General features: G+C 38.0%; 2 protein-coding genes across 2 annotated transcripts; one reads left to right on the top strand and one right to left on the bottom strand.

Moving 5' to 3' along the window:
* The first annotated feature begins 70,079 nt into the window (after window positions 1-70,079).
* On the top strand, window positions 70,080-92,287 carry CLDN16 (claudin 16). Its single transcript, XM_062177444.1, has 5 exons — window positions 70,080-70,250; window positions 84,229-84,331; window positions 86,579-86,743; window positions 90,564-90,755; window positions 92,154-92,287. The coding sequence occupies exons 1-5, from the start codon at window positions 70,080-70,082 to the stop codon at window positions 92,285-92,287; spliced, it is 765 nt and encodes a 254-aa protein (XP_062033428.1).
* Window positions 92,288-110,748: 18,461 nt separating this feature from the next.
* TMEM207 (transmembrane protein 207) lies at window positions 110,749-143,825 on the bottom strand. The gene is made up of 5 exons (XM_062181295.1): window positions 143,751-143,825; window positions 141,558-141,595; window positions 122,961-123,005; window positions 121,577-121,719; window positions 110,749-110,885 (listed from the first exon to the last, which is right to left on the bottom strand). Exons 1-5 carry the CDS (start codon window positions 143,823-143,825, stop codon window positions 110,749-110,751), a joined length of 438 nt encoding a protein of 145 aa, XP_062037279.1.
* Window positions 143,826-144,179: the final 354 nt, after the last annotated feature.

The raw sequence follows: 144,179 nt of genomic DNA, 5'->3' as shown, positions 1-144,179 counted from the left end.
AGGTTATATACAGGAGCATATGAATGAAGGTGTGAATAAACATTAAAAGCACCATAAGAAGCTGAATGGATAAGTGAAGGAAGATACAGAGTATATTAGTCAGGAAAATAAGGTTCTCTTCCTAGCAGAATAACTTATTTATCTGTACAACTTCCCTGGATTTAAGTTCTGAATGTAGATGCAACAGTTACAATGATACTTTAAAAAGTTGTTTTACAATGCTACTTTAAAAAGTTGTTAGTGATCTGGGATACACCAGTGCATTCCCTCAAATATAAAGGGCAAATGTTGTATGTCTTGTGCATTTTACCATTTAAAAAGAAGCAAATACAATAGTTGGGAATATTACACTCAAAAATTTAGAGAGTGATGTGAAAAGCTGCTAGTTTTAATTTGGCCTCTGAGCAAGAAGGGGCATATCTAGGCTATATAGTACATACAGTCCTACCACATGGATCATTTGATCCAACAGATCCTATAGTGGTGCAAGAATTATCTTTAGGAGACAAAGATGTCTTGTGGAGTCTACGGCAAGCCCCAACAGAAGATTCAAAGCAGACTGCTGATGTCCTGGAGCAAAGCCATGACATCTGCAGCAGAGAACACATTCAAAATGCAGCTGCTGGAATGCTCCTAGGCATGGAGAGTAAATACTTGACCAGGGGACATCAAGTAGCCATGGGATAAAAGCTGCTCATCATGAGCTGAGCATTGGCAGACTCACCACATCACAACCTCAGGCAGATCCAGAAGCAATTATTTATAGAGAGGAAGTGTTTCATTTTGGATCATCCTTAAATCAGTCCAAAGGCATCAGTAAGCTGGAAGAAGAGTCTCCCAGACTCCAAAGTCACCAACATAGTCTCACCAGACACCACTCACTCAGCACATACTATGGCCGTGCAGAAAATCTTTATGGCTTGCTAATAGGGAAAGAAAACGACTCAGTCTTGGTCTGTGGATGGTTGAGCTCAGGATGTTGTCATAAGCCAAAAAAGAATGACTGTTATTATACAGCCCCCTTCTGGAACAGCTCTGAAAGACAGCAGTGATGGGCAAATGTAATATAGTAGTTGAGTTTTTGTCAATGTTTCTTACCATCTAATATTATTGAGAGACAAGTGGTTCAAAACAATACAGTACTCCTCTCATCTTCAGGGCATACATTCTAAGACCCCCAGTGGATTCCTAAAACCAAGGATAGCATATTATATATGCATATTATGATTTTTCCTGCATACAAATTTAATGTCCTATTTATCTTACTTAAGCACACACTGTGGCTGTAACTTTTGCAATGTTAGGTGCTATGGTAAATCTAGTACAAATTATTTTTTCCTCTTCGAAGTTTCATAGACACAAGATTTATCTTATGATAGATCTTATCAACCTCAGTATAGCCTCTTTTCTTATTGTATTTAGTCAAAACCTTTACTTTTTTTAAAAAAATAGCTTTATTTTCTTATTTGAGAGGCAAAATTACAGACCAAGAAGCAGAGGCAGAGAGAAAGGTCTTCCATCTGCTGATGCACTCTCTAAATGGGCCACAATGGCTGAAGTTCGGCTGATCAGAAGCCAGGAGCAAAGGGCTTCTCTGGGTCTCCTGTGTGGGTGCAGGAGCCCAAGAACTTGGGGCATCTTCCACTGCTTTCACAGGTCTTAGCAGAGAGCTGGATCAGAAGAGGAGCAGCAGGACTAGAACTAATACCCATGTGGGATTCCAGCACTTCAGGTAGAGACTTAGTCTACTATGCCACTGCACTGGCCCCTGACCTTTTCATTTAAAGAAAGCACTTTATGGCTTCTCTTTGATATATCTGAATTGCCAGCATCACTACTTTTATGCTTTTGAGTCATTATTGAGGAAAATAAGGTTACTTGAATACAGGTACTGGGATATCTTGACAGTAGGTCTGTAACCAAGAAGTCTAGTAAGTGATTAATAGGTAGGCAGTGTATGTATCCGCATACACTGGATAAAAGGATGATTCATATCCTGGGGAAGACAGAGTGGGATTTCATATAATACTCATAATTGTGTACATTTTTAAACTTTAAATTGCTTCTTCATGAAAATTTTGATTATTTTCAGACCATGGTTGACTACGGAGAACTGAAATCACAAAAGGCAAAACCAAAGTAAAGGACTACTGTATCCACAAATGCGTGGATGATGGTGTATGGCTGGTCTCACTGCTGCTTTGATCTGAAAGAATGTTGGTCCAGGAAAGAAGAATGTTAACTATCATCACAGTGCATCCATTGTCAAAGGGACACAAAACCACCAAGTGTGGAGAATAACTAGTCTAGTGGATTATTAACAAACCTCTATGACAGCTGAATAAGATCATGAATGCAATAACCAAAGTGGCAGACCTGGAGACAATCTGTGGACCCAAAATCATGGACTCTCTACCCAACAAAGCTGATGGAGCTAATGCCATGGCCAAATGTCCAACCCATCCATAAATTAATTCCTACACTGAACCACTGATATGAAATAATCTTTTGAGGCAAATAGCCAGATACTTGCTAGTGAGTTGATTAAAAACTGGATTTCTCTAATCCTGACAAAAGTAAGTTCATTCTGAGTTGCCTTTCTACTAACAGAATCTCAGAGAATTTCACATAAAAGTGCTCATGATGGGATCTCATTTGATATCATCCCAGACTGAGAGAACTTTTTATGGCAGAGGGAGCGTGGTAGTAGGAATATGGTGAAGAGCTCCTCTGGTCTAATGGCATATTAAATCATTTGGAGACTTCTGACCTAATAGAACATAGAAATCCCCTTGGAAGTTGCTACTGCAGTACCAACTTAAAAAGATACCATGAAATCAGAACACCAACCATCAGAAAGCATTACATTTGTCACAAAACTGGAGTCATTATATAGTGCTGAGTCCTCAAGAGAAAGAATATGTGAGTTCAGCTAGAGTAAGTATGGACCTATTTCTCAATACTCCAGGGTCTGAGTAGGGGATTTCTGTGATTCTATAATCCACTTGGTCCCATGGGTCTAGAGGTTCTCTTGCTTGGAGGAGAGATATTTTCACTCAGGATCACAGCAAGAGCTTTACAAAATCTAACGTTACAGCTGATATCTGAGCACTTCAAGGAATGGACCAGGAAACAAAGAAAATTACCTGAATGACCATATTGTGTGAACAGAGGTTTTTCAGTATGAATCTAGTTATTTTAGTTTGACTATAAAAAGAGATAGGTTTGCTGCTACTTAACAGTGACAAGGAGGAATATTTTTGGTTCTTGAATGAACTACAGGTTATCTCTTGGCATTGCAAAATTTTAGTTATACATTAACAGATACAGCAATCATTATCTACTAATGTCATGGTAACCAGGGAATCTAGCTTCTGAAGAAAGAGATTTGAGTTACCTCATCAGACAATCCACATAGATCAACTCAAAGTTCTAGCAGAGGGTAAGAAGAAGCTAAAATAGTAGCTGAAGGAGATAACAAATATTATTTAGAGTTTTGAGACAAATTGCACTGGAGAAGACTGAAATTCATCCTATGAATGACCTAGAAATTGAGACCAACCCAAGTTCTGAAGAAGCTAAGACCAAATCAAAAGGATTTATTGTGAGAAACAAATGGATCTGAGGAGTGCAGGTGATTAACCTAACAATATTTTGGACTCTTCTGGTCCCTTTATTTTGGCTGGTGTTCCCATCTCCCAGTGCTGCATATTGGCTGATAACTATATGCAGTTGGCAACCATTATCAAGCTGGCAACAATCTCTGTAAGATTACCCTAGGCTAATTGAAGCTACAAAAATCACCCAGAAATGCTTGAGACATTGAAATGCTCATTGCCCATGATGGCAGTCTGTAGCCAACTGACTGACGCAAGGAAATGGCAGTGCAGTACTGTTTTGTCTGGACCTCAACATTGTGGATTATAAGCTAAGTTTTAGAGTTTCCTATGAGATTATATTGAGAAAGGGAGAGAGGGAAGGAGAAAGGGAATAGCATTATATTTTCAGAACTGTATCTATGAACTGTATTGAATCTGTTAAAAACTAAAAAAAAAAAAAAATTAAAATTAAGAAAAAACATTGAACCAAAACCTCCCCTGAAATCACATTCTTGCATAATCGCATACTTTGCTCTTCTCTGCTTGCCTTTCTTTCTTGCAGATCTCTGTTAAGAAGATTCCCTCAATAAATTATTTACACAAGGCTTCCTGTCTAACACTCAGCTTCTGAGTCCAATGACTCAACACAGTTGGGTCTGGAGATAACTGTTTCTCTACAAGGACTACAATCTCATCAGATGATTATTTCCTGTATTCACATGTCTCTTGCCAGGCTCTGATAAAGGCTCTCTGTACTTTTCCTGATCAGATATTGCAGTAGTGATTCTTTTCTGTTGATAATCCTGAGGGCTTTGCCATCTTTTAATCTTGCTCACATAGTCGAAAACAGTAGCTTCATTTAACTCTTCTCAATTCCCCCATTTGCATGTAACACTGGTTTCCTGCCACAACCCTGACTTGCAAAACAGGGGAAAGCAGGGAGTGTTATGATTAGATTTACATTTAGAAAGATCAACCTGACAACAGCCTGGAGAGATTATAGAAAAGGTAAGTCTAGCTGCAAAAAAGATCATTTAATAGGTGATGGTAATAATTCTGAAAATAACTTGAAAAAATTTGCAACTTCAAAATGGAGATAGCATGTTGTGGTTATTTAAATGATAGTTAACCAGTAAAAATAGATTTGAGGATTGAAGTGTCTAAAATTCCTTCAAAAACTGGAAAAACATAAATTGCCTTATGAATACATTTTTAAGAATGCTTGTTAAGATGAAATTCAGATTGCTAACAGACTCATGAAAAAATGCTCAGGATCACTAGCCATCAGGGAAACACAAATCAAAAGCACAATGAGGTTTCACCTCACCCCAGTTAGAATGGCTATAATATGGATATCAAAAATAATAAATACTGGTGAGAAGTGGGGCAAAATGTACCCTAATCCACTGTTGGTGGGAATGTAAACTGGTACAGCCACTGTGAACCATAGTATGGAGATGCCTCAGAAAGCTAAAAATAAATATGCCATATGAGCCAGCAATTCCACTCCTGGGAATTTACCCAAGGGAAATGAAATCAGTATATGAACGAGTTATTTATACACCTATGATTATTGCAGCTCAATCCACAATAGCTAAGATTGGAATCAACCCTGATGCCCTTCAACAAATGACTGAATAAAGAAAATTTTATATAAATACACTATGGAATATTACTCAGTTGTAAAAATGAATGAATTTCTAAGTCTTTTGCCACAAAATAGATTTTACTTGAAACCATTATAGTTAGTGAAATAAGCCAGTCCAGAAAGAGAAATATCATATATTTTCCCTGATCTGTGGTAACTAATAGAGTACAAAAAGTGTAATGTATAATTATTTGAATTGCAATTTGCATAAAATTATTCCTGTGCATATACTGTTTTGAGGAAATGGTTTAAAGTCTAAATGAACTTAATTATTATTTTGTAACCACACAAAAATATTTAGATGTTATTGGTTCTTTTTCATTCAAAGAAATTATGAATGACTAATTGCCAAAAAAAAGAAATCTTTATTTACTTTGGCTAACTTAAAGCTATATACATTTGAATATTATTCAGCTTTAGAAAAGGAGAAGATCCTATTATTTGTCGCATTATGTATGAACCTGGAGGATATTAAACTATGTGAAATAAGACAGACACAGAAATAATACAACTGCATGATCTCCCTTATGTATTCAACACACAAAAAGAAAGAAAAGGGCAAATATATAGAATTAGAATTAGAGAGTAACACAAGGGTTACCAGGGTCTAAGAGGAGTGCAGAGAGGAAATGGGGAGATGAGATGTAGGTCAAAGAATATAAAGTAGCAAATATGTAGGGAAGATCCAGTTTACAAATAAAGACTATAGTTATAGGAAGGTATTACATTCAGCATGTAGGCTATTTGAGGAGATTATGGAGATGATGGATATGGTAATTTGTTTAGCTATAGGAAGCATTTTACTATATATAGGCATCAGAAAGCATCATGTTGCATACCTTAAATGTATATAATACAATTTATTTTAAAAACCATAAAACTAAAAATAATTAAAATATTGCAAAAATATTTCATAAGGAATAGTCATTAATCTAATATTATAAAGTACAGAATTATCTAATGTCTATAGCAAAGCACTGTTTTCAAAGAAACTGTGTACTCTAAACATCTCTATATAATTTCTTAAAATTCCCTGAAAAGCCATATTTGGATATTTTTAGTCATGAATCTCCCAGTGAATATATTTTATTATTCTACTCATATTTATTATTGTTGTTAAAAGTAATACAAAAAATTGCTACTAAATATTATGGTAAAATTTGTTAACATTTGATGGATTTAAAGTGCCTATAAATTGCTAATTTTTAATTTTTATAAATATAGTTGAGCAATGCAAATATATATATATATTATATGTAAGCTTCATAAATATAAATAATACATACTGTATTACTCATTAGGTATTCTCTCTATATATGTACACATGTGAAAGTATATTAAAATCGTATCTGAGTGCATAATATTTTTCCAAATTTTTATTTTGGCCAAAGATTAAGAACTAAATCACCAAGTTGTCTCTTGTTATTCCAGAATGAGTAACTTAAGCAGAGATGTGAAAATGTAAAGAAATGACTGAAGACGTTGAAACCAGAGTGGTTAGGGTATAGGCTACATGAATATAAATATCTTGGGAGGGGTTTATAAAAGCTGAGGCTGTGCTATGAAGGGGGCCTTCTTGTCCATGCCAGGGATAGGGTTGGGATTCAGACATCGATGGAGTATTGATGGAGGGGACTCAGAGAGATGTGAATTTTCAGATTTGTTGATTGAATTGAAATAACTCTATTTACCCAGTGGTGTAACTGGAAGGAATAAGTTTGGACATTTGTGGGGCGGAGCCAAGATGGCGGATAGTGAGGACGTGTGCCTTAGTTTGGGAAAATAAACTTTCATAAAAGTGGAATTACTGTAGCCTCAGGAAAAGACTCAAGAAAAAAACTGCAGAGGAAATGCTTCCGGATCTCGTGGATGAGACACAGAGGACTTACAGGGAACCCACCGCGTGGAAAACCAACAGAGACGAGCCGAGTGGCAGCGGCGGGAGAGGAGCCAGAGCCTCAGAATCTCGCCAGCGCAGGAACGGAGGAGGAGGGTAAGACAAAGACCTGAGAAGTCCGAGACATTGGGGGGAGGGGGAACAGAGGCCTCTCCCTTCACTCACCAAGCAAAACAAAGAGCACCGCGATTTTACATATGTAAAGCTCAGCCAAACTCAGTATCTTTAGCGAAACTGGAGAACACATTGAGGGCTGCATAATCTCTGTGTATGGTCCCAGGGGTAGATCAAACGAATACTCACAAAGGCCAGATTTCAACTACACTCAACTCCACTCCCAACTGAGTCAAAAAAAAAAAAAAGAGAGAGAGAGAGAGCCAGCCAGCAAGGAGCAAGTGAGTGAGAAATCTGGGAGAGTTGCTCTTTACACAGCCTTAAACCTGAAGAAACAAGCATAGCTCTCTGGCCACACCCATCACAGCCCCTAAGGCTCCAACAAAGCAGACAGCTCACTTAGAGGCATAGTATAACGAGAGAAAAAAACAAAAACAAAAACACCACAAATTATCTCTAACATGCCAAGCAAGAAACATAGAAGCGGAGGTACCAAGAACAGGGAAGGCACTATGACGCCCCCAAGTGAACAAGACACGCCAATGCAAGATTATGAAGATTATGAGATAGAAGAAATGAAAGATACAGATTTCAAAAAATTTATGATAAGAACATTAAGAAGTTCTCAAAAACAAATTCTTGAACTACAGAAATCCTTAATGGACAAGATAGAAAATCTCTCCCGTGAAAATGAAATATTAAGGAGGAATCAAAATGAAATGAAAAAACTAGTGGAACAGGAAACTGCGATAGTGACAAAAAACCTCAATGAAATGAAGAACTCAATAGATCAAATGGCAAACACATTAGAAAGCCTTAAAAACAGAATGGGTGAAGCAGAAGAGAGAATATCGGAATTAGAAGACAGAGAACAGGAAAGGAAACAGTCAAATCAAAGAAAAGAAGAAGAAATCAGAAATCTAAAAAATACTGTCAGGAACCTACAGGATACTATTAAAAAACCTAACATTCGGGTTCTAGGAGTTCCTGAAGGCATGGAAAGGGAGAAAGGATTAGAAGGCCTTTTTAGTGAGATACTAGCAGAAAATTTCCCAAGTTTGGAGAAGGACAGAGACATCCTAGTACAGGAAGCTCAGAGAACCCTTAATAAACACGATCAAAAGAGATCCTCACCACGACACGTCGTAATCAAACTCACCACAGTGAAACACAAAGAAAAGATCCTAAAATGTGCAAGAGAGAAACGCCAGATTACTCTCAGAGGATCTCCAATTAGACTTACAGCTGATTTCTCATCAGAAACCCTACAAGCCAGGAGAGAATGGCGAGATATAGCCCAGGTACTAAGAGAGAAAAACTGCCAGCCCAGAATATTATATCCTGCAAAGCTCTCATTTGTGAATGAAGGTGAAATTAAGACCTTTCACAGCAAACAGAAATTGAAAGAATTTGTCGCCACTCGTCCAGCCCTGCAAAAGATGCTTAAAGATGTGTTACATACAGAAACACAGAAACACGGTCACCAATATGAAAGAAGTTAAAGGAAGGAAACCTCACAGCAAAAGATCACAGGAATCTCAAACCAGATATTAGAAAACATCTTTGGCAAATGGCAGGGCAAAGTTACTCCTTCTCAATAGTCACATTGAATGTTAATGGCTTGAACTGTCCAGTTAAAAGACACCGATTGGCTGACTGGGTTAAGGAACAAAACCCATCCTTTTGCTGCTTACAAGAAACCCATCTATCCAACAATGATCCATACAAGCTGAGAGTGAAAGGCTGGAAAAAGATATACCACGCCAACAGAAATGAAAAGAGAGCGGGCGTAGCCATCTTAATATCGGACAACATAAACTTTACCACAAAAACTGTTAGGAGAGACAAAGAGGGGCACTATATAATGATTAAGGGATCCATTCAACAGGAAGATATAACGATTATCAACATATATGCACCTAATCATAGGGCACCAGCTTATTTAAAAGACTTGTTAAGGGACTTAAAGGGAGACTTAGACTCCAATACAATAGTACTGGGGGACTTCAATACTCCACTCTCAGAGATAGATAGATCAACAGGACAGAAGATCAACAAGGAGACAGTAGATTTAAATGACACTATAGCCCAAATGGATCTAACAGATATCTACAGAACATTTCATCCTACATCTAAGGACTTTACATTCTTCTCAGCAGTACATGGAACCTTCTCTAGGATTGACCACATACTAGGCCATAAAGCAAGTCTAAGCAAATTCAAAAGAATTAGAATCATACCATGCAGCTTCTCAGACCACAAAGGAATGAAATTGGAAATTGGCAACTCAGGAATCCCTAGAGCACGTGCAAACACATGGAGATTGAACAACATGCTCCTGAATGAACAATGGGTCATAGAAGAAATTAAAAGAGAAATCAAAAATTTTCTGGAAGTAAATGAGGATAACAGCACAACATACCAAAACCTATGGGATACAACAAAAGCAGTGTTAAGAGGAAAGTTTATACCAATAGGTGCCTACATCAAGAAATTGGAAAGGCACCAAATAGATGAGCTTTCAAGTCATCTCAAGGATCTAGAAAATCTGCAGCAAGCCAAACCCAAACCCAGTAGGAGAAGAGAAATAATTAAAATCAGAGAAGAAATCAACAGGATTGAATCCAAAAAAACATTACAAAAAATCAGCCAAACGAGGAGCTGGTTTTTTGAAAAAATAAACAAAATTGACACCCCATTGGCCCAACTAACTAAAAAAAGAAGAGAAAAGACCCAAATCAATAGGATCAGAGATGAAATGGGAAACGTAACAACAGACGCCACAGAAATAAAAAGAATCATCAGAAATTACTACAAGGACTTGTATGCCAGCAAACAGGGAAATCTATCAGAAATGGACAGATTCTTGGACACATACAACCTCCCTAAATTGAGCCAGGAAGACATAGAAAACCTAAACAGACCAATAACTGACACAGAAATTGAAACAGTAATAAAGGCCCTCCCAACAAAGAAAAGCCCAGGGCCAGATGGATTCACTGCTGAGTTCTACCAGATATTTAGAGAAGAACTAACTCCAATTCTTCTCAAACTATTCAGAGCAATCGAAAAAGAGGGAATCCTCCCAAATTCTTTCTATGAAGCCACCATCACCTTAATTCCTAAGCCAGAAAGAGACGCAACATTGAAAGAGAATTACAGACCAATATCCCTGATGAACATAGATGCAAAAATACTCAATAAAATTCTGGCCAATAGAATGCAACAACACATCAGAAAGATCATCCACCCAGACCAAGTGGGATTCATCCCCGGTATGCAGGGATGGTTCAACATTCGCAAAACAATCAACGTAATACACTACATTAACAGACTGCAGAAGAAAAACCATATGATTCTCTCAATAGATGCAGAGAAAGCATTTGATAAAATACAACACCCTTTCATGATGAAAACTCTAAGCAAACTGGGTATGGAAGGAACATTCCTTAATACAATCAAAGCAATATATGAAAAACCCACGGCCAACATCCTATTGAATGGGGAAAAGTTGGAAGCATTTCCACTGAAATCTGGTACCAGACAGGGATGCCCTCTCTCACCACTGCTATTCAATATAGTTCTGGAAGTTTTGGCCAGAGCTATTAGGCAAGAAAAAGAAATTAAAGGGATACAAATCGGGAAGGACGAACTCAAACTATCCCTCTTTGCAGATGATATGATTCTTTATTTAGGGGACCCAAAGAACTCTACTAAGAGACTGCTGGAACTCATCGAAGAGTTTGGCAAAGTAGCAGGATATAAAATCAATGCACAAAAATCAACAGCCTTTGTATAAACAGGCAATGCTTCGGCTGAGGAAGAACTTCTAAAATCAATCCCATTCACAATAGCTACAAAAACAATCAAATACCTTGGAATAAACTTAACCAAAGACGTTAAAGATCTCTACGATGAAAACTACAAAACCTTAAAGAAAGAAATAGAAGAGGATACCAAAAAATGGAGAAATCTTCCATGCTCATGGATTGGAAGAATCAATATCATCAAAATGTCTATTCTCCCAAAAGCAATTTATACATTCAATGCAATACCCATTAAGATCCCGAAGACCTTCTTCTCAGATCTAGAAAAAACGATGCTGAAATTCATATGGAGACACAGAAGACCTCGAATAGCCAAAGCAATCCTGTACAACAAAAACAAAGCCGGAGGCATCACAATACCTGATTTTAGGACATACTACAGGGCAGTTGTTATCAAAACAGCATGGTACTGGTACAGAAACAGATGGATAGACCAATGGAACAGAATAGAAACACCAGAAATCAATCCAAACATCTACAGCCAACTTATATTTGACCAAAGATCCAAATCTAATCCCTGGAATAAGGACAGTCTATTCAATAAATGGTGCTGGGAAAATTGGATTTCCACGTGCAGAAGCTTGAAGCAAGACCCATACCTATCACCTTACACAAAAATCCACTCAACATGGATTAAAGACTTAAATCTACGACCCGAAACCATCAAATTATTAGAGAGCATTGGAGAAACCCTGCAAGATATAGGCACAGGCAAAGACTTCCTGGAAAATACTCCAACAGCACAGGCAGTCAAAACCAAAATTAACATTTGGGATTGCATCAAATTGAGAAGTTTCTGTACTTCAAAAGAAACAGTCAGGAAAGTGAAGAGGCAACCAACAGAATGGGAAAAAATATTCGCAAACTATACTACAGATAAAGGATTGATAACCAGAATCTACAAAGAAATCAAGAAAATCCACAACAACAAAACAAACAACCCACTAAAGAGATGGGCCAAGGACCTCAATAGACATTTTTCGAAAGAGGAAATCCAAATGGCCAACAGACACATGAAAAAATGTTCAAGATCACTAGCAATCAGAGAAATGCAAATCAAAACCACAATGAGGTTCCATCTCACCCCGGTGAGAATGGCTCACATTCAGAAATCTACCAACAACAGATGCTGGAGAGGATGTGGGGAAAAAGGGACAGTAACCCACTGTTGGTGGGAATGCAAACTGGTTCAGCCACTATGGAAGTCTGTCTGGAGATTCCTCAGAAACCTGAACATAACCCTACCATACAACCCAGCCATCCCACTCCTTGGAATTTACCCAAAGGAACTTAATTTGGCTAATAAAAAAGCCATCTGCACATTAATGTTTATTGCAGCTCAATTCACAATAGCTAAGACCTGGAACCAACCCAAATGCCCATCAACAGTAGACTGGATAAAGAAATTATGGGACATGTACTCCATAGAATACTATACAGCAGTAAGAAACAACGAAACCCAGTCATTTGCAAAAAGATGGAGCAATCTGGAAAACATCATGCTGAGTGAATTAAGCCAGACCCAAAGAGAAAAATATCATTTGTTTTCCCTGATCGGTGACAACTGAGTGCCAAAGGGGAAACCTGTTAAGTGAAATGGACACTATAAGCAACAATGAACTGATCAGCTCCTGTCCTGACTTTAGATGTACAATGTAATACTTTATCCATTTTAGTATTTGTTGTTATTGTTGTTGTTCTAGTACTATTGGTTGAACTCAGTAATTAACACACAATTATTCTTAGGTGTTTAAATTTTAACTGAAAAGTGATCCCTGTTAAATCTAAGAGTGGAAAAAGAGAGGGAGGAGATGAACAATTTGGAACATGCTCAATCGGACTGGCCGCAAATGGTGGAGTTAGAAACGTGCCAGGGGATTCCAACACAATTCCATCAAGATGGCATGTACCAATGCCATCGCACTAGTCCAAGTGACCAATTTCAGCTCACAATTGATAGCTCTGATAGGTCTAAGACTCAAAGAGATCACACAAACAAGACAAGTATCTGCTAATACTAACTGATAGAATCAAAAAGGGAGAGAAAGATCCAACATGGGAAGTGGGATACACAGCAGACTCATAGGATGGCAGATGTCCTAAACAACACTCTGGCCTCAGAATCAGCCCTCAAGGCATTCAGATCTGGCTGAAGAGCCCATGAGAGTATAGCAGGCATGGAAAGCCAAGATATCATGGAAAAAAAAAAAAGACCTAAATGAATGATCTCTGTGAGTGAGATCCCAGTGGAAAGAACGGGGCCATCAAAGAAGGAGGTACCCTTCTCCGAAGGGAGGAGAGAACCTCCACTTTGACTATGACCCTATCGGAATAAGATCAAAGTCAGCGAACTCTAAAGGCTTCCATAGCCCTGGCAACTCATGACTAGAGCCTAGGGAGATTACTGACGCCATGAACAGGAGTGTCAAATTGTTAAATCAGCAACAGGAGTCACTGTGTACTTACACCCCATGTGGGATCTGTCCCTAATGTGTCGTCTAAAGCCAAGTGATGCTATGACTGGTACTGAAACGGTATTTTTATACTTTGTGTTTCTGTGTGGGCGCAGACTGATGAGGTCTTTGCTAATTATATACTGAAGTGATCTTCTGTATATAAAGAGAATTGGAAATGAAAAAAAAAAAAACAACCTGGTGTTAAAATGGAAATGGCATAGAAAATTAATTAATTTGAAAAAAAAAATTCTGTAGGATCTCTGTCTTTAATGTGCTGTACATTGCTATTTAATGCTATAATTAGTAATCCAATGGTAGTTTTTTCACTTGATGTTGCTATATGGGCAAAAAGTTGAAATCTTTACCTAATATATACTAAACTGATCTTCTGTATACAAAGAGAATTGAAAATGAATCTTTACATGAATGGAAGGGGAAAGGGAGCGGGAAAGGGGAGGGTAGCGGGCGGGAGGGAAGTTATGGGAGGGGGGAAGCCATTGTAACCCATAAGCTATACTTTGGAAATTTATATTCATTAAATAAAAGTTTAATTAAAAAAAAAAAGGCAAAAAAAAAAAAGTTTGGACATTTGTTTAGAAAAGAGTAAGGGGAAAAGAGGCAGAATTCGGGGACAGGGGAAGTGTTAATTAATTCTAGTGTTAACATTGGAAATTGTTGGTATAAGGGGTAAAGGAATTTGACTACAGCCACCCTTCTCCATACTATCCAAAACAGTGCTGATACTCTTGACTTATTGAAGCTGCATTTTCAGATGCTGGGTCTTGTCTTACCGACATTTGGGCACCAGAGGCAGAGATTTGAAAGAATGTAGAAGGGCAGACATCAGGGTTTTGGCCTGGCAGGGCATTGCCAGATGACAGGCCTTTCATTAAGTTTCTGTTCCTTCTGTGATACATCTCAATTTAGGGGATTTCTCTTTTCCTCCCAAGATCTCACACTCATTGCACTTCAGGAATTTGATTTCTCCTCCCCTAGTTATATATTCTCTCACTGCTCTTAAGGAATTTGAGTTACTTCCTATCAGTTTTGAATCACCGTAGTTGGCAATCCTAGGATGATTCAAAGCTGCTGTCATCCCAGCTTTATTATTTTTGTCCTCTGTAAACAAATCTGGCATTTTTCCCAAGTCTGTACCTTCCGTTGTGTTAGCTCTTATTCATTCATCTGTTTATTTCAAACAGATCTAGCATCATCTCTTTTTAGCACAGCAGCATAATGCCATGGAAAGCTTTGGTCAGGAAAGGAATTCTGACTAGAGATTTGTTGTTGGCAGCTGTTCAGCTTTGAGGATCATAGGTTTTCCAGTTACACATTCATGAAATACAGGAAGAAGATAAAATAGATGCACAATGGGGCGGGCACTGTGGCATAGTGGGTAAAGCTGCTGCCTACAGTGCTGGCATCCCATATAGGTGCCAGTTCAAGACCCAACTGCTTTTCTTCTGATCCTACTCTCTGCTATGGCCTGGGAAAAAAGTGGAAGATGGCCCAAGTCCTCTTTGGGCCCCCTGCACCCACATGAGAGGCCTGGAGGAAACTCCTGACTCCTGGCTTCAGATCAGCCCACCTCCGGTCATTGCAGCCATTTAGGGAGTGAACCAGCAGATGGAAAATATCTCTGTCTCTCTCTCTCTTTCTTTCTCTGACTATGCCTTTTGAATAAATAAATAAATCTTAAAAAAATGAAAAAGGAATAGACATACTTTAACAGTTTTCCTTCCTGAAATTTCTGATTTTTAGTTTATTCCAGGTGATTTTTAGCCCATCTCCTTGTCCTCCCATAAAGTCATGATTGTAGGTTTCCTACACATGTGTTCCATTGTGTTTAACTAACTTTATTCATTTATTTATGTGATATGTTTATGTTCAACTAGTGCGCATATCTTCTAGATACTAGGCTAAACACAAATAACAGACAATTGTGGTCAATCCTTTTGAGATGTACAGTGTTGCTGGAAATACAAATGAACATTCCCAAGTGTGATGAAATTAGCAGAAGACAGAAGTAGAAGAGTCTATGGGATGCAAGACAGAGAGATCTTCCCTAATCAGGAAAGGCCTCCCTCAAAAGAGGACTTGACATAGAGATATAAAGAGAGTTATAATCAAAAGTAAAGGGAAGAATGTCCCAGACAGAAAACAGCATGTTATGAATATAAAGCAAACTGGAAGTAGATCACTGTAAAAATTAAGAGACATTAAGAAAGGAAGAATGAGGAAGGGTGGAAGTGTGGGAGGCAGGGAGGGTAGGATGGGAAGTATCACTATGTTCCTGAATCTGTATATATGAAATATATGAATTTTTCTTACCTGAAATACAAAATTTTATAAATTAAAACAAAGACTATTGGAGATAGCAAGACAATGGAAAAAGTTATTTTTCTGAAAAAAAAAAAAAAAGGAGAATGAATGAGAAATAAGTATATAGAAATGGATATGTGGCCAGAACTGCTTACAAGGCATTTTGAGCTCTCTTAAGCATTTGGACTCTATTTCAATGACAATAAAAAGCCTCTGGAAGTCTTAAAGGATGCCATGCCCTGGTCAAATTTGCATGTTAAGAGTTTCCATCTGGATTGAAAGTGATAACTAAACTTCATTTCATACTTTCTATAGGCACAACTGTAAATTTTTTCACATAAGTTGTCCTACTTAATCCTCACAGCAAGTATATTGATTTCTTAGGGCTATTGCAACAGATTGTCACAAACTGAGTGGCTTAAAATAAATTTGTTTCATCACAATTCTAAGCTTCGGATGCTGCAATCAAAGGGGCGGCAGAAGCATCCTCTCTCTGAAGACTCTAAGGGATTGTGCTTCCTGTCTTCCTAGCTTCTGGTGGTCACTAGCAATCCTTGACCCTCCTGGGTATGTATATTCATCATTCCAATCTCTACCTCTGTCTTGGGGAGAAATCTCTCTTGTCTCTCATCTTGCCTCTGCTCATCTCTCTGTGTCCAAATTTCCCTCTTCTCACAGGATACCAATCATTGTATTAGGATGCACTCTAATCTAAGATAACCTCACCTTAACTTATTACATCTGAGTTAACTTATTAAATTCTGTTATGAATTTTGGAGGACACTATTTAATCTAGTACAATAATCTTAGCGAGGTTAACCCAACTTTGCTGTGGAGGAAATTGGGATACTTTGAAGTTATGGAGTATGTCTAAGTATGCCTAAGATCACAAATCTAGTACATGGCAGAACTGGCTTGGCAGTAAGGCCAACTAGGACATTATTTAAAATATTTATTTATTTATTTTCAGCTACTTGAACTGCAGAGAAAGAGGAACAGACAGATGAAGAGAGGAGGGGGGGGAGGGAGAGAGAGAGAGTTCTTCCATTATTGTGTCATCTGTCCCCATCCCTCCACCCCTCAATATCCACATAGCTAGGACTGAGTCAGGAGACCAGATCTCAATCTGTGCCTCTCACATGGGTGTGAGGGTACTATGCACTTGAGCCATCATCTGCTGCCTGCAAGAATACATTAGCAGAAAGCTGAATCAGAAGAAGAGTTGATGGGTTTCAACTGGCACTGTGATACTGGATGCAAGAATCCCAAGCTTAACCTACTGTGCCACAACACCTGCCCCTATTAGGAAACTATTACAAAGCAATGATGTTGGTGATAGTAGGAGTATAAAAATGTGGATGGTTATGATAAGTATTTTTAAAATCTATAAAATATGTTCATAATTTTGATGTGAAAGGCCAATGATTGGAAGGAGTGAAGAAAAGCTAGCGGCCGGTGCCGTGGCTCAATAGGCTAATCCTCCGCCTGCGGCGCTGGCACACCAGGTTCTATTCCCAGTCGGGGTGCCAGATTCTGTCCCTGTTGCCCCTCTTCCAGGCCAGCTCTCTGCTGTGGCCCAGGAGTACAGTGGAGGATGTCCCAAGTGCTTGGGCCCTGCACCCGCATGGGAGACCAGGAGAGGCACCTGGCTCCTGGCTTTGGATCAGCACGGTACGCTGGCCACAGCGCGCCGGCCACAGTGGCCATTGGAGGATGAACCAACAGCAAAGGAAGACCTTTTTCTCTGTCTCTCTCTCTCTCTCTCTCTCTCTCACTGTCCACTATGCCTGTCAAAAAAAGAAAAGAAAAGAAAAGAAAAGCTACCACCAGCTTCCCGACCTGAGCAGCTTGGTGAAAGTCCTACTATTTGCAGTTACAGGGAACACTGAACAAAGAAAAAGTTTGCGAGGAAAAGGACAAAGCAAGGGTTGCCATTATTGAGCTTGAGATACCTATAAAATGTAATAATAACACACTAATTAGAAATGGGTACAATGGTCTAGCACTCCAGAGAAAGGTCTGTGCTGGGTCATCAGAAAATTGAATCATGCATTCATCCTTCTCTAAATCTTTGTGTGCCTGCCATGTGTCAGTTACGGTTCAAGGTGTCAAGGGAATGGATGTGGACAAGATAGGCAACATTTCTACTCCCAAGGAAATGCTTTCCTGACAAGGGAAACAGATGATAGACAACAAAAAATACACAAGACAATCCAAGTAGAAAGTAGTGCTGTGCAGACCATAAAAAGGGTTGGTGTTGAAGTGAAAGACTGATAGAGATTGCCTTCTTCTGTGTGGATGATACCAGAAGGTTTTTCTGAGAAGGTGACTATTGAACTTAATCTTGCATGGTATGAGGGGCTGACCTCATGGATCTAAGTGTATATCAGCCCAGAGGCAGAGATGTCCTTGTAGCTTGTGAGGAACAAAGGAAGACCAGTATAGCTGGAGTACATGAGCAATGTAGGGAAGAGCGGTAGTAGTAGAGAATGAGATTGCTGCCAAGGAAGCTGTGTGTGTGCATGTTTCGAAGATTACATTTCTTACAGAGATGTACATGTGCACACACACGTATACACAATGAGTTTTATATAATTTAATACCATGGGAATGGAAGGTATTGCTTAGGGGTTAGAGAAGGAGAACCAGAAGCCTATGACACAGCACTGCAGTCTTTAGAGCTCATGGAGAAGAGCTTGTCAGATTAGAAGGAAGAGAATAATCTGCTTGCAGGCAGATTATTCCCCTTTATCAAGAAAAGTGTCTCCTACACAACTGTATAAACAAATATTTAACACATCTACTTCAAATAAATGAAAGGCAACTGTAAGATAAGGACCCGTTTGTGGTATTTTTCACAAATGACACCAACTCTTTATTTTCCCTGACTCCATATCATTTTGCTATGTGAGTTTTCTGTTTTTTTTTTCCCCTCAGAATGAATATAGGGAAGTTTTCCAACCTTTGATTTGTATATTTTCAGGTTTTTATGTGTGACATCTTTTGGTAGGTAGTATGAGGTGGAAGTGACCGTATGTGAGTTCTGAATGTGGGCCTTGCATGTTTCCTCTTACACACTTGCACTTGTGTCATCTCCTTGAGAAGGACATGCCTGGGCTAGACCCCGGGGAGGAAGGATGACATATCTGAGGAATGCAGCTGTGCCAGCTCCGCCACAACTGGCCTAGAGCTGGACCCCAGCTGAACTGCACGTGTACGAGTGGGTCCATTCTAGATCAGTCTAGATTGATCAGTTAACTCACAAGCATGGAAACTGAAGGATTGTTGTTAAAGCAATTAGAATTTGGGGGGAGATAATGCACTGCAATAACTAACTGACTCACCAATCCTTTCACATGATATTCTAGTTGAACAAGTTGTAGGGTACTGAGGAGTTGATACATGGGCCAGAGCAGAATATGGGGGAACCCATTATTTTATGAAGGGTCTGATATTACATCAGAATCCAGTAGAAATATTTGCAGATTTGGTTTAGAAAAGATTAGGTTTTTGAGATATGATTTTTTATTATCTTTATAAAACTCTTCAACTTGATCCAAAGTATGGGATAAAATGATAAAACTTTCCTACCTGAGAACAGTATTTACAGTTTCAGAATCATAATTAATGATAAGATCTGGGAAAAAAATGGCAGACTAGGGAGCAGCACGCTTCACAGTACTCAGAAGAAACAGTGTGGAAAATAGGGTAGGAGATACACCCTTGGCAGAGAAGAGGAGAGAAAACCACCAGGGAAGCTCCAGTGGAGGAGGGGAAAGAGCTTGAACTTGTATGGTGAGTGCTAACCAGCATCCAGAGAGCTACAGGAAGATAGCTATCATTATGAAAGAATGAGAAGACAGAAAAACTACCAGTAGAAATACAAAAGAACTCCAAAGTAGACAATAGGAATATTTATGGAAAAATGACAGGGCCAAGTTGTTACATAGCAATAGTAACCTTGAATGTAAATGACCTCAATTCTCTGTTTCAGAGCCCTCTGCTATGGCCTGGGAAAGCAGTAAAAGATAGCCTAAGCACTTGGGCCCTTGCACCTGCATGGGAGACCCAGAAGATGTTCCAAGCTTCTGGATCCAGATACACACAGCTCAGGCTATTGTGGCTATCTGGGAAGTGAACCAGCAGATGGAAGATCTATCTCTCTCTCTTTCTCTCTACCTCTCTGTAACTCTGCCCTTCAAATAAATAAATAAATCTTAAAAAAAGATACTGAAAAGTATTTACTCATGTTAAAAAAGTGAAAGCTCCTCTGCTATACTAAAATTTAAGACTAGCTAATTTTCATTTTGAAATATTGAAAACATATTTGCTACCAAAATCAAAGGTATGTGTGTTACCAGTGAATTGCAGGGTTCTTGTCTTCGTGCAAGAAAGAATTCAGGCATGAGACAGAGTAGTGGATGGTAAAATAGCAAGGCTTATTAGGGAAGGGATATCCATAAGAACGGATGGGCACCTCTCCAGACAGAACCTGAGAGAGAGTGCCCAGTCACTCGGACTTGGGGAAGATCGAGGTTACATGGTTGAGTGGAGAGATTACACCTGGGCAGGCCAGGCAGGTGGCTCAGTGGAGAGGCAGAGGGCTGAGAGCACAGTCTGGTTGGGGGGGTGTTTAAGGAGATGGGTCCTGCCTCCCCAACTCTGCTCCCCTTGGAACAAAGGACTTTTTGGATGTAAATACAAAAAATTCCTATCTGAGTTTCCCCCCTGAAGTTATCAGACAGGAGGAAGCCTGGCTGGTGATGCCCTGGTGAGAGGAAGGGTGGGCAGGACCCCATGGAGGAGCAGGATATAGAAATGCAGACATATTGAAATAGAGATACTGGGCTGTACCTGGAAGGCTATCAGACAGAAGGGCGGGAGACCCCCACCTGGCAGGTTATGGGATAGGAGGGGGCAGAACAGGATGTAGATAGTGTTATTGAGATGATTTGAGCTGCATATGCTGGACCTAGATGTCAACTCTTTAGGCCTTTATGTCACACACACACAAGCTGACTTCCTACCTAACAGTTTCATTATTATTTTTTAAGGTTGCTATTTTTTTTAAGTCAAAAACGTAACTCATTAGCAGATCTTGTTGATAGGAAGAAATTTGGATAGATAAAATAAAAAAAATTAATAAACTATGCAAATAACTAATGTAAATATAGGAGTAAAACATCACAAAGATTTAAGGTTGTTTTATCTATTAGTCATCTAAAATGAAAGGTAACATTGATATAGGATTAAGTAACTTGACCTTAGTGTTATAGGGACATTGGGAATAAAGTATTCTTCTGATTGTGGAAAAAAAAATTGAAAACATTCAGATTCAACTGAATCATCTTCTCCCAAACATTAATTAGAATGTCAGGGAGATGTCTTGCAAGTACAGCAAAATGTTTTTCCCAGCTCAGTAATTGCATATATTCTACATTTTGCTTGGGTTGAGAACACACAGATAATTAATGGTCTTAATTTTATGGTGATTATGATTTTGTGACCAAGCTTTACTCAAAATTATTTGTCTGAAACTGAAACTGTAGGGCAACTTAAGGAGTGGTTTGCTAAAAAAAAAAAAAGGGAGCATTAAGTAAAACTTAATAAAAAAAGGAAATTTATTATTATTGTTTCTCTCAAACTTCTGCTATAATTATAAAGGGAATTTGGTTTTTATTTTTCTTTTTTTATAAGATTTGTTAATTTACTTGAAAGTCAGAGTTACACAGAGAGAGAAGGAGAGGAAGAGAGAGAGAGAGAGGTCTTCCATCTGCTGGTTCACTCCCCAATTTGCCACAGGGCTGGAGCTCTGCCATCCAAAGCCTGAAGCCAGGAGCTTCTTCTAGGTCTTCCACATGGTTGCAGGGGCCCAAGGACTTGGGCCATCTTCTACTGCTTTCCTAAGCCATAGCAGAGAGCTTGATCTGAAGTGGAGCTGTGGGGATCCCATATGGGATGCCAGCATTGCAGGAGGCAGCTTTACCAGCTACACCACAGTGCCAGCCCCAGTTTTTCTTTTTGTAGACACTGAGCCTGGCACATATATATTCAATAAATATTTATTGTATTTAATTATATTGGAATAGCTCAGAATTATGATATGTGATCAGAGTAATCTTTATTTATATTTGCTTGAAAGTAGAAGGATGAATAAGATGAACATTCAAGGCCATTTCAACTTTAGGAATATTTATGACACTATTTGGAATGTTTAATTTCACAGTAAATTCTCCTGTCTGTAAGCAAAGTGCTTTTCCATTTCATATTCCAGACAGAGCTAATCAGGTAAGCTTCTAATCGTGTAATTAGAAACCAAATTAGCTATGGTTGAGAAAAGTTGCTCAGAAAACTGCTGTATTTGAATGTGATGTTTTTCCCCCTTGGTGACTCATTAGTATAAGCCTAAGCTACAATTCCAGGACATCAAAAAGACCTTGAAATATTGTATTACTTGCAGAACAGTTGAGGTCATCTAATAAGAATCTCTTAAGAGGTTTTAGGGCTCTCTTGTTTTCTCAAAAATAAAAATAAAAAACAAAAGAATGAAACCATAAAACACACTTTTCTATTTATTTATTTATTTATTTATTTATTTTTGACAGGCAGAGTGGACAGTAGAGGAAGACAGAGAGAAAGGTCTTCCTTTTGCCGTTGGTTCACCCTCCAATGGCCACCGCGGTAGGTGCGCTGCGGCCGGCGCACTGCGCTGATCCGATGGCAGGAGCCAGGTGCTTCTCCTGGTCTCCCATGGGGTGCAGAGCCCAAGCACTTGAGCCATCCTCCACTGCACTCCCTAGCCACAGCAGAGAGCTGGCCTGGAAGAGGGGCAACCGGGACAGAATCCGGGATCCCGACCGGGACTAGAACCTGGTGTGCCGGCGCCGCAAGGCGGAGGATTAGCCTAGTGAGCCGAGGCGCGCCAGTGGAAACACACTTTTCTTTATCAACTGCCTCCAGGCAATGAGTAGATCACTGATTTTAAGAAATTAAGATAGTGTTCAATTTATTTCATGTTTTGCTCTCTTTATTTTTCTTCCTTGAGAAATAGGTGTCGATCCGAACTGAAAGTAGTACAAGCTCAGTATCTAGAAGCCTGTAACCTTAAAAAGGCTCTTGACTACAACCTAGTCTGCAAACAAATCCATTGAAAGGCATTGAATTCTGACAACAACCTGATTGACTTTAGAACAGAACAGGAAGTCTCAAATGGGAACCTGAGGCAGCAATGCCATTACAGCCGTGTGAAATCTGAGCAAATTCTGCTAACCCACAAAAGGACTCCAGAGTCTTGAAATTGTGAGATAATAAATGGGTGTTGTTTTAAGCCACATAGTTTGTGGTACATTTTTAGTCAACAGCAGAAAACAGTAACAGAATAACAAAACAAAGCAATGTGATTTTTTTTGGTGAGAATTAGTTTAGCCAAATCTAGCCAAAATTGTCCACAGATATGGAAACATCACTGCAATATAACTGGCTATGCTTTACGTGAATGAAGGAGAAAGAGGGCCACTGTTAACTGCAGACTACAGGGCTCTTAATTTCTCATCTCAGCATACCTTGCTTACCGCATACTTGACATATGACTAGTTGATCTGAATTCAAAGTATCTGGCTGGTCCAAAGTATTCAAAATCATCACTGTGACATTGAAAGGTCTCCACACCTATTTTGGTTTAGACCTCTCCCTTATCTATCCCTCATTTGTGTGGCCCATTTTTAAAAATAGTGCTCAGGGATGAACACGTGGCCTAACCATTAATGCAATGGTTCTGTCTCATGTATCCCTTATCACAGTTCCTGGGTTCAAATCCTGGCTCCAGCTCCCTGCTTCAGTTTCCTACTAATGCAGACCCTGGGGAGGAGCAGATGATGGCCCAGATAATTGAGTTCCTGCCACCCACATAGGAGACCTGAATCGCATTCCTGGTTATTGGCTTTGACATAGCTCAGCTCTAATCATTGTGAGAATTTGGGGAGTGAACCACTAAATAAGAGCTAGCAATCTCTCTTTCTCTGGCTCTCTCACTTTCTTTTTCTTTTTTTTTTTTTTTTTGACAGGCAGAGTGGACAGCGAGAGAGAGACGAGAGAAAGGTCTTCCTTTTGCCGTTGGTTCACCCTCCAATGGCCGCCGCGGTAGCGCGCTGCGGCCGGCGCACCGCGCTGTTCCGATGGCAGGAGCCAGGTGCTTCTCCTGGTCTCCCATGGGGTGCAGAGCCCAAACACTTGGGCCATCCTCCACTGCACTCCCTGGCCACAGCAGAGAGCTGGCCTGGAAGAGGGGCAACCGGGACAGGATCGGTGCCCCGACCGGGACTAGAACCTGGTGTGCCGGCGCCGCAAGGCGGAGGATTAGCCTGTTGAGCCACGGCGCCGGCCTGGCTCTCTCACTTTCTACCATTCTTCCTCTCAAACACATAAATAAATATTACAAACACTACTGGAACACTAACTGATCATCAATGCAAACTTCTAGTTTACACATTTTTAAAAACCGCATTTCAACAGCTTCACTGAGAAAACACTAGTTTACTGCTAGTTGGTGATCTTCATTTTATTATTCAAGACCCAATTAGAATACAGGACCATTTCCAGCCATTCATCATTTTCTATATAACTAAATTTTAGATGGTCACTTCTTTTTCTATTACCACTTTTTTTTTTTTTTGTCTTTGGTGCAACACTCATATCAATAGTGTTATAGGTAGTTTTACTGCAATGATTGCTAAATTATGAATATCTTGGGCCCAATAACTGTATTTTATCATAGGTAGAAGCAGAGCAAAGAAATGAGAATTCCTAAACGGTTTTATGATCTGAATTTGGTTGTTCCTGAGATCAGATCTATCCCTGCCCTTTATGATATCCCAGCCATTTCATGTGAGCTCATACATCACCTCTTTTACTAAGGGTAATTGTATCTATACACTTTGAAGAACCTAGCATATTGAGGGACCTAGCACATTTGAAGGACCTAGCACATTGAGGACCCAACAAGTCTGGCAGGCAGATGTGACAATCACTGCTAAATAAATATTATTTTAAGGGTCATTTTTTATTTGCTCCATTATATTTGCCTAAAGTCAAATATAAAAGAATATCAAATATATATAAATGATTACATTACAAAGCTTTTTAAAGAGTTTCTTCATGTCAGACTTATTCTTACATGGAACATACCCTCCTAGTAATCTGCTTGCTCCTTCTCACACCATTATTATACACTTTCAGAGATAATTAAATGTCTATGATAAATAGGGTTTGTCATGGCTAGACTAAGACTCATTTGTTTTCTAGTTGTTGACACTTTTAACTTTGTAGTTTTTATATTTTAATTTTTGCTGAAATATTCTTTTCTATGATTTTTGCTCCACTTAGCCCAAAACTTAACAGTTATTGACTTGCTGAAAATCTCCAAGCCCCTTTTATTTTTCTTTATATTATGGACTTTTTTTTTTTGACAGGCAGATTTAGACAGTGAGAGCGAGACAAAGGTCTTCCTTTCCATTGGTTTACCCCCCAAATGGCTGCTATGGCCAGCAGACTGCGCCCATCCAAAGCCAGGAGCCAGGTGCTTCCTCCTGGTCTCCAATGCAGGTGCAGGGCCCAAGCACTTGGGCCATCCTCCACGGCACTCCCGAGCCACAGCAGAGAGCTGGCCTGGAAGAGGAGCAACCAGGACAGAATCCGGTGCCCGAACTGGGACTAGAACCTGGGGTGCCGGCGCCGCAGGCAGAGGATTAGCCAAGTGAGCCGCAGCACCGGCCAAAAATGATGGATTTGGTTTTACAAAGGCAACATGCTTTGGGTCCTTGTGTTTTTGTTTTTTGAAAAATCTCTTAAAACTTACATTATAAACATGCTTTTGGAAAGCATCATTTCTCTAGGAAGATTTAAACTTAGTAAGAATTTCAAAGAAAGCATTTTATTCATATTATTACAAAATATAATTTATGGGCTTTACCATTATATAGTAAACTTCATAATAAACATTTATGATACTATTATTTATTTATTTTTTAAGGATTTATTTTATTTATTTGAAAGACGGAGAGAGGTCTTCCATCTGATGCTTCACTTTCCAGATTTCCCCAATGGCCAGAGCTGCTCTGATCCAAAGCCAGGAGCCAGGAGCTTCTTCTGGGTCTCCCATGTGGGTGCAGGGGCCCAAGGACTTGGGCCATCTTCCACTGCTATCCCAGGTCATAGCAGAGAGCTAGATCAGAAGAGGAGCAGCTGGGACTCAAACTGGCACCCATATGGGATGCCAGCACTTTAGGCCAGGGCATTAACATGCTGCACTATAGTGCCGGCACCAATATGATGTTATTATTTAAAAAAATAACTTAGGGTCCTGTGAAAATCAGTATGGGATATTTTAATGGTATGCATATAATCAATGCCATATCTCCCATATAAAGAAAAATTACAAATTATTTAATTATTGCTATAGCTTAGGTATGGAAAAATGCAATTTCCAAGTATGTGCTTAGATTTTTCATTCATGGTATTTATTTACTTTTGTAATTGTAGGGTATCTAAAGTGCTCATTTTTTAACTATAGGTCTTTCACAGGACGAGATTCAGGGCTATTAAAAATTTAATGAACTTAGGACGGCGCCGCGGCTCAATAGGCTAATCTTCTGCCTGCAGCACCGGCACACTGGGTTCTAGTCCCGGTCGGGGCGCCGGATTCTGTCCTGGTTGCTCCTCTTCCAGTCCAGGTCTCTGCTGTGGCCCGGGAAGGTAGTGGAGGATGGCCCAAGTGCTTGGGCCCTGCACCTGCAAGGGAGACCAGGAGAAACGCAGCGGCCACTGGGGGGGTGAACCAATGGCAAAGGAAGACCTTTCTCTCTGTCTCTCTCTCTCACTTTCCACTCTGCCTGTCAAAAATAAAATAAAATAAAATAAATGAACCTTAAAGAAAACCAAGGGGAAGGCAGGTAAGACTTTTGCTGAAAAGAAAAGATGTAATAATTTTAGCTAAACATGCACAGTCCTCTCTCTTTTTAGGTTCTTATGCTAAACAAGAGTAAATATTATATTAAGGCTATTTTTATAATTATTTTATGGGATTATCAAACAAGAATAAAAATCTCTTTCCAGTTTTTCTGATTGTTCTAATTGCTGACAAAATACTGCTATCGTAAACATGATAAGATCTAGAAGCCATAATCACCTTCAAATTTAGATGACTCTTGTTTGTAGCAAAACATTTGTATACCCAGAGCATAAATACTTCGTGTCTGGACAAATCTGTCGAGTTTCAGACTAATGTGCCTGCTGATGGAAAATCTTGAACTGCCAGGCACAAATAACATTGGTAAATTACTTATCTGTCGTCAACCAAAGGCATGTTTATCCAAAATGATTAGATTGCTCTTCTCCAGGCTCATTTAAAACCTAAAGCTATTCATACAAAAACATAAAATAACCTTGATATATCTTTTTATTTTGTAGGAATGAAGTAGTATCTTTCCCTCATACCAAAAGTCTTACTGAAATAAAAAGAACTATATTACTACTATGAATCAATTATGTACTTTTGAAACATAGTGATTGCAGATAGCATATTCACCAGTTTCAAAAGATTGCATCTGTCAATTATTTGACATGTTATATAGTATTGCATTCAAACTGAGAAATTATCTCGTGTAAATTACTATAAAGGATATTAGTATAGCTGTCATGCAGTTCTCTGTACTAGGTTATACACAGCCTTGGATTGTATATTTTCAGAAGATAACAACCTACACAGAAAAGCCTATTAACTGGTATCTAATATACTTAGTGTTTGTCATTATATCCTCTTTAAAGAGTTTCAAATTAGTCACAATCCTCTTTTTTTCTCCCTTTGTTCTGAGAAAGAAGTTGCCTCTGTTTTTACAGAGAATTCTCATATGGAGTGAATATCCTCCCATGGAGTATGTCTTGATATCAAACTTTGACAGAATTCTAACGTAGTCTTCCATCAGGGTGGGGAATCCTTTTTCTGCCAAGGGTCATTTGTATACTTAACATCATTCACAGCACAGGTCTTACAAAATTATCAACTTAAAAGCCAGCCTGCTGCAGATTTATTGAATTTTGAGTTCCACCTGTGGGTTGCCTTGGCAGGGCCAGAAAAAAAATGATGTACCAGGCCTTATTCAGCCCATTGGCTGACATTCCCCTCTCCTGATCTAAGACATGAACCTTCTCCAAATCTATGTAGAGCTGGAAATGGAACCAGGATAATCCTGACTCTACATAACCATCAAGCCACGCTCTTACTTAAACTGGAATTAAGTCCAGTTCCCTACTATTATACCCAAAGCTCCTCACAAAATGATCTGAACTGCCTTTGTTAGTTGCACACCACACCCTCCACTCTAAGTACACTCACTAAATTTTTTTCTTTCACACACTGGTGGATTTCTCATGGCTGACTGTCATCCCAGGTGGTTGGTCTACATTTATCTTGTCCTTTATAAATCTGTCCTTTCTTTCAACATCACAACCTGTCTAAATCCATCTTTGAGTATTTTTGTCAGTTATATTTCCTTCTTCACAACTCACAGTACTTTAGACCAGTTTCATGGCCCATATTACACTTTGTTGCTTTTAAACATTAGTCTCTCTACCACAATTGGTGAATCCCTTCAGGGGTGGAATTGTTTATTCTAATGTTGTCACTTTTCCTGGGCCATAGGGACTAGCTCAGGGATCTCTAGGCAGTAAGAGTTCAATACGTATTTACAGACTCACATTCTAAATACGAGACTTACACATATTAAAGTATAAAAGTACAACAAAAAGGGAGGTTCTACATGTGAGTGAGATTATATGGTTCATGTACTTGTTCTTGGCTAATTTCCTGAATGACCTCCAGTTCTATCCACGTTGTTGGAATGGCATGATCTCACATTTTTGATAAATAAATAATATCTCACCACTTGTGTGTATCACATGTTCTTTATCATTTCATTAGTTGATAGACACTTAGGTTGTTTCCACGTCTTGGCTAGTGTGACTAGTGCTATGACGGACATGGGAATACAGCTGACTCTAAAAATGTTGATCTTATTGAAGTTGAGTGTATAATGGTGGTTACCACAGGCTGAGGAGAGTAGGGCAGAGGGTGAAGAGGGAAATTTAATTAATAGATGTGAAGTTCTGGTTATAAAGGAACAAGAAATTCTGGATTTCTGTTGCACAGTAGGGTGACTGTAATGACAATGTACTGCTTGGTTTTCAAAAAAAAAATAAAATAAAACTAGAAGAAGTGATGTTGAATGATTTTACCAGAAATAAATGATAAATGTTCCAAGAGATAGCTATGATTACTCTGATTTGAACATCACATAATATGTTTATGTTCAGAAACATCATATGATATGCAATATATATGTATAACTTTTTTGTGTGTTTTTGTATCTGGCTTTATTATAATCTTTATAATGAAATAATAGATGTTGAGGATTCCTAAATTCCTTTCCATCCCCAAATTAATTCTGTAGCTTAAGTTTTTTGTGCAGTAGCTATAAAAATTATTTCAGAACTGAGGATGCTTAATTTCCTCTCTGCCCCCCAGCAAGAAGATAAATTATTATGTGTAAAGTTACATATATAAATCTAGGAAAATACACACTGAAATATTATGGTTACCTGCAGAAAAGGAGGAAACTGGAGTAACAGAAGGTTAGTCATTTACAATGTACAGGAAAGAAATAGATACTCATGTTGTTTTAAAAATAGTGATAGAAAGTAACACGAACTGTACAACATCTGGGTTTTACTGGCTTAGAAGCAATTTCCAGGTAGGTTCTACAATACAATCCATACTTGTAAAAATGTTTCCTTCCTTTTGAACCTGGCACTGGTTGTGAAGGCTCAATCACAGCGACCAAGCGATTGTTGAGGGCTACTGGAGGTGGCACAGGGTCTCTAGAGACTTGTGGGTTGGGTGACCCTTGCCATGTAAGGAAATTTAAGGGGGACACTGCTGCTACAGAAGAGCCCACCCTGGAGTAAGAGGTCTGGGTTCTAATTGCTTTGCTTCTCCAGTCTCTCTCTAGGTGTGTGGATGTGGGGGCAGAATGGACTGTCCTGGTCTCTGAGCCATATAGGATTCGTAATTTTTCTCATCAATCGAAAGACCATAATCTGAAGATCACTTACAGGGTGGGGGATGGGGAGACTTTAGCTCATTGGGTCTTTCCACAGAACATCAGCTCACAGCCAGCACTTCCCGGGTAGGGTGGTGGTGCCAGTCCCATGGATGCTCCGCTGCAGTTCCATTCTGTAATTGCCTTTCCTTCTTCATTTCCAAAGTAACCAGACTTGTAGAGAGCTTTGAAACTTTTCCTCTGTCCATGCTCCTGAAAGGACCTGTATTGCCTGGAAGATTTCCTCCTTCCCAGGATAAAAAAAAAAAAAAAAAAAAAAAAAACAAACCCAGGCTACTTGGAGAAGTAGCAGATTCACCTGCTGGGGCAGACAATATAGAGATGAATGCCGGGGCAAAAAAAGACTCTTAGTTCTTTAATTACTTTCAATGTTTAGTAATATGTATGCTTCTGTTCCAATAGCTATCTTCATTCTTGTGTTTCTAAAGTCTGTTTTGCCTGAGGTCCAGAGGATTCTTCCTTTCAAATACCATTGATATTCTAAGAGTCCTTAGAGAATATTAGATAATCCTAGACTCATGGAAGAGGCTTTACTTGAAATGCTTTATTTTTATTTTTTATTTTTTATTTTTTTAAACTTTTATTTAATGAATATAAATTTCCAAAGTATAGCCCATGGGTTACAATGGCTTCCCCCCTCCCATAACTTCCCTCCCGCCCGCAACCCTCCCCCTTCCCGCTCCCTTTCCCCTTCCATTCATGTAAAGATTCATTTTCAATTCTCTTTGTATACAGAAGATCAGTTTAGTATATATTAGGTAAAGATTTCAACATTTTGCCCATATAGCAACACAAAGTGAAAAAACTACCATTGGATTACTAATTATAGCATTAAATAGCAATGTACAGCACATTAAAGACAGAGATCCTACATAATTTTTTTTTTCAAATTAATTAATTTTCTATGCCATTTCCATTTTAACACCAGGTTGTTTTTTTTTTTTCATTTCCAATTCTCTTTATATACAGAAGATCAATTCAGTATATAATTAGTAAAGACCTCATCAGTTTGTGCCCACACAGAAACGCAAAGTATAAAAAAACTGTTTCAGTACTAGTTATAGCATCACTGCACATTAGACAACATATTAAGGACAGATCCCACATGGGATGTAAGTACACAGTGACTCCTGTTGCTGACTTAGCAATTTGACACTCCTGTTCATGGCGTCAGTAATCTCCCTAGGCTCTAGTCATGAGTTGCCAGGGCTATGGAAGCCTTTAGGGTTCGCTGACTTTGATCTTATTCTGATAGGGTCATAGTCAAAGTGGAAGTTCTCTCCTCTCTTCAGAGAAAGGTACCTCCTTCTTTGATTTTTGTATTACAGTTTTGAATATTACATCTGTTCCATTATATAATTCTTCTTCAGGGATTATAACATACATTACTTCTTTTTCTTTTCTTTTTTTTTTAAATTTTATTTAATGAATATAAATTTCCAGTGTACAGCTTATAGATTACAATGGCTTCCCTCTCCCATAATTTCCCTCCCACCCGCAACCCTCCCCTCTCCCGCTCCCTCTCCCCTTCCATTTGCACCAAGATTCATTTTCAATTCTCTTTATATACAGAATATCAATTTAGTATAAAGATTTCAACAGTTTGCACCCACATAGAAACACAAAGTGAAACATACTGTTGGAGTACTAGTTATAGCATTAAATCAAAATGTACAGCACATTAAGGACAGAGATTCCACATGAGGAGCAAGTGCACAGTGGCTCCTGTTGTTGACCCAACAAATTGACACTCTAGTTTATGGTGCCAGTAACCACCCTAGGCTGTCGTCATGAGTTGCCAAGGCTATGGAAGCCTTCCCAGTTTGCCGACTCTGATCATATTTAGACAAGGTCATAAAAGACAGAGTGAGGATAGTAACCAATGATCCTAAGAGTGGCATTTACCAGGTTTGAACAATTATACAGCATTAAGTGGGGAAGAGGACCATCAGTACAAACAGGTTGGGAGTAGAGCCATTGGTGGTAGAGGTTATGATTACGAAGGAATGAGGCCCAAGTACGCTAGACAGGGTCTAGAACAAAGGACAGAGTCATTATTAGAGGAGCTAAGAAAGGTGCTGTCTAAGCTACAATTAAGTTTTCTGACTGAGAGGCAAATAGAACCGCACAGAAGGGGCTTGATAATAATCTGGTGGGCTTCAGAACATGCCTGTGACTATAGACTTGTAGTTCAGGCCACCGAAGATTAGAGATGGGACACAGGCACTCCCTTGACTTGCATCCTCTGGTCTGCTTTAACACAAACCAGGAGGAAAAGAAAGCTAGGCATCAGAAGCAATGGGTGGCAGGCCTATTAATGGCTGATCTGTACAGTGATCTGCCCTCAAGGAGACCCAACAGGCCAGTCCACTGCAGTGGCTTTCAATGTGGTAAGCCTGGGCTTCAGCAGAAGTCAGCTTGTGAAGAGCCCTGGCAGCTCTGCCAAGAGTTGGATCACTGGAAATGGACCTGCCCTGGAGTCAAAGGATGCCCAGTTCAGAGCCACAGATCTTATTGGCTCTAAGCTGAAAAGCCCTTCACTCAGCCCAACTTCCAAAGTGACCACTGCAGCTGAGGGGATGGTCAAGTAGGGTCAGCAACATTGCAGGCAGAACTGTAAATTTCTTGTTAGAGATGCCCCCTGCCTTTACCTGGCCAGCTCTCCTCCCAGGCCAGCCAAGTAATGAAAGTCAACAGAGTGCCTTCCCTAGGAGGTTCACACCTCCCTTAGGGCCTCTTAACATATATTACTTCTTTGATGCTGTATCTGTCTTTTTTCTCTTACTTCTTACTGTTTTAAAAACATTTTTTCTTTACATTTCTTCACCTTCCTATACTATTATTTCTTAGTTTTTTTACATTTTAAAATTTGGGATTAACATGAAGTACCTGCATAGCATGTGTATAGTACAATATTTTAATGGATATACATGGTTTAAACCAATCATATCAAATAATTAGTCTTTTCATTTCCTTAATGCAGACTATAATTAACCTAGTGTTCTGTGGAACACTACATTACCCTCGCTCAGCTGCGCTATGGTACACATTATAGAATCTACTCTCATTCCTCAATCTTAGTAGCCTCTAGGAATCACTTATGGCCTTGTAGAATGAGTTTGGAATGGTTCTGTAAATTTTTTGGAATAGTTTGAGAAGAACTGGTGTTAGTTGCTCCTCATAAATTTGGTAGAGTTCAGCAATAAAGCCATATGGTCCTGGGATTTTCTTTGTTGGGAGATTATTACCAATTCAATGCTCAGGTTTTCTTATGTCATTGTGATTCAATTCTGGTAATTGTGTGTTTTCAGAAATTCTAGCTTTTCAAATTTGTTGGCATATTGACATTCCTGACAGTTTCTGATGGTTTTTCTTATTTCTAGGGTATTAGTTAGTTTTTATTTATTTATGTATGTATTTATTTATTTTATTTTAGCAATTAGAATTCCTTTTTAAAATTTATTTGACAGATAGAGTTAGATAGTGAGAGAGAGAGAGAGAGAGAGAGAGAGAGAGAGAGAGAGAGAAAGGTCTTCCTTCTGTTGGTTCACACCCCAAATGGCCGCTACTGACAGAGCTTCGCCAATCTGAAGCCAGGAGCCAAGTGCTTCCTCCTGGTCTCCCATGAGGGTGCAGGAGCCCAAGCACTTGGGCCATCCTCCACTGCCTTCCCGGGCCACAGCAGAGAGCTGGACTGGAAGAAGAGCAACCGGGACTAGAACCCAGCACCCATATGGGATGCTGGTGCTGCAGGCGGAGGATTAACCAAGTGAGCCATGGCGCTGGCCACTCTAGGGTATTAGTTATAATGTCTTCTATTTCATCCTTTATTTTATTTATTTTTCTTTCTTTTTTTCATCTTCAATTTTATTTATTGATTTAGAGATAACATTTTCAAATAATATTATGGTCAAAAGCTTAATGGCTCTAGTAAATAAAGAAGCGAACATACAAGAAGTAAAAAGACCATAGGCCAATGGGAAAAATGACATCTTTTAAAATTTATCTCCTACATATAAGAGAGAACATGCGGTATTTGTCTTTTTGTGTCTGTCTTATTTAATTCAAGATTATGACCTCCAGTTCCATGAATTTTGCTGTAAATTATAAAATTTTATCCTTTTTTATAACTGATGATATTATATTGCGTATATATGTCATATTTTCTTTATCCATTCATCTGATGATGGACACCTTGGCTGATTCCATATTTTGGCTGCTACCATAAACGTGGTGGATCAGGTCTTTCTTTGATACAATGAATTCATGCCTTTTGGGTATATAGCCAGTAGCAGCATTGTTGGATCATATAGCAAGTCTATTTCTGGCTTTTTAAAGAACTCTCCATACTGTTTTCTTTTCCAGAGTGGCTGAACTAATTTACTTTCCCACCAACAGTGTATAAACATTTTCCTTTCTCCACATCCTCACCAACATTTATTGTTCTCTGTCTTTTGGAAAATAGCCATTCTGAAAAGAGTGAGGTGTGGTTTTGATTTGCATTTCCCTGATGGCTAGTGGTATTGAGCATTTTTTCATGTATTTGTTGGCTATTTCTATTTGCTCTTTTGAAAATTATCTATTCAACTCCTTTGCCTATTTCTTAATTGTATTGTTGTTGTTTGTTGTTGAGTTTTTTGAGTTGTTGATATATTCTAGATATTAATTCTTTGTGAGATAAGTAGCATGAAAATATTTCCTCCCATTCTGTCAGATGTTTCTTCACTGTATAAATTGTTTCCTTTGCAGAAGCTTTTGGGTTTGATAAAAGCCCATTTGACTAGCTCTGTGTGTGTTGCTTTAACTTTGAGGCTCATATCAGGAAATTGTTACCTATACCAATGTCTTGAGTTGTTTCTTCTATAATTTCTTCCAGCAATTTCGTTTTCTCAGGCCGTAACATTGATGCATCCTGAATTGTTCTGTATATGGTGAAAGGTGGGAATATAATTTCATTCTACATGTATACATGTATACATTCATTTTTGCAAGAACCATTTATTGAAATAACTATACTTTCTCCAAAAGATCTGAGTGAGTTTTTGTCAAAAAAAATCAGTTGGTTTTATGTATGTGGATCAACTTCTGGGATGTCTATTCTGTTACATTTACTTATGTGCTGGTTTTCAGGCTAGTACCATGCTGTTTTAATTACTACAGCTTTGCAGTACTCTTTGAAATCAAGTATTGTGATCCTTCTAGCGTGATTTTTTTTTTGTTTGTTTCTTTGTGGATTTGCTTTGACTTTAATAGGTCTTTGTGATTACATATGAATTTTAGGATTCTTTTTCTTTTTAAAGACGATTAGTTTCATTTATTTAATAGGCAAAGTGACAGAGAAAGGGAGATCTTCCATCTGCTGGTTCACTTCCAAAATATTGTTTGGGAAATAGTTTATTGCTCCTTCATTTCTAAAGCTAGTTTTTCTGGATATGCTATTTTTGGCTGGAAGATTTTCTTTTCTTTTCTTTTCTTTTCTTTTCTTTTCTCTTCTTTTCTCTTCTCTTCTTTTCTTTTCTTTTCTTTTCTTTTCTTTTCTTTTCTTTTCTTTTCTTTTCTTTTTTCTTTTCTTTTCTTTTCTTTTTTCTCTTTCAAGACCTTCAGTGTATCATCCCACCCTATAGGGTTGCTCCTAAGAAATCTTCTGTTATTCTCATTGGTTTTCCTTTATATCTAATTTGGTACTTTATTTTACCATCTTTAAGATTCTCACCTTCTCAATAACTTTTTCAATTTGATTATAATGTACCTTAAGGAATGCCTTTTTTTAGATGAATCTGTTTGGGGATCCTTTGAGCTTCTTGTATCTGAATGCCTGTATCTCTTTCAAGACTTGGAATATTTTAAACTATTATTTCATTTTGTAGATTCTCTCTGCCTTTTTCCTTCTCTTCTTCAGGAATCCCGATAATACAAATATTTGTTTGTATATTGGTATCCCATATTTCAAGTATGTTTTCTACATTCTCTTAAATTATTTTCTCTTTATACTTGCCTGACTCTATTATTTCAATATTCTTATCCTCCAGATCAGATATTCTTTCCTCCCCTTGGTCTACTCTGCTGTTGAAATTCTCAATCATATTTTTATTTTTATAATTGATGTTTTCAGCCCCCCAAATTTCTGATTTTTAAAATTATTTCTATCTGCTTAGTGAATTTTTTAGTGATGGTTTCTGTTGTTTCCTCATTTCTTTGAACTATTTTTTCTGTATTTTCTTGTATCTCATTTAGTTTCCTTAGGATAATTATTTTGAACTTATTTCAGGCATTTCATATGTTTTCTTCAGTTCAGGATGTTTTTCTTGAGAATTATTATGTTCTTTTAGAAGTGTCATGCTTCACTGCTTCTTCATCGCTTCTTCATGTTTTGTGTTTTGCTACACTGATGTTTGCATTTCTAGTGTCACAATCCCTTCTTTGTGGATTACAGATTTCTGGAAAAAATGCAGGCTGTCATTTGGCTTGTGGGTTTGGCTTTGGTTCTAGGTGAGCCCACAAGTATAATCTCTGAGTGATTCCTTTAGCTTTAATCATTGTCAACAATGTCTGTAAGATGTCTAGTCTCCAGCAGTTCATGCAGGTAGAAGTATGATTGTGAAGCAGTTATGGGCATTTTAGGGTGTGTGTATCTTCAGTTCCCGGAGAGTTGGCTGTCAGTCACACTAAGATTAGTGATAGCTGGAGCCACATTCTTGGTGCTGAGCACAGAGAAGGTTGTTGCCTTGTCTCACTGGGCAAGCCTGAATGATGCTAGGACTTCTGGAACAGATAGCTATAGCTTTAGGACTGAGTGATGTGGATGGACCTTTTACAGGTTCTGCTGGGAGAGTGTCGTTGGAGATTTTTTAGCATTAAAAGCTCTAGTCCCAGAACTGGGGAATTTGAAGGGAACACTGCTGTAGTCCTACAGGGTTACTAAAAGATATCCAGGGGATTTTATACTGGTAGATGTGGCTCTGAAGAGGTGAAATGCAGGTGGGGTCTTCCCCAGGTCCCACAGGTTTGATTTTGGTAAGGCTGAGGAATCTAGTACTAAAGTCATAGTCCTGGTGCTTCAGGACTTTGTGAAATCATTACTTAGGTCTCAGTGTGAGAGTCAATTATGTTAGGAATTATGAACTAGTTGTCACTACTCTGCATTAGAGAAATGAATATATAACTCTCCAGATATTGCAAGTGAGTGCAAATTACTCCATAGATTATACCTTGGACATCAACAGATCTGCAAGGCATAGGTGGAACTCTTCCCAGTTCTCACCCGCATGTAAGAGTGATGCTGGCATTTATGTCACAGACTCCCAGTACTGTGAGTTAGTAATTATAGAGGTCTGATCCTCTTGGATTTTTTTAATTGACCATTTCTTGTACTAGCCCTAAGAAGCTGAGGGGAGCTTCCTTGGATCTTGCACAGTGAGTAAGCATGGCTCTGAGGCTTATGACCTGAACTCTCATGGACATGGAGTATAGAGGTCCTGTCTCTGACCTGGAAAGTGTCCTGTCTCTTGCGCTGTTTTCTTCTGGTAGCAGCAAGGCTGCCTGCTGGCCTGTGAGTCAGAACAGAGCTCAGCAGTGGCTCTACCACAACAAAGTAGAGCCTGGCACTTTGTGGAGAGGGAGAAAATGTGCCTTCCTCTTTGCAGCAATGTAGCCATTCAGATCCCCGTCAGCTCTCTTGGCTGTACTAGAGGACTGTAGGATTTCCTAGTGAGGGTTGCTGGTCTGTATTGGTGGCAGGGGCTACACCACATTATTCTTACCTTTTCCAGGCACGATGTCATCCCCAAGATGGAAGCCAGTAATGTAAACGTTGTGGCAGCTGGTGGCAGCAGTGTATCTGTCTTCACTTTCTGCTGGCTTGTGGAGTCTCTGCTATTCTGCTACTTCTTTACTAAAAATTACCCTGAATCACTACCCTAGAAATAACGTCTTTCCTTTGATGTTCTTGTGTTTTTCTGTGACTCGGGTGAGTGTTGCTTTTCTCTATTCAACCATCTTGGGCTCCTTCTGTATGAACATTCTTTATGAATCAGTTAAAAATTTTAAAAAATAGAGTCCAATGAATATAATCTGAAGTCCCAGTCACTGCAATTTGGTTTCTTTCCCCTTTGTATTTCTTCCACAAATGAGAATTGATATAATTTACTTTGTGATTTGGGGAACAATTTTCTTTTTGACTCAAATTCCTATTTTGCAAGTGATGGGCATGACTCTGGAGTTTATGTCATAATGAGGGTCACTGAAAGGTACATAAAGATAAATTGGAAATAAATATACTTTATAAAGCAATTTTTATCTCACAGTATAAGACAAATATGCACTAATGCACTCATTTCCATAGTCAGCAACTTTTGAAGTAAAAATGCCACACAGGATTGAATACTTCGGTTCAAATAAAAATCTGTCTAATGCCTCCTGAATATAAATAAATGGATTGGCCAGATAGAGAAATCATTTTGTAAATTATCTACCACAGAGAGCAGGTGGCCTGAAAACTAAAAGCACCTCTAAGGAGAAAGCAGCTGTAAGATGACAGCAAGTTGTGTGGAATTTTTCAGTGAGATGACTGTTTATTCCCCAGGTGTAATAATTGGTTTTCATGGGGAACTTTTCCTGGAAAACTCAAATATGAGTTCATTGCTTGAGATTTCAGTAAGGCAAAATTGTTACAGCAAATTGATGATGGTTTGACCAAGCTTATTGGCCTATCTAAATTGAAATTCAACAGACATCATTTTTTATTCAATCTGATTTGTACCCATGTTTCTTTCTTCCAATGGTCAATCTTGGAAGGACCCCTGTAGTTATGGGAATTGATAGTATAATTTAGGTAAATTTCCCTACATAAAAGGCTTTAGGGTCCTTCCTTTGGAAGTTATTAAGAATTCAAGACATTATTAAAGCCCAATTTATTTTATTATTACAATTTTATTTATTTTTTTATTTTAATTTTAATTAGTTTTTAACAGATTAAATGTGACTTGTAGATAACATTCTTTGAACATAATGATATTCCCTTCCTACTTCCCTCCCTTCCTGCCCCACCCTCCTTTCCATCCTCTTTCCTTTTCCCTTTCTTTCCTTTCTTTAGTTTTGAGATAATGTTTTTTAATTTACATTAGAGTAAATGGCTGAATACTTCACCAAATAAGAAGTTTAAGAATTAAAAAGCAAAAAGACCCTGGTTTTTGAAATACACAGGGACAGAGACAGGGTGGGAGAGGGGAAGACAGAGAGAGAGAAAGGGAGAGAGAGAAATTGTTTATTCTTCAATTTCAGCAACATCTGGGGCTGTGCCAGGCTGAAGTCAGAAGCCAGGAATTCAATCTGAGTCTCATTTGGGTGTCAAGGACCCAGACACGTGAAGTATCACCTGTTGCCTTCCAGAGTGAACAGAAACAAGAAGCTGGAATTGAGAGCAAAGTTGATTCTCAGCTCCAGGGACTCTAAAATGCAACGTGGGCACCTCAAACAGTGCCTTAACCACTGTGCCAGACACCTGCCCCTAATATTTTTAAGCAATGCAATTTATCAAATTGTAGTGGCTTAACTACTGCACCTCTGATATTCTGTTATTTTGATGCATTTACTTACTCAAATTAGTAAATTATTACTGAAAAGAAACAGCTCAATGTTTAAATTCTTTATAAAATGTTCATTATGAATCTAGCATTCAAGCTTGGATTATCCCATTTAGTTTTTCATTCACCAACATTGTTGAAGACTGTTTCCACTGGATGGAGACTAATAGATGTACTTTTTATTTAGCTTTTTAAAATTTTTATTTCTTTAATGTGTTCTTTTTTATTAGACCTTGCATTATTTCTCATGATAAATCAATCATTATTTACATCTCAGTTTTCCTATACATTATGTATTTTTCTTTTTTCCATTTATTTACTTATTGGTCTGTTGGTTTTTATTTTTTTTCTTTGTCTCTGGCTTCTTTTAAAATCATTGCTGTATTTTTGGGTTTTGGCAAAGAGTTTAGGTGTATTTTTTATGTTCTTCTTGGCTGAGTTTATTAGACTTGGATTTGTATATTGTTTTTATAAATCAAAGTTTAGCAAAACTTCTGAGCAATTATACTTAAAAATTTTTCTCCTCAAATTTGTCTCTTATTTTCTTTTAAGACTCAATTTTAGTTACTTGATATTAATCTCCAGGGCATTGGTTTTTTCCCCCCAAATGTACTTCTTTTTCTGATTCAGTCTAGGTGATTTTTTAATGGCTTTTCTTCTAGTTCAATGTTTTTTATCTTTTACTGACTGAGTTGTTACTAAGGCAATTCAATAAATCTTTAAATTTCAGATGTTGTATTATTGAGTGTAGATTTTTTATTTGGTTCTTTTAGAACTTCTATTTCTCTCCTTAAAAGATCATCTGCTGACTCATTATAGTCATCCCTACCTGTAAACACTTTTACACAAAAATAATTATTATTTGAAAATATTTATCTGCTAATCCAATAAGTGCATCTGGGCCACTTGTAGAAGTGCTTATGCAAACTTTTGATTATTGTTTATATGTTTTTGCTTCACTGATTGCTTTTTTTATTATAATCCAGATGTAAAAGTAAAATGTGGTTGGTTTCTTTCCTTTGTTTGACTATTACAGAGAAATACAGGTCAATCAGGTTCCTGCAAGAGTTGAATTGGGCTGACTATAGCCATAAACATGTACTTTGTGATTAGCATCCACTACATCTACTGGTTGTTTATTGCTTCTTTCCTATTGGATGTTCTCTGGTGGGCCTTTTAAAAGGAGTTAGTTATTTATTTGAAAGGGGGGAGAGAATATGAATATAGGGGATTGATTTTCCATATGCTGATTCACTTTCCAGATGACCACAGCAGCCAGGGCTGGGTCAGAGCCAGGAACTCCATCTGGGTCTCTCAAGCAGGTGATAGGAATCAAAAACTTGTGTCATAATTTACTACTTTTTCAAGTGCATTAGCAGGAAGCTGGATCAGAAGTGGGTCAGCCTGGACTCAGCCTGGCATTACAATGTGGAATGAAGGTATTGCAAATGTTAGCTTATTCTACTGTTCCACAATACAATGCCACTCCCTTGTGTTGGGCATTAGCATGTGATTCAAAGTTCACAGTTTGTGGCCCAGCCTTATGGATCCATCCACATGTCTGTTTCCAATACCTCTTTTCCCCTACCACATCTAATCTTCTATACTCTGTATCAACTGTTTGCTGCTGTCTTTGACACTGTGTATGCCAATAGATATTTCCCTTACCACATAAGGTAAGGGATCAGTCATACTACTTGAATTATTACTAATAGAATTTTTCCTCATTGTTGTTTATTAGTACTTCTCTGAGTGAAACCATAGTGTAGAATTTTTCGTTTTTTCTGGCTTGCAATATATAAAAGGGAAATATAACATACCTTATCCTTTTTACTCCTTCTTGAGACAGATATAAGGAAGACTTCATAGTTAGGTGAAGGAGATGAGCCAGTATGTTGTGCTGTGTGGTTTTGGAATCTGGGTCACTTATCTTCTGGTGCTCTGGTCCCATTCACACCATGCTGGATGTACGTCTTCTATCTAACAGCAAATTGCATTACACCTGTCAGATCTTATGACCCTGCGGTTCTGAGAAACTGTAGCTCAGAATGAGTTCGTGATGATAACTCTGGCCAAATGGTATCTTATTGTCCTATGCAAAGATAATCTCCACCAGGTCTCAGTAGTTTACTAGGAACTGTTTTTCAAGTGGTGTTTGTATTTCTGTTGCAGATTGCATGAATGGCCTTGCTTTCTAGGGATTTATATTTGATTCTCCCACTGGAACTTATCACACTTGTAGTGACATGAGAATCTGATTGGTTCAAGTGTTGAACATGCTGTCACTATGGACTGGATCTACAGAATCATTTATTATTCCGAGTCCACTTAAAGCAGGCAGCAAGTAATTCAGCTGGTAAAGTCAAATAAATGTTTTCAAATATATAATATTTTGGCTCCAAAGAGGGCTACTGAAAGTTGTGGTTTTTGAGGTGATGCTTCAGTGTGCCCCACATTGCAGAGTCCCTCAAAAAATCAGTGAGGTAGCAGCAAGTTCCAAATATTTTAGAGTTTCTCTTTATTTTGCCTTTTCTCTTCTTTCTCTTCTTTAGTCAATAGATTCTGGTTTTGAGTAATGGTTCAGGTCTGAAGAGCAGGATTTTACATGGTTGGTTGCTCTTAGTCTCCTGTTTATCTGTGCTTAATTTGTTTTGGTTATATGAATGAAATAGCATTATTTTTGGTTGTCGATGTATCAATGCCTAAGAAGACTGCTGTCTGTTAAATATCTTCATAGATCTTCACCTCTCTCATATCTTCTGGCTGCCACTCTAAACTTTACAACACTTGACAGGCAGAAAAGCAGTGCTTTCTGGAACTCCTGGGTCCTAGGCCTGCTTTTATTGGCCAGACATCTGTGAGAGATGAGAGTTTTTTGTGTGCTGCCTCTGTTGTTTATTAAATTGTTCATTTAAATTGATGTTATCATCTTCAGCTATTCATTTTATTTCTCCAAGTGTATCACATATTGCAACATCAAGGTAATCCTTTCCAACATTATGACATCTAGGTTAACCACCAGTGAAAGTTCCAACAATGTCGCTAACACAGTCAGAAGTGATCCAGCTTTAAAAATCCGATTTTTAAGACTGCCTCTTGATCAGTGGTCTTAAGTTTCCTGGGGAAAAAGACACTGAGGTGGAGAAGAAAGCAGGAGATTTGATGAAGAGGACTCATGGGAACACACCTATAAGAGGACAAGGAGGAAATATCAGACATCGTCAGAGTTCACATACAAGTTCACATACAAGACAGTAACAAATAGGCCCCGAGCAATCCCATAGGAGCTCTGGACTTGGATAACCTTTCAGATTTGTTCCAAATTGGGACAGTGGACCATAACTTTGTTTTCCCACATCCTGAGATGTGGCCTGTTTCTAATAGGGAGGGTAGCCTTCACTAAAAAACTCTCTATAAAATACCAGTATCTGACAATGACCTAAGCTATGTCCTGCCAGGATCTAATACTCCTAGCATTCTGGGAACAGGGAGTGGTCTCATTCCTGTAGGGGGTTTTGGTTAACATGCTGCAACTTCCACTATGTTTGATGTGATGTGATCTGGGACTTCCAACACAGAATGTCTGAGAATGACAAAGGAAATTAAAATTACAGCATCATAGGGTATGAAAGTATTCTCAAAAAATGTAAACATTTGAAATATTAATTTCAGCACAAATTTTGGAAGAGTGGATAATTTTGAAGCTCTTTATTTTCAGTTATCTTCCATATCTTTCTTCCTTTAGAGTAGCTACATTAATTTGTAATTTTGAAAGAAAAACTCTTTGCTTCTTTACTTTATGCAAGACAATACTGTCTTCCTTGATAATCACAAAAGTTTGTATTTGACAATATATATAAAAATGCCTAGTGAGTTTTAAATGTGATAGAAATCAAGATAACATATATCATTATTACTTCCATGAAACAATTTTCCTGTACTGTGACACTTTGGAGGATTGATGCAGTAGACTTGAAATTATGAGCATAAGCTATCTTGCCTCAGGAATTTACTCACACACTACACAAAACCCATCAAACAGAAATTTGTCCTATGAACCAATGACTCAAAGCTATATCTCCAATGTGAATTTCTCCAATGGATAGAGTTTACATATGCATTCTGAATAAGCAAGGCGTATGAAATATATTAAGGTTATAAGGGTATCTTGGGGAAAACATTCACCAAATATATGAATTATTATCTGTCAAAGAGTATTTCACAGAAAACCGAGCTTGAAAAATATTTTACTTTGAAATGGATTTATTATCCAAAAAGAAATATGCTAATTTTGTTTCACTGCCTGAATCAAATTGTGTAAACCTTTGAAATTCATTAGAGTTAACAGATTACATTTTTATGTATTTCTTGCTCGATTTCATTTTTAAAGCTCTTTGATGATCGTAGCAAGACTCAGAAACAATTACATTAATTAATATGAAACAAAATCTGGATCCAGCATTGTGACACAACGTGTTAAGCAGTCACTTGGAATGCCAACATCCCATATCAGAGTGCTAATTAGAGTGCTTGCTGCTCTGCTCCCAATCCAGCTCCCTGCTAATGTGCCAGGGAAAAGCAGTGGAAGATGGCCCAAATACTTGGGTCCCTGCCATTCATGTGGGAGGGTCATATGGAGTTCCAGGCTACTGGCTTCTGCCCCCGCCCTTTGTGTGCTGGCGCTCTCTCTCTCTCTTTCTCTCTCTCTCTCCATACACACACACTCTCATTTCAGTAAATAAAAATTTTTTAAAATAGAGAATAGATACCTCCAACAAAGAATATCTATACCTCCAGGTATAGACACCTGTTGATTACAGTTCCAAAATCTTTACTCCACATTCTCATCCCAAAAGTTTTATGATACTTTGTGAATCATTTTATATCAAATTCTCTTGTAGTACTGAAGAAGCTCATCTGGCTCCTGGCTCTAGAGACATACACAAGTCTGTGACAGCCAGCTTCAAAATAGCTCCCAGTGATCTCTCTTCTTTTGGTATTCATAGCTGTGCGGTTTCCTCCCACATTTTACTGGGATTGTTCTGTGTGGCCAAAAGAATTCAGTAGAATTAATGACTTGTCATTTCTGAGATTAGGATGCAAAAAAAGGCCACCGTTTTTTTCTTGTTAATACTCTCTCTCTTTTTCTGCGCATTTCTAACCACCCCTGCCAAGGGAAGCCAGTTGCCATGTCTTGTGAGCACTCAGACAGCCTAGGAAAAATTCCTATAACAGGAATCTGGAAATCACTGGAAATCAAAAAGCAATGAGGAACTGGGAAGAAAATCATCCGCCAGTAATGCCCTCAGACAAGATGGCAGCACCAACCGATTGATTGACTATAAACTCATAAGAGATCCTTATTCAAAACTGTGCAACTGATGCTTCTGATCCATCTGTTTCTGTTTTATGAGGCGAAGTTTGGGGTAATTTGTTATACATCAATAGATGTTTAATACAATGGTTTAGATTCAGGAAATCAATGCTTTTCCATCCTCTTGCCACAGTGATTGGAAAGAAAATGGGCACTTGACCTAAGTGGGTCCACTCAGGCTTTCAGGACCTCTTGGGGGAATTCTAGTACATTGACATTCTCCTGTGTCATGGACAGTGAAGCCTGTATTTGTCAATAAAAGACTCTGTCGGGATGCGGGGAGCCGTCTCAGGAAAGCTGTCATTCTGAAGAGGCTTATTTGAGGAACAGCCAGAACCCTGAATCTTTTCCTTTTGTAAACCAACCAAATCCTTTTATTATTTAAATTAGCTTTATTTGAGTTTTCTGTCAATTGATATATAACAAATTCCAGTTATATACAGAGATTGGATCTTTAAATCTGAACAAGTCTTTTAGTTCACTCTGATTTTGTGGTACAAAGAGCACTCATAAAATATTCCTGCTTTGCTGATCTCAAACAGGTAGAATTAATCTGATTAGCACTTCTTTCCTTTGCTGTGGATTATACTGTCTTCAGTCATGCTGTTGAATGATGTTTTTTGGGGAGCTGGGGAGGGGCAGTTGCTCTGGTGCAAGAGGTTAAGCCATGTCCTGCAGCACCTGCATCCCATATGGTCAGAGGTTCGAGTCCCTGCTGCTCCATTTCCAATCCAGCTCCCTGCTCCTGGAAAGGCAGCAGATGGTCCAAGTTCCTAGGCTCCTGCACCTACTCTGGAGAATCAGAGGAAGCTCCTGGCTCCTAGCTTTGGTGTGGCCCAACCCTGGTCATTGTTGCCATTTGGGGAGTGAAGGATTGGTTGTAAGATCTTGCTCTTTTCTCTCTTTTTTTTTTTTTTCTTACTGTAACTTTGCTTTTTTTTTTTTGACAGGCAGAGTGGACAGTGAGAGAGAGAGACAGAGAGAAAGGTCTTCCTTTGCCGTTAGTTCACCCTCCAATGGCCGCTGCGGCCGGCGCGCTGTGGCCAGCGAAGTGTGCAGATCTGAAGGCCGGGGCCAGGTGCTTCTCCTGGTCTCCCATGGGGTGCAGGGCCCAAGCACTGGGGCCATCCTCCACTGCACTCCTGGGCCACTGCAGAGAGCTGGACTGGAAGAGGAGCAACCAGGACAGAATCCAGCGCCCTGACTGGGACTAGAACCCAGTGTACCGGCGCCGCAAGGCGGAGGATTAGCGTATTGAGCCCCAGCGCCGGCCATAACTCTGCTTTTAAAATAAATGAAAACAAAACTTTGAAAAAAGCTGTTTTTCAACATAATGCTGTAATTCATCTCATTTAGGTTATCTCTCTAATTATTAAATCCTTCTGTTACAGACAACTCTAATTTAGACTCCATTCTCTGATGACATCTGCCTCTGAGGGGGCCAGTCCAAAAGCCAGATCAGTTTTGCTGTCTCCTTGTACCTGACTATACTTTACTTTTATCTCTGTTGACTATCATGAAGGTTGCAGTCCCTGTGTATATTTCAGTTGATTCACTCATCTAGCTGTAGTGAGGTTGAGCTAAAGTTGTACATAGGTCCACTGTATTTGCTCAACAAATGTATGTTGGATGTATGAAACACTTTTTTATATCATGAATTTTGTTAGGATTTATTTGAATTACTTGAAAGACAGAGTGTCAGAGAAAGAGAGGGAGCAACTGAAAGAGGAATAAAACTTCCATCCACTGGTTCACTCCCTAAATGACTTCAATGGTTGGGCTGGGCCAGGTCAAAGACAGGAGACAGGAGCTCCATCCAAGTCAACATCAGTGTCATGGACTCAAGTACTTGGGCCAGCCTCTGCTGTCTCCAGCTGTATGCATTAGCAGGATGCTAAATTGGAAGCAGAACAGCCAGAACTCAAACTGGCACTATAAAATGAGATGTTCCATAAACAGTAATTGAACCAAATGCATTGCAACACCAGCCTCCATAATGAGTTCTTGGGGCTGGCATGATGGCACAGCAGGTTAGGCACTCTATACTGGTGTGCCAATATGAGTTCTGGCTGCTATGCTTCCTATCCAGCTTCCTGCTAGTGCACCTGAGAAGGCAGTGGTGGGTGGCACAGGGCTGTGGAATCCTGCTACTCCTGTTGGAGACCAGGATAGAGCTCCTGCTGGCTTCAGCCTGGTCCAGACCTTATCTTTGTAACCATTTAGAGAGTGAAGCAATGGATGAAAATCTCTCTGTGTATCTCTCCTGCTTTCTCTGTTGTTCTACCTTTCAAATAAATACGTAAGTAAATCTTTTTTTAAAAAAAAGAACGCTTTTTTTAAAAGATTTTATTAATTTATTTTAGAGGTAGATTTATAGACAGTGAGAAGAAGAGACAGAAAGAAAGGTTGTCTGTCTGCTGGTTCACTCCCCAAATGGCTGCAACAGCCAGAGCTGAGCCGATCTGAAGCCAGGAGCCAGGAGATTCTTCCGGGTCTCCTATGCAGATGCAGGGGCCCAACCACTTGGGCCATCTTCCACTGCTTTGCTAGGCCATAGCAGAGAGCTGAATCTGAAGAGGAGCAGCCAGGACTAGGACCAGCACCCATATGGGATGCCAGGGCCATCGGTGGAGGATTAACTTACGGTGCCACAGTGCAGGCCCCAGGAATGCTTCTTAAATTAAAAAAAAAAAAGTATAATGAGTTCTAAGTATTCAGAAGGGAATATTAGGGACAAATTAGCATAATTTGATGGTTGGGTCATTTTTCTTTTTAATAAATATTATTGTACAAAAATAGAAGTTCTAAATAGGCAAACTACTCCATCGATTAAAATAAATCTAGTAGAAGAAACTTTAAATTTCGACATAAATCATTATAGTTTTTTTCTAATAAAAACTATATGGCTACTTTATAAAAGCACACACTTAGAATTAATTATCTTTTGTCATTTAAAATGTATCACGAATGTCTTTCCAGTAAATGTATAAATATATTAAATTGTTTCAGTTTTAAGTCATAATCATACATTCATATATTTCTTTGTGTCTCTCTTTAGGGAAAACACTGACTCAAGTTTATTATTATAAACAAAATCTTGCGAAAGAGTGGCTGGAAAAATGACTAAACCAGCTTTAGGTTTGTTGAGACTTGTTTGCGGGAGGGAAGAACTAAATGTTATTTTCCCTTGCACAAATAAAAGTAGGTGTGGGTGGATGAAACCTGTGAGGTTTCCATGAACTGAGTCAGGATTAGTACAGCATTTCAAGGATGATTTTTATATTCTGAGAAAGGCTGAGACACAGAGAGAATATTCGATTTTACTCTAAACAACTGGCATTCTTTTCTGTCAAAGATATGCCAATGCGGTTGAGCTGTCCGGAGTACTAAACAGACTCTTCGGAGACTTGGGTTCTCAGATTCAGGTCTGTCACTACAGTTATACAACTTTGGAGGATCTCTTTTCCTTTCAGAAATCTCTTAGAGATATTGGAAGTCTGCTACTTTGTAAGCCTTTAATATTGGGTCAAATAATGTGTTTTTCCTTTATAAAACACATCTAAAATTAGTTAGATGGAGGTCTTGCTTCTCAATTATTTTAATTTAATCTTGAAAACATTCCTCCTTTATCTAAAAGAGAGGCAATAGAAATGTCCTTAATTTATGCTGCATTATTAGCTATCTACTTTTTGAACATTACATTGATTCAAATGAGCTAAATTAACAGCATTTTGCAAACTTATTTTAGTGAATAATTTTAGTGTCATGTATATTGTTTAACACCAATCATTAGAGCTAATAGTATCCATCATAATGGGTCTTAGCAGATATTTAGGATTTCTAGATGTGGCTATGCAGGTGTGTGCTGTTCATGTGGTCTGTGATCTGATGATGAAATAAAATTGTGTACTGTGTAACCTGCAGAAATGTATGTCTTCACTGTAGGTATTTATATACTTAAAGTTGTTAAACTTCTCTTATAGGTAACCAGATAGGTATAAATCATACATATATGAGGATTACATACATATATGAGGACCCTTGAGGGTCATCTTTTAACCTATCCTTTAATGCCACAAATGATTTTTCTGCTGCCTTACCCTTCCACACTTTAAACTTTGTGGGTCCAATGCTACCTCAAGCTTTAATACCAATTGTGTTTGTATTAGGAAGGATCTTAATTCACAGAGGAAATATAGTCAGGCTTTGATATTCTCAGTTTTCCCACTAATAGCTCTTGGAATTATGTTCCTGACTTTCTTGGTACCTAAATTGCTAGTTTCCTGCTTCCAATGGAAAGTAGGTTCTACAAAAGTTAGGATTTTGTCTAATTTTTTCATGGATAAAAATCCCAAACTAGATCAAAATCTTGAATTCAGGTGTTCGTTAAATAATTAATGAAGCAATTAATTAATGAATATTTTCTATCAAATCCAACTGACAGCTGCAATTGTTCCCACTTTCAAATATTTTTTCTTAGTCAATTGCCAAGTTCCTCGGAGTTTCTGCCATTCCTATTTCTGCTTGTTACCTAAAGAAAAGACTGATACTTGAGCACATGTATCTGCAGTTTTAAGTGATTGAACTTCCACCTGGCTGAACTGCTGGCTGGCCCTCACCACTAGTCTTTAATTCTTGTGTTTTACTTCTTGAGCTATTTGCCCTACATCTAGAGATCATGGTCTATCCTCGAGCACCTGCTCCAATGTGGAATGTGTCCCATCTTTAGGTCTTAGGTCCTGTCTCCTAATGTTCCTCAAGTCTCAAGACTACCTATCCTTCAAGCATGGTTAATGATAGATTTGCATGTTCACAGAATTTGGAGAGTTTGTTTTTCAACCCAACAGTTGAATAGCTTTGCAAAAAGAAAGATCACTATCAGCTTCATCACCAGACCCTCTCAGCATGGACACCCAGCTTACTCACGTCACCTGAACCTGGGGAAAGTGACTATCCTTTTCTGATTCTTAGTTGCCTCAAAAGTAAAGTATAGCTAAACAAGTAGCATTTGTGGAAGTGTGTATATGGTCATTGGTACCTAGGGTTTATATCCAAATTAGCTTTCCTTCATTCTTTCCCTTATCAGGAAAGAAGAACTGCTATTTATTGAAGGCCCTTTTCTAGGTACCTGGGTCTTCCTAATGCAAATGACTTGTTCTGTATGTGATCCACTTCTCCTGGTCTGCCTCTTTGCCTTGCCTAGTTTCTGATTCCTCACTAGGGCCCCCATCCTTTAACTCTTCACCTTACTCTTCATTTGGATATTTCTGCTTGCACCCCAATCCTTACTGTGCATGCTGATATCTGCTTGACCCTTCAAAGGGTAGCGCCATTGTATGTTCTGCTTTGCAATCCCTGACAGCCAGCCAGACTCTTTCTGTCTCTCAAATGTCTCTTGATTGGCATGTGAGGTTTAGAAAATCCGATTTACAGTAAGACTTTTATGAACTGAGAAATCCTTTCCCTACTTCCTCATGCTTTAAATATGATTCTAAAGCAGTTATATGTTTTTCCTAAAATAAACAGCATCTGAGATGGGTTGAAGGCTGCATATCCCAGGACTTAGTTCATTGACTTACCCAGTCTGCTCTCTATTCCTCATTCACATCCCACTCTCATTCTCCAGGGTGTCACCAAACCTATTGGCTGGCAAGTTCTTCCTTCACATCTATGATGATAGGATTTCTACTCATCATACAGGCCAAGGACATACTATGATTTTATGAGTGGTTTGTTTAAAAAAATATGTTCAATAATTCCTAATCTGCTTGAGGAACGTTGGCTTAGTTCAGTTTTCTGGCATTAAATCACCAAGAAAAAGCTATCTTTTTCTGAACTTCTTAAGTTTGACAAGGTGGTATCCCTTAGCTATAATTGTAATAATAATTTATATTCATTAAATAATGTTATTGTGCTTTAAATAGGTTGTTTGTTCCTAGAGAACAGATTCTTAGACATTTATAATTATCCAATGTGAAGTACAGTGCTCAAGCAACATTTTTACTTTATGAAAAAATTCTTCAGAACTGTCAATGTCATAGAAAATGCAAATGTCAATGTTATGTATTTGAAATTATTCAGAATGAAGTCATGCTTTAAAAATATATAAGACAGAATAGTAATGTTTGGAAGTCTACCAAGGGACCTGAGAGAACCTTACACATTTTTTTTTTTTGCAAAGAAAAAAACTGATCTTACATGTTAGGGGACTTCTGATTCCCCCCTCTTCATTCTCTTTTGGAAGGAAGAAACTTCCCAGAGATTTAAACCTTAGTCTTTCCTTCTGGGTGCTAAAAGTATGAGCTATTTTGTTTCCAACTGTTTGTGTATAGGGGTGTGTGTGTGTGTGTGTGTGGCTTTACCTGAGGCACAGACAAAATTAATGTGTTCAGAATTAAATGTGCATGTTATCAACAGGTTGCAGTAATTTATCTAGCACAGAAAAAGTTCATAGTTTATGAGTGATGCTATCTAAAGGAGTGTCAACCTGGCTGTGTATTTCCCTCTTCCTTTGCTCTTTCCAACACCTTCAAACGCTCCATTTTTCATCAGCCTGCAGGATTGGACTTGCTGTTCTTGGCCATTTGTTTGGAAAACAATGGTATTGTGGTTGGACCTAATACATGTGACAGGTGGAGTTCAGCACATAAAACTTGAGGTTTCTTTGCTACATCCAGACACCTCCTAATCTAGCCAGGTCTAGGCACCTTATCAGTAGTCTTAATTCTTCAGTTCCCATTCATTATTTTATATAAAAGAACAATACCAGTTTTTTAAAACAAACAGAAAAGAAAGTTTATTTAAAAAATGCTGAAGGCTATTAATATTTAAGAAAGATTTTTAAAGTTTTACATGCGGGGCCTGCGCTATAGTATAGTAGGTTAATCCTCTGCCTGCGGCACCAGCATCCCACGTGGGTGCCAGTTCTAGTACCGGCTGCTCCCCTTCCAATCCAGCTCTCTGCTGCAGCCTGGGAAAGCAGTAGAAGATGACCCAAGTTCTTGGGCCCCTGCACCCACATGGGAGACCAGGAAGAAGCACCGGGCTCCTGGCTTCAGATCGGTGCAGCTCCAGCCATTGTGGCCATTTGAGGAGTGAACTAGCAGAAGGAAGACCTTTCTCTCTGTCTCTCCCTCTCACTGTCTGTAACTCTACCTTTCAAATAAATAAATAAATGAATAAAATCTTTAAAAAAAGTTTTACATGCATAGTATGAGGATTTTTAATACATTTGTTCTAGTTTTAAGCAATATTTTTAAGAATACAAGCATAGAGTATTTAGGTCTATTAGGATTTGAAAATTTTAATTAAACATAGAAGAGTGAGGAGCATTTGAATAAATGTACATACCATTAGATTTACATGTCCCTGAGATTTGTAGCTATACCATATTTCCTTATTAAAAAAAAAAAGAGATGTATGCTTACAAAACTTTTGAATGTACGTTTTATGTTATTGTTACATATTATCTTTCTGTTTCTGTCCTTCCTCTCCCTTGCCATTTTGATTTATTCGGAAGGGATATTTAAACTTCAGTTAGTAAGATGTACTTTAGGATAAATGGTAAGCAGCCCTACCTTTTCCTTTCATATATAATTCCTGAAGGTCATAGAAATAATGTTTGTTTAATAACTTACTGACAGAATTTTTGCAAATGTTAACTGACCAAGGGGATTTAGTCTATTTCATTTTGTTTTTCAGACTTGGCATTTAATTTTCCCTCAGCCCTGAGCTGTTTGGAATGCCAGGGTTATGAGTAGCATCATGACAGATCTGAGTTGAGTCACTCTAGGGAAAACCATTGGGTATACAACAAATCAGCCAAAAGATCATATGATGGGAGTGAAAGGAAATATTTCAGTCATGACCAGCTTGTTTTATGGTGGTTCCCAGTTATAATTCAAAGATTTAGATATTCCTGCCTAAAGAGGATAGCAGGAGTTATTTGCTTTTATATCTTAAAATTTTATTAACTATAATTATACATATTTATGGGCTACAAGGTAGCTTCTTAGCACATATATATATAATGCCTACCAATCAGATTAGGGCAATCAACTTTTCCCCTTCTTCGACTTTATGATTGGAGCTTTGGGGCTCTTTTCTTCCATTTATTCATAAAATACATAAAGGGTTATTGAGAGCTATAATCACCGTATTATGCTGTTTTAATCAAATAACTTATTCCTTCTATCTAACTCTGATTTAGTACCCATTAGGAGTTTGAAGGACAGGTTGTGATGATACTACTTGAAATTATGGATATAAGTAAAATCAGCAATTCATTCATGTTTTTACTCATTCCTGTTTATCTATTTATTGGGCATCCATAGTTGATCCCAGTTTGTTCCCTTTCAGAGTCTTCCCCATACTAGTTTGGCCTTTATAAGTTAATGCAAAATATTTGTTCCTTAGGTCTTCTTCTTTGAAAGTTTAGCTTCTTTAACTAAGACATTACTTTCCTGTACTACCTTCTTTTTCTGATCCTTGACCATTTCTTCACCCATGTCTCAGCTTGGCTCTTCAACATTTTTACAAAAGATCCCTGATTATCCAAGTGACTCCAAATTAATTATCTCGGTTGTATGAATATCTTGACTTTAGATCATCACATCTGGCCCAATAATTACAGGGACCAAGTTATTTTGCCAAGCATCACAGATTCCTGTGTATTTTTTTTTTTTTTTACTTGCAGATTCTACTGGGCATAGCTTGGAACTGAAGTGACATGGTTGAGGCACAATTGCAAATGAATCCACATCATACTGGCTTCAGAATAAATTATGCTGAAACCACAAATTACAGAATTGTTTGTTATTATCAACAATTATCTACCCAATTTGAGCATATAAGATTTTCCTTAGCTCACACGCATGAGTCCTATATTTCTATGAAATATTAAATGTCCCTCGTATCTGATTCTGAGACATTAAGTGGAAGATTAGAAATGCAAGAATTTTAACAAAATGTTGTTTAATTAAACATTAGATATGAGATATGTTGATTATTGATGAAGAAATGACAAAATTCATAAAAACTAATTTTCTGACATTGGAAGCTGAAAATTAGGTGGGATAGATGAAAAATGCATAAATTGGAAGATTAAGAAGTGTTTTAAGACAAAAATGAATAAAAATATGAGTCTTCAAAAAAGTTCAAAATAATGAATATTATTTCAAATGTATACACGGGATTCATTTTTTGTACCAAAAATAAACTTACCTTCTAATTCCATTTCCATGAACTTTTTGAAGTATCCTCATGTATATCATAATAAAAAGTATATAACAAATAGAGATTAACTTTCTAATGGAAAAAGTTACCAGAAAATAAAGTGGTAGTTTTAGTTATATTATAGGCAGGGGAAATGTTTTTGGGAAAGAAGCTAATGATTTTCTAACCTCAGTTTTTGTTTATTCATCCAAAATTCATTACTGGATTAATGATTGTGTTACAGAAATTAGGGCACATCTCTGACCACAAGGAGCCCCCAATCTGCTAGGGATGAGAGAGGTAGAGAATTACATCCTGTAAACTAATGTTAACAGGGTAGGGAGGGTTCAAAGGAGTTATGTAAGACAGCGATTCCTCAGAATCTCCAATGAATTAATTTTAAGAAATTATTATGTCTAGAATTCACAATCTCTGTGGGCCCCTGATTTTTGACATCCATTTTCAGGATACTCTGATGATAGAGCAGGTTTTGAAATCCATGAGCTATGAAATGATGAAGCCTGAGTCTAGGAGGAGCCAGAGGATGTGATTACGTAGTGAGAATATGAAGAAAGGGGAAAGACAGGGATCTTCCATGTAAAGGGTTGAGACATTCTCAGATGTCAGAGAGGGTGTCACTATTCAAAGTGACTGCATGCATTTGAGAATGATTGGGGAAAAAAGGTCGACTACTAGGCACTCAAAGACACCAATCTAGAGAATCAGGGAAGCAGGTCATGTTGTGACAGATCTTGTGTCCTATGCTAAATACATATTATGCTGATAATAATGGGAACCTTCTAAGGATTAGTGGAGAGAAATGTAAAGAAGGCTCTAAGGAGTTGTATTTGATCAACAAAGAAATGTTTTTTCATGCTATGTCCTGATTCCTTCCTATTGAATAGTGGTGTTAGAGGGTCTCACATCTGGATCTTGATTTAGGACCTTAGTGAAAAAGGGTTTAAGTTATATAATAGGCAGAATGAAAGGGGTAGGCTTTTTTATTTATTTTGTCTTGCTTTTTTTTATTTACAAGGATATTTAAATTCCATGGTCGAAATATTTCACTAAAATGGAGACGGTCACAGGTTAGTATTCTTCTATCGCGCGAGTTTATGCTCTTAGGCCCAATTTTGGGTTTTATTACTTTTAATTAGTTGCACCTCTGTAGGTAAGTTTAGTTTATTGGACGTTAGTTGGCCTTTAGTTAAAAATAAAACAAAACATGGGTCGGTGCCGTGGCACAGTAGGTTAATCCTCCACCTGCGGCGCCAGCATACCACACGGGCGTGGATTCTAGTCCTGGCTGCTCCTCTTCTGATGCAGCTCTCTGCTATGGTCTGGGAAAGCAGTAGAAGATGGTCCAAGTCCTTGGGCCCCTGCACCCACATGGGAGACTGGGAGGAAGCTTCTGGCTCCTGGCTTCAGATCGGTGCAGCTCTGGCTGTTGTGGCCATTTGGGGAGTGAACCAACAGAAGGAAGACCTTTCTCTCTCTCTCTCTCACTGTCTATAACTCTGTCAAATAAATTAAATAAATAAATAAATAAAAATAAAACAAAACTAATGATTTTGAGGTTCTCTGTCTCTTTAGATATGCACGTAAGTTATAGTTACTAATTTGTTTTATATGTATGTAATTCACAACCATGATAAACTCTTATAGCTATACATCTTCTACTTAGGGCTGTTTAGTCACAAATATATACAATGAAATTGAATTATTTAATCAATTGTTATGAACAAAGATGTGTGTGTAATGCTGAGGGTAAAAAGAGGAAAAGCAGGTGCCAGCTCTGCCCTTCTGAATTTTAGAGGCAGTGTAAAGAAGAGGAGATTTGGATCTTAGCTGTCTCATTAGCAGCTGTGTCACCCTTGGTAAACTTCTTTCCTGGAGTCTCAGTTTATTTTTAAAATAAGGTGAGTGAAAAATGATTATATCCCAAATCCTTCAAGTTTTAACTTCAGCTCTCCACTGATCTAATAGGAAAATATATGGTGATATGCAAGATAGATGTCCATATTTGATAGTAGTATTAGATAGTGTTCTCTGGAAGCAGTCAGATCTGGAATTTGATCCTGGATCCATTAATTATTAGTTGTAGAAAGTAGGATAAGTTCACCACCCTAATCATCTGTTTCCTCACCCATGAAATGTGTGTTTATAATGGTAACTATCTTATATAATTGTTGCTACAATAAGCAAAGAGTGAATATTAATTGAAAGGGGAGACTCCATATAAATGGAGACTCATAATGCAGTCCTAGAAAGATAGCATTTGAAAAATCTTGCAGAGGGAGAAAGATCTCAACAGGTAGGGTTGGGAAATGAGAGAAGAGAGGGAAGAATGAGAGGAGGTGTTTGTAAAGGAGAGTAGAACTTGCATAACATTTGCACACATACATAAAGCAAGACATAACGTACAAGGGGACATTCCACCTTTCATGTGTGATGCTTTCACGTGGGCAGATTGAATCTGCTTCACTGATAAGTTCACAGGAATAAAACAACTTACTTCATAGTTTCAGCAGAAAGATGTCATGGAATCAGGACGATAATCCAAGTATCCTGAGTGCCAAGCCTTGATGGTGAATGAGGATCTTACATCTGAATTCTGATTCAAGACCTTCATTAGTCAGGGTTTGGGGCTGGTATAGGCGGAGTGGAAGCCGGTTCCTGAACAGTTTGAGTAGGCCTTGCTCTCACTGGGAAGACTTCCATTTCCCTGACTCATCTACATCAGCTTTTATAGTTTCTGCTGGATGTTTGCTTGTGTTTCACTTTGGCCATGTTGGAACCAGAACTTGATTCTTCCAGCCTCTGGCTCTGTCAAGTTCAGATGTGTTACTTAATAAATGGTCTTCATTTTCCTCATCTGTAAAATGGTGACATGATGCCTTTCCAATTGCCTTTTAGTGAAAAGTAACATGATAAACAGTCACACATCACTTAATGATGGTTATACATTCTTGGAAATGCATTAGGCAATTTATTTGTGTGAACATCATAGAATGTACTTAAACAAACCTTGATTGGCTAGCCTATGACACACATTGTCTCTATGGCATAGCCTATTGATTCTAGGCTATAAACCTATACACTGAGATACTGTTCTGAATAATGTGGTCTTGTATGAAACAGTGAGAAGTATTGGTATACTCAAGCCTATCTAAACAAAGAAGAGATACCATAAAACATGCTATAAAATATTTTAAAAATGGGGTACCTGTGTGGGACACTTGCCATGAATGGAGCTTGAAGGACTGAAGGTTACTCTGGGTGAGAAAATGAGTGAGTGGGAAGGTCGAGGTGTCACTGTCCACTCTTGTAGGCTTTGTAAATACTGGATGCTTTGGTTGCTTCAAACTTAAAAATAATATTTCATTTTCTCAGAGAAGGTATTTAGTCTAGTGGTTAAGACACTAGTTCAGAAACCTACATCCCATAACAGAGTGCCTAGGTTTTATTCCCAGGTCCATCTCCTGACTCCACCTTCCTGTTAATACAGACCTAGGTAGGAAGCAGTAATGGCTCAAGTAATTGGGTTCCTGTTAGACTTGGATTGAGTTTTTAGCTGCTGACTTTAATCCAGAGTCCCAGATACGTGGGCATGAAACAATGAATGAGAACTCTCACTTGCTGTCTATGTACCTGTATGTCTCTTACTCTCGGTCTCTCAAATAAACTGAAAACATTTTTAAATAAAAATTTATTTTTTCTTTCTTCAATAATAAATTGAATCCAAACTACTGTAACATTTTCACTTCATAGAAGTTATGTTTTTAAATATTTTAATTCTTTTGTAATAATATCTTCCTTAAAACACAAAGAAGTTATAGACTATAAGAAATTTTTATCTCCATTATAACACTGTATATGTTGTCTGATGTTGACTACATCACCACTATGCACTGCATGAAAATAGATGAAAATGTCATGTGCTCTTATTAAATATGGTTAAAATGAGGAATAATAAAGAGTTATTTCCATGAATTCTCCCATATCAGGGATATAGGTGTTTTACTCATTGGAGACATAGGTAAAGAAATTTGCTTGAATATTTTGTTTTGATCTTCAATTATAAAGATTAATTATCTAAAGTTATGAAATTTATTGAAAAAAAATCAAAGTTCAACTCCCTTATTGCTATATAGTACATTTGAAGAAAATATGAAATATGCCCTAAACTGAAATCAGAATTCCTGTCCAGAATCTATTATTAAAATGTCATGTCTCTTGAACACAAATTTGATTCCAAATCAAGTGTACTGTTACAAGGTCATCTTAGAAGACTTTCTTTAGAATGCTCACTGTAGATGTGTTCACCTTGCAGAGAGATAATAAATATCTATTGAAAGCTTAAATATTCTTGAGTACCTTTTTCCGCTAGAATATTTTGCTTGCTGATTAACTTTTAGTACTTAGCACAATACCTGGCACATAGAAGTCATGTGTTAAGGGGCATAACAGATAAAGCAACCTCCTGCAGTGCCGGCATCCCATATGGGCACAGGTTCTAGTACTGGCTGCTCCACTTCCAATCCAGCTCTCTGCTATGGCCTGGGAAAACAGCAGGAGATGGTCCAAGTGCTTGGGCCCTTGCACCACATGGGAGACCAGGAAGAAGCTCCTGGCTCCTGGCTTTTGATCAGCACAGCTATGGCCGTTGTGGCCATCTGGTGAGTGAACCAGCAGATGGAAAATCTCTCTCTCTCTGCCTCTCCTTCTTTCTCTGTGTAACTCTGACTTTCAAATAAATAAAAAATCTTTAAAAAAAGAAGTCATGTTAAATTATTTATTCTCTATATATACAGTATATTTGCATATGTATTCATTCTCTCTATATGTACATATATGTATATACAGAATTATATATATAATATAATTATATGTAATTATATATGTGTGTATATATATGTATGTATATACAGAATTAAATAAAGCGAGTCACACAATCCTCATTTCTGCAGGGCTTAAATTCTCACACAAACAAACAATCTCAGCTTGTGGCTCTGAGAATGATGCAATCTCCGCATGTAGTGTTGGATATTTACAAGTACAAGTGAAATAAAGGATCCTTGCTCCTAACTTGTTTATAAGATGCTTGCCACAAACTCAGTCTGGTAAAGCTGTTTCTCTTCAGGGACACACTTTCCTTTCTTTTGTGCTTAGTGAACTCTTACCATTTAAAAACCAAATCAGCTATCATTTACTCTATGAAAATTTTTGTAATGATTTTGTAGAGATATTATTTCCTCATTTACATTCCTAAAATGTTTTGCATAAACATATATTTCAACACTACATATGTAAGTTTGTCCTCTCATTTGATGACACATTTTACAAATGGGATTTCATTGATCTATGGATACTAGATACCCATGAAATGGGTGTCAACTGATGACTGGAAAAAGAAATGTGGTATATGGGAGGTGTATCTTGGTATAACAGTTTGAGCCTCCACTTGAGATATTCACATGCCATACAGGAGTGCCTACTCTATGCTACCCATTCTACTTTCTGCTGATGCGCTTGGGAAGAAGCAGATGATGGACAACATATTTGGGTTCCCTCCACTCACATGGGAGACTCAGATGGAGATGTCAGCCTAACCCTGGCTGTTGCAGACATTTGAGGAGTAAACCAGAAGATTTAAGATCTCTCTCTCTCTCTGTCTCCCTCACTCTTTCTCTTCTCTCTGCCATCTTGTATCTTAATTAAATAAAACTTTTTTTTTAATGTGGTACATATACACAATGGAATATTATGGAGCCATAAAAATGAAAGGAATCCTGACATCTGCAACAAAATGGATGGAACTAAAGGTAATTATGCCAAGTGAAATAAACCACATATGTAAAGACAAATACTAAATGTTTTGTTTCATATTTGAAAGCTAGTATGTATATGTATATATATAGCATAAAAATGTGTGGATGCTGTTTGTTATATAAATATTTATAAATGTTGTCATCACTGAATTATAATCGTTACATAATAATATACCTTTCTTTCTTCACTTTATTACCCTTGTCATGAATCCAACATTATGTGACATTAATACCCCTGCTTTCAGAAAAAAACAGTATGTATGTGTGTATATGATATTTACATATGAAATGCATATGGAAAATATTTATAATTGCTAAAGCTGTGTGTGCTCATTGAACTCTTTATGGTTTTTTGTGTTACTTTAAATATTTTAAAATGGCAAAAATATCTGAAAACTAAATGTCAAACTCCAAGGGCTCTAAATAAAGAAAGTCATTGGAAGATGGGGTGATGGTGTGGGGAGATACACAGCAAAGAAGAAGAGAAAGAGGAGGGACTGGTTCTGTGGTATAATAGGCTAAGCCTCTGCCTGTGGCCCAGCATCCCGTACGGGCACAGGATTGTGTTCTGGTTGCTCCTCTTCTGATCCAGCTCCCTGATAATGGCCTGGGAAAGAAGTGGAAGGTGGTCCAAATGCCTGAATCCCTCCACCAATGTGGGAGACATGGAAGAATCTCCTGGCTCCTTGCTTTGGATTGGCCCAGCTCTAGCCATTGTGGCCATTTAGGGAGTGAACCAGTGGATGGAAGACGTGTCTTTCTGTCTCTCGGTCTCTCTCTCTCTCTCTAATTCTGTCTCTAAAATTAATAGATAAATCTTTTAAAAAAGAGAGAAAGAAGGAAGAGAGAGACACCAAGGTGAAACACAGATTGTCTTTGAATTACAATGTGGACATTTCCAATAAACTTATCCTAAGCTGAAAATGCATCTAATACATTTACCCTACTGAACATTATAGTTTAGTTACAAAGTACACTGTAGAATGTTTATTGTTTCCCCTTGGGACCTCAGAGCCACTGCCTTGTACTGCAATAGTATTTTACAACATATCACCAGCCTGGGGAAAAGCTCAAAATTCAACATTTGAAGTACATTTTCTACTGAATGCATAATTGCCTGTGCATCAGTGTAGGGATGAAAAATCATAAGTTAAGGCATTGGAAGTTGCAGACACTCTATACAAATGTCTAGGACTTGCTTAAGTAGCTTCTTCACATCTGATTTGTAGGAGGTAACTCTGGTTTCAAGGTTAAGGGTTAGGGCAGATGGGAGTTAAGTTTACAGGTAGCAGCATAGAAGTATGCTACCTGATCTATCTGCTGCTTGAACATATCTAGCCTCTTGTCTGAAAGTGTCAGTGGCTTTAAATAAGCTTGTTAATTAATTCTTCTCCATCTGCAACTAAAGATCTTACACTAAAGTTACCATAACCTATTACTCCAACTTCATTTTGTTTTACTGACCTAAACTTGCCTTTATATAACTCTGGACATTCTGAAGTCTCACTGATTCTCACCTTATGTTTTTTCCCTTCTGTCTATAGGCCATTGACACATTATTTGTAACCCTGATGTCATGTATCATTACTGAATTGAACAAAATTCAAAGCTAATCTTCTGCTGTCTTAGTAGTGACCCTCTTTGTGTACTTGTCATTCCAGAGTAATTATATGGGAGTAGATGAGCTGAGTTAAGGTTACATCAATTAAGTTAACTGGACTGGAAAGGTGAGCATGACTGCAATGATAAAGACACATCCTTGCAGGCTTTCTCCTACTCTCTCCTGATTATTTCAGTGTTTCTTTGTCCAAAATGTATTAAGTATGCATTGAACATTCACATAGCCTTTGTTAGAGCCCAGAAAATATTACCCCACAGTTAAGGGCTCAGAAACAAAATTTCCTTCTGCTCTTCTGCACTCCTGTCTCCCTCCCCTCATTGTTCCTGGAGGAATGCCATAGAAACCAGAGTAATTCCTCAACTCAGGGCATAGAAACCAAAATTCTTATTCACCAGAGCCAGCCATAAGATCTAAAAAAATATTATTCCAATTTGCCACTGCTTTCCTTGTAAGAGTTGGCCATTAAGAAATCTTATGGGCTGGCGCCACGGCTCACTAGGCTAATCCTCCACCTGCAGCACCAGCACTCCAGGTTCTAGTCCCGGCTGGGTGCCAGATTCTGTCCCAGTTGCTCCTCTTCCAGTCCAGCTCTCTGCTGTGGCCCAGGAGGGCAGTGGAGGATGGCCCAAGTGCTTGGGCCCTGCACCCACATGGGACACCAGGAGGAAGCACCTGGCTCCTGGCTTTGGATCGGCGCAGTGTGCTGGCCATGGCAGCCATTTGGGGGTTGAACCAACGGAAGGAAGACCTTTCTCTCTGTCTCTCTCTCACTAACTCTGCCTGTCAAAAAAAGAAGAAGGAGAAGGAGAAGGAGAAGGAGAAGAAGAAGAAGAAGAAGAAGAAGAAGAAGAAATCTTCTGACTTACTAGGTTTGAATGTTTATTATAAGACCCCCATTCCAGAAAGGGTCCCACTTCATTCCCAGAAGACAGGAAAGCTGCACGAAGAGGAAAAGATGAATTTGAACAGATGGGACATGCTGGGTTTTCCCCACTTCCTTAGTCTCCTATTATAAAGTTATACTTTTCATCAAATCAGATTTATGCAAAGCTGTCAAACTTAAGCCTGAAAGTGGATGGTTCATGTTGGGTTTTGAGTCTTTTGAAACAAGGACTCTTATGTAGCAGAAAAGTCTAACCAAATAAATTTGTATGACTTTTTCTGTTAATCTGTCTATTGGCAATTTATTTCAACAGACTTAACTGCTGGATCTTCTGAGGGGTTGATCTCTCCTATGCCTTCATAATTTAAAAAAGGAGAGCTGGCATTGACTCCATAAGATAATGTTTAAATGTTTGGAGATAAAACAAGGAGAAAGAAATGCAAAACGATGAGGAGAAAAATCAATAATAGTGAATTGTATGTGCTTGAGTCAATTGAAAAAAACTTTAACTTCTAAGATTAAGCCTGATTCATATGGATTCATTTTACTTCCAATTTTATAATGAACCTAAGGATATATATAGGAAGCTCAAAAGAAAATTTCATATCAGGATGGCTTCAAAACTTATCTGCTGACTTAAAAGATACGAAGCAGTAGCCTTTGACATCAAGTTTATTTCATCAGGGTTCACCCAAATCACCCTTGATGACTTAATTGTGTTGTACCATGAAGAACATCTTGTTTATCTGGATAAAATAAATTACAGAATCACTAATGGCATATGCTTGTGGATGATCTTAAGGTATAATTTTTTTTTTAAAAATATTTATTTATTTTTGTTTTGTTTGAAAGCCAGAGAGACAGAGACAGATATAAACAGATCTTCCATTCACTGGTTCACTTCCCAAATGCCTGCATTGGATGGGGCTGCACCAGGGCTGAAGTAAGGAGCTGGAATAGCTTCTGTGTCTCACACATGGGTGATAGGAACCAAGTACTTGTGCCATCACTTGCTGCCTCCCAGGGTATGCATTAGCAAGAAGCTGATTCAGAAGCAGAGTATGCAGACTCAAACCAAGTACTCTAACATCAGATTTGGGGATCTCAGTGGTCAACTTAAGCCTCTTAGCCAAAGGCCCACCCCTGAAGTGTGAATTTTGGTGAATGTTTCATGCAATCATGTCTCAGGTTTGGCTTAAGGAAAACTCAAGTTTCATGCATGATAAGAGACAAATTAAAAGCATATATTTTGAAGGACCAATGCTCTCTCAAGCATTCTCTAATCACAGAAGTCAATTATTCCTAACATGAACTGATTCATGAACCCCGTAGGCCACATCTTCCCTAGTGGTGACCCTGTCCCTATTTGAAACTCCAGTGTCAGAAACTCCATTAAAAACAGACAACTTGCCTTGTAGTCACTTCTAATTGTTGGAAAGTACTTTAAGGACTATCCTGCTTCTCTGTGTTTTACAATATTTTCTAATTGTGTTTTCTGAAGCCTCCTTTAAGGATTATAATTCTTCTTGCCTATCCTACTATCTAATCAGTCTCCATTTTATTTTTTATTTGTTTAAAAGGCAGAGCTACAGAAAGAGGAAGAGAGAGAAAGAGAGAGAGAGTTATTTTCCATCCACTGGTTCATAATCCAAATGGCCACAATGGTTATGACTGGACCAGGCCAAAGCCAGGATTCAGGAGATTCTTCCTGGTCACCCACATGAGTACCAGGGGGCAAGCACTTGGGCCATGATCCACTGATTTCCCAGGCACAATCACAGGGTTCTGGATTATAAGTGGAGCAGCCAGACTCAACCAGTGCCCATATGGGAGGCTGGTGCTGCAGGTGGTGGCTTAACATGCCATGTGACAATGCTGGCCCCCAAAACTGATATTTTTATGTAGATTTTTTCTAATGAGCACTGGGCACTTAAAAAGCAATAAGTTGATTATTCATATGGTATGGTATAAATTAGTTTACTCTTTCTAAGGACTCAAATTAGTATAATAAATATAGAAGGAACATATTTTTGTGACACTGATAGGATCAGAATTAATACAAAACATCAACTGAAAATGTAGGCTGCTTCCACCTGCAGACCAAAAAGAACCAATTGCAGTATTTCCAATTCTAGAATTATTTGCTTTCATAAACCAAAAGCCAGGGTAGTAGACAGAACATACAATTCACCTGATCACCAGGGAGCTCTAAAATTTCACTCTATGCTGGGTGGCTGGGAACATAATTGACCAAGTGGACTGAACAAGATGTTTTCCTCAGGGATCTTGGAGAACAAAAAACTGCGGAGTTGCAGAGATGTTCAGGCTTTTACTGCCAGCCTAGCATTCATCCTGGGGGCCTCTGAGTGTTTCACACAAAGAAAAACCAGTAGCAGTCCTTATTCTCTAAAATACATGTGCTATAAGGATTAGGTTTAATATATATTTGCTGAGAGTTTACCATACACCAGGCAGAATTTTAAACACCTAGGATTCATTGAACAAAACAAAGATGCCTCTCTTCATGGAGCTTAGACTACATAAATAGATGAAAATATTTTGCAAACTCCACTGAGCTACACACAATGTGATAATTGTAGCTAGTATTTACATTTAAATGAGTAACCATGCATATTTCCAACCAATGTGCTTATATACTGTTACTGCAAGTAGTCTTGGAATGTAAGACTCTTGTAAGAGTTAATTGAACAGAGCTTTTCACTTCTCACTTCTGGTCCATCCAGTGCAGCATCAACTTCTCCAAGACTGGAACCAAGTCTTCCATCTTTTATTTTCCAAACCTAACATAGAACTGGAGTCAGAAAAGGCTGCTCAGAAATGTATGTTGGGTGAAATGGAACTTAACTCTGATTGAATTGATTAAAGCTAAATAGTGGCATCTATAGCAAGGCAGAATGTGAAAGAGATTTGTCTTTATGGACTTGTGATTTATTCTGCATCTATGCTCTCCATTCTCATAGCTCTCTGAAGAGTTACCTTTTCCTTAGAAATTCACTAAGTTCTCACTCATGAAATCCTTGCTTCTCAGTCAGTCTGCTTGAATCTACTTGCTTAGACCTATCATGCTAAGGCTTTACCCTCACGGCAATTAAAATTTAAGCATGACCACTTTTCATTATTCTCTAAAAGTAGTACACTTTAATTCAGGATCAGTTATTTAATTACCTGAATGATCTCTTAACCCCAACTACATTCAATGCCCAGTAAATATTGGGAAGTAAATACATAAGTCACAGTGTAGCTCTTTCTTGTGGAAGAATCTCTGATTCTCAAACATGTGTGTGCAAACATAAGTGAGTGTTTCCATGTGGGGATGTTCACCATTTCTTTTCTTACTTCTCTGTGTTGAGTTCTGATATTTGGTTTTGGAAATTGCCCTTGGTACTGGTAAAGGATGAATTGGTACATAGGATTAATTCTTTTTTTTTTAAACTTATATTTAATTAATATAAATTTCCAAAGTACAGCTTATGGATTACAATGGCTCCCCCCCCCATAACTTCCCTCCCACCCACAACCCTCCCCCCTCCCGCTCCCTCTCCCCTACCATTCACATCAAGATTCATTTTCAATTCTCTTTACATACAGAAGATCAGTTTAGTATATATTAGGTAAAGATTTCAACAGTTTGCCCCCACATAGCAACACAAAGTAAAAAAATACTGTTGGAGTACTAGTTATAGCATTAAATAACAGTGTACAGCACATTAAAGACAGAGATTCTACATGATATTTTTTAAAAATTAATTAATTTTCTATGCAATTTCCAATTTAACACCAGGTTTTTTTTTTTTCGTTTTCAATTATCTTTATATACAGAAGATCGATTCAGTATATACTAAGTAAAGATTTCATCAGTTTGCACCCACACAGAAACACAAAGTGTAAAAATACTGTTTTAGTACTAGTTATAGCATCACTTCACATTAGACAACACATTAAGGACAGATCCCACATGAGACATAAGTACACAGTGACTCCTGTTGTTGACTTAACAATTTGACACTCTTGTTTATGGCGTCAGTAATCTCCCTAGGCTCTAGTCATGAGTTGCCAAGTCTATGGAAGCCTTTAGGGTTCGCCGACTTTGATCTTATTTGTTCTCTCCTCCCTTCAGAGAAAGGTACCTCCTTCTTTGATGGCCCTGTTCTTTCCACTGAGATCTCACTCACAGAGATCTTTCATTTAGGTCTTCTATTTTTTATTTTCCAGGGTGTCTTGGCTTTCCATGCCTACAATACTCTCATGGGCTCTTCAGCCAGATCTGAATGCCTTAAGGGCTGATTCTGAGGCCAGAGTGTTGTTTAGGACATCTGCCATTCTATGAGTCTGCTGTGCATCCTGCTTCCCATGTTGGATCGTTCTCTCCCTTTTTGATTCTATCAGTTAGTATTAGCAGACACTTGTCTTCTTTGTGTGATCCCTTTGACTCTAAACAAACAACCCACTTAAGAGATGGGCCAAGGACCTCAATAGACATTTTTCAAAAGAGGAAATCCAAATGGCCAACAGACACATGAAAAAATGTTCAAGATCACTAGCAATCAGGGAAATGGAAATCAAAACCACAACGAGGTTTCACCTTACCCCGGTTAGAATGGCTCACATTCACAAATCTACCAACAATAGATGCTGGAGAGGATGTGGGGAAAAAAGGACACTAACCCACTGTTGGTGGGAATGCAAACTGGTTAAGCCACTATGGAAGTCAGTCTGGAGATTCCTCAGAAACCTGAATATAACCCTACCATACAACCCAGCCATCCCACTCCTTGGAATTTACCCAAAGGAAGTTAAATTGGCAAACAAAAAAGCAATCTGCACCTTAATGTTTAATGCAGATCAATTCACAATAGCTAAGACCTGGAACCAACCCAAATGCCCATCAGCAGTAGACTGGATAAAGAAATTATGGGACGTGTACTCTATAGAATACTATACAGCAGTCAAAAACAATGAAACCCGGTCATTTGCAACAAGATGGAGGAATCTGGAAAACATCATGCTGAGTGAATTAAGCCAGTCCCAAAGGGATAATTATCATATGTTCTCCCTGATTGGTGACAACTAACTGAGCACCAAAGGGAAAACCTGTTGAAGTGAAATGGACACTATAAGAAACAATGACCTGATCATCAGCTCTTGTCCTGGCTGTTGATGTACAATGTAATACTTTATCCTTTTTAGTTTTTGTTGTTGTTGTTGTTGTTCTAGTACTAGTGGTTGAACTCTGTAATTAACACACAATTATTCTTAGGTGTTTAAATTTTAACTGAAAAGTGATCCCTGTTAAATATAAGAGTGGGGATAAGAGAGGGAGGAGATGTACAATCTGGGACATGCTCAATCGGACTTGCCCCAAATGGTGGAGTTAGAAACGTGCCAGGGGATTCTGATACAATCCCATCAAGGTTGCATGTACCAATGCAATCTCACTAGTCCAAGTGATCAATTTCAGTTCACAATTGATGACTCTGATAGGCTTAATTCTAATAACCCCTTTCCTGTAAGTTTGTCTTTGATCTACAGCATCTGACCAAAAGTAGTGTGCTGGGTTTTATGCTAATTATTTTTCCTTGTTCTGAATCAGTCTCAAAAGGCATAGTCATCTCTCTCAGATTCCATATTTTTTATAAAATACATAGGCATTTGAATTCCTGTCCTAGACTCCTAATTCCCTGAATCCTGAATTTCTGGAAGTGGAACTCCTGGGCCTGCGTATAGGACAAAGTGCCTTAGAGATTCCAGTGTACACATAAGTTGAAGAACCACTGCCCTGGGGCTCAGAGAGTAAGAAAAGTAAAATGTGAACAATTTCTGGGTGGTAAGCTAATAGCTAAGTCCAGCACAATTCCTGTAATGGGCATGCACTTTTGGAATAAGTTCGCTATTCTAGATCAATAGAGCATGAGCATTTCAGATTTTAGGGCCCAGGGAAAGAGTCACTTGTGACTCACCAAAATGGCATGTGTTCCTGCATTTTTTAATGAGCATTTAAAATTAGCTATTTTTTCCAATTATTAAATAAAGTATATATAATAAGGCCCTGATAAGTACCCCACAAACTAGTGATTACTACTGTTGACCTATCTATCCTTATCCATGGCAATAATTAGACTGACACACAAATGGGATTTTATATCCTGCTTTTAAATTTAAATTTACATTTTTTAAATGTGAATAAAATGAGTTAAAATAAAAATAATGAAGCTTAGTCACAAGGTTTATTATTATGATATGTTCTTGAAGGTTATTTTGTTAATACTGATTTTTGTCCTTTTAAAATTTTACCTTCAATACTACAAGGAAATCATTATTAAACAGAAATAAGCAATCCATTTATGAACTCACTAAAATGATTATCTCAGCAGCTGATTCTTCTGGAGTGATGACCTACTTGTAATGTTTTTCCTTGATTCTGTTTCCTTCTCTTTTCCCTCCTCTCATTGTCTCTCTCTTGCATTAATAAATAACCACATCAAATACATTGTTACTTTCATCATCTAAAATTTTTATTTGAGAATTGAGAAGTCTACCTGTGCAACCTAAAAATAGTTGATCTCATGGAAGTATAGAGTAGAAGAGTATGGGCTGGGATAGGTAGGAGAAGGAGGGATTAGGGAGAGGATGGACAATGAGTACAAGTTACAAGTAGTCTAGTGATCTATTGTACAGTGGAGTGACAAGAATGAACAAAAATGTATTGTATATTTAAAAATAGCCAGAGATGACTTTAAATGTTCTCATCATAAACAAAAGACAAATGAGGTGATGTGTTGATAACTATGCAAATCATAAATACTCATGTATTTACATTGAAATACCACACCATAGCACATGCATACAATGATTTAAAAATTGAAGTATATTTTTAATGTACACTCATTCCCCACCCTGAAGTGCTAAAAGGTTAGGGGCCATGGCTTTGCCTGATGCCCAGGTGCTAGAAATCCTTCATGGGGCTGTTCTGCCCAAACACTTAGGAATGCAAACTCCCTTGAGCAAGCTCTTAGTTAGCATAGTTTCTCCAGTGGCCTGTCTGTCTAGAGGTAGTCAGTGAATATTAAAAGAGTCTTAACAATAAAATAGCAGTCAGTCAACTATGTAGCCTTCTGAGGGGGAGGAAAATAGCTCACTTTCGCTGGAGGTCCTGTGAAAGATTAGTTTTCTGGCTCTGGCATGGAGTAAGATCCCACCTCTTCAGCTCCATCTTGGCAGTGGCATGTGTCTCTGGTGACCATTATCTCCTGGTACTCTATGATCTGGGTGAGAAACCTTCCCCACACTCCTCTTCTCCCCCTTCCAAAACATATGCAGTCGTTCCACTGACCTGGCTTCTGATTGGAGGCCAGATGCTTCAGATAATGATCTCCAGGACCACTCTGTCGGTTACAGCCTGTTTGTATTATTCTTATTGCAACTCAAGACGCCTACAGTGGGGTGGAAAGAAAAGCAAGAACCCTGTATTTCCACATCCCCAGATACCAGAAACAGAAAACTGATAGTCTTCAAGCTCCCTGAATGGATCCAGGGCTGGCTGCCGTCCATATGTCTCTTCAGAACAGACTCCTAACCACCATGAGGGATCATCTTCAATACCTTGCCTGCTTCTTGGCCTTTTTCTCCACTGGGTTTTTGATTGCGGCCACCTGGACAGACTGTTGGATGGTGAATGCTGATGATTCCTTGGAGGTAAGAAGCCAGCAACTTCTTTTATTTAACCTAGTCAGTGCAAATTCCTCTAAGCTCCACTGCCATACTTAACACTCAGTACGTTTCCTACTTAGGTTGAGAGATAACAGAGAAAGCCAACATGGAATGCTTACTATTGACTGTGTCTATAAGGTACATATTGCTATCCCATTTTACAAATAAGGATAACTTCACTGAATACTCCAGAATGGTCTCTTCCATTGCTGTATATATCACATTGAACAACATTCAAAGAACTTCCTTTCTCACAATAACAATATTTTATTTTAATATTGATGACTTCATTGAGAGTAGTATGGTAAGTTTTCTTAAAGACTGATAAAACTTTAAGACATTTAACAATCAAGCTCAAGGTATATAAAAACTGCCCAACTGCTATGTCCCAAGTAGAAGAAAACATTCCAAGGGAGTGGTGTCTTCCCAGTGCATCCTCAATTAGTGACAGATGTGGATTTAAGAAATAGGGTTAATCTTATGATTCTAAAGTAAACTGAAAATAGATCTTTGTAAAAATAAAATAGGAATAGGAGAGGGAGGAGGAATAAGGGTGGAAGTGAGGGCAGGAGGGAGGGTAGGGGGGAAAGAATCACTATGTTTCCAAATTTGTATATGTGAAATGCATGTAGTTTGTATACCTTAAATAAAAGGTTTATATGTAAAAAAAAAAAAAAACCATTTGATACAAATGAGTTCCTCTTGAGAACTTACTGGTCATTCAGAGATGAAGGAGTGGGTTCACATTTATCTTCATCACTGGGGAAGCTCATAAGAAAGTAATTTTGAAATTCGAAATCATTTATTGAAACCATAGGAATCTGAGAGGAGGAACTGAGTTGAAAAGCAAATCTTCAGAATCAGATGCTATTCATTAATGAAGCTTTAGAAAGCACAGGTAAGAAAAAGAATCAGTGTATAAGGAACTTAAATAAAGACTACATAGCAACACAATTTGCTCTTTTATGTTCCTAAAGGGAACAATTTACTCTAACAAATGTGGTAATGTCACCTATACAAAGTCTAGGAAAGATACTTTAGATCAAGCTTACATATTTTTCTTCTAATTTTATTTATTAAACTCTCAAGTTAGAAGTAGAAAAATAAAGTAATGATCTTTCTATTTTGTTGTGTATTATTCTTGCCATTCATTTTTCTTCTTGCTTTTAATTTTTCTCTGACTTCTGCATGACATTTCATGGATGGAGTTAAAAATACTTCTTTAGCCTTAGAAAATTATATTTCTAAAATTTGTGGTAGAATTGCAATACTGTAAAGGATTTCTGCTTTAAAGTGAGTCCAGGGGAAAGTGCAGATAAAATATTCTGGTGTCATTAGTTTGCCATTATCTAGAGTGCTAGTAGCAAGTGATTAATAGAGAAATATGTTTGACTTGAGCATACTTAAAACTATGTTTCTAAAGATGTTAAAAATGTGCAAAACTCTATCTAAAGGCATTGTTAAAATATTTTCTGAAACAACTTGAAAGTCTTTCTGCTTAAGCTGACAGAATTGCTAACTTCACTTGGTAAGAAATACTGTTTTGGAAAGGGTCAAGACTTGCTGAGAGAGATTGGGAATCGAGGCATTTAAACTGTCTTCCTGCTTCCATTTCAGTACATCCAGCCAATTTGCCATCTGCTTGTGCAAGAACATATTTAGTTAAAATGAAGGGAATGAGCAATCCAGTTTTTTCACTTCAAGTAAATCTTGGCTAATTTTGGACAAGAGTTAATATTTGTTAGCTTCTTTCTTATTTCCCCATACTTAAATATTTTCCATAAATATTCCCCAAGATGCCTCCATGTTAAAAGAACCCCACAACCAATCAAAATCCCTTCTTGCTCAACATGTTTCTTTGTTAATATTTTTAAGAAAATAGGGCTATATAATAACTTCTCCTCCAACTGGCCAATGGTACGCCACTCTATTATCCACTAATTTGAAGTTTCTGATATTTACTGACCCAATCATTCTTCTTTCCCTCCTTTATTTATTCCCATCGGTTAATATTCACAGCTCAATTTAAACAACTGTTAAACACAAGTCAACACACCAAAAGTGTTAAAAGAATATCCCTGAAAATTCTAAATAAGAGGGCATAATGGATATATAGATTGTTCATGGTTCAGGATGACACAGGCATGAGAGTTGAAAAGTAGATATATGGTTCATTTAAATGTAAATATATATAATGGATACACCATATAGAAGATATTGTGCTAATCCTAGTAGGACAGATAAATAATGGGCCATGTCTTTCAGGAATATACATTGAATGGAGGAAAAAAGAGACACATACAACACTATAATAAAGACATAAGTCAATTCAGATTTTCAGAAAGACATGAACAAAGTAATATTTGAACAGAGAAGACAGTGTCATCACTTTCTGTTAGGAACATTGAAGCATGTTTCACTGAAGAAAAGTCATTTGTGCAAAGCTTTGATATGATACAAAGGCTTTTAAAAGGTAGGCATGGAAGCAGGGGACTTCTTTTTTTTTATTTTTTATTTTTGACAGGCAGAGTGGACAGTGAGAGAGAGAGAGAGAGAAAGGTCTTCCTTTTTGCCGTTGGTTCACTCTCCAATGGCCGCCGCGGTTGGCACGCTGTGCTGATCCGATGGCAGGAGCCAGGTGCTTCTCCTGGTCTCCAAAGGGGTGCAGAGCCCAAGCACTTGGGCCATCCTCCACTGCCTTCCTGGGCCACAGCAGAGAGCTGGCCTGGAAGAAGGGCAACTGGGACAGAATCCGGCGCTCCGACCGGGACTAGAACCTGGTGTGCCGACGCCACAAGGCGGAGGATTAGCCTATTGAGCCGTGGCGCCAGCTAGCAGGGGACTTCTGTATAAGAGTGTATGTGGCTGAAGCAGAAGAGAAGAGAAACTCAGGGATTGTCAGAGTTAATGTGAGTAACACAAATCAAGAGTCAAAAAGAGCTCAAATATTCTTTTCTCTCACTACAGCATATCTGACTCTAAACGTGAAGTTGTTTGTATTAATTGCAAATATTAAGAAGAGGGGCTAGCACTGTGGTGTAGTGGGTAAAGCCAACGCCTGCAGTGCCAGCATCCCATAAGGGTGCTGGTTCCAGTCCTGGCTGCTCCATTTCCAATCCAGCTGCTTGCTAATGCTCCTGGGAAAGCAATGGAAGATGGCGCAAGTGCTTGGGTCTCTGCACTCATGTGGGGGAGACTCAGATGAAACTCCTAGCTTTGGATCGGCCCAGCTCCAGCTGTTGCAGCCATTTGGGGACTGAACCAATGGATGGACGACTTCTCTCTCTCTCTCTCTGCCTGCCTCTCTGTAACTCTACCTTTGAATAAATAAATAAATGTTTAAAAAATATTAAGAAAAAAGAAGTTATGCACAGAAGTGCGGTACGCAGAGCCTTAATCAGTGACCTAAGGTCCTCCACTACTCTCCTGTTCTTGTCATTATTAAATCAGTTGTGTCTCCAGGAGAGACTGGTGTGGTGAAGAGAACTTGAGTTTTGAGCTTTTAAGCCAGCTTCACTTCTTTTTTAAAAGATTTATTTATTTATTTTAAAAAAGTAAGTTACACACACAGAGATAGAGAGAGAGATCTTCCATCTGTTTGTTCACTCCCCCAAATGGTGGCAATGACCAGAGCTGGGCTGGACCAAAGCCAGGAGCCAGGAGCTTTCCCAGGGTCTCCCACATGGGTACAGGGGCTCAAGTACCCTTATTTCTGAGGCACATCTGTAGGGAGCTAGAACTGAAGTGGAGCACCTGGACTCGGGCTGATGCCCATATGGGATGCCAGCATCACAGGTAGAGGCTTTAGCTGCTAGACCACAGTGCCAGCTCCCAGCTTCATATCTTAACCCATATTAACTGCCTCCATTGAGAATCTACACCCCTTATCTTGGGCTTGGTTTCATCAGTTTTAAGATAAAGCAGAACTCAGTTGTTTCTATGATCCTTGTAGTCCTTACTTTCTTTAACATCAGATCTCTCTTTATGTTGACAATCCCAGAGAGGTGGTCAGTCACTGGGGGATCAATGATGTCTCCATCTTCCTCCAGAAGTGCCACTGTGGAGTTTAGTCTGAATATTCCACATTTTGCTGTAGTTCATCCCCCCCCGCCACTTACCTTCCCTACATCCTTTTGTGCTTTTTAAAATTTCTTTATTTCCTTCCTTCCTCGTTCATTTTCTTCATCTTATCTTCCTCCTTTTTTTCAAATTAAAGATTTATTTATTGAAAGGCAGAGTTACAGAGAAACAGAGGGGGGGAAAGAGATGAGAGAGAGAGAGAGGTCTTCCATCTGTTGGTTTGCCCCCTAGATGACTGCAATGGCCAGAGCTAAGCCAATCTGAAGCCAGGATCCAGGAGCTTCCTCTGGGTCTCCCACACAGGTGCAGGGGCCCAAGGACTTGGGCCATCTTCTACTGGTTTCCCAGGCCATAGCAGAGCTGGATCATAAGTAAAGCAGCCGAGACTCAAGCAGGTGCCCATATGGGATGCAGCACTGCAGGCAGTGGCTATACCAACTATGCCATAGCACCAGCTCCCCGCCTTCTCTGTATTACTGTCTGCCTTCCTTTTCTATACCTCTTTTTCCTTTTTACTCCTTTATCCTTCTACTTATCCATCATTTGTTTATTTACTTTCTATCTTCCTTCATTTCATCAGCATTTCCTAAGAAATTTTATACACCTGGCACTGTAGTGGGTACAATTTTATGAAAGTGAATGAGACCTGGAGCTTCCTTAGGTTTTTTCCAGCGTAGTGGGGTAACACACATGTAAATTCATAGTCACAGTACAATGTGCCGAGTGCCCCAGTAGCAAATAACCCAGAGTGGACAGCTCACTCAGTCTTTAAGATTTTATTTATTTATTTGAGAGGTAGAGTTACAGACAGTGAGAGGGAGAGACAGAGAGAAAATCTTCCTTCAGTTGGTTCACTCCCCAGATGGCCACAATGGCCAGAGCTGCACTGATCTGAAGTCAGGAGCCAGGTGCTTCTTCCCAGTCTCTCATGTGGGTGCAGGGACCCAAGTACTTGGGCCATTTTCTACTGCTTTCCCAGGTCATGGCAGAGTCACTCAGTCTTAAGTAATCAGTGAAGTCTGTTCTGAAAAAGAGATGTCATTATTAGAATTGGAAAGACAGGTGAAAGCTGCAGTATTCCTATCCATAGGAAATGCTATGCACAGTGATCCAGATACCAGAGCATGTCTGTAGCACATGTACACGTTTCAGTGTGGTAAGAGATAACACTGCAAAGAGCATACAGGGGCTAGTTCATCAAAGGCTCTGTGTATCAGATAGTGTCTAGAGGCAGTGTGCTTCACCATAACCAAACACATATGTGCGTTGTAGAGGTTGGTCTTCCTGGTTACTACTGGTAGGGAATGGGTGGAAAGGGTAAAATGAAGCATGGAGAAATAATTAGCAGACTTTTGTCACCGATGGGAGTGGGGAAGAATAATAATGATCTGAACTATGAAGATGACTAGCATGAAGAAATATGTAACAATATGAGAAAACTCTAAAGAATTAGAATTATTGAGATTGATAGTTGATTGCATCTGAGAAAGACAGTGATGAAGGGATAAGTCAAGACACAATCACTGTACCATTCTGGGATAATTGGAAACATGGTTGAATCACATAACTAAGTTTAAATAGAGAAAATTAGGGTATCTACAGAATTTCTTATGGAACAATATCACTGTCCCTTCCCACTATTATTTTTTTTTCTGGCTTAGCTTATTACACATCTGGAGGCAGAGACAAAATCCTTTAAGGTGGTAAAATATATAGGTTAGACTTGATATCAGAGGGGAGCTGAAATTAAATCCTACCTTGTCAGGTGGTAGCTGTCTAAATTTAGGCAGACATTAAAATACTATAAACCACATTTTCTCTTCTGTAAAGTGAGTAGGATGACATGTTCATCGTAAGTTTCTTGTAAGGATTAAATGAGCTTGTGCATCTGTAGCATTCACCACTATCCCAGGAAAATACAAATAAGCCAATAAATGTTTGATATATTGTTGTCTATTTGCAGTTCATTGTTGTGTTTTTGTTCTGGAGGAGGAGATGACATTTTGTATAATGTTCACTGAACTGACAGATATGAGATTTCAGTTCTATTCCTATTTTCGCTATTGATTCTCTGGAAGAAAATTCATTTACTTCTCTGATCTCTGGTTTGCTCATTTATATACTTATGACTGTTTCCTTTTTGTGTGACTTCAGAATAAAAGGCAGACAATAGAATCAAATAGCAAAAATTATCTATCAAATGCCCACCTTTACCAAAGGAAACAAATTTTGAAATAACTATGTTATAGGTATACTAAGTACAAGATAATGCAACTCGTACTTTTACATACTGAAGTAGAAAAGCAGTTTCTTTACAAGGCTAGAAAGTTTTCTCTCAATTATCAGAAGGAAAAGGTGTCTTCAAAAGATGATACTGTTTTCAGTTTGTCTTTTGTGAATTATTTACTGAAAATCTGCTGTACACCAAGCACTGCTGTGATCAAAGTTTTATTGCCTCAAAGAAAGGTTGTTCATATGTGAATTTATTTCATCCCCATAATCATATTCTCTCCTGGGATTTCTGTTAGCATTAATGATGCTGCAATCCTTTCAGACATAAAATTCATATTAAAATTATTACATCCAACATGCGCTATGATTATTTATATACTAGTTTTACTTTTCAATTGATTTCAAACTCTTTTGCAGATGCTTGAGGCTACAAATGTTCTCCTATTAAAATCCTGATTTTCTGCAGAACCTAGCACTGACATCCACACAATAGGAAGTTATGAAACATTTGTTCACATGAACTGATGGAGCACTTATTAGGATACTTGGTATACTTGTCAAAAGTGAATATATGCCTGAAATATAGTGAACAGATGATCTTTGGAAATCTTACACCGAGCTCTAAATGAACAGCACCATTGTAAGGAAACAATTACCATTCTTTTATTTTTTTTAGATTTATTTATTTATTTGAAAGTTCGAGTTACACAGAGAGAGAAGGAGAGGCAGAGAGAGAGATAGAGAGAGAGAGAGGTCCTCCATCTGCTGGTTCACTCCCCATTTGGCTGCAACGGCAGGAGCTTCATTGATCTGAAGCCAGGAGCCAGGAGCTCCTTCTGTGTCTCCAACGTGGGTGCAGGGGCCCAAGCACTTGGTCCATCTTCTACTGCTTTCCCAGGCCATAGCAGAGAGCTGTATTGGAAGAGGAGCTGCAGGGACTAGAAGCTGGCACCCATATGGGATAACGGTGCCTCAGGCGGAGGATTAGCCAAGTGAGCCACGGCGCCTGCCCCAAAAATTAATATTTTAAAGTTATTCATTCTACATGCATTACAGTCTTTGTTACTGGGCTGTAATTATTGCAAAATTGTGATGCTATTCTTTTGTAAGAAAAGTATTCTAATATATATGACTTAAATAAATTAATCAAAAATATTAGAGTTGAAATAGTCTGCATATATAAATCAGATTATACAATCATGAAGATCACAATAATGATAGCTTACCAATTAAGCTTGCAGTATACCACACTTTATTATTCATACCTTTATCCCATACAGAAATAGCCAGATAAAACTAAAACAAATATATTTTAGTAGTTATTTCACGGTTTTCTTTCAGATTTTAATAATATAGGACATAAAAAGAGTAGAAAAATAACTAAATTATTTTAGGCTTGCTCCCTTATCTTTGTCAAGGCCATGACTGGAAGGAAGGAAGGAAGGAAGGAAGGAAGGAAGGAAAAAAGAAAGAAAGAAAGAAAGAAAGAAAGAAAGAAAGAAAGAAAGAAAGAAAGAAAGAAAGAGAAAGGGAGAGAGAGAGAGAAAGAAAGAAAGAAAGAAAATGAAAATACAAAAAGAATAGTGAAAAATCCAATTTTAGTTGTTGGTATTGTGGCTCAGTGGGTTAAACCACGGCCTGTGATGCTGGCTCCCCACCTGAGTGCCAGTTCTAGTCCTGGTTGCTCCACTTCAGATCCAGTGGAATAAGTTCCAAGGGCATGGGCCCCTACTATTTGCATGGGAGACCAAGATAGAGTTCCAGGCTCCTGGCTTAAGCCTGGCCCGGCCTTTGCCACTGCAGCCATTTGGTGATGATATCAGCATATTGAAGATCTTTCTCTCTCCCTGTCTCTGTCACTCTGACATTCAAATAAATATATCTTAAGACAAATTCAAGTTTAAGAAATTCAATCACATTTTATACTAAAATTGAAAATATTTCAAATTTTAGAAGAAAATATATATTTATATCATGATGCTTTTAAAATTTATATATTAATAAATATATCTGGGGCTGGCTTGTCTAAAGGATTAGGCCACTGCCTGTGATGCTGGCATCCCATATGGGCACTGGTTTAATCCCAGCTGCTCCATTTCTGAACCAACTCCCTGCTAATGCACCTGGGAAAGCAGCAGAAGAAAGCCCAAGTTCTTGGACCCCTGCACCCACACAGGAGACTCAGAAGACGCTCCAATCTCCTGGCTTTGTCCTCACACAGACCTGGCCATTGCAGCCATTTGGGGAGTGAACCAGAGGATGTGAGATCTCTTTTTCCCTACCTCTCTCCGTGTAACTCTGACTTTAAATAAATAAAAATAAATCTTAAAAAAACTAAGTAAGTACTAGATACAAATTGCACATTTAATGTTAATACATTAGCATAATGATGGTAAAAGGTTTTGGAAGTTACACATTTTTATAATATGTGTTTACAAGGTGATTTTTACAATAATATAACTTCCATGTTTTCTTTTGGTTTATGATTTATTCATCCCTGATGATGAATATTGACAAGTAAAGGTGTCATTTGATGGAGGTCAACCAACAATTCAAATTTACTAAGTCTGTTGTGTAAAATTACTACATATATATTTATACTATATATAGTCTCCTATGTGACTAGAGAAGAAATCAATGACAAGTTTTTTGATCATCTCCAAATCAAGTAGTTTTTTCACTTCATCTAATTCCTTAAAGATCCCTAACAAAGCAAAACAGGTGAGGTGGACATTTGGCTTAGCAGTTTACTCCCTGTTTGGGAAGCCCAGATCCCATATCAGAGTACCTGGGTTCAAGTCCAGGCTCCACTTTCAATTACAGCTTCCTGCTAAATCATCAACCGTGGGATGGTTGATGTTCCAAGTCCTTGGGTCCCTTGCAATCACATGGAACACCCATATTCAGTTTCAGTCTCCTGACTTTGACCTGATTCAGCCTTGGCTATTCCAAGCCTCTGTGGAATCAACCAGAGGTTGAAAGAGCTCTCTCTGTGTCTTTCTCTGTTTCTCTGCCTTCCAAATAAATAAATAGAATTTTAAAGACAAAACGGTTAATATTCTATGTTGTTGCTTGTATTACAGGATGTATAAGAAAAATTTGCAAAGACTAAGATGGAAAAGCTTTAATGGGAGGTGGCTACACAGTTTAAGAATAAGAGACCCCAGGGTTAAAGTACTAAATATACCAGTCCACCTCAACTGGGAGGAGTATCATCAATCTGGTTTCCCTAAAAATCTCTAAGTGCTATCCTGCTGTTCCGCAGGGTGTATTAAACACTTCCTTGAGCCATGAGGGTAGACTAGGACTGAATGATAGCATATCAGTGTAAACTTTCCAATTTATAAATAGTAGTACTTTGACTCCTGGCCTTAGCTGTGGTAGTGTATTAGGGCAAATTTAAATCACATATTAAGCAACAATTGTGTATATAGTTTCAATAACCATTTTATACTTCAAAGTACAATTGAGAGTAAATATCTATGTATTAGAAAAATTGCAGAATTTTTCCCTCAAATCAACATCTATTGAGATCTTATCACATGCCAAGAAGGATTGACTTTACATTTCTTAAGGCAATTCTATGCCTATCTTAGTAATTGCTGGATCCTTAGCATTTAATTAATGTGGTGACTAAAATGACAGTCATTCAATGAGTATAGCTTGAAAAATGTGAGACAGACAAGTACTAAATGATCATGTAATGCTATAAGTACTATAAACATGTGGACAAAATACTTTGGGATCTCAGGCTAGGAAGAGTTGAACTCTAGGAACAGGCTCAGGGGGAAGCCTCATTGAAGAAGGAATACCTTGAAGTGAGTGTTGAATGATTCCTAAAGCTTGACAGGTTGACAGCAAATGAAGTTGTATCCTCTTTAGAATGTTGCAGGATTATAAAACTCAAATGCCTTCAGGAACTAGATAGCCAACTTATAGAAAGAGGCAGCCTGAGGAGGAACTGTGTGGAAACTAGTGAGCACAGCTCTGCCTGAATGAAAGCAGCCATATCGCTCTTGCTAATTGTTGATGGATGGGATTGAGGAATCCAGGTTGTCTGATTGACTAAGTCTCCAGAGAGGCCAGAAATATAGACTGTTATGTAAAATCTTTACTTTTTAACTATCGTCAGCTAATTAAAACTGGCTTCGTGTGTGTGACTTTTACTTTGTTGTCATACCTTGGATGAATTGACTTCTCATTCCTTGCTTTCATCAACAACATTCTCCATTCCTTGCTTTCATCAACAACAAATGTTCACTGAAATAACACACAAATTACTTTAACATTATTTTCTGTGCATATATAAATTATATCATAAAAGGAGAAAGTTTGAAATCTCTATTTTGGGTGACCGATGAAATAAAAATTACCAGTTAATATTTTGTTTGTTTTCTACCTTTAAGAAAGGTTAACTATATTTTATTTTAAGTGTATAAACCATATTTTATTATTTCCTTTTTAAGAACGTTGCCTTAACACTTTCAAGAACCTACATTTTGTTGATTTTTAAAGAGTTCTTAAGAAGCCCTTTTACAACAGATGGATAAGTAGACGAAGACTATATATTATAGCAAAGAAGGCTTTCCTAAATATGGTAAATGACATAAAATATCTTAACCTTGTCTTTTGTGCACAAAGGCACCTTTAAGGGCGTCTCCCATAAGTGCTGTATTAACACAGAAGTTTTGTTAATTATAGCCACTATTCTCACATACCTTAACTGAGTGTGAATACCAAGCAATCAAATAGTATGCCCCTGAGCATTAATACCTAATGAAATTGGATTCCTTGTTTCTTCTAATGAGCTCATTGCTTTTCTAAATATGGTCGTTGTGGGTAAATGATCAATAACTTTGAAACTGACACTACTATTATTTTGGCAAGATAGAAATACTCTCGTTAGTGTTAACTAGCAGTTTTTGCATATAATCCCAGACCACTTTCTAAATAATGTGATATATATATGGAAGGGTGTAGTAGGCTAGTTAGCTTGTTGTGTGGCTGACTTTAATATCAGGAATCTGTGGACAGTCACCGATTTTAGCACAATGACTTGATAGCCACACACCTAGCTCAAGTTACAATAAACTGGATCGGCATGTTTCTGTTAACAGAGAGACCAAAGGGCAGAAGGCTATTAGAAGGTCTCTCCTGTTGTGATGTAGCAGTTCAATGCAATATGTCTCCACTTAGTTTCTTAGGGGTGTTGTAATAAAGGACCGAAACCAGTGGCTTCACACAAGAGAAATGTATTCCTTGTAGTTCCAGAGGCCAGGAATTTGAAATGGATGTGCTGGCAAGGCTGTGCTGCCTCTGAAGGATCTAGGGATAGTTTTTCCCTCACCTCTTCCAGCTTGCCATCCATGCTCGAGTGCTGCTTACTGTGGCTGCATGACCCCAATCCCTGCCTCCTTGGCCACACTGCCTTCTTTATGCATGTCTCTTTCTCTCTCCTTTGCATGTCTCTTACATAGATAGTTGTCACTAGTTAAGAGCCCATCTGTATAATGTAAGATGATCTCCTCACTGAAGATTCTTAATTTAATTACTCTGCAAAAGACCTTTTTTCCATTACAGTCATATTTACAGGCATATTTTTGAGGGTCACCAATCTGCTTTTCTCCATTTAATTAGTAAAATTTGACGCAGCCACTATTTAGGCAGGTCATTGTGATGTTCCAGTACTATACTACTATTTCCATTTGTTGAGGAAACTGTTTATGTCATGTGTATTTATAATTTTTAAATATATGTATTCACCCTATCATGTTATCTCCTTTATACAGATCAGGAGATCCAGGCTCAGGAGCAACAACATCTTGTCTCATTTAACACACAGCTAATAAGTGTGTTGATTTATATTGAAAGTGTATGTATATGTGATTCTCACATCCTTCTTTGAGAATTGATGTGTTAGATTTCACAAGATGGATTTTCTTTGTTAAATTTTTAGTCTCTGGGTTTCCCCAGATCAGATGGTTTTCCATAAATCTCAGAGTATTGCTTACGGATTTTACCATAAGAAAAGGAAACGCAAGAGAGGCTTTATATAATAATAGCCTTGGGATGAGATTCAAGCTCGAGCTTATTTTGCCCAAATATCCAACTTTGGAGTTTTTAGCCTGAAACAAATTTCTTTGTTTCTTTTCTTTTCTTTTCTTTCTTTTTTTTTTTTTGAAATGATTAGAAGTACACTGCCATGCTTAATAGCACAGAGGGAGACCGTTGCCTTCAAGTCCTAACTCCTCCATTTATTAACTATACTTCCTCAGGGTTATTGTTTAATTTTCCTGTGCTTCCATTTCTTTATTTGTAAAATGAATGATAATAATGATATGTCAGAACATTCTTTAAGGAGTATATGAAATAATAAGCTTAAATATTATCTGTCTCATAGTATAGATTCAATATACAATCATTCACTACTACCAGTTAAATGTATTTTACATAGAAAGAGAGGTGCCACGTTCAAAACTGTAGTGGGGTTTCAGGCAGCAGAGATTTCCTTGGCACAAACCAGACTTCAATGCAGAGCTTGGACAGAGTTTCACATGGCCGTATTCCTTGATGTTATTTTCTTTTGCAAAGCAGTGCTCTTTCCCCCTTGCTTTCCATTCCACACCAATTTAATCCCCTTTTTTGCATTCTTCTTCCTACACTGCTACGCAAGTTATTCTTCGTTGGGGAAACTTTTTAAATTTTCCTTTTCCAAAATAATTCTTAGTTATAGTTTACTAAACTATTCCCAGATTTCCAAGGTAATGTGAATCTGTAATTGAGTCAGAAGAAACTGTTCCATATGCATGAGCTCTGTCAAGAACACTTGAAGCTGTTTGCTATTGGCATGTTTACAATTTAAGAAACCTATTATTACTTAAGTTTTGTGGATAAAATATAGGAAAGTTCAAGGCACTCATGGCTTTTAGCACCAAGTGGACACTTAGAGTCATCCCCACTTTATTTCTAAGTGACAGTGGTTTACAGATGTCAAGTTATATTAAATTAATGTTTGGAATAATTTTTTTTTACATCTGTATCATAGTATAAACATTTGTAATATATCAGTGGCGCAGGGAGGGAAAGGATACTGGAGTGGAGTTGTTTTTATACTTCATCTTTTGGTGTATTTTCATTTATTGGCTTTATTGGCTAATTATTTTAAATTTATGAACTCATAAAATAGCAGTTTTCTTCATGCAACTCAGTATTCCTGAACAAATGTACAGTCCCAATAGACTCAAAATGTTAACAATTGTCATGCATTGTTGTGCATTTTTTTTTTTTTTGATGAGTAAATGTCAGCACAGGGAAGTGGAAGATTGTCTCCAGGTTAAACTAGGAACCAATAATAGATATCTGAATATGTTTAGTTCTGATTTTATCCCTCCTACCGGGAACTTAAACTTCTCTCTCTTCCACATCCACTCCCATAAGAAAGTGGATCCATTTCTTGCTCAGAAAGCCTTTAATTGTCAGAGCCTAAGGTAAAACATTCTATTATGCATTGTTGCTATAAATGAAATTCTGATCATGCTTGTAAGCACTGTACTTTGCTGTCAAACACAACAGCTGATTGCCCTCTTTGAGCCACAGGAACTGAAGTGCACCTGCCTGAATTGTTTCACACAGTGTTTTCTCCAACCTCTAGGTGAGCACAAAATGCCGAGGCCTCTGGTGGGAGTGTGTCACAAATGCTTTTGATGGGATTCGCACCTGTGATGAGTACGATTCCATATATGCAGAACACCCCTGTACGTATGTCTTGGATCTCCTTTCTTGTCCAAATAAATAAAGAAAGAAAGAAAATAAAGAAAAAAGAAGAAAAAAGAAAAATAGAAAATCAAAAACTGAGCTCAGATTTCTAGTTTTTTCTTTATAGTACTGTATTAAGTTTCTATCCAACTTAAAACATTGCAATTAGAAATTGAGTTCATTTCTGAAATGGTATTTTCAAACTATTTTGCATAGTTCTCTATACATTTGTAAATTTCTTGAGGTTAAAAATATTATCTCTTTCACCACTGATATCCTCAAAAGTTCTGGCATACTGCCTCAGACAGAGTAGGACTATAGTAAAATCTTTTTGAGTTGAATTAACTTCTTTAAAGCATTATTTTATGACTAGAATGGAAAAGTTAGATGAAAAGCATTTAAGCGACAACTTTAAGCTATGACTTAGATCAAATAGAAGGTTTACAGTCACTTCACCTGAGCGTTTCTAGGAAAGAAAGAGGTGGAGAGGGGGTAGGAGAGGGAGTAACAGACACAGTAAAATAGATAACCCAGGAGACTCACACCTATGGGGATCAGTGTATTAAAAAAAAAATCAACACAGAGGACGCATTGTTGGCAGTGTTAATGCTGGATCCTCATGTTCCTCACTTTCATCTTTAAATTATCATTGGGTGTTAGCAAGGCTCATGTTATCATGAATAAAGAGATATCTTAAGTTAAAAATCTTATTGATTGGTTCAACACTTCTCCATAGCATTTATTAATATTTTTAGAACATTAAACTGTGCCAAGAAACACTGGTCTCATTATTAAAGCAAAGTGGTTTTAGTCTCTTTCAAAGCAAATGATAGGTGATGGCACCACATAGCAAGTTCTTTTCTCAAGATAAATGAAATGTAAACCCTTGGAATGTGGTTTTTCCTCTCTACAGCTTTTGCAAGCAAGGACAAACACTTTCAAAGAACAACACTCTCAAATTTCTTTAGATGTTATTTTGGAGGTATATGCCTGAAACATTTTAAAATATAATCCATAAGGCCTTTGTTTTATATTTACTAATATAGGAATGAATATATACTCATATATATTGTTAAGATAATTATACATGTACGTATATATAGCATATTGACCCACTCATAAGGCAGAAACTAATTTTATGTATTGATTTCCTTTTAGAAAAATTATACATTTAAAAAATTAAAATGAGCAAAATTTTCTGCATTTTGGCACACAAATTATTATCAAATAAGCCCTATGATTACCTCCACTACTGGGAAAAATTATTTAAAATGCAAGAAGACCCCATGTCATAATAAAAATAAAATATAGTTACTGTACTGTGATTGGAATAAATTGTATTACTCTTAGCCCTCAGCCAAGTATCACAAATAGCTTCCATTTCAAGTAGTCTTCCTCCATTCGTGCCATGATTTCCCTATTTTTAAATCAGCATAACTGCCACTCAGAGTGTGCGAAGATTTGACAGTTGGAAAAACCTCTACTGCAGAAGCTGACGCTAGAGTTCCTCATCTACGCACCTGATCTTCTCTTTCCTGGACCTTCCACCATGTATTCTTGTTGAACTGTAGCTTTAGAATATGCTAATTTGACAAATGCGAAGTTGAAGGATTCATACAGAATGTTGGCCAAGAAAGGTCACAATCTGAAAAACTGAAGGAGAACGTGACCTGACTTCTAGAGGCAGTCTGCTTCAGAACGGTGGAAGCTAATTCTTCTAAAGAATTGCTGATGGCTCCATAAGCCCGAATTAATGAATTTTAAAAACATTTTATCCTGCTACCCTGGGCCAAATTTTAATTAATTAATATTTACTTTTGGAAAGAAAACTTTAACTGTAGTAATCATGTATTCATTCAATACTCATTGGGTAATGTCTGCAGAATAGTTAATCCACCTTCAACTCAGCATTCAGCTGTAATACTGGTGAACAATATTTTTTCCAGAGCATGTGGAAAATGTAAAGCATGTATTAAAGCCCCCACTATCTACTAGGATGTTACCTGTTATGATGCCAGAAAAACTAAGTACAAATGAATGCTTAACTTAATAATAATGTGAATAATATTGTGTTTTAAAATTTTTATGAAAAAAAATTAGGGATGCTCATAGCCAAGTTCATGCAAATTTACTATCTGACTTCTGCTGTCGCACCTATGTTGATGCATATAGCTGTCTGGTTTCTGATGCACCTCCGAGAGTTCCCTCCTCTGACTTTACTGTAACCACACCTCCTGGTCTTCCAGTGAAGCTGGTGGCAACCCGAGCATTGATGATTACTGCAGATATTCTAGCTGGATTTGGATTCATCAGCCTGCTCCTTGGTCTTGACTGCATAAAATTCCTTCCTAATGAGCCATACATTAAAGCACGCATCTGCTTTGTTGCTGGAACCACAATGCTAATAGCAGGTACTTGTCTGGGTTGGCAATAGCAAAGAGAAACTCACTTAGGAACATGAGGTGAAGGAAAAGGATGCTGTTCTGATTCAGTTTGTTTTAGCATCATGTGTAGTTTGCTTTTCTACATTGAATCCATGAAGAGTACATCCATCATGGGCCAGCATTGTGGAATAATGGGTATTCCATATGGGCACTGGCTTGTTTCCTGGTTGCTCTACTTATGATCCAAGTCCCCGTTAATGGCCAGGGAAAAGCAGAAGAAGATGGTACAGGTGTTTGGGCCCCTACACCCATGTGGGAGACCCAAATGAAGCATCTGGTGGCCAGGCCATTTTGGCCACCTGGGGAGTGAACCAGCAGATAGAAAATCTGTACCTACCCCTCCTCCTACCCCATAGCTCTGCTTTTCAACTAAATACATAAATCTTTTTTAAAAAAAAATTAAAATAACACATCTGTCAGACCTACCAGGCTTTAGAATAAGACAATTAATCATATGTTAATATGCCAAATTAAGGTATGTGATATAATTTTAACTATTTCTAAAATTATATAATGCTGTGGAATTTTAAAATAATTTCCTTTGTGATTATTCCTGATGTTAAATGAAAATGTAAACCCCAAGCTGCCACATTTTTACCTTTATTCACACTGATCAATTATTTTTAGCCAAGAGCTAAATTGTATCATATCCTGTGTTAGATTTTTATCATGTGCAAACCCATTTGATCATTACATTAATATAAAAATAAAGAAATTATACCATTATCCAGCCTTAAGAAGCCAATAAAGAAATGAAGTTCTGAAAACTAATAAACCAAACATAACAAATGAAAAAACAAGTCTTTGCATGGTGTTTATTAGTAAAAGTGATCTGCCTTCAGTTTCAAAACGTAGTCTTCCTCTATCACACCACGATACCTTTGGGTCCTAATGCAAGCTGGGAGGAGGTATTGCCAAAGGAATCAGAGTACCTTCGTGCACAGTCTTCAGAGAGAAAGCCATTTTTGTACAGTTAGAATATAAGTTTGACAAACGAATATATGTGGTAATCTGACCAGGCAGTGCAGAGTAGTAAATGCATAAGTGACTTGGAAGTAAGAATCCTTTGTGATTTATATGTGCGGTATCTTCATTCATGTCTTATTTCCTGATCTGCAAACTAGGGTGAAGTCAGAGCAGTAATCGCTACCCTGAACTGCTCCTGTGAATAGAGCAAGGTCTTTGCACGGGGCATTACTTTTCACACACTCAAAACCGGGACTCCCTGGTTTTTAAATATTTTACTTATTCATTTGAGAACCAGAGGGACACAGTGAGTGAGAGAGAGAAGGAAAGAGAGAGATAAGGAGCTCCCCATCCACTGGTTCAGTTCCCAAGAGTCTGCAAATATTGGGGCTGAACATGGTCAAAGTTGGAAATCAGGAACTCAATCCAAGTCCCTGATAGGAGTGACAGGGGCCCAGCCATCTCAGCCATCAATGCTGCTTCACAGCGTATGCACTAGCAGGAAACTGCAGTGAGAGTCAAGGAGAGCTACAGCGCCCTGTATGGCTTGTAGGTATCTTAACTGCTAGGCCAAATGCCTATCCAAATCCTTGTTGTTGTTGTTGTTTTTTTTTTTTTTTTTTTTTTTTTTTTTTTTTTTTTTTTTTTTTTTTCAGAAATACTGAGTCAAGAACTTGATCCTCATGTTGTGCAAAAGAAGTTAATTATTTTTAGGCAATTCTCCCTTCTCAGAACATCCATTCCCTTCCCTACTGATATAAAAAAGTCTGCATATACCAGTGTGTTTTATTTAATAAATTTAAACATTATGTAAAACTGTACAGCTCTTGCTCAAGAATACTTTTTGTAGCATCATATATACCTTATTTTTAAAAAAAATGAGACAACAAAAAATGTAAAGAAAATCAAATCTTTGAAGAAAATCCCTGAGGAAATGACTGCAGAAGTGGTAAATTAAATGGCCAGGCATGGCCAAACATTCTGAACCCTGATTCAGAATTATCATGTTCTATACATATATGTTTAAATTCAGTAATCTGTTTCTAAGTTTCAAGAAATGAGTTTCCAATTTATACCTCTAGGAAACAGTATTATAGAAAAGATACAGAGCAGGCGCCGCGGCTCAATAGGCTAATTCTCTGCCTTGTGGTGCTGGCACACCGGGTTCTAGTCGGGGCTCCGGATTCTGTCCCGGTTGCCCCTCTTCCAGGCCAGTTCTCTGCTGTGGCCCGGGAATGCAGTGGAGGATGACCCAGTGCTTGGGCCCTGCACCCCATGGGAGACCAGGAGAAGCACCTGGCTCCTGCCTTTGGATCAGCATGGTGCACCGGCCGCAGCGCACCGGCCGTGGTGGCCATTGGAGGGTGAACCAACGGCAAAGGAAGACCTTTCTCTCTCTCTCTCTCACTGTCCACTCTGCCTGTCAAAAATAAAAAAAATAAAGAAAGAAAAAAAGAAAAAAAGAAAAGATAAAGCAATTTATGCACTGTTTGCCATAGGATATATATTTTTGATTTATTTCTTGCATTAAACAATTAGGGAGATGCAATTAAATATTAATTTAACTTGGTACCAGAGACACCCTAGGGGAAAAAATAGTGTAAGTTCTTAGGTTTTTGAACCTACAGATTTTATTTTTTTAAAGATCTATATTCAGCTACTTGAAAGGCAGGGTTACAGAGACAGAGGGAAAGACACAAATAAGGGGAGAGAGAGAGAGAGAGAGAGAGATTTTCCATCCACTGGTTCATTACCCAAATAACCACAATGGCCAGGCTGAAGCCAGAAGCCTGGAACACCAGTGATCTAGCAGGGAGCTGGATCAGAAGTGGAACAGCCAGGACTTGAACCAGGGTTCATATGGGATGCAGGTATGACAGGCATAGTCTTAACCCACTGAACCACAATGCCAACCCAAATTTCAGAAACTTCTTTGTAACATAGTCTTTTGTCCCCCAATTCATTTTCTTTCTTACATGTAGGCCCTCACATATAATTTACCCCATCAAAGTAAGGGAACCCAAGTGACATTATTTTAAAATATTCTAGCATCAGAGAGTCTAAACTGTGGTAATTAAACTTTACTTAAAAAGAATGTTATTTCTTTGTTCATCATTATATGGTGTCGGGGTGGCAGATAAGGATTCATTTAAAAATAAACAAAATTTTATGTCAGTTTATTTGTTTTGATGCCAGCACACTAAAATTAATGATGTTAAAACTACAATTTCCATATGGGTGCTGAGTTGTGCACTTTGAACAATGGATCTTAAAAGCGACAGGACATCATTAATGATGCATATTTGCAATCTAAAAATTCAGTTTAGAAAGAACCTGTACTCTATTATTTGTGTTGGGTTGCCCTTATTTTTTCTGCTGTTTTTGTATTCTCTTTTGTCTAATACTAAAATAGCAGTGGAAAGATAGAAAAATTAAAGAAAACCATTGTAATAACTAAGTTTACACAAACAGTTAAGAACTGAATTATTTTAATTTTATATATTTCTCTTTGTATAAATTCAGATAAAATTTGGAAGAGACACAATATGGGTATATATATATATACACACATATTATATATACATATATACATATACACAGATACACACATAAGTATACTCAAATGCATTTACACACGCACACACACATACACACACAGAGGATATACAATATGAGATACAGGGATTGTCCAAAATTTGAGTTGTCCCTAAATCCACAGCATCACCATTACCTCTCTGAATGCTGCTGTCTGTATTGAGTAGGAAGCAGACATCTTTGGATTTATGCTTCATGTTATCGTAGCCTCTTTCCTTCCTTACAGGTGCCCCAGGAATCATTGGCTCTTTGTGGTATGCTGTTGATGTTTACGTAGAACGTTCTTCTCTGATTTTACATAATATATTTCTTGGCATCCAATATAAATTTGGTTGGTCCTGTTGGCTTGCAATGGCTGGGTCTCTGGGTTGTTTTTTAGCTGGAGGTTCTCTCACCTGCTGCTTATACCTCTTTAAAGGTAAGAGCAAAATAAAATAGCACACTACCTTCCCTCTAATGTCTATTGTTTTCAAAACACTAAAAGCACACCTCAACAGGCCAAAATAATACTGTCATGAAATTCCTACTTATTACTATAAAATATTTTCAATTGTAGAGGACAAAATGATTTACAATACAGTGCTCAAAACGTTTTACCTAATCAATGGTATATCAGTTGAAAAAAGAAAATTTAAACCTACAACAATGGCCAATATTCAAACATATAATGGCTATTTTTATATATTATCATGTATATAACTTCACTCAATCAAACAAATTTATATTTAGAGTTAAATGGACAAATGAACTGAGAGACAGACAAATATTTGTTGTGAAAGAATAAAATGGCTACCAGAGGCTAGGAGGAATAGGAAAAATTTGATAAACAGATACTAAGTTATAAATACATGGGAGAAATATGTTACAGTGGCCTTTTGCACAGTAGGGCAGTTTTTGATATTGACAATGTATTGTATGGTTTTAAAAAGCTAGAAGTGGCTGGCACTGTGGCGCAGTAGGTTAATCTTCTACCTGCAGTCCGGTATCCCATATGGGCGCCGGTTCTAGTCCTGGCTGCTCCACTTCCAGTTCAGCTCTCTGCTGTGGCCTGGGAAAGTAGTAGAAGATGGCCCAAGTGCTCGGGCCCCTGCACCTGCATGGGAGACCAGGAAGAAACACCTGGCTCCTGGCTTTGGATCGGTGCAGCTCGGCCGTTGTGGCCATTTGGGGAGTGAATAAATGGAAGGAAGACCTTTCTCTCTGATCTCCCTCTAACTGTCTGTAACTGTAACTCTCAAATAAAATAAATAAAATCTTAAAAAAAAAAAGCTAGAAGAAAGTACTTTAAAGTTTTCACCAAAAAGAAATGATAAATATTTGAGGAAATGTGTACCCTGATTTGAACATTACGCAATCTATACATGCATAGATGCATCACAGGGTACACCACAAGTAGACACAATTTTTATATGTTAATTATAAATAACTATTAAAATAAAAATTAAGAAGTCATTGAAGTGAAAGACAATTACAAAAAAGAATCTAGTGTATTATTTTGCTTTCCTAAAAATATCATTTGATAAACTAAGACAATTCTCATCAGAAAAAAAAAAAAACAAAAAAAAAAAAAACAAAAAAGGAAATCACTGGACTGAATATTGCATTTGAAAATAACTTTTAGGATGAAATTTTCAGGTTTTATTCTTGAATTATTCTTCATTTCTTATTTGCTTCCTATATAAATATATAAGAATTTTATATACTTAATTCTTTTGGGGAAGAACATACAAAGTGGAATGGAATTAATTTTTTCATTTTCTGGTGTTTACTGAGTCTTACATGTTTTTATATCTTTGTGTTTATCTCTGTCAAACAGATGCTGGACCTGAGAGAAACTACCCTTATTCCATGAGGAAGCTCTATTCAACTACTGGTGTTCCCATGGCCAAGTCATATGTGGCCCCTCGGACAGAGACTGCCAAAATGTATGCTATAGACACAAGAGTATAAAATACCTCATCAATCTGTGTCTATGTTATTAAATTGAACAATCAGAACATTCAATAAAGTAGTAGCTCAATCTAGGCCTAGTTATTTAGATTTTACATTCAACTAAATTAGTTGCTAGCTTAATCAAAATGTTGATTCCACTATTATTTCCCCTTCTATTATTAGTTTTATTTTTACTCATTATTTCTACTCCCCACACACTTTGCCCATATTTTAAAATAAGGTTGCCTGCATGTAGAAATATTTGCTAGTGATTTATATATTGCTATTACAGATTATGTCATGAAAGTTACACTTTAACATTAATCAGCAATTTTCAAAGAAGTCCAGATTTTCAAGTTTTTAAGGGATTAGCAAATTCTTACATTTCTCATGGCTTTGGATTCAATTTTTGTATTGTCAATAAGCAAATTAATTACTTGACAACTTTGAGGAAGGTTTTTCTTCCCAATTCACAGCAGTGTATCCAAGCCAGCCGACTACTGCCTTGATTCTGTTAAAACAGAAAATATAATAGCCTCCTGCCTAGTCATCAGTGAGAGCCAAACATAGTCCTTTCTCCACACTCTGAATGTCAAAGGAAAATGTTCAATTAATACTTGAGTCCCTGATGATTCTCTACCTCATTAAGACCTTAAGAGTTCTACATATTATTTCACCACCACCCAAACCTGGCCCACATACTGTAAAATTATTAAACTAGAGCCATAATAACTCAATCAAGGAGTTCACTCACTTATTGATCCAAATATACTTCATGAATTCACCATAATAGGATTTAGCAATTCAGCTATCTATTTTCCACTAGGTCATCAGCACCCAGAAAAATAATTACAAAATTTAACTAATGCATGCTGATGAAAATAAAATTTCACAATTCTACTGAATAAATTGATTTTTCTCATAAGATGTATTCTTTTTAAAAATGAAATTATATACACATTTAAGAAATTCAGTAATGATTGTCAACAGGATTTTATTCATGTTCATAATGTAATCATCTTAAATTTTTTAAATAACAGCTTTGTACCAGATAATAAAATTTAATTTCCAGTTGTCTGATCTTTATAATTCATGTGACTAACAATACCTTTGCAAAACTCTAAAGTACTATCAACTGAACTAGAAATTAGTCGTTTGAAAAAAATGGAAAGTAAGTTGTGATTTTGAAAACCCCAAAAGATGTTTCAAGTTAAATTATTTTTAATTTAGAAAGTTGAAAATCATATGAAAATGAGTTGGAGTTCCAGTGCATATTGTTGTTGAGAATGTTGTTCATGACTTCATATAGCATCTTTTTGACAGTATCCTAAGGAAAATTTCAATTTAACTTTAGAGTTAAGAGCAATTGGATCATCATTATTTCATGAATATTAACTGTGATTGACAGATTAACATTTAAAAATATTTGTAGATTATCTGTACTAACTATATACAGATTATTCTATGAATGTAAAAACTTGTACTTTTTTCTATCTTGGTTTTTTATTTTAATTTTTTTCCATCTTTATTTCATGTTACATTGTTTACCATATCTTAGTAATTCTACGTCTCTTGAAATTTTGGAGGAAGGTAGGGAAAAATTAATTATAGTTCACTAGATTTTAAAGATGTAAAAGTTTCCCCCATAAAGATTTTATTTGTATGAGAGAATACTTCAGAGACTTAGAATAATTGATGAGTATAGCTATTTTGATTTTTTCTTAATTAAAACTTTTTATATATTCTGAAAAGAATACTAATATTTGTTGTGAAATTTCTTTGAAATATGTATCCCTTAGCCCTTATAATTTAATGAAGAGTCTCAAAAATGCATATAAATAATACACTTGGTATAGCAATTATTGTACAACAAAAGAAGTATTAAATGGTTAGGAAATAATAATTGATGTGGTGGCTCCACATGCCAAGTAAGAAAACGTAATATAAGGTAAAATATATATGTGTAGGTTATTAGGTTGAAACATTAAAATATTCCATTAAATTCTGGACTCTGTGATTTAGTCATGTTTATTTACTAGACTAAGTCAAAACAAAGCTAATAAAAGTGGACAATGCTATTTACTTCTCTCTTATTTCATACTTACCCAACATCATGTTTTTGAACTGAAATTGGCTTTTTGCTATGTGGGATCATCAAAAGTTCATGGAAAATACATATCATGAGAAAACTATACATGGATTTCGGAATCTTAAAAAATTGCACCACACTGCACAAGTCTTTAAATGTTTTTATTAGTTTATTTATTGCAGAACAGGGAGCTGGAGAAACAGCAAGCTCCCCTCCATTCATTTACTCCCTCCCCCAAATGCCTACAATAGCTCCAGGGCTGGCCAGGCCAAAACATGCAGCTCAGAATTCAATCTAGCTCTCCAATGTTGGGGGATGGTACCCCAAATACTTGAACAATTTGTTGCTGTCTCCCATGGTGCACATTGCAGGAAATTGGAATCAGGAGCAGAGCTGTTAATATGCAGTGATTTGTAAGCAAATTTTATTTTTTCATTTAACAATTTCTACATTGGTAGTGATACAATTTTATCATATCTAATACTTAGTCCACATTTAAATTGTCTCAAGTATTTCTGAATATCCTATCCGGATACTTTGTTCAATCAAGTATCTCTATTTCATTTGGTTGTTAATGTCCCTTATAAGAATGCTGCACTTTCCCCCCATTGTCGCTATCTTTTTTTTTTTTTTTTCTTTAAGTTTTTTTTTTTTTTTTTTTTTTTCTTTTTGACAGGCAGAGTGGACAGTGAGAGAGAGAGAGACAGAGAGAAAGGTCTTCCTTTGCCGTTGGTTCACCCTCCAATGGCCGCCGCGGTAGCGCGCTGCGGCCGGCGCACCGCGCTGTTCCGATGGCAGGAGCCAGGTGCTTCTCCTGGTCTCCCATGGGGTGCAGGGCCCAAACACTTGGGCCATCCTCCACTGCACTCCCTGGCCACAGCAGAGAGCTGGCCTGGAAGAGGGGCAACCGGGACAGGATCGGTGCCCCGACCGGGACTAGAACCCGGTGTGCCGGCGCCGCAAGGCGGAGGATTAGCCTGTTGAGCCACGGCGCCGGCTATTGTCGCTATCTTGTTAAATATAAAAACAAAGAATCTGAACCAATGTACCTACAATTTGTCCCATGAATAAAGTTTGTTAAAAATTTAACATACAAGGATAATCATCTGGTCTACCTTTTATCTTAAGTATGCCTGCATCCCACATTGGTGTACCTGAGTTAGATTCCTGGCTAAGACTCTTGGCTGCAGCTTCTTACTAACAGAGACTCTGGGAAGAAGTGGTGATAGCTTAGGTAACTGGGTTCCTGCTACCCATGTGGGAGATATGGATTCAGTTTCCAGCTTCCAGCTTCCACTTGAGCCCAGCCCTGACTAGCATTTTGGGAGTGAATCGGAAGATGGAGCGCGCTCGCTCTCTCTCTTTTTCTCTGTGTATGTACATGTGTGTCTTTCTGTGTGCCTGTCTGCCTCTCAAATAATTTTTAAAAATATCTAAATTAACAGAATAAAAATTTAAATGATAAACACCTTCCTTATCCACCCCCTTGGTCTCTACACCCCTATCCTTCCCCCAGGAGGTATACCCATCTCTAATTTCTTGTATCATTTCAGAAAAACAAGTGGGAGCTATAAATCCATTCAAAATATATACATCACATTGTCATAATCTTCCCTTTAAAAATAAAATCAGTAACTAAATACTTGACATTTTCCATGTCACTTAGCTCTTTTTTTTTTTTTTAAGATTTATTTTATTTATTTGAAAGAGTTACAGAGAGGGATAGAGACATAGAGAGATCTTCCAACTGCTGGTTTACTCTCCAGATGGCCGCAACAGCTGGAGCTGCGCTGATCCAAAGCCAGGATCCAGGAGCTTTTTCCGGGTCTCCCACGCAAGTGCAGGGACCCAAGGACTTGGGCTGTCTTCTACTGCTATCCCAGGCCACAGCAGAGAGCTGGATAGAAAGAGGAGCAGCCAGGACAAGAACTGGCACCCACATGGGATGCTGGCACTTCAGGCCAGGGCATTAACCCACTGCACCACAGTGCAGGCCCTGTCACTAAGCTCTTTTAATGGCTACAAAGTTCATTATACCATTATTTTTCTGTCCCCTCTCCATTGTTGCCAGTCTCTGCTATTACAAGCAATGTTACAGTTTCACAAATATCTTTGCCTTCCTATAACATTGTATCTGTGGAATTGGTTTCTGATTATATCAAAAAATAGAAATGCTGAATCCATGTGACAACACTTTAAAATGTTTTATAATATAGCCAAATTGGTCTAAAAAAACCTGTTACTAGTTTATGCTTCTGCCAACAATATAGAAAAGTACTTGTTTCTCCACACTCTTGCCAAAGCAAGTTATTAGCAATCTTTGACATTGTTGCAAATCTTAAGGGTGCAAAATGTTGTCACCTCACTGTTTTTATTTGCATTTATTTGATTAATCACATTTGAGCAACTTTTCTATATTTACTGAGTTTTATTTTTGAAAATTATGATTTTTTGGTGTTATTTTTGATCCAATGATATGTGCCCAATTTTAAGGTTGGTGTTAATTACCCTTTCAAAGGTGGCATACTTACTACCAATGGTATTTAAAATATTTTTAGTTGCTGCACGGAATATTTTTATTTATTTATTTTTTATTTATTTTCATGTGGACTTGAAAAATTGACACTTTTATATTTTCAATATAAAATTTCCATTTAAAATACACTTAAATTTGAAATGGATAACTTACAATACATGAAATAAAAATAAATTAAATATTTATCATTCTGTGTGTGACTGGATTTTGGTATATACCAGATTAATTTATGTATTATTCTTGAAATAAAATGTGCCCTAAGCAGAAAATAAGACTATTTATTATAGTTTACTCTAACCATACAAAATAGAACCACAAACTAGCAGTAGAGTAGACAAGTACAAAATGGACAGGTGCTCAAATTCAACAAATGAGCTTTACCCAGAACCAAGAAAAAAAAAATTTCACTTCCAAATATACACACACAAACACATACACGTGCACACACACACACGCACACAATACATAAGGCTTTTAGTAGTGTAGCCACAATGCTATTATCATCATCAACAATGTTAAAAGGTGACAATTCTTTGATACCAGTTTTCCCAGCACCTTTAATATTCCAACGGTCTTAAAAACAACGTCCTTTTCAATTGTATTCAAAATTTACCAACAAAAATTGTCTACACTTTGGAGATAATATAACTGGAGAAAAGTACTATAATTTTATTTTCTATAAGGCCTAATTGAATAAGAGTTTCAGAGACTTAAAATTGCACTCTTACAACATGTCCTTTTTAAAATTAGGCAGTTTCTGGAGCCAGCGTTGTGGCATAATAGGCCAGTATCCTTTATGGGTGCCGATTCAAGATCTGTTTACTATGCTTCCAATCCAGTTCCCCGCTAATGCACCTAGGAGAGCAGCGGAAGATGGCTAAAGTGCTTGCACCCCTTCACCAATGTGGGAGACCCAGAAGAAGCTCTGGGCTCCTGGCTTTGGACTGACTTGGCTCTGTCCTTTGCAGCCATTTGAGGAGTGAACCTGCAGATAGAAGATCTCCCTTTCTTTCTGTTTCTCCCTCTTTCTCTGTACCTCTGCCTTTAAAAAAATAAAAAATAAATCTAAAAAAAAATTAAGCTGTTTCCACAAAAAATGGCAGGCTACATATTGACAAAACTCAGAGTAAAAATTAAAGTTGGAAAAAATAAAAACTAAAAAAATGAAGAAGTGGGATGGTTTTGCAATAAAGCATTAGTACAAATAAAGGGAAGAAAAGTGTACCTGGGCACTGTGTACTAGTTGTAAATGGTAGTTTTCCTTTTACAAAATCAAAATAAATGTAATAAATTGCTTTTGTTTTCTAAAGCTGTGAAATGCTAAGAATTAATAAAAGGTAGAAGTCAGAAGGTAAGCTCTTCAAATTTTATGATAGAAACTAACTAAGCTAATTTATTTAATATAGCAGAAATTGAAGCAATCAATAAATCTTTCTGAAAGCAGGTGAAAGAAAGATAGGAAACAAAAAAAATTATTGGGGTCTGAAAATGGAAGAACTAAAAATATAAGGAAACTTAATCACATGAAGTTAATGATTCACTAATGGGTGTTTTGAGTATATGCCAATTTCTTTTGCCTTCACACAATGGAATAAAAATATGTCAATAAAATGATAATGAATAGACAAATAAATGCATCTATCTGTATGCATGTATCTGTTTATAGAAATGTATATTTGCATAGCAAAAGGCTCTCCCCTAAAGCCTTGCACAATTCCTCCTAGATGTGTATGCCTCAGAACTCCTCATTTTCATAGACTCAGCCTTTTTAGTGTCCATCTATTTTTTTATTTATTTTATTTATTTTTTTTGACAGGCAGAGTGGACAGTGAGAGAGAAATAGAGAGAAAGGTCTTCCTTTGCCGTTGGTTCTCCCTCTAATGGCCGCCGTGACTGGCGTGCTGTGGCCAGCGCACCACGCTGATCCTAAGGCAGGAGCCAGGTGCTTCTTCCTGGTCTCCCACGTGGGTGCAGGGCCCAAGCACTTGGGCCATCCTCCACTGCACTCCTGGGCCACAGCAGAGAGCTGGCCTGGAAGAGGGGCAACAGGGACAGAATCTGGCGCCACGACCGGAACTAGAATCCTGTGTGCTGGTGCCACAGGTGGAGGATTAGCCTATTGAGCTGCGGCACTGGCCGTGCCCATCTATTATTACCTTTGTGTAATCCTTAGATGGCTGCCCCTCACATTTAGCAGAATATCAAAATATTCCTTTCAACTGCATATTCTTCTTAAGTTAAAAATCAATGCTTCCATTTCCAAAGAGAGCACCTCTGCAATGTTTCAGTACTCTTAATAATTGACATCTCATGCCTTATCCAAACTCCAGTCTATGAGCACAAATGCAATTTGTTAGCTACATCACAAATGGATATATTTCAACAGATATCAAGTAAGAATGCAATTGTCCACTGATTATTTCTAATAAATTCCCAGGTTTCTTATTTTGTATCTGTCAATACACTTCAAGAAAAGATAATAGTTCCAACCCTTCTAAAGCAAAACAGTGATAAGTCCATAGTTTGTAGCTAAGACTTAATACATCCACCTGGACTGAGATGCATAAAAGAGAGAATAATTTTAGTTGACACATGACTTCATTTTTTATGGTCTGTTTTCCTATCTGATGGAGCAAAATACCCTGAGTATTTATTAAACATAAATGCATCATGTATCATTATACTAATTAACAGAGAAAGCTAATTTTCAAATGAAAGAATCTTCCACAATAGACAGATTTAAAAAAATTAAGCAATCTACATTCATTCATGATTTCAATAATTCTTGTCATTGTAAAAATCAAAAGAAAAATAAGAAAAGAAGGAGGAAGGAGGAAGGGGGCATGGGCAGGAGGGAGTAGAGGGTGTGAAGTATCACATTCTTAAATCTGTATATATGAAATGCATGAAATTTGTTCACATTACAAAAATAAAAAATAAAAAAATAAAAAAGTATTTCAGTACTTCTGAGTGATATTAGTTTTCACTCTAATAATATAAAAACCTGGCATCTTTATTGATATTCATTATTTCCTTCATGAGGCAAATAGTAAGTGTGGACTGACATACTTTTAGCAGAAAAATTGCTACTTTTCTAAATACACAAATAGAAATTACATTTTATTTATTACTACACTATTCATTTTGTAAGAGGTCACTACTATTTATTTCATTTTCCCAAAACTCTATTTAGTTAAATAACATAAAAATGATACTATTTTGCCAGGATCTAATATAAATAGAAAAATGCCTATAGGGAGTTATTTTATACAGAAATCATAAACCATAATCAATTTAAATTAAAACTTTTCTTTGGAATGTACAGTCTATTCCTTTCTTTGTTCTTAGTTTTTAAACAATCATTCTTTGTCGAGAGAGGGGTCTTATAGCCAACACATTTTCATTGTCTCATTTTCTCTCACACAATTCTGAAGTATTTCACATTGTGCCTTAAATGTAATGTTCTGGGTGAGTTTCATTTCATTGTCCACATGAATGTTATTCAGTCCTATCCTAGTTCTATTTCATTTCCGTGGAAGATATTGAATTTTAAAGTTGTCTTTTATAAAAGTTGTGCTCCTAACACAAATGAAACAAAGTTGGAGCTACAAAACTGAAAATTAGAGGACATGTAGCCAGGTAAAAAAGAAATAGGTGAGAACTATAGGGTCAGTGTTGTCGATATTACATACCTTGTGGCCACTGTATGCACAAATTAGGCTGCTTTTGCAGGCAACTCATACTCAAGGTCTCAATCACAAAAGGTGAAGTATATTTCATATTTTAGATTCCTTTGATGGCAGGCATCTCACCTGACATCCAGCTTCATTGTGAGCAATAAGAGCTAAAGTACCAAATTTTCTTTGGCATTTTCAGACCTCATTGTTATTATTCTATGCTTCTGTAGTCGGTCAAAAATCTGGTATCAATAGTAACAAACCTCATGGGTTCATTTAGCCATTAAATCAAATCTAGCTAATAGGTTGGAATCAAAGGTAGGCTTCTCTGCCCTCTGGTGGATGCTCTAAGAAAGACCTGCAATTTGCAACAGGAAAAACTTGGGCAACCATCTCTCCACAGAGACAATAATGGGAACAGGCTAGCATACTCCAAGTCACATTCACGAGAGCCATAGAAACCACGTGGGAGACCACGGTGCCCCATCTCGTTAAAAAGCATAAGAAACATTACAAGAAAGCAAGAAGGAAAAAGTTGCTGTGTTAACCCTCACCCAGCTCCAACGAGTGTGGTTCAGAGAAACACCTGCTTCGGAGAAGAAAAATAATCCTGGTGTGAAGCTCATTATGAAAAATTTCAGTTGAACGGAGCCCTCTAACCCCAGACCCCATGCCCAAACCTGTGAAGTGAATATTTGAAGCATCTATACCTATGTGGTCCTTGTCACTCATCTCCTAATCCCTTGCTGAAATGAAACTCCAGTCTTATGGAAAAGTCAGGAGAAGGAGCTTAGTGCTGTATGTTGGAGCTCAGAGCCTGGCCTACCTTGCTGAAATACATCACCTGATGATGCCCAAAGACAACTACCATCCAGTCAGTGCTTATAGACCAAGCCTCTAGACTTGAATAGCATCAGGCAGATGCTCCCAAAGATGAGACTTACCTTGGTGTATGTCACTGCCAGTCTCCGGTGGGCCAGGTGAACCCCACATGTACTTTTGCTACTGCAGGAACCAGATATGAACAGCCTAGGACCAGTCTGGATGGAGAGAGGGCTGCCTTAATCTCGACCCTCCAATTTTCAGCAGAGGGCAAGAGGCCATGGGACCATCAATTGGGACTCAAGTCTGGGCTGGTGAAACTGACACAAGGAAGATCCTAACAGGATTCTTACACAAGGCAAGTGAATACAGACAGGGTCTCTGAACTTGCCCCAGTGTCAAGCAGAGACCTGCACCTTGGTGAGATAGACTTGCTTTGGCAATATCACCATTTGTCTAGTATTGCCTCCTTTAACCTTTGACAGAAAGCGAGGAATCACAGGACTCTTTTGGGACTCAGCACTAGTCTGATAAAACTCATCATTGAGTAGATTCTAACAGTCCCTATACCCAAGTCAGTGCCTGCAGATAACATCTGGACATGCTCCTGTGCCTATTAGCATTCCTTGGTCCCAACTGAACAGTCATTTATTCCAGCCAGCATCATCAGTGGCTGATAATTGCAGCTTAATACATTGAGTTCACCTTAGAAGATAGGTTCTAGGACAGTTAGCTTTGGTGCTACCTCCAGCTAGCTCTGGTGTTGGTGGGTTGAGGACTCCTGTGTGATCTCACATTGCGATATTTGTGGACACAGAACAGAGAGTTTGAACCTATCACAGGCCCAGAAATGGCTTGTATGCTTGGAATATACCTTTTTAGGCACTTCCCCAGTTCATATTGTGCAACATATTAACTGAAGGCTTGGGAAAAATTTGAATTTGGGGAGTATCATAAGACTGAATCACTGAAAACATATCAATGGTAGAGCTGTACAGTACACAAGCATATTCAGATAATTCTAATGTTAAAACATCGTATATAAACCATTTATACCTTTGCTGTGAAGACTTAAAATATGATGATCACTATGTAAAAATGTTCAGAGACAGGAGATGGCATTGGCACACAGCAGAATAAGTCTCCTCTTACAATGCCAGCATCCCATATTAGAGTGTTGGTTTAAGGCCCAGATTCTCTGTTTCTGATCCAGCTTCCTGGTTAAGACCTTGGGAAGTCAGCAGAAGATAGTCCAAGTGCTTGGGTTCCTGGCACCCATGTGGGAGGTGAGGATTAATTTCCTGGCTCCTGACTTTGGAGGCCTTGCCCAGCATGGCTTTTGTGGACATTTGGGGAGTGAAAGAGAAGATGGGGCCGGTGCCACAGCTCAATAAGCTAATTCTCCACCTAGCGGCGCCGGCACACCGGGTTCTAGTCCCGGTCGGGGCGCCGGATTCTATCCCGGTTGCCCCTCTTCCAGGCCAGCTCTCTGCTATGGCCCGGGAAGGCAGTGGAGGATGGCCCAAGTGCTTGGGCCCTGCACCCGCATGGGAGACCAGGGGAAGCACCTGGCTCCTGCCTTCGGATCAGTGCTATGCGCTGGCTGCAGCAGCCATTGGAGGGTGAACCAACGGCAAAAAGGAAGACCTTTCTCTCTGTCTCTCTCTCTCACTGTCCACTCTGCCTGTCAAAAAAATAAATTAAAAAAAAATTTTTAAAAATAAAAAAAAGAGCAGATGGAAGATTCTCTCTCTCTCTCTCTCTCTCTCTCTCTCTCTCTCTCTCTCGTGCGCACACGCGTACACACACACACACTGCCTTTCAGACAAATAAATACATATTTAAGAAAATATGATATGGGGCCGGGGCCGTGGCTCACTTGGTTAATCCTCTGCTTGGGTGCCGGCATCCCATATGGGTGCTGGGTTCTAGTCCCAGTTGTTCCACTTCCAGTCCAGCTCTCTGCTGTGGCCTGGGAGTGCAGTGGAGGATGGCCCAAGTGCTTGGCCCCTGCACCCTCATGGGAGACCAGGAAGAAGCACCTGGCTCCTGGTTTCAGATCAGTGCAGCGCCGGCCTTAGCGGCCATTTGGTAAGTGATCCAACGGAAGGAAGACCTTTCTCTCTCTCTCACTGTCTATAACTCTACCTGTTAAATAAAAAAAAAGAAAAGAAAAAAATAGAAAATATGATAAAATATTCAGAGGTGGATAATATTGAAAGAAGTCAAATATAAGATAAAAAATTCAAAATGTGGGCTGGTGCCGCAGCTCATTTGGCTAATACTCCACCTGTGGCGCCAGCACTCTGGGTTCTAGTCCTGGTTGGGGCACCGGATTTTGTCCCGGTTGCTCCTCTTCCAGTCCAGCTCTCTGCTGTGGCCCATGAGGGCAGTGGAGGATGGCCCAAGTGCTTGGGCCCTGTACCCACCTGGGGGACCAGGAAGAAACACCTGGCTCCTGGCTTTGGATGGGCACAGCGCCGGCCGTAGTGGCCATTTGGGGGGTGAACCAACAGAAGGAAGACCTTTCTCTCTGTCTCTCTCACTGTCTAACTCTGCCTGTCAAAAAAAAAAAATTCAAAATGTGAAGAGAAATGGAGCACGGACATGGAGTTATTAGAAATTTTATCTAATTTTTTGTTTTTTTTCTCTCTAATTATAATTAATATTAATTTAGTTTCATTTCAAGAAATAGCTTATTATAGACAAAAGGAGTTTCTTTATAAGTCTCAGAGTAAGCACAAAGCAATAACATGCAACAGAGTAACCAAAAATAATAAGCAAAGAATTAAAGTATACAACTAGAGGAAATCACTTAGCCACAAGTGATGATTGTAACACAGGGAAAAATAAAGGAACTACAATAAAAAAGAACCAATATCAGAATGACAGTAGTAAGATCTTACCTATAAATAATTACTTTAAATTTCAATGGACTAAATTCTCAAATTGAAAGACAAAGAGTGACTGAATGGATTAAAAGATAGGACCCATCTATAGACTGCTTATAAGAAAGTAACTTTATTTCGAAGGACACAGATTGAAAATAAAAGGATGGAAGAAAGTATCCATGCAAATAGAACTCAGAAGAAAACAGGAGTAGCTATTATCTAAATGTGTGCCTCCAAATTCATATGGTTTTATTAAAGATTTATTTGAAAGCCTGAAAGGCTGAGTGACAGAGAGAAGGGGAGAGACAAAGACAGGGAGAGGGAGAGAAAAAGAGAGGGAGAGAATCTTCTATCTACTGGTTTATTCCCCAAATGGCCACAATAGACAGGGCTGTGCCAGGCTGAAGCTAGGAATCAGGAATTCCAAACAGTTTCTCCAGTGGGTTTCAGAGACCCAATACTAGAGCTGTCTTCAGCTACTTTCCCACATGGATTAGTGGGAAGCTGGAACAGAAGCAGTAGTGCTAAGACTAGAACTGGCACTCTGATGGTGCCAGCATCATAAGTAGCAGCTTCACTCATTAGGCCACAATGCTGGCCCCGCTATCATAGATTTGAAAAAATTAAAACCAATCCTTCTTAAATTATTTTTTTAAATATGAGGAAGAAATTCTACCAAATTCATTCTATATGACCAGCATTACCTTATTAACAATACCAGACAAGGACACACATATAAAAAGAAAGCTAGTAGTCAATATCCTTGATTAATATAGCTGCATAATTGCTCAACAAAGTAGTAGAAAATCGAAAGCAATAGCACTTTAATAATATCCTTCACCGTGATCAAGAAGGAGTCATCCCAGAGATGCGTGAATGGCACAACACATGCACGTTAGTAAATGTGATGCATCCCAGCAGCAGAATGAAGGACAAGTACCATATGGTGGTAAATGCAGAAAGACATCTGATAAAATCCAAGCCCTTCAAGTTAAAAGCTCTGATCAAATTACATAGAGATGGAACATAACTCAACATAATAAAGGCCATATGGAACAAACCAACAACTAACATCAGGGAGAAGCTGATGGTTTTCTCTCTATCTGGAGTAAGACAAGAATAAGCACTTTCACTACTTTCATTCAACATAATATTGAAATCTTAGCTAGAACAATCAAGCAAAATAATGAAATAAAGCACATCCAATTGGAAAGGAGAAAGTCAAATTTTCACTGTTTGCAGATGACATGACCTTATTATATAGAATATTCCAAAGATTCCGCAAAATCCTTTTTTTTAAAAAAGACTTTATTTATTTTTATTTGAAAGACAGAGGCAGAGAGAAAGTGAGCTCTTCAATCCGCTGGTTCACTTCCTAGATGGCCGCAACAGCGGGTGCTGTACCGATGTGAAGCCAGGAGCCAGGACATTCTTTCAGGTCTCTCATGTGGGTGCAAGGGCCCAAGGTCTTGGGCCATCTTCAACTGCTTTCTCAAGCCATAAGAGAGCTCTGAAGTGGAGCAGCTGGGACATGAAACCAGCGCCCTTATGGGATGCCGGCACTGCAGGTGGCAGCTTTACCCACTATGCCACAGCACCAGCCCCCACAAAATGCTTTTAAGAGCAGCAAACAAATTCAGCAATGTTGTAGGACATAAAGTCAATGTATAAATATCAGTAGCATTGCTATACACCAACACTGAATCATCTGAAAAAGAAATCAAGAAGGAAAGCATATTTCCAATAGCTTCAAAAAGTGAAATATCTGGCAATAAACTAAGCCAAAGAGGTGAAAATGTTCTCCAAGGAAAACACTAAATCGTTGATGAAAGTAATGAAAGTGGAAACAAAGAAAGTGAAAAGATATCATATGCTCACAGATTCAAAGAACCAATATTGTCAAATGTGCATACTATCCAAAGAGAGTCACAGACTCAGTACAATCTCTAATAAAATCTCAATGACATTTTTCACAGAGATTGCTAAAATCTGTATGGAGCCACAAAACATGTTGGATAGACAAAGTGATCATGAACAAAAAGAACAAAGGAGGAGGATCTGACTTTAAAATATATTTTAAAGCTACAGTAATTAATACAGCATGATATTGGCTTAGAAACAGATCCATAGAGTGGACAGTGAGAGAGAGAGAGAGACAGAGAGAAAGGTCTTCCTTTGCTGTTCACTCTTCAATGGACGCTGCGGCCTGAGCGCTGCAGCTGGCGTACCACGCTGATCCGAAGGCAGGAGCCAGGTGCTTCTCCTGGTCTCCCATGGGGTGCAGGGCCCAAGCACTTGGGCCATCCTCCACTGCATTCCCGGGCCACAGCAGAGAGCTGGCCTGGAAGAAGGGCAACCGGAACAGAATCTGGCACCCCGACTGGGACTAGAACCCAGTGTGCTGGTGCCACAGGCAGAGGATTAGCCTATTGAGCTGTGACACTGGCCCTAGAGGAGAGTCTTTTTAACAAATGATGTTTGGATAATCAGATATCTACCTGCAGAAGACCCTTATCTCTCATCATGTACAAAAATCAACTTAAAATGGATTAAAGACCTAAATGTGAGATCTGAAGCTTTGAAAATATTAGAATAAAACATAAAAAAAAAAGAAATTCAGAACACTGGAATGACAAGAATTTTCTATTCAGATCCCCAATGCAAAGAAAATAAAAGCAAAAATGGACAAAACAGGATTTTTGGCAAAGTGAATCATTTCTGAAGAGCAGAGGAAACAATCATCATAGTTGAAAAGGCAACCTACAGACCGGGGAAAGTGTTTACAAGCTATTCATCTGATAGGGGGTTAACATATGGAATATATAAGGATCTCAAACAACTCAACAGCAAAAACAAACCGCAAATGAAACCAAATAATCCATTTAAAAAATGGTCAGTAGATCTAAACAGGCATTTCTCAAAGGAAGGCATACAAATGGCTGACAGTATATGAAAAAATGCTAAGCGTCACTAATCATTAGAAAAATGTGAATCTAAACTACAGTATAACTTCGCTTCAGGAAGACTGGTTGTATCAAAAAGACAAAAGATAACAAGTGTTGGGGAGGATGTTGAGAAAAGGGAACACGTAGACATTATAGGTGGAAATGTACTTGGTACAGCCATTGTGGAGAACAGCATGGAAGGTACTTTAAAAACTAAAAATATAACTGTCATATCATTCAACAATCTCACTCCCTTGGTATATTACAAGGACATTGAAATCCATCTGCTCCATGTTTGTTTCAGACAAGAGTCAAGACTTGGAACAATCCACATATCAATATACCAATGATAAAGAAAGTATGGTACATTTACACATGGAATATTGCTCAGCCATTAAAAGAATGAAACCTTGTCATTTTCAACAACTTGGATTAAATGACAGGTCATTGTGTTAAGTGAAATTAGTGTGTTAAGTCAAGTAGAGAAAGCTAAGCATTATATCACTCATGGAAGGAATTTGAAAATAGTTGATATTGCAGAAGTTAGAAATATGATGGTGGTTACCAAAGGCTAGGGGGAATATGGAGATAAGTTGATTGATGTGTACTGAGTTATAGCTAAACAGGAGTAAGAAGTTCTTTAGATTATATTGCATAGTAGGATGACTGTAGGTAATGAAAATGTATTGTGTATTGCTGTATTAAAAAGACCATGGAAGGGGTAGTGCTGTGGTGCAGCTGGTTAATGCCCTGGCCTGAAGTGCCGTCATCTCATGTGGATGCCAGTTCAAGACCCAGCTGCTCCACTTCCGATCCAGCTCTCTTCTATGGCCTGGGAAAGCAGTAGAAGATGGCCCAAGTCCTTGGGCCCCTGCACCCACACGGGAGACCTGGAAGAAGCTCCTGGCTCCTGGCTTCAGATTGGTGCAGCTCTGGCCATCGCTGCCAATTGGGGAGTGAACCATCGGATGGAAGACCTCTCTCTTTCTCTCTCTCTCTCTCTCTCTCTCTGCCTCTCCTCTCTCTGTATAACTCTGACTTTCAAATAAATAAGTCTTGGAAAAAAAAACAGACCATGGAAGACAGAATTTTGGATGCATTCACTGTAAGGAAATGTTAAATACATTAAAATTTTAAAAAGATAATATTTTACTCTGATTGTTTGGATATTACAAAATGTATACATGTAATAAAACATTACATAATACCCTATAAATATGCACAATTTTATATTTGCTAAAATTCTTAAAATAAATTTTAAAACAAAAAAGGAGCACTCCTGGATGCTCTTTAACAAAGAAGAAAAATATCCTGTCCTCTTGAATTAAAATCTGAGACATGCAATTTAAATAGAATTATATTAAGTTATAACAAAGAATTAAAATGCAGGCAGAAAGATTTTCAGGGATAATGGAAGGAAACCCAGATTTATCTTTTTAATTTTTTAAATGTCATGAAAATCATAAAATCCAAATTACTATTATCATTTTACTATTTGCAGTAGTTTTCAGCAGACTGTAAAGGATTTCTGCTCCAGAATTTTCAACTCCCTGTATGGAAGCCAAACATTAACTATCTGCTATTTTAAAGAAAAACTGGTAGACACTCCAGTACCACTAAAAATAATACTAGTTATTTGTTGCAGAAATATCTCCACAACCTTGTGCAATGCTTAACACATAATGTTTTTTTAGATACTTTTTAAGACATTAAATAGAAGTACAAGTTTGATTTTTTTTGAAAGAACTTTGTATAAAATGTTTCCATGAAAGTGAATTTTTACTGGTAGTCCTACCCTCCCTGGTGCACACTTTCTCTTTCACCACCACCTTTTAGCATAAACAAATAAGTCAAACAACCATGCAACAGGTAATGTGTTGGTTAAATTTGCATTGACACACAGATACAAATCACTTAAAAATGAATTTTGATTGCTTCAATTCTGATTTTCACTAATGTCTTAGGCAAAATTAAGCAACTAAACCATTAGTCCTGTTTCTATATGTGCTTAGACCTTTCCAGATGTTATTTATAACCACTGTCTGTTCTGCAAATCTAGTGAATTTTAACATACATATCACATGGAATCCAAACAAAAAATCTTGAGATTCAGGTTTTCTAATTTGTTAAGGGAGAGCAGTAATGTATCTATTTCTTTGGTGCCTTTTATTATTAATTGACACATAACAGTTGTACAGACTTGTGATGTTTTGAGACATGGGCATAATGTGTAATACTCAAATCATGGTAATTAATATATCCATCATCCCAAGCATTTAAAGCAGAAATTCATTGATGGTTTCAACTACAAAAGTAATAATACATTATTGAACAATTAGAAAGTCCAGAAGTGTGTGTAAAATGGACAATTATATCTAACTCATAATCTAAAGATATTTATATGTAATGTTTTATATTTTCTTATAGTGTGACTTCTTTATTTGGTTTTCAATTGTAAGCAGTAATATTAAGAAGTCATATACTTGCTTAGTTGTGTATTTGTTTTTATTTAGGCCATATATGCATTTAGTTTTAAAATCCAAATAGTACTAGGGACTCATGATAAAAATCAATGCTTCTCTGCTCTGCCTACTATTTCTTGAAACAATAATTTTTAACTTTCAGTGTTTTCTTTAATATATTTATAGCCTAATTTCCAAATGATATACATTATCATTATTTGGTGTATCCTTTAGTTTTAGGTATTATTTACTGACTTTGGACAATAGAAGAAGAAGAAGATTTCTTACTATCAAGTTATCATCCTGGCTGGTGCTGTGACTCAATAGGCTAATCCTCCGCCTGTGGCGCTGGCACACCGGGTTCTGGTCCCGGTCAGGGCGCTGGATTCTGTCTTGGTTGCTCCTCTTCCAGTCCAGCTCTCTTCTGTGGCTTGGGAGTGCAGTGGAGGATGGCCCAAGTCTTTGGGCCCTGCACCCGCGTGGGAGACCAGGAGAAGCACCTGGCTCCTGGCTTCGGATCAGCATGGTGCGCCTGCCACAGCGGCCATTAGGGGGTGCAACCAACGGAAAAAAAAAGGAAGACCTTTCTCTCTCTCTCTCTCACTGTCCACTCTGCATGTAAAAAAAAAAATATCTTCCCTTGAATACATTTTCCTTCTGCCTAGTTTGACAATTTGAATAACCCACATTAAAAATATTAATCCAGGGTCAATATTTGGCACAGCAACTTAAATCACTGATTCGGATGCCCTCATTCCGTGTCAGAGCACCTGGTCTGAGTATGGGCTATTCCACTTCTGAAACAGCTTCCTGCTAGCATGCAACATGGGTGGTTGCAGATGAAGGCTCAGGTACTTCAGTTCCTTCACTCAGATGAAGTTCCATGCTCCTGGATTTGGCCTGACTTAACCCTAAATGTGGTAGGCATTTGGGGAGTGAATCAGGGAATGGAAGATCTATCTCTGTCTCTGTCTCTGTCTCTGGAAATTCTTACTAAATTTGATGTTTGGGAATTAAATTATAGATATTTGTAATGCTTTGCATTCATGATTCAGAATTAAAATTGGCTTGTTTTTAGAGTTTCTTCATATGGTGGTGGGGGGCCCAAAGCACCAAAACATGGAACACGATACAACTCAGGGCTCTGAGTGTGAAGGTGAATTCCAACAGTTGGATTCACGGAGGCTTCTGTCCCTAGAAAGAGAAAGATGGAGTATTGTAATTTTCCTAGTCAGCATAAAGCAGAAGTACATGACCCTTCTGATAAAATCTGATCTTTCCTGGATCTGATCACTGGAGAAACATAAATTATCTGTACCTTTGAGAAAATATTTACAACCACGATTCAGTCTGTAGTCACCATTTAGTCAATATAGGAAGAATATTTGTGTGAATCAGCTGATTATATCATCATTGACTAACTCATCAGGAAGCATTCACACCGTAGTAGCTGAAACTAAAGGATTACTGTAAACACCAGTGACATTTCAGCTAATGCTCCCATTATAGGTTGTACAAGTCCCACTAGATAGATTAAAATATCACTTTCTAAGCTTCATTATGTTGTATTTATGCTTGCAAGTGGCAACTACTGCAAATAATTACTCTAAACATTTCCTGGAGCAGGTGTGTGTGTGGGATTTTGGCACTGAAGGTTAAGTCATTGTTTAAGACACCCACACATCCCATATAGGCGTGCCTGTGTTTGAGTTCTGCTTCTGCTTCTGATTCAACCACCCTGATGATATGTACACTGGGAGGCAGCAGGTGATGTCTCCAATGGTTGGGTCCTACTACCCTCATAGGAGACCCAGATTGAGTTCCTGCTCCTGGCTTTGATTTGGTCCAGCTCTAGCTGTTGTAGGCATTTGAGAAATGAACCAGTGAACAGAACATTCTCTCCCCAACCCCCCCCCTTCCCCTCACCTTCTCCCTCTCCCTCTCTCTCTCTCTGTGTGTGTTTCAGATAAATAAAAATAAACACTATGATCATAAAATAAACTGAAACTATGTCATTGTAACAATTAAGAGAAAGAATAAGGAAGGAGAAGGGAGGGTGTGAGTGTAGGCAGGACAAATGGTAGGGTAGGAAGTATTACTATGCTCCTAAATCTGTACATATGAAATAAATGAAACTTGTTCATTTAATGTAAATAAAAATAAACAAAAACAAAAAAGTTAAGTACATAAAATTTTCCTTATAACAAATGAAGAAATATTAAGATAAATGCTGAAAGGTTTGAATTTAAAGTATAGGCACACAGCAAAGAGAAGTCTTTATCTTCCACAAACTGGCCACCTTGATAGACTGTGCACTGATTCCAAAAGCTCTTTTGAAAATCTTCTGCTACTGTTTCCTTTAAAGACCTCTTTTGAGTGATACAGGAAATCGACGGTCATGTTTTATAGTCATTTCATGGTTTGTATGTGTGTTTTCATCTGCATTTTTACCTTTCTTTAAATGATTTTGATTGCCCTTCTCTAAACAATAGTAAAAACCACATATTTACTGTTAAAGAAAAAATAGGCTATTGAGCTAAATTTGTCTATTAAACAAATTTAATTGGAACATAAGTATGCCCATTCATTTACAGATTGACTATGACTGCTTTTGCCTTCTAAACTCTCTAAAGGCAGAGGTGAGTGGTCCTCATAGAAACTGTATAGCTTGAGAAGCTAAAATAATTTCTATCTCGCCCTTCACAGGAGAAATTTACTGATCTTCCTTAAAGACTGAAATTTGATATTGTCCTATTAGGAAGATTCCAAAGAATCTTCACTGTTTAAAATTCTTCACAGAACAATTACTAAAGAATTAAAAAATGGAGTTATATATTTTTATAAGACATTAGCTGTCTCCGTGGAAATAATATGCAGATTATTCAAAATGAATCCTTGGATTGGGTAATTTTAGTTCAAAACCAGAGTTTCAAATGTTCGTATTTGTCTTACTTTTTGTTTCACTGTTTCTGGAAGTGACATATAATAACTCAAATATTTGTATAATATGTAAAGGGTACAACAAAGTTTATAGTATAACTCTAACTCTTGGTTCAGTACTTTTCTTAGGTAATCATTTATATAGTTGAATAATCTACTCCTACACTATTACATAACCTTTCTTTGCCTCAGCTTTTCCTTATCAATAAAAAGATAATGATAATATAGACCTATAAAAAGTAAAGCTAAACAAATATAAAATGCTTAAAATAGGCTTGGCATACAGTAGATGTTTATTATTATTATTATCTTATATAGAGAACTGTACTGTGCTAAGTAAGTGCATTTATTTTATTTTTTCTTATCTACATGATCTTAGTGGTCACATGATAATTTAATCATTATCCTTATTGGTTCCAATAAATTATTAAAGAAAATATGTGATCAAAGCCTTTTTGTAAAAACATATATATTAATTTTTAGTTATTTAAAAAAGAGCGAGAGATTTTCCATCCACTGGTTCATTTCCCAACCTGGCTGGGCCAGGTTGAAGAACTGATGTCTTCTAGGTGGATGCCAGGCCCCCAAGTGCTTGAGTTACTCTTAGAGTGCACAGTAGAAGAAATTGTATCGGAAATGGAGCTGGGACTCAAATCCAGACACACTGACAAGGGATGTAGGCATCCCAAGCAATGACTTCATCATAGTGTCAAACTCCTGCTGCTTTTGTAGTTTAGAAACATAAGTAGCTGTCCACTAATCTGTGGAAATGGAAGGCACTACTTCCTGTTCCTCTATCTCTGGCCCTCCTTCTGGTACCCACTCAAACCATTCACATTTAATCACTGCTGAAGACAAAATTTCTATTTTCTCTGAAATAAGAACAAGAGAAGATTATCTCCAAAACTGTAGAAGAGAGAGGGTCAGGGAGACTGGATAGTGGAAGGACAGAATTATCAGGAAATCAGCCTTGGGAAGACACTAATCCACTATAAGCATCCCCAGGAGTTCACCTCTGTGAGCTCTCACCTTACTGTCTCATCATAACAGCCATAGGGCTTGACAAGGAGCCTTGTCAGGGCTGAGATAACCTAGCTCCAATCCACAGTCCAATGTAACGATGGCAATAGGACACTGACATGGGTTTTATGTTCTTTATTATTTTTTATTAAAATATGGAAAAGCAAAGGTAGGGTCCTCTCATCTAAGCTTTCAAATTATCTTTTCTCTAATGAACAGTGGATCATTTTTCTATCTCAATCCATATTTGCTGTCTGACCTCCCAATCAACTCCTTCACTGTTGCTAAATGTCTACTCCCTCATTAATATGAGATTTTATTCAGCTTCACAACCTTATTTTCAATGAAACTTTATTTTTTCCTTATTCACAGTGAATTAAAATAACAAAAGCTATTTTTCAAAAATTTAAAATTCCTGGCCAGTGCCGTGGCTCACTTGGCTAATCCTCCGCCTGCGGTGCCGGCACTCCGGGTTCTAGTCCCAGTTGGAGTGCCGGGTAGTAGTCCCGGTTGCTCCTTTTCCAGTCCAGCTCTCTGCTGTGGCCCGGGAGGGCAGTGGAGGATGGCCTCAGTGCTTGGGTCCCTGCACCCACATTGGAGACCTGGAGAAAGTACCCAGATCCTGGCTTTGGATTGGCGTAGCACCGGCAGTGGCAGCCATTTGGGGAGTGAACCAACGAAAGGAAGACCTTTCTCTCTGTCTCTTTCTCACTGTCTATGACTCTCTCTCTGTGTCTCTCTCTCTCTCTCTCACTGTCTAACTCTGCCTGGTAAAAAAAAAATTAAAATTCCTTTGATATTATTTTCTTTTTAAATAAAAGCAACTTAAATCTTTCTTTTATCTTTAAAATTATGTCTAATTTTTATAATTTTTCCATATCCTCAGTTTTATAAAGTGGAGTGTAATGATCAAAAACCATGGAGATTTTGGGTGCAGATTATTATGTGATAATTTCAAGAATTATGAAAAACTTGCATAAATTCCTTTAAAAATCACTTTCTGTAATGAGTGTATTCTTACTCTCCATTTCCACTACTGCAGAGGAAAAAAAGTAATTACAGATCTGTGTTTTCTGTTGAATTATAATGTAGGAGGGCTTAGAATGGCATTATTAAAATGCATAAGGGAGGGGGCATTTAGTCTAGCAGTTAAGATGCCCACATCCCACACTAGAATACCTGGACTGGATTCTTAGTTTCTGACTTCAGCTTCCTGCTAATGCAGACCCTGGAAGGTAACAGTGAAGGCACAGTAATTTGGTTTCTGCCATGTACTGGAAGACCTGGATTGAGTGCTCAGTTCCTAGCTTTAGCCCTGGCCATTATGTGCTTTGGAGCAGTGAAACAATGGATGGGAGTTCTTTCTATGTGTCTGTTTATTTGTTTCTCTTTCCGTCTTCTATCCTCCCTCCCTCCTTCCTCCCCTCCCTCCCTCTCTCCTTCCTTCCTTCCTTCCTTCCTTCCTTCCTTCCTTCCTTCCTTCTTCTCTCTGTCTCACAAATGCATTTTTCTTAAAAAAATTTAAAACATAATTTGTATGCCACATTGGGTTATGCTACGACTTGCAGATTCAATTGCAGATTGGAGTGCCAGTCGCTCAGCTTCTCATTCAATTCCTTACTAAAGCACCTCTAGGAAAGCAAGGAAGATGGCCAAAATATTTATGCCCCTAGCATCCATGTAAGAGACTAGAATGGAATTTGGACTTTTGATTTTGGTCTGGTCCAGCCCTGACCATTGTGGCTATTTGGAGATTGAATCAGCACATGGAAGACATCTCTCTCTCTCCTCACCCCCCACCATGTGTTTGTATGTATGTGTGTGTGTGTGTGTGTATCTGTTTCTCCCTCTCTCTCATTTTGTCACTCTGCCTTTCAAATAAAAAATCTGAAAAAAATTAAAACACAGAAAAGATACTGAGATTAAAAAAAAACTGAATGAAAAAATCATTTGTCCTGTAACATGGATGCTAAAAAAAAAAAAAAAAAAAAAAAAACCTCCAAATAATGCTAGAACTGTTGATGTCCATTGATTTAAAGAGAGCTAGAAGGTGTCAGAAACTACTTCATGGATGACCCCATCCAAGAAGACATCAGGGCACTGAATGGATACTTTTGAGGTTGCTGCAGAGATAGTAAGAGAGAACTGGATCTAGTAGAAAAGTGTGTTTGGGGTGCGTAGTTGGAGGCATAACAGAAGAAAGGGCAATCTAGGAGATGCTAGGATTGCATCCTGGAAGAGGAGGGGTCCTTAAGCAGAAATAATTTGATGATTTTAGAGCTTGTATAAAACAAATAGATTTTAATTTTTGACCTTCAAATATATCCACCTTCAAACTGCAAGTTTCTTCTTTTGTGCCTCATCCTGTTCCTTGTCTATATTCTTGACTTTCTTCTTCTCTTCTTCTTCCTGCTTACTCTGATTGCACTTCTTCTTTATCTGTAGCTCCCAAAGAGGATGCATTAGGTTTCTATGGCTACTACAACAAAGTACCACACACTGTGTGAATTAAGCAACAGAAATTGACTTTCTCACAATTTTGGAGACTGGGCATTTCCAATATCAAGTATCAGCAGGGTTAGTTTCTTCTGTGACCTCTCTCCTTGGCTTATAAATTGACATCTTCTTCCTGTGTCTTTATGTGGTCTTCCCTCTGTGCCTGTTCATGTGCTAAATCTCCTGTACAAGGATGTTAGTCATATCAAATTATGATTCTCTTCAATTACCTCATTTTAATTTAATTACTTTTATTAAGAACATTTCAAATTTTGTTATATTCTGAGGTACCAGGGGTTAGGTTTTCAAACACATGAATTTAGAGAGAAGACAATTCAGCCTGTAACAGAGGTAGCAAATGGATTATTTTTCCATTTCCAGAGAATAAGGACTTTTGTCATAATATTCTGTAGACAAAGGAAGTGCTGACTGAGTTCAGTAGTGCTAGAGTCTCTTCTACTAAACCCATTGACTATTTAGAGAAACTCTTGACTATGATGGGCCATTTGGTACATAGATCCCATGAAGAAGAGAGATTCTGCTCTTAAGACAGAAACTCAGCAGAGTACTGTGAAATGGCATGGTCATTGATAACAACAGTTGCTATTAGGATTTGGGTTATTTGGCTGAGTTCCCAAAGGCCTTTTTGAGACAGGAAATTTCATCAGCCATTAGGATGGGCTGTCTTGGCAACACTTTTCTTATGTATTTTTAAGGATATCAGACTGTTTTCTCTTTTTAGTATTTCTAATCAAGATAATTGGAAGCCTGAGCCATGAAATACTGTCAAGAATTGCTACTGAGAAAATTCATATTTTATGTATTTTAACATTAGTAAAGCTTAGTCAGCTCTATCCTTTGATATTAAGCCAAATTCTTCTTCCTGCTTCTTCTCAGTTAAGGTCCTCTTCTAGGAGATCATGAGAGTCAGACCTCTGACCCACAGGCCAAAGGAGCAGAATTATTTCAACTAATATATTCAACAAATATTGTAATAATGTGAAATAAGTTCTGAAGAAATAAAATAAAGCCCTGAATGGAACTCAAAATTAATATATCAAATCTAGTGTCTTTTATAGTGTTTTAAATGGCCCATTTCACACATCCTGTGTTCAGGGTGAACATACTGTCTTTTCCTTTTTACTTGAGGGATATCAGGAAGTCCATAAACTCTATTTTCTGTCCTTCTATGTCACCATTGTCATTCAAGTGATTTCTGATGGCTCTTTCCCCTTTCTGACCAGTGGTTGTAAGGCAAACTCAGAAGTACAATCCTATAACTTTGGATGGGACTCACTCACAATTGTGAACATACACATTGTGGGAGCTGTGGAGGTACATCATGTGCCTTTCACTCTCACCTCCCTTACTAATACATACTGAGGTGGTTTCCTAGCTTTCTTTTGGAGAGCAGCTCCTTCTTCAAGAAATATTAGATAGGAAGAAATATTTATCCGGAGAATTGAAAATATAAATAGGATCCAGTGGAGAAAGTAGAACCAGGGGGGAAATATTCCAGTGAGAGTTAGGTTTCACACTGCATTAAAATACTGGTTCTCTAGAATTTACAGCCAGAAATTACTGGTAAATAATTCATTGGGATCACAGAGAATGACACTTCCTAAATTACTTTTTGTGTTTTGTTTTGGAGAAGATAAATAAGAATTCCTAAAACCACAAACTCTGGAGTTTACATCAAAATCAAACACTACAAATGGCTGTTAAATATCTGTACCAGCATCCTGAGAATTCTGGACAAGACGAGAGATGGGCAATGGATGGGGTGACTTACTATTCAACCTAGTGTTGATAAGGGGAAAGATAAGTGGGAAGGGACCACTGAAATTGTAGCTTCCATAATGGAAATCAGTGGATGAGACCTTTGTAGTGCTGCTCAAGCTGGAACACAGTTTAAGTGTTTCTTGAGCAAAAATAAGATCTGGAATCAATACCAGTGGAGTTAAAAGGAAAGGATAGCATGAGGATGGGAATGAAGATTCTAAAACACAATCTCTACTACAGACTATGTCATGAGTGCGCAGTGCATATTTTTTTGAATTCCTTCCCACATTTCTGTACAATTCATTTCTATTAGTTGACTGGCAGCAAAGATCTATTTATGTGTATTTACCATGAAGAATGAGAGGAATAGATAACATGCTATTAAGAGATATAACTACCAATCTTCAAACTGGTATTTAAAAATTATAGACTACCGGAAGCTGAGGTGCGGAAGCTGAGCCGCGGAGTCTGTGTGCCAGTGCTGGAAGCGGAGGTGAGACAAAAACCTCGGTAACCCGAGACATTGGCAGGGAAAGGCAGAAAAAGCCTAGAGGGAACGAGGTTTGAAGCCCCGCTGGGGAAAGTTCACCAGGCTGACTGGAGGAGAGAAAAAAAAAACGAATAAATAAGGGGAACTGGCATGGACACTAGCCTCTCTCTCCACTCACCTTACAAAGCTGAGCAAGACAAAGAACAGGTGCTATTTTGGACATATGTAAAGCAGCACCCACCATCAGCCAAGCAGAAAACCCTGGCTCTGGTAGGGAGAAATAACTGGAAGTTAGAACCTAGTGAAAGTGTGGAGCTAACGAACTGAGACTGTGAAAATGTAAGGGTGGGCGAGAGAACTCACCGACTACACAAACTCGGTGGCCTTGGCAACCTGGTGAGAGACTGCAGAGAAATTTGAGACCATACTGAGGGCTGCATAGACCCTTTGTGTGGTCCTTGGGGTAGAGCAGACTAATACCCAAAGGGGCCAGATTTCATGCATCAACTACCCTCAATTCCACTCATCTGTGTGGAATTGCTTCCCTTCTGAGTCGAGAGAGAGAGAGAGAGAGAGAGAGAGAGAAAACAACCTGGGTGAGTCACCTTTGGCACACCCTTAACCCTGAAGAACTAAACAGAGCTCTCTGGCCACACCCATCACAGCCTCTAAGGATCCTACAAAAGCAGACAGTCCACTTAATCTAGAGTCATAGTATAATGAGAAAAACACCACAGCAAAGAAACCAAAGAATATCTCCACAATGCCAAACAACAAACGCAGAAACCAAGGTAACAAGAACAAGGAAGACACTATGATGCCCCCAAATGAAACAGATACCCCAATTCAAGATTATGAAGATGATGAGATAGAAGAAATGCAAGAAGCAGATCTCAAAAAATTGATAAGAACATTAATAAGTTCTCAAAAACAAATTCTTGAACTACAGAAATCCTTACTGGACAGGATAGAAAATCTCTTTCATGAAAATGAAATATTAAGGAGGAATCAAAATGAAATGAAATAACTAGTAGAACATGAAACTGTGATAGTGACAAGAAACCATAATGAAATGAAGAACTCAATAGATCAAATGACAAACACATTAGACAGCCTTAAAAACAGAATGGGCGAAGCAGAAGAGAGAATATCAGACTTAGAAGACAGAGAACAGGAAAGTATACAGTCAAACCAAAGAAAAGAAGAGGAAATTAGAAATCTAAAAAATATTGTCGGGAATCTACAGGATACTATCAAAAAACCCAACATTCGGGTTCTAGGCGTTCCTGAAGGCATGGAGAGGGAGAAAGGATTAGAAGGCCTTTTTAGTGACATACTTGCAGAGAACTTCCCAGGTTTGGAGAAGGACAGAGACATCCTAGTACAGGAAGCTCATAGAACCCCTAGTAAACATGACCAAAAGAGATCCTCACCACGACATGTTGTAATCAAACTCACCACAGTGAAACATAAAGAAAAGATCCTAAAATGTGTAAGAGAGAAATGTGAGATTACTCTCAGAGGATCTCCAATTAGACTCACAGCAGACTTCTCATCAGAAACCCTACAGGCTAGGAGGGAATGGCGAGATAAAGGCCAGGTAGTAAGAGAGAAAAACTGCCAGCCCAGAATACTATATCCTGCAAAGCTCTCATTTGTGAATGAAGGTGAAATAAAGACCTTTCATAGCAAACAGAAACTGAAAGAATTTGTCACCATTCGTCCAGCCCTGCAAAAAATGCTTAAAGATGTGCTACACACAGAAACACAGAAACATGGTCATCAATATGAAAGAAGATAAAGGAAGGAAACCTCACAGCAAAAGATCATCGGAAGCGCAAAGCATATACCAGAAAATATCTACAATTTGGAATATGATGTAAGGGGCCTGTTTTGGGGATGGAGATGGGAGTAGCCAGCATCAGAATGCTGCCAGTATGTGGGGTCAGAGAAAGATAGAGAGGAGACAGAGAGAGAGAGAGAGAGAGAGAGAGAGATAAAGTATAAGGACTCACACTTTCTTGTGTGAGTGATCAGATTTTACAAGGGTAACAATCTTGGAAGTGTGTTTACGTGTCATTTTTAAGCACTTCTGATGAATTAATTAGCAACCCAGAGAGCTTATTAAATGCTATCATGAATACACGGTAGGGAAAATTGATCGTAAAAGCTTAGAGATATTCTTCACTTAAACTCTACTTGCCATTTGGAGTGTCCAGACCAGCATATCTCTTCCATTCTGCTTGTGGCATAAGTAAAATGTTCATATTCTGTTCCTACACTCAACTGTAAGTTGGTTCCCCAGGACAATTTTTTTTTTCCTCTGGTGTTTCCTTTCTTCTGGGGTTTTATTAGTTAATCTCTGTCATCAATGTGTGCCTTAGAGCCTCCAGTATGTCATGTCTTAGTCTATGTCCACAAACCTGCTTTGTAGATGACAGCTTTTCAATTCACCACAAGCCGGCGCCGTGGCTCAACAGGCTAATCCTCCGCCTAGTGGCGCCGGCACACCAAGTTCTAGTCCCGGTCGGGGCGCCGGATTCTGTCCTGGTTGCCCCTCTTCCAGGCCAGCTCTCTGCTATGGCCCGGGAGTGTAGTGGAGGATAGCCCCAGTGCTTGGGCCCTGCACCCCATGGGAGACCAGGATAAGCACCTGGCTCCTGCCTTTGGATCAGTGCGGTGCACCGGCAGCAGCACGCCGGCCGCAGCAGCCATTGGAGGGTGAACCAATGGCAAAGGAAGACCTTTCTCTCTGTCTCTCTCTCTCACTGTCTACTGTGCCTGTCAAAAAAAAATCACCACAAAATACTAGCTTTTAAAAAGGAGTCCAGGTGTCAGCAGTGTGACGTAGTGGGTAAAGATGCCACCTTGAGTGGCAGCATCCCATATGGGTGCTAGTTCTAGTTCCTGCTGTTCTACTTCTTATCTACTCTGTTATGGTCTGGGAAAGCAGTAGAAGATGGTCCAAGTGCTTGGCTTGGGTCCCTGCACATATGTGGGAGACCCAGAAGAAGCTCCTGGCTCTTGGCTTCAGAGGGCTCAGCTCTGACTGTCTCTCTCTCTCTCTCTCTCTCTCTCTACCTCTCTGTAACTCTTTCAGTTAAATAAATAAATATTCAAAAAGGAGTCCAGAAGTGTGTAGAAGTCTGCCGCTCACCATAAATGGGGTCCAAGTCTCCAACAGCAAACACGGCCATAGTGCGTCTTGAGGAATCAATCCGGGGTCTCTTCAGCCAGCACTGGAAGCAGTAGAGCACCACTCCACAGAGAAGAGCCACCAAGAAAATCAGAAGCAGAAACCTGACATGAAAAATAGCAAGCAAGGAGTGAGGTGGAGCATGAGACATAGAGGCAAGGGGAGGTAAGAGCTTCTGTTATGACATTTAATTGGACAGAGACCCAGCTGGACTGGCTGCAAGCAATCCGAGATGCTTAAATCCGCAGCAATCAACCACCACCTCTCATACATCTCCACTGAAGCTGGAGTATGCTCTGCCAGTAGAGACGGTCCATCTTGTCAGGTGATAACAATCATTTCTTCTTGGAAATTGGAGAGTTATTCTACAAAAGCAATGCTTTATTTCTTTAGCTCATTCACTTCTCCTTTAATTCATCCATAGCTTCTTTTCATTTTTTCTTTTTTAGACAGGCAGAATTAGACACACACACACAGAGAGAGAGAGAGAGAGAGAGAGAGAGAGAGAGAGAGAAATATCTTCCTTATTCCGTTGGTTCAGTCCCCAAATGGCAGCTACGGCACCCCAACCAGGACTAGAACCCGGGGTGCTGGCGCTGCAGGTGGAGGATTAGCCTAGTGAGCTGCAGCGCCGGCCCATCCATAGCTTCTTAAATACCTGTTAACTAATATTTAAGAAGTTGAGCATATTTTACATGTTGAAGTTAGAGATCCAAACGTGCACAAAATAGAATCTCTGCCTTTGAGGAGCTAACAATCTAACTAAGAGAACTAATATGTTAAGTTTGGAAAATAAAAAAGTCAAGATTTAGAATGACATAATAACTGTCTAAGGATTTCAAAGAAGTAACAGTAATATTTTGAATGGCTTTTGAAGCCAGAATAAAAATCAGTTGAGGGCCAGCACCGTGGCTCACTAGGCTAATCCTCTGCCTGTGGCACTGGCACCCAGGTTCTAGTCCCAGTTGGGCGCCAGATTCTGTCCCGGTTGCTCCTCTTCCAGTCCAGCTCTCTGCTGTGGCCTGGGAAGGCAGTGGAGGATGGCCCAGGTGCTTGGGCCCTGCACCCGCATGGGAGACCAGAGGAAGTCCCTGGCTCCTGGCTTCGGATTAGCAGAGTGCGCTGGCCATAGCGGCCAATGGAAGGAAGACCTTTCTCTCTGTCTCTCTCTCTCTCTCTCTCTCACTGTCTAACTCTGCCTGTCAAAAAAAAAATCAGTTGAGGAATGATGATTTCTAAAATTTCCTTAAACTATTGAGTTCATGTGACATATAAAATTAATTAGGGAAAAGACTGTGTATATATCACCAAATATTTTATTTTTGAAACATGAGAATATTCTTACCAGACATACCAGCTGTTGGGTTGTTGTTCATTATAATTTACACATCTGTTGATAAAGGAAGAGCAGTTAATGCTACACCTCTCGATGGTTAATATCTATTTCATTTGAACCTCCAAATGGTACAGACCACATCTATATCCCCAGAACAGTCACCTACTTATATCCACATCCATCTCTACTCTAAGCATGATTAAGCAAATGCCTGCCTTTCATTTAATCCATTCAAGGCATTTGTAAAAAGAAAAATTTGAGATTATCAGTCATGTAAACAAATAAATATCCTGTTTAAAGTTTGATTCTAGAGTTACAAATACTGTCATGCTCTCTGAGAAGCTGGTAACTAACTTCAGGGACAATAAGTAATAGGTATTAGTCAGATATTCATCTCACTTTTCTGTTTATCCAGAGACCTAGAATCCTTCATGAACCAAATTATCCATGGAAATGTTACTGATCTTTGCTAACTTTTAATATCTTGGTAGAGAATAGCAGGTTAACTATTAAATATTAAGTACTTCAACTGATTTCACTCTACTTGGGCAACTCATGAGGAAAGAAATTAGGCTAGGAGGAAATTGAATGGGTGTAACCAAATATGTCATTTAACAGAGAGTTAGTTGACCTCTTCGCTTATAATTTTAAAAATCTTCTGTGTGTGTAGGCACTAAGGTTTAAAGCTATCCTACAAAAGTAAAGTTCACAGTGAGATTTTCAGGAAGCTTAATTCCCCATGTCTCAAGATGTATCAATTATTTATACTGGAGTCCCTCACTATGCCCGAGATGTTGCACTGGACATATGTTGCTGATGGACTGTTTTCATATCAGAATATCTGGGCCACTAATATGCTTTCCTTGGCATTCCTTAATGTCAATTAATTTATTGCTTCTAGCATCCCTCAGGAGTCAGCCATGTCTATCATCTTACAGGAGAGAAAAGACTTTTAACATATGCAAAGTGTAAACTTCGAATTTTTTTTAGAGATTTATTTATTTATTTGAAGGTGGAGTGACAGAGAGAGGGTGAGTCAGGGGAGAACTGGATACAGAGGTAGACATAGAAATAGAGAGATCTTTCACCCCTGATTCATTCCCCCAGTGCCTACAATAGCTGAGCATGGGCAAGACTGAAGTCAGGAGCTGGGAAATTCATCAGACTCACATGTGGGTGGCAGGGAGCCAAGTGTTTGGGTCTTCATCTGCTACTTTCCTAGGTGCATTAGCAGGAAGATGGATCAGAAACAGAGCAAACAGGACTTGAAGTGGCATTCTGATATGAGCAGCGACTTAATCCTCTGCACCACAATGCCTGACCCATCTAATTAAAAATTTTACACAAAACATTTAAGACAGAAGTAAATGACTAACTGAAAATTTTTTGATTGTTCTTATATCTTTGTTTTTCTGAGTGCCTGTAGAATTCTGCAAAGTTCACAGGTACAAATGGCTAAGAAAAAACAACAACTGAAGTATGACTTTAGAAAGTGAGCATAGCCAGAGTTGTGGTAAAGCTGGTAAAACCAAAGCCTGCAACACCGGAATTCTGTAGGGGTACTGGTTAGTGTCCCAGTTGTTCCACTTCTAGCTCCCTACTAATGGCCTGGGAAAAGTAACAGAAGATGGCCTCTGCCGCCCAGATGGGAGACCCAGAAGAAACTCCTGGCTCCTGTCTCCTGGCTCCTGGCTTTGGCCTGGCCCAGCTCTGACCATTACCGCCATCTGGAGAATGAGCTAGCAAATAGAGAAGAGCTGTCTGTCTGTCTGTCTGTCTCTCTCTCTTTCTGTAACTCTTTTAAACAAATAAATAAATCTTTTTAAAGTGACTGTCACTAAAAGATTTTTGAAAATAATTCATGGAATATTCTTATAGAGTGTTGCTACGCAATCATCAAAAAGAATGGGGGCAAGCCTGCTGGTTACCATGCTGCTTGTTAAATCTGCACCCACATTGAAGTATCTGTATTGGATTCCCAGCTCTGAATCTTGACTCTGACTTCTTACTAATGCTAGACCCTGGGAGGTAGCAGTCATTGCTCATGTGATTGGGTTCCTACCTTCCAAATGGGAGACCTCAGTTGATTTTCAACCTCCTGGCTTTGGCCTGGCCCAGCTCAGTCCATTATAATCTGGGGAATGGACCTGAAGATGGGAGCTTTCCCTTTGTGTGTGTATCTTTCTCTCTGCTTCTCAAAATTTATTTATTTTTTTATTTGACAGGTAGAGTTATAGACAGTGAGAGAGAGAGAGAGAGAGAAAGGTCTTCCTTCTGTTGGTTCACTTCCCAAATGGCCACCATGGTCGGAGCTGCACCGATCCAAAGCCAGGAGCGAGGAGCTTCTTCCTGGTCTCCCATGTGGGTGCAGGGGCCCAAGCATTTGGGTCATCTTCCAGTGCCTTCCTGGGCCACAGCGGAGAGCTGGACTGAAAGAAGAGCAACCAGGACTAGAACCTGGTGCCCATATTGGATGCCGGCGCTGCAGGTGGAGGATTAACCAAGTGAGCCATGACACTGACCCCCAAAATTTAATTTTTTAAGGAACATAGATTTAGGTTTGAAATTGAATTCTTGTTAAGTAAAATAATACAGAGAATTGAATCTTATTTTGCATTTCTTCTTTTGCACCAATACAATAATTTCACCTAAATAGTTACTAGTTAGATATGAATATACACCAAACCATTAACAGTGCTTACTTCTCTTAAAGACGGTATTATGAGGAGTTTCTGTTTTGAATTTTTTGAACTTTTGTAGTCAGATAGCACTAACATGTAACATTAAAATATAAAAATCTTTAAAATGTAGTATTTAAGTTAAGGATGTATGGAAGGAAAGTTTCTGGGTGTCCTGGCCAAGTAAAAGAACAGAAGTTCTTGTTTTTGGAATATTGACAAGGAAACTCTTGACTCAAAGTGTGGATTATTTCAGGTTCCTGTAATATCCATCTCTGCTTCTATTTTTTTCATTTGAAAATAATTCACATATGAGTATTTATCATTGATATGGATTTTAAATATTAAGTACTTCATTTTATTTCTTCATTCTATTTTTAAATCACTCTTTCCCTATCCTCCACTCAGGACTAAACAAATACCCAAACTGATTTATTGCACCTTCTAATCCCTGAACACCCTTTGGTGGAGGTTCTGATATGCAACAAGATGGCCAGGCCACAGCTGGAGAAATGCAATGGTGTCATGAATTTCAGAGCTGCAGGCACCTACAGGATCATTTATTTCATCCTTTGGATTGTATATACTGTTTAGCTGAAAGCTGGAGTGGGAAAATACAGTGAATAAGCTACGAGTTGGTCAAGGAACTTAAGCTGGAACATGGGTCTTCCCACTCCTTGCTTAACTCCCCCACAGTAATTTTTATTTCTTTTTCAGATTCTATTTTTATACTTTTGAGTTCTTAAAATATCAGGATGAGAGCTATATTCTTAATACTTACATATTTTATTTTAGTTTATTGGACAGGCAGAGTTAGATAGAGACAGAGAGAAAGGTCTTCCTTCCGTTGGTTCACCCCCAAAATGGCCGTTATGGCCGGCTCACTGCACCAATTTGAAGCTAGGAGCCAGGTGATTATCCTAGTCTCCCACGCGGGTGCAGGGCCCAAGCACTTGAGTCATCCTCCACTGCCTTCCCAGGCTACAGCAGAGAGCTGGATGGGAAGAGGAGCACCCAGGACAGAATCCAGCGCCCCAACCAGGACTAGAACTTGGGGTGCCAGCACCGCAGGCAGAGGATTAGCCAAGTAAGCCATAGTGCCACCCAATACTTACATATTTTTAAACACAAGATAATCCTTATAGGGAAGGTTGTATTTTTGAGAATGAAATTACTATGCGGAGGTTAGTCAAACTGGGATGGTGGTGATATAAAGAAAAGAAAATGTCAAAGAGATACACAAGAGTTGAGAATAATGTTTAAATGAAACATTCAAAATAATCAGAATTCTCCAGAAGTAGATGTTGAAAGAGATCATTTCTGTCCCTATCAGAACACCTAGGTTCCTTCCTTACTTAGATGTTGTGGAGTTGATTTCAACTGCACATAGATGGTTGGACTAGTTGGTCCTTATTGCTCTTATCAGTACTGAGAAACTGTAGAACTAAATTAATTATAAATGTACTGATTCCATGAATTTAAGAAAAAAACTGCAGAGCCAGGAACCCTTCCATTTTAGATATATAACTTTGTGTGATGTAACTCACTTTCAAAGTTACAGCATTTTAAGGTAGGATCATACTCTTTTAATCCTCATTTTATAATTGAGAAAGCTTGGCCAAAGAGAAATTAAGGACTCCCCCAAGAAAACATTGCTAGAAGTGACAGAGGAAGCCTTAAAACACATGTGGCCTGGCTATGCAGTCCCTGTCTCTTATCACTGTGCATTAATATGACTGGAAAGAGTAGAAGCTAGCTATAGGACTGTCTGTATACTTGCAATATACTGAGTTTTAAAATGTCTTAAGAAAAGATTGAAAATATACACAAGAAATAGAAATTGAAGCATGTATAGTATTAGACAAAGAAAATAAACCAAGAGGGATATCAGTTTGGAAACTGACTGTAGTAAATCCCATATAGAAAATTTGAACTGAATTCTAGATCTGGCTTAAACTTTCCGGCAATAAAAATGGTAAGAAAGAGAATTGGTTATATGGTATCCTCTAAAATTAGCTAAATGAATGCCACTACTCACCAGAAATACAACAGTTCCTGGTAGAAAAACCAGAGAAAAATTCTAAACCTGGGAGGCGGCAAGATGGCGGAATAGGCAGGGAGCACACTATTAGTCCGGGGGGAGAGACAGTTGAATAAAAGTGGAGATATTGCAGGGTCAAGGAAGAGTAGGGGAAGAAACAGCAGAGGAAACTTCTCATCAGAAACCCTACAAGCTAGAAGGGAATGGCGAGACATAGCCCAGGTACTAAGAGAGAAAAACTGCCAGCCCAGAATATTATATCCTGCAAAGCTTTCATTTGTGAATGAAGGTGAAATTAAGACTTTTCATAGCAAACAGAAACTGAAAGAATTTGTTGCCACTCATCCTGCACTGCAAAAGATGCTTAAAGATGTGTTACACACAGAAACACAGAAACATGGTCACCAATAGGAAAGAAGGTAAAGGAAGGAAACCTCACAGCAAAAGATCACAGGAAGCTCGATTTCTCTTTGACATAGAATTAAACTCTGATGCTCTGTTAAAGCAATGTGTTAAAGTAATCTATTATGTTCTGATGTCTGTTAAATTCTAATTGTTCAAAAACAGCTGAATTTTTATTAAGAGCTATGGGTTATTTAAATATGTGCTTATTTTCAAAGATTTGAATAATCACCTTGTAACAATGATCAAATTTGGTCTATGATATGACATGATTTTAAGGAATCTAATTTCAACCAGATATCTTGGATTTTGAGCCTTCTTGTATTCTTGACAGGCATTCAAAAAATCAAAGTTTCAAACAATCTGGTCTCTAAAATTTCCAGTAAATCCTGGACTTTGGTTTTTCCAGTTTGCGCCCAACTGAAAAAATCAAAGGACCTATGTCTCTCATCTTATAGAGACACCAACTAATCAGGCTATTTGGATTATATTAGAAGTACTGTCAAGATGTGATGTGGTACCAAACTTTAAGTTTCTATAATGGAAAATGCTATTAATACAAATATTTGAGAATTAAAAAGTCTAATGATCTTGTGTTACTAGACATGATAGTTATCTTAATGAGAAAGCCCCAGAAGCCTAAAGGGTTAAATACTTGTAAAATCCTACAGGTGCTTTCAAAAATACTGTGAAGTAAGCAAGTGCCTCTTGTTGGTTGATGAGTTTATAATTTTAAACACGGTGACTTAAAGTCTTTTGTCATCCACAGTTATATATGATTTGCTGCTCATAAAACTAAAGCATTGTTGGTTCTGTGATTAGCTGTCCTCCTATCGGTTCCTATGGACTTTTTCCAGCCACTTTTATTGTATTCAGTACTTTGGGATGGATCTGTAAACAGATGAAGCCAATAATGTATTAACAGTACCAACTGAGAGTAAGTATGGTTAACTGAGGTTACTAAAAACAAAAAGCAATTCAAATCAATTGGCAATCTACAAAAAGAGTTAAAGATTTTAAAAGCTATTATTAAAATTGCTATATTGGTCTACTATGCTATGTTATATGTATGCACATATTGTATGTCCACATGGGGAAATTTTATTAAGAGTTTTATTTTAAATGGCTTATAGATAAGATTGTCCATAAATTTAAGCTGCTAAAATCAATCAAAGATACATTTTAATTTGTGTGACCTGAATGTGTGTATCATATGTTTTAAACTGGTTGGTAGAAAGAAACTAAAAACATTTTATATGGTTGTGCTTAAGTTTACTGGTTAAACAAACTACACCATGTTAGATATTTAAGAGGTGTTTTCAAATACATGATTCTTAAAATTTGTAGAAGGCATTGGACCTTCTGGTAAATGTTTTCTTAAGTTGTTATCTAATGGTTGAAACGGTTTGCTAAGTATTCATGCGATATTTCTATTGTCAGCAAGCAATCTAGGACTTGCTCCCTCATTTCTCTATTCTAAGCCCAACTTGTTCTTTCATTTCTCTATTCTCTTCAAGGTAGGAAACTAATTCTATTATGAAGGAATCTGTAGGATGCACAATTTAATCTTTAGACCTTATAAAAGAGATGGCTAACATTTTTCTGTAATAGCATAGCCAAAATAAGAACTTAAATAATAATCTCATAGCTAGATCCACTTCGCCATCAGCGAAGTATACAGTAAGTAGAAAAAACCTCCCTTTCAGACCAAAGGGAAAGAAAGTTTTAAAGTGAGAATATAATTTTCCTCATGGGCATTGTCTACTTTAGAAAAACTACTACAGAACATGCCTGTGACTATAGACTTGTAGTTCAGGCCACAGAAGATTAGAGATGGAACTTGGGCACTCTCTTGACTTGCATCCTCTGGTCTGCTTTAACACAAACCAGGAGGAAAAGAAAGCTAGGCATCAGAAGCAATGGGTGGCAGGCCTATTAATGGCTGATCTGTACAGTGATCTGCCCTCAAGGAGACCCAACAGGCCAGTCCACTGCAATGGCTTTCAATGTGATAAGCCTGGGCTTCAGCAGAAGTCAGCTTGTGAAGAGCCCTGGCAGCTCTCCAAGAGTTGGATCACTGGAAATGGACCTGCCCTGGAGTCGAAGGATGCCCAGGTCAGAGCCACAGATCTTATTGGCTCTAAGCTGAAAAGCCCTTCACTCAGCCCAACTTCCAAAGTGACCACTGCAGCTGAGGGGATGGTCAAGTAGGGTCAGCAACATTGCAGGCAGAACTGTAAATTTCTTGTTAGAGATGCCACCTGCCTTTACCTGGCCAGCTCTCCTCCCAGGCCAGCCAAGTAATGAAAGTCAACAGAGTGCCTTCCCCTAGGAGGTTCACATCTCCCTTAGGATATACCCCATGTGAAGAGATAGATAGGTCTGGGCCTCTTAACTTACAAGGCCTAAAGCCCAACAGATTATTATCAAGCCCCTTCTATCAGGTTCTATTTGCCTCTAAATCAGAAAACTTAATTGTAGCTTAGAGGCTTGAAATGAGTGTGGCCTGAGAGCTGTGTGTGTGTAGCTTAGACAGCACCTTTCTTAGCTCCTCTAATAATGACTCTGTCCTTTGTTCTAGACCCTGTCTAGCGCACTTGGGCCTCATTCCTTTGTAATCATAACCTCTACTCTACCACCAATGGCTATACTCCCAACCTGTGTGTACTGATGGTCCTCTTCCCCACTTACTGCTGTATAATTGTTCAGACCTGGCAAATGCCACTCTTAGGATCATTGGTTACTATCCTCACTCTGTCTTTTATGACCTTGTCTAAATATGATCAGAGTCAGCAAACTTGGAAGGCTTCCATAGCCTTGGCAACTTATGACGACAGCCTAGGGTGGTTACTGGCGCCATAAACTAGAGTGTCAATTTGTTGGGTCAACAACAGGAGCCACTGTGCACTTGCTCCTCATGTGGGATCTCTGTCCTTAATGTGCTGTACATTTTGATTTAATGCTATAACTAGTAATCAAACAGTATGTTTCACTTTGTGTTTCTATGTGGGTGCAAACTGTTGAAATCTTTATACTAAATTGATCTTCTGTATATAAAGAGATTTGAAAATGAATCTTGATGCAAATGGAAAGGGAGAGGGATCGGGAGTGGGGAGGGTTGCGGGTGGGAGGGAAGTTATGGGAGGGGGAAGCCATTGTAATCCATAAGCTGTACACTGGAAATTTATATTCATTAAATAAAAGTTAAAAAAAAAATCTAACCCTGGGGCCTTGTAAAGAGAAGAATGTTGTAGGCGATGTGAACAATGCTGTCCATGGTACTCAGATTAAATGTAACAAAAAATTCTGGGAGTTTTTCTCAGTTAAAAAATTTTCCTCAACATGCATTAATGTGCAATTTATGTAATAATAATTTGAAGGATAGGGAATATCAAGTCATATTTTCCAGAAGTTGGTGGTAAATTATAGAGCATTCACTAGATGAAATGTATTTCTCTCAGATTTTTCACCAGCTATATAATAAGTTAAATGTCGGATATACAATATAGCTTTGTGATTAATATTCTGGGCTCAGAAATTAGTCCTGGGTCCAAATAAAAGATCTGCCTTGTATTTGTTTGCCTTCTTGAACAAAATACTTAACTGTACTCAGATAGGTGATGGAATATCAATAGAAAATCTATTTTTTAAAGATTTATTTATTTGAATGTCACATTTACAGAGAGCTAGATAGAGATAGAGCTAGATAGAGCTAGAGCTAGATATAGAGCTAGAGCTAGAGCGAGAGCGAGAGAGAGAGAGAGAGAGAGAGAGAGAGAAAGAATCTTCCATTTGCTGGTCCACTCCACAAATGGCTGAAATAGTCAGGTCAGGACTGGACCAGTCCAATGTCAGGAGTCAGGAGATTCTCCCATGTGGGTGCAGAGGTTCAAGTACTTGGGCCAACTTCCGCTGGTTTCCCAGGCCATTAGCAGGAAACTGGACTGTAAATGGAGGAGCTGGAACACTAACTAGTTTCCATATTGCATGCCTATGTGGCAGGCTGAGGCTCTATCCACTATATCACAATCCAACCCCATTAGGAAATCTATTAATGCAGTTAATCTAAACACTATTTTATGGGGCTGGCACTATGGTATAGTAGGCTAGGCCTCTGCCTGCAGTGCCAGTATCTCATTTGGGTGCCAGTTTATGTCCTAGCCAGTCCTAGCTGTTCCTCTTCCAATCCAGATCTCTGCTTGTAGCCTTGGATGACAATAGAGGACAGCCCAGGTGCTTGGGCTCCTGCACCCACATGGAAGACTTGGATGAAGCTTCTGGTTCCTGGCTTTGGATAGGCCCATCTCTGAGCATTGTGGTTATTCGGGAGTGAATCAGTGAATGGAAACCCACCCCACACCCTCTAACCCTGCCTCTCAAATAAATAAATCTTAAAAAAAGTATTTTATGAATTTGTCATTCATGATTTTGAGTTTATTTATGCACATGCATGCCCATCTGTGATTGCTTACTTGGAGGAGAATGAATTAGAAGAGCAATTGAATGGGGATTCTATCAGTTTATTTCATAAAATATATTACTTATAATACTTGCATTTTATACAAAGTTAAGATAGCAATGCATTATTTGTACCAAAATATAGTTATAAAAACAAAATGACTATACTGGATCAATCTACTGTTTGAAAACAAGTTTAAGTAGAATAAGTAATAGATCAAATTTTTTAAAACAGAAATTTTTCAAAACAGAAATGTATGTAAATCATTTTGCATAATTATTTCAGCATAAAAGTTGATCCGTGAAAATGTTTTTATTTCTGGTTATCAGAGATGCCTTCTCCCCAGTCATCTCCAATGGGCGGCCAGCCAGCCCTTTATTGCTGTCTTTGATTTATTTAGAAATGTTTCTCCTTTTCTCTTTTTTGCACTGTAATCAAAGTCTCCCTTTGCTATGTCATTTTGCATATGACTTTGAGAAACTTACTGTCCTTTTTTTTTTTTAAAGAATTATTTATTTATTTGAAAGTCAGAGCCACACAGAGAGAGGAGAGGCAGAGAGAGAGAGAGAGAGAGAGAGAGAGAGAGAGAGAGAGAGAGGTCTTCCATCCGCTGGTTCACTCCCATGTGGGAGACCTGTAAGAGGCACCTGGCTCCTGGCTTCAGATCTGTGCAGCTCCAGCCATTGCAGTCATCTGGGGAGTGAACCAGTGGATGGAAGACCTCTTTCTGTCTCTACCTCTCTTTGTAACTCGGTGTTTCAAATAAATAAAATAAATCTTAAAAAAATAAATAGGAAAACCACAATTCCACAGAAGTATAAACAAGGGCCAAAAATGACAATCATATCCCAAAATGACCATTTGATTCCCATACATGTTTTATTGTTCTAAATTAACTGCCACATACCAAACAAAACATATGAGACTTGTCTTTTTGAAACTGACTTATTTCACTAAGTATGATGGCTTCCAGTTGTGCCCATTTTATTGCGAAATACTTGATTTCATTATTTTTATGCCTGAGTAGTGTTCCATAGTGTCTATATATGGTATTTTCTTTATCCAGTCATCAGTTGATGGACATCTGTGTAGATTTGATATCTTAACAATTATGAATTGAGCAGCATTAAACTTGGGGTACAAAAAGCTATTTCATAAGATGATTTCATTTTGTTTGGGTAAATTCACAGGAGTTGGATGACTGGGTTGTATGGTAGATCCATTTTCAGATATTTGAGGAATCCCCAAACTGTCTCCCATAATGGATGTTCTAGTTTACATTTCTGATCATGGTGTCTCCCCTGCCAGGTAAGTATTCTAGTTCATATATCTACCAACTATGCATTAGGGTTACTTTTTTACTACATCCTTGCCAACATTTATTGTTTTCTGATTTTTGGATGATAGCCATTCTAACTGGGGTGAGGTATTACCTCATTGGGGTTTTTATTTGAATTTCTCTGATGGCTAGTGATCCTGAGCATTTTTTCATGTGTCTTTTGGACATTGGAATTGCATCCTTTGAAAATTGCTGGCTGATGTACTTTACACAGTTCTTAACTGGATTGTTGGCTTTGTTGATTTTGAGTTTCTTGAGCTCTTTATAGATATCATGTATATTAATCCTATAATAGTGTATAGTTTGCAAATGTTTTCTCCAATTCTGTCAGTTTCCTCTTCACTTTGCAGAGTATTTCCTTTGCAATGCAGAAGCTCCTTAGCTTGATGTAATGTCATTTATCTATTTTTGTCCTTATGTCCATGATTCCAAGGTCTTTTCCAAGAAGTCTTTGCCTATGTCAGTGTCTTGCAGAGTTTTCCCAATGTTTTCCTCTAGTAATTTGATGGTATGGGGTCATAGCTTTAGGTCCTTCATCTATTTTGAGTTAATTTTTGTATAAAGTATAAGGTATTGTTTCATATTTCTGCATATGTAGATCCATTTTTTTCCAGCACCATTTATTGAAGAGTCTGTCATTTCTCCAGGAATTGATTTCAGCCTGTTTAGCAAAGATTAGTTGGTATTATATATGTGAATTAATTTCTGGGGTTTATGTTCTGTTCCATTGGTCCACTTACCTATTTTTGTCCCAGTACTAGGCTATGTTGATTATAACTGCCCTTTAGTATGCCCTGGTATTGTGATGACTTTCAGGTTTGCTTTTGTTGTTTAATTTTGCATTAACTATTTTGGGACTCTTGTGTTTTCATATAAATTTTAGCATCTTTTTTTCTATATTTGAGAATTTCATTGCTATTTTCATTGGTATCACATTTAATTGTAAACTGCTTGTAGTAGTATGTATATTTTGATGATATTAACTCCTTCTACCCACAAACATGGAAGATTTTTTCCATATTTTTGTGTCTTCTTCTATTTCTTTCTTTCATGTTTTGTAATTTTAATTGTAGAGTTCTTTCACATCCTTGGTTACATGTATTCCAAGGTAGTTAAGCTTTTTGTAGTATGGAGAATGGTATTGATCATACAAGTTCTTTCTCAGCCATGACATTATTTTTTGGTTGCCCCAGATACAGAATATGTCATCTACAAACACGGGTAATTTGAGTTCCTCCTTTCTTATTTGTATCCCTTTAATAGCTTTTCTTGTCTAATGGCTCTACCTAAAACTTCCAGAACTGTATTGGATAGCAATGATGTGAAAGTGAGCATTGTGCTCTAGTCTTGATCTTAGTGTAAATTATTCCAATATTTCTCCATTCAATATGATGCCAGCTGTGGGTTTGTAATAAATTGCCTTGATTGTTTTGAGGAATGTTCCTTCTACACCTGATTTGCTTAAGGTTTTTATCATGAAAGAATGCTGTATTTTATCAAATGCTTTCTCTGCATCTACTGATATAATTATATAGTTATTATTCTTCAGTTTTATTAATGTGATGTATTACATTTATTGATTTGTGTATGTTGAACCATTCCTGCTTACCAGGGATAAATCCTACTTTGTCCAAGTGAATCATCTTTCTGATGTGTTGCTGGATTCAATTAAGTAGCATTTTGTGGATGATTTTTGCATCTATATTCATCAGAGATATTGGTCTATAGCTCTCTTTTTCTGTTGCATCTTTTTCTGGAATTGGAATTAAGGTGATGCTGGCATTATAGAAGGAGTTTAGAAGAATTCCCACACTTTAAATTATCTTGAATAGTTTGTGAAGAATTGGAATTCGTTCTTCTTTGAACATTTGGTAGAATATAGCTGTGAAGCCATCTGGTCGCTGGCTTTTCTTTGTTGGGATGTTCTTCATTACTGGTTCAATCTCCAAGTTGGTTATCTATTTAGGTTTTTTATGTCTTCATGACTCAGTTATAATAGATTATTTGTGTGCAAAAATCTATTCATTTCTTCTAGATTTTCTAATTTGTTTTCATATAGCTGTTTCTAGTAAATATTTATGCTTCTTTTTAGTTTTGTGGTATCCATCGTTACATCTCCTTTTGCATCTCTGATTTTGTAAATTTGGATCTTCTTTTTTTGTTTAGTTGGGCCAGTTATGTATCAATTTTGTTTCTTTTTCCAAAAAACCATCTTATTCTTTCCTGATCTTTTGTATCTTTTGGGGGGTGTGGGGGATGTTCAATTTTTTTCTCCTCTAATTTTAATTATTTCTTTCCTCCTACTAATTTTGAATTTGGTTGTTGTTGTTTTTCTATGTCCTTGAGATGCATTGATAGATAATTTATTTGATGCCTTTCCAATTTCTTCATGTAGGCACTAATTGTTACAAACTTCCCTCTTATCATAGCTTTTGCTGTGTCCTGTAAGTTTTGATATGTTATATTATAATCTTCATTCATTTCCTGGAATTTTTTAATTTCCCTTTTGATTTTTTCATTCAGAAGCATGTTGTTTTGTCTTCATGTATTTTAATATTTTCTATAGTTTCTTAATTTTAATGTCCAGCTTCATTTCATGTGGTCAAAAAGATACATGATATGATTTCATTTTTTTTTAATTCACTGAGACTTGCTTTATGGCCTAGCATACAGTCTGTCCTTGACAAGTTCCTTGAACTGATGAAAAGAATGCATATTTAATAACTATGCAATGAAATGTTCTGTAAATATTAATTAGGTTCATTTGGTCCATAGAGTAGTTTAGCTCTGTCGTTTCTGTGTTGATTTTCTATATAGTTGATCTGTCAGTTGATGAAATTGGGGTGTTGAAGTCCCACATTACTATTGTTTTGGAGTCTATGTCTCCTTTAATATCCCTGAACATTTATTTTAGATAGCCAGGTGCGTCACCATTCAGTGCATATGTATTTATTAGAGTCACATTTTCCTGTTGAATTTATCCCTTCATCTTACATAATGGCCTTCCTTGTCATTTTAACAGCTTTTGTGTTTAAATCTATTTTGTCTGATATTAGAATGGCTACATCTGCTCATGTTTGCTTTCCATTAGCATAGCATATCTTTTTCTATCCTTTCATTTTAAGGTGGTTTTTTTTTTGTATTTTTGTTGGCAAGATGTGTTTCTTGTAGGCAGCAAATAGATGAGTCTTGTTTTTACTACATTCAGCTAGTCTGTATCTTTTAATTAGAGAATTTAGGTCATTTACATTCAAGGTTATTATTGATAAGTAATGACTTGGTCTTACCATTTTTCTTACATATTGTCTGCTTTGGATTTCCTTTGTACTTTTACTAGATTTTCTGCCTTCATAATCTTCCATGTTGATGACTATCATTCTCTATTTCTGTGTGTAGCACTCATTAAGAATTATTTCTAAGGCTGGACAAATGGCGACATTCTTTCAATTTCTGTTTGTTTTGAAAGATATTTATTTCACTTGCATTTTTGAGAGTTTTGCTTGTTGGGTATTGTATTATGAGATGACAGTTTTTTTTTTTTTTTAATTTGGGACTTGTACTATATCCCCACATTCTCTGTTGGCCTATAGGGTATCTGATGAGAAATCAACTATTAGTATAACTGGGGATCCACTGAAGATAATCAGGCATCTTTCTCATGCACATTTAAGCATTTGTTCTTTAGGATTTACTGTTGAAAATTTGACTATAATATATCATGGTTAAGATCTTTCTGACCCTATCTATTATGAGTTCTGTATGCTTTCTGTACTTGGATGCTTCTTTCTTTCTCCAAATTAAGCAAGTTTTTGTGATTACCCCTCTGAATAAGTGTTCTAATACATTCTCTCTTTCTACACATTCAGGAACTTGTAGTAAGATATCTGTTTGGTCATTTGATAATATACCACAAATTTCAAATACTATTTTCAGTTTTTCTGTTTTTATTTTTTGGTCTGACTGAGATATTTCCAAGGATTTATCTTCTAACTTGCATATTCTTTCTTTTGACTCACCGAGTCTGTTGAAGCTTTCCATTGTGTTTTCTATTTGACATATTGGGTCCTTCATTTCTAATATTTCTGCTTGATTTCTCTTCAATATCTCTATCTCTTGGCAGTATTTTTCAACCATATTATGTAGGATTTTTTTTTCACCTCGTGAATTTGTTTCTCTGTATTTCTGAGTAATCTTATGATCATTCTGTTGAATTCATTTTTAAGCATTTTACTAATCTCTTTGCCTTCACATTCTAATATTAAGGGCTGTTGTGTTCATTTTGAGGAGTCTTGTTGCGTTCCTTATTCTACTTTTTTGTATTTTTGTGTTTATTTTAGGCATTTGTGGAAACGTGTCGGTTTTCTCCTCTGATGGCTTTTCTCTCTGAACTATGCCTTTGTGGCTTAGAGGAGTGTCTGCTACTTGAGTGAATATAAGGAGGAATTTGCTGGGTAGGGCCAGGGAGTTCTGATCAGTGCTCAAGGGTGGGGTGAGAATCCAGGGTGACACCCAAATTGGGAGTGATAGATCTTCACTGTAGGGAGGAGGGTATAATTACATCTACTGGCGTAATCACAGCCTCACCTCCTCTCTTTCAAGGTGATAGGTGTGCAACATTAACTCACAGTGCCTACAATCTCCAGCCATGCAAGTGCATAAACTATATAAATGATCTGTGAGGTCCTCAAAGTGAGCATGGAACATCCTACAATCACACATTCCAGGCGATCAGGTAGCTCTGAGCCTCAGAAACCAGACTCAATGATTTCCCAGAGACACAGCTACAACCATTCCCTCTTATGCAATCACAGAACCCCTTCAGTCATACTGCACAAGCTTCCATAGTCACAGGGATCAGAGGATGCACTCTCAGCTCTGCAAGCCTGCCCCATCCACAGAAAGAGCAGAGGCATTCCCATAGACAACTTACTGTGGGTGTTCTGCTTTGGCAGTTTGAGCCCCAGAGCCTGAACATGGTTGAGGAATGGGAGCACCTCGCAGTCCTAAGTAAATGCCTAACCACCTGCCAATCCTCCAGGCCAGGCTCAAAGTCAGTGGAGAACACAAATTTATTTCTCTGATAAAAATCTCATAGGTGGACACTCACCTGAGCTGCCCCAGACTATACTGGCATTAAGATGATGCTTTCTCCCTGCTGATCATAGGGCACCCTTCTGGGGCAATGGAAAGAAAGCAATATACTTTTATTTCACCAGGTTATGTTGGTACGCTGACCTCTGGTAGGGCTCCAGTCAGGAATCAAAGCCATTGTGGTTAACGAGATTCTCTCTCAGGCAATATCACCAGTGACATGTGCTGTCACAGTTTGGTCTCACCTCACTTTGAGCAGCTGGTGTCTCCTCCAGTCCCCGGGTGAGGGGGTTGCAGGTGGTCTCTCTGCTTACTGCTGTGTGTTTGTACTGCCCATGCTGCTCTATGGCATCTCTTTCCACTGCAAACTTTGCTAAACTCTGCCCTAGAAATACACTGTCTCTGCTTTTCTTCTATTAGCTCCACATGGCCAAAATCAGTACATCTTTCCCTATCTGTCTATCTTGGTATCCCAAAACTGTTGGTATCAAATAATGATCAATACAACAGACACTTTACTGCAAGATGACATGGACATAAATGTTGTAGACACAGTAAGTAAGTTAATAGCACAGCTTCAACTTAAGTAAATGTTGAAGTTCTGCTATTAACTTACTTACTATGTCTCTCTGGGTCTCAATTTCTTCACCTGAAAGAGAACAGCAACCTCAAAGGCTCTAAAATCAGTATAAACACTTGTCAAACACATATTTTTCTGTTATGATGATTAGAAAGTTGGATTTAATGTTTAAGATAATTTTCAATGATGAATTGTTTTATTGTATTATTCTATACAACACACAGGAGATGAAGAAGTTGGGACCAACATTGTGGTACAGTGGGTTAAGCCATGGCTTGTGATATTAGCATCCCATACTGGAGTGCCAGTTTGAATCCAGGCTATTCTGCTTTCTATCTAACTCTCTGCTCATGTGCCAGGGAAGCAGCAGACTATGGACCAAGTGCTTGGACCCTGGCCACTCACGTGGAGACTTGGATGGAATCCCTAGCTCCTGGCTTCAGCCTGGCACAACCTTGGCTGTTATAGCCAATTGCAGAAAAAATCAGCAGGTGGAAGATCTCTGTCTCTCTCTATCCCTGTCTCTCCTTCACTCTCTGTCATTCTGCCTTTCAAATAAATAAACAAAATCTTGTGTGCAATAGTGTTGCTGCCAGTATAGATTTTTCAATTGTTTTATATCTTCGCGAAACAAATTGTTTTTTTTCTTTAATCGATTTTATTTTTTACATAAAAAGTTCAGTAAAAATTGGATAAAGTAAAGTGATTTTAAGCAGTAAATCAATCTTATCAACATAGCACAAGGCTGACCAAAATCACAAGGCAAATTGTTAAGACTGATATAGTACGATAGTGTTAATGCTCTATGATTTTTTTTAAAAATTACTCCCTGTAAGTGAAATTGACATCACTTCATGTGAATATTATTTATGATTACTGTCTACAGTTCTTGCTTATATTCCTGCTGAACTGTGTTTTTCTTTTATATTTTACTTTTTACTTATTGAAGTTTTTACTTAGTGAACCATTAAGCCTTTGACTATAATGTAAATTAAAATGTTACCTCAAAATTTAAAAAAATCTTTCAAAAGCAAACAAACAAAAGAACTGAAAAGGCAAGATAAGAGCAGCCATGATGGCCGGTGTTGGGTAACCCTATAGCAATCAAAAAATCTGCTATGTCACAAACAGCTAAAGATTGCATATTAAATGCTAGAATGAATACACATAAACAGAAATGGAGAACTATGCAGGAGCAGAAAGGGTGGCTCAAATATAATAAGCAAATTGTCAACAAAAAGATGGTCTACCAGAAACAGGTGCACAGTTCCAGGGCCTAAGAAAACACCCCTCCTAGCATGGGCTCTTGCTCTAGCTCCAGTGCCCAAAGACTCCAGATTGAGGGCAAGGATAATTGACAACATCTGGCTGGGAGTGAGGGCTGCAACCAGAAGACAGTGCTTGGCAGAGAAGTTTTTCTGACACTTGTGCTAAGTCACATTGCATTACAGTTAACATTAATCATCAGCAGCATTATTAATGGCACCTTCTTCCTATCTCCTGAGCAGAATTCTGAGAACCATTAAGTCTACAGTAGAAAAAGTGAGAAAATTGAATTGATTATTCACATAATTCATATCAAAAACACTTTGAAATTCACACATCCAACAGGTTAGAATTTGGCTTATTTGCTTAGAGTTGAAGCAATTATCTCAAAGACTGCCTCCCATTGTTGCCATGACTTATGAGTATGAATGAAGCCATAGATTATACTATGATTCTGTCATGAACTTAAAGTATCTCTGAAAACTCAAGGGAGTGAAATTCACTGAGCATTAAGAATCAAGAAATCGACGTCCCTTTATTTATCTAACAAAACTGATCATGATGAAAAGGATCTTTCCTGTTTTAGAAAATGAAGCCATCTGCATTTCAAAATCATTTACTTTTTTTCTTATATGATTATAGTGATCAATGGAAACTCATTTGGGGATTTTAAAATGAATTAAGCCTTTTTGATTCTTCAGAATTTTAAGATAACAAGTTAAAACATGGGATCTCTTACTATTTACTTACATTTCATTTTCTTCACATGGTAGATCCGAGAGCACCAACTGAAACACATTTTTCAAACAATAAACTCCAAGCATCTCATTTGTCTAATCCTTTAATACAAACAGCACCTAGAGACAATACGGGTTTATATCATTCTGTTTCTCTTTTTAATTGGAGACACCATAGCAGGGTCTATTTTCAGTGTACAGACTTTAATTTAAAAGTATCTGGGTAGAATCTTTTTCTTTTTGTTTTAATGAAATTTCAACTCAGATTTTATTGAATGAGATGTTATCCTTTTTAAAAAAATATTTATTTGAAAGAGTTAGAGAGAGAGAGAGAGATCTTCCATCTTCTGGTTCACTCCCCAGATGGCTGCAAAGACCAGGGCTGGCCCAGGCCAAAGCCAGGAGCCAGGAGCTTCTTTTGGGTCTCTCATGTGGGTGGCCGGTGCCCAGACACTTGGGCCATCCTCCACTGCTTTCACAGGCATGTCTGTAGGCACCTAATTAGCAGGGAGCAGGCGGTAGTTTTATGCGCTTTGCCATAGTGCTGGCCCTGGGTGGAATCTCAAACCCAACAGTGACAGAAGACAGATACTTGAACCAGATGTCATTTTGCAAACCACTATAGATAGATCTGAAAGCATTTTCTGGTTTTTGTATATGGATGGTTTGTTGGCTCTTAGAAGCTTCAATGCATCTTGCACTTTTTATTCTCAAGTTTTAGCTATAGGAAGGGGATTAATTATTTCTGAGTATCTTCATGCAAAGGAAGCATATACCAAATGTGTAGAACAGAAGTTAATCCTATTAGCAGCAATGGATATTAAATAATGCGTGAGCATGTGACTTTAAGACTGAGGCTTGTTTAAAATCACATGGCATTCCTGTCAAAATTTGTAATCTTAATCAAGAGGGGAAAAGTGGTAACCTTGATTGCTTTAAGAAACCTTACCTTCAGCATTATAGCACAATTATCTTAATTTTTTTTTGTTTTGAACCTTATAATTTACAATACTTCATACCCACTATCACAAAGAAAAGGACCCTTTTCTGGTGTTTTTGTCTGTGTTCCCCTTTGAACTTGGATTCTAGTGTACTAATAGAAAAATCTTTAAATATCACTTGTATGTAGCTTCAAAATCCAGATTGAGGAAGCCAATTGAAGCATTTATTCTCTTAGAATATAACATACAAATGCAGGTACAAATAGAAGTCAGAAAATTTCAAATAGCAGACTTGGGAGTTTGGAGTGAGTAAGGTCTTTTTTCCCCAAAACACATCTTCTTTATCACCTTGTATTTACTCCACCAAGTTTATCTGGGTAGAGAGATTTGTGGAGTTGCAGATGGAGCCATGAATTGGCCATCAGAGAGTGTGGTATTGAACAATTTATATGCCCAGTAGATGAGTTGCCTTCTCAATTGCTAGAATGCTGCAAATAGATTTCCATACTAACAGAGAGGGAAATGAACATTCAAATTTTGCCCATGAAGGAAGTTTACTTATGAGTCAATGAAATCATTTGGGATTCAGTATAACAGATAAACAAATAAAGCCAACATTTTACTTCCAAGTCACTTCCTAATCTTCTCTGTGTGTCTTCAAATTACACAATATCACATTATAGCCAGCTCACTGCCAATTCATTAGCTGTCAGACTTCTGAGTTATAATGAAATGTTGAGTGAAGTCTTAATATACTTTAGACCTAAATCTTTCAGACACATTGCATTCAAGTAACATAGATATGGAGATGCAGGTTTTGGTCAGAGAGGAATGTTAGAGCAGAAGCAAAATGAACCCTAAAGTAGTTCTGTCTCCATCAGGCAGTATTGCAAAACTGTCAAGCATCAAGTGTGGTTGCAGGCAACAGCAAACATGCCTTAAATTAATCCAACCACAGCAGCTTTCTCTATGTCAACAGCATTTTTTAGTTTTGAAATTTTCACTGCATAGCAAAGTTAAACAAAGGTTAAAATTTGCATTGCATTTTGATAGCAATGGTAATACATAAACAAAATTAAGACTAATATTACCGACAACTTGTTTCCTGTGTCTCTCTCTATAATAAAGTACAGGTTGCTGGAAATGCCTTCTTGAGGAAAATCTTTTTAAGTAGGAGTAGTTAAATTGTGCAAAGCACAGATCTATAGAAAATCAAGTCCTCAAAGTACCTCTCAAAATATTTTCCGAGAAAGAGAGATGGTTACCTGGAATAGTGTCAAACACAAGGTTCCTGCAGTTGAGATCACTGAAGTGATGCCAAAAGGTCTGGATCTTGACATGATTAAAGGTCAGTCTGCCAGAGATAGCAGTTTGCTAACTTTGTTTATCTTCCCCAGTCTCAGAACTTGTTAGCTTCTCTATAAGTTATACTCCCTACCAGGGCAGGTGTTAATGATGGCTCCTTGTGACTAGTGAAGTGCATGCTGGGGAAAGGAATGTCAGGTGCACACTCACAGGCACTAAGAGTTCAAGGAATTTAAGTTTAAGGTCAGAACACTGCTACTGTTTGTCAAGGCCTTAAAAATAGGGGTTATAAATGCTGACCTATGAGACTAGCTGGCTGCTTAAATCACATTCAAAATTCAAGTCCATGGTTTATTCCAGAGAACTTGTGATTCTTTCATAGACTTTCA

Source organism: Lepus europaeus, chromosome 2 (genome assembly GCF_033115175.1).
Source record: "Lepus europaeus isolate LE1 chromosome 2, mLepTim1.pri, whole genome shotgun sequence".
Taxonomy (NCBI): domain Eukaryota; kingdom Metazoa; phylum Chordata; class Mammalia; order Lagomorpha; family Leporidae; genus Lepus; species Lepus europaeus.
This window is presented reverse-complemented; position numbering and strand designations above follow the sequence as displayed.

Excerpts from the sequence above, each read along its gene's own strand:
- CLDN16 (XM_062177444.1), top strand. The coding sequence starts at position 70,080 with ATGGATCCAGGGCTGGCTGCCGTCCATATGTCTCTTCAGAACAGACTC. Across the intron at positions 70,251-84,228 it reads ATGCTGATGATTCCTTGGAG|GTGAGCACAAAATGCCGAGG; the intron begins GTAAGAAGCCAG and ends TCCAACCTCTAG. Across the intron at positions 90,756-92,153 it reads CTGCTTATACCTCTTTAAAG|ATGCTGGACCTGAGAGAAAC; the intron begins GTAAGAGCAAAA and ends TCTGTCAAACAG.
- TMEM207 (XM_062181295.1), bottom strand. The coding sequence starts at position 143,825 with ATGTCAAGATCCAGACCTTTTGGCATCACTTCAGTGATCTCAACTGCA. Across the intron at positions 141,596-143,750 it reads TGTGTTTGACACTATTCCAG|TTGGTGCTCTCGGATCTACC; the intron begins GTAACCATCTCT and ends AATGTGTTTCAG. Across the intron at positions 110,886-121,576 it reads AGACTTGGACCCCATTTATG|GGACAGAAGCCTCCGTGAAT; the intron begins GTGAGCGGCAGA and ends TTCTCTTTCTAG.